This window comes from Antechinus flavipes, chromosome 3 (assembly GCF_016432865.1).
Source record: "Antechinus flavipes isolate AdamAnt ecotype Samford, QLD, Australia chromosome 3, AdamAnt_v2, whole genome shotgun sequence".
NCBI lineage: Eukaryota > Metazoa > Chordata > Mammalia > Dasyuromorphia > Dasyuridae > Antechinus > Antechinus flavipes.
In genome coordinates, this window is record NC_067400.1 from 577067236 (window position 1) to 577183462 (window position 116227).

Below are 116227 nucleotides of genomic sequence, written 5' to 3' on the forward strand. Positions count from 1 at the left end.
GCTACTAAAAAATCATTTTCTATATATGGGCACTGCCTTTGAATACCTCATGGGCTTTGTCTAGTATTAGTACCACTGGGTCTCAATAGCCTTCTTTTGACTTTATTTTTTTTATTTTAAAATGTTTATTTTCAGTCCAAATCTCTCCCTCCCTTTACCCAAAATGTGCATTTATATTATCAGAATTTTATTTTTAAGAGCTCTTCTAACTGTGGTTTAAAAAAAAAAAAGCTTGAAGTTATCTTGGATTCTCAGATAGGTTTAACGAATGAATGAACCAAAGGATCACAACTTTAGAGTTGCTTAGGAAATTAGCTGCTATCTAGTCCAACTCCTTAGTTTTCCTGGTGAGGAAATTAAGGCTCAGAGGAAAAAAGAAGTTATAAGGTCACACAAGGAGCAGAGTGTGAGTTTTCCTGTGGCACCATACTGGGACTCATGAGTTCACAGTTACCCCTTTTGTTTATTGTGTGAGAGTAAACACACACACACACACACACACACACACTCACACACACACATACATACACATACACACACATTCACACACACACAGTCATACACTCACACATACATACACACACATACACATACATACACTCACATACACACACACATACACATTCACACACACACACACACACACTCCCTAACTCCTCTCCCCTCACTTTATCACCCAAAGTCAGAGCCCTAGTGCCGGACTCCCCATTGCCATGGCTGCACTGCCACCCACTGGCCAAGAGCACAGCAGCAAGCCGTCAGAAGGGAACTGTCCCCCTGCCTGAGCCACAGAGTCCCCACCCAGCTTCTGTCTCCCCAGAAAATGACCCAGAAACAGTCCTAGAAACCATGTGAAGCATCCAGCCCCAGTTCCCTGAAGTGATGATCAGTCAAGGTTGAATCTCCATCAATTTCCTTCTTTGGACACTAGGTGCCGGTGAAACTTTCAAAGATTTCCTGTCAGGGAATATCAATGTGCTGAGCTCTGGGAGGGAGGAATGAAACGATTTCTAAATCTAAAAACTCAGAATATCAGAACTGATTCTTTTTCAAATGATAAACGTTTATTTTCTCCCCTTCCCACCTGTTACACACTGAAAAAAAAAGAAAAGAAAAACAAATATATACAGCCAAGCTAGACAAATTTCACATTAGCCATGTCCAAAAATGTATGCCTCATTTTGCTTCTTGACTTTCATCATCTGTTTCTCAGTCAGAAAGGAGATATACCTGGCTCAAGATGGGGTTTCTGTATTGCATTGGATAGAGTTCTTAAGTCTCTCAAAACTGTCTGGCTTTGCAATGTCATTGTACACATTTCCTTCCTTCCTTCCTTCCTTCTTTCCTCCCTCTCTCCCTCCCTTCCTCTCTCCCTTCCTTCTTTCCTTCCTTTCTAGGCAATTGGGGTTAAGTGACTTGCCCAGGGTCACATAGCTAGGAAGTTTTAAGTGTCTGAAGTCAGGTTTGAACTCAGATCCTCCTGACTTCAGGGCTGGTGCTCTATCCATTATGCCACTAGCTGCCCCCTTCTTTCTTTCTTTCTTTTTTTTGTAATTCTGTTGGGTCATTTTTTACCATACTTTTCTTTAACTTTATTACTATTGATCCTGTTTTACTGTGGGGTTTGAATAATGCTTGAAATGTTTGACTTCCCCATACCAACAGCCATCACAATATCTTTGTCATGCAAGTGTGCTTTTTAAGCCCTATAATTATCACATGTTTCCTTGGTGTAATATATTGTTCAGATTTTCTGATTGTGTCCAGTTTACTCCGATCTGTTCATTCTAGTCTTCCTAATTCTCTTGGAAACTATCCATTTTATTCTTTGTTATCACACAAATATATTCATTTGCCTTTATATACCACAATTTATTTAGCCATTCTCCAGTAAACTGACATCCCCTTAGCTTCCAACTCTTTGCCACCAAAAAAATAATGCCATAAATGGTATTTTTGTTCTGATGGTTCCTTTTCTTCTTTCTTGATTTTTTTGAGGACATAGATCCATAAGTAATATCACTGGGACATGAGCATTTTAATGACTTGGCTATAATTCCAAATTGCTTCCCAAATAATAATGGTGGTGGTTGTTGCTATTTGTCCTTCATAGACCAATGACATCACAATGTCAGGGTCAGGGTACAGTGTATTTGACTGCAGTTGACAAACTTACACGACCTCAGAAGGCTTTATCACAAATTGGGTGGAAATAGTTTGACTATTTGGAGTGGCGCTGTCTCTAGATTTTTGCAGCTCATGTTTCCTTTGGGTACCGTGATTCTGCTTTGCTCATCAAACACAGCACCTTTACTGGGAGCCCACCACATGTAGGACAGTCTTGTGCCAGAGTCTCCTGTGTCTCACAATCAATTCCAAAATTCTCAGAGAGATCCTGAGAGTGTCCTCGTATTGCTGCTCTTGAACTTGAATACCTGTCTCCTGTGAGTTCTCCATAACATTGTCTTTTAGGCAAACATACATTTGGTATTTGAACAACATGATCAATCCATGGGCGTTATGTTCCCTGCAGTAGAACATGAACTGAATTTCAGTTCAGTTCAGTTAGAGCGAGGAACTTAGCGTCCCTTACCTTATCCTACCAGGTGATCTTCAGAATTTTCCTATAACAATTCAAATGGAAGTAATTCAAAGTTCTCCCAAATCTCCCGAACATTGACCTAGCTCTGTCAGTAATAATCTCATCATCTGAGTGGACATCCCTGGGAAGCATACTGCCAAGAGAAGTGAATTCAAAACAGCTCTATTCTTTGTAATCAATGGTTTCCTGTACAGATGGTGCAGTGCTAGCTGGTGGAGAACCTCTGTTTCCTTAGTGTTAATTTTTAAGCTAAAAGAGCACAAGCAACACAAAATCGGCCTATATTCTGTTGCAGCTCAGTCACAAAGGCAGTTTGAGTACACAATCTTGAAATAAAAATCATACACTAACTCTCCCTCCACTTTAATCTTGGCTTGGAGTCTTTTCAAGTTAGTTTATCATCAGTGCAGTAGTTGATTGATGTTTTTTTCATCCTTGTTGAAGGCATTTGATAACATGGATCACTGAACCTCAGAAAAGAACCAAGTCTGCCATAGTTGATCACTGCTCAGTCTTGCTGTTGCTGTCTACAGTGTATTCCTGGTTCTGCTCGTTTCACTCAGCAGCATCGGGTACATCTTTTCAGATCTTTCTAAAATCGGCCCATCATCATTTTTTATAGAACAATACTCTTCCATTGTTTTTATAGTATGAACAGTTTTAATAACAGCACTTACACAGTGCTTTAGGGTTTGCAAATATCTCACTTTATCCTAACAGGAGAAGATTGTTATTCTTATCTCCATGTCATGGTTTAGGAAACAGAGGCTTAATGACTTGCCAGAGTCCCATAGCTAATAGTGTCTGAGGCTGAACTTGACTCTAAGATCAGGGCTTTGGCCACTGTATCACTTAGATGCCAAAGTAACTGGATCACTTTGCAGCCCCACCAACAGTGCTGGATGTACCTGTTTTCTGGGAGGGACCTGTTAAAATTCATCAAGCTCATCCCCTTTCCCTTTTTATACATATTTGAATGTACTCTTGAATCCCTCAGAAATGAGTTTAGGATCACCCACTCTTTTGGAGGGTTTGTTGTCACCCAGGTTGGGGTGGGGGTATTGATCAGTACACAATAGAGAAATGATCCTTGATGATTATGTTTTCTTTCAAAAGCTTGAGCAACCTTGAGTCAGAAGGCTGTTGGGTAGAGATGGGAAAGCACTGGTGGGGGCTCTGGTCTGAGAGAATCTGGCATATTCTCTGGAAGAGTTATGGTCTTTGGAGGGATGAAAGAGAAATCCTTGGAATGAGCCTCTCTCTTCCAAATCTTATATGAAAAAAGGTGCAATCCCTAAGCCCAAGTTCCTCCTCAAAATAGGTAGCTTACTCCAAACTTCCCGCTTCAGGTTTTCCAAGTTCCCCCTCTGAGAAACCTTCTCAAATTAGACAGACTCTAGTTTATCATCTATAGTTCTCCAATTCCCATGTTAATGCCTTTTTTCCAAATAGAAAGAAAAAAAGAATCTTTCTCCCTGCCCCAAGTAACCCAAACTAGAAAAGGATTCCGAGTGATGATCAGAGACATTCTTGTAGGTCAGCAAAACCAGGGACTTGAGTCTCTCTAGCAGTAGCAGAGTGAGTAGAGAAGAATTCAATCAATTATGGAACAAGTATTTATTAATACCTGCTATATGCTAGGCGCTAAGGATCCAAAGATAAAAACTAAAGGACAAGGCTCTGTTCTCAAAGTGTTTGTTTACATTCTATAAGGGGCAACGTGCATACAGAAAATATCTATAAAGAAACTGACTCCTGTTGGGAGGACATGCTTGTGACTGGGCCAGAAGATAAACTGTTATATTACAGTAATCTCTAGATTAGGGGCAATTAAAATACTGACTTTGAAGACAGGAAACTGAGATTCAAACTCCAGCACCAATATTTAGTGCTTGACTTTAGACAAATTAAGTAGGTCTCTGGACCTAGGTTCATCCTCTGTAAAATAAAAAAGTTACACTAGATAGCCTCTAAGGGCCCTCCCACCTTTGACAATCTGTGTTCTAAGTTCCCTCCTAATTCGGACATTTTTTGTTTTGAGATTTTTCTCAGCTCTGGCATTTTATGTTCCATGCTCCTCTTAACTTGGACATCCTGTTTTCTAAATTCTTTCTTAGCTTTGACATCTTGTGTTCTAAAGTCTGACATTCTTTATTCTATGCTTCCTTCCAGTTCTGACATCCCAGGTTCTAAGAGCCCTCCCAGCTCTGACATCCTGGATTCTAAAGGCCCTCCCAACTCTGATATCTTGGATTCTAACACTCCCTTCCAGCTCTGATATCTCATGTTTCTTTTTTTCCCTCAATAGTATTTTATTTTTCTAAATACATGTAAAGATAGTTTTCAACACTTATTTTATAAACTTTGTATTCCAAAATTTTCTTCCTTCTTCTCCTACCTCACCTCTCCCCAAGACATCAAGCAATCTAATATAGGTTAAACATGCTTAATTCTTTAAAACATATTTCCATTTATGTCATGTTATGCAAGAAAAATCAGACCAAAAGAAAAAACCATGAGAAAAAGCAAACAAACAAAAAGGTGAGAATGCTATGTTTTCATCCACATTCAGTCTCCATAGTTCTCTGTCTGGGTATAGATGACATTTTTCATCCCAAGTCTATCAGAACCATTTTGAATCATTGCTTTGCTGAAAAGAGCCAAATCCCGCACAGTTGATCATGACATAATCTTGTCGTACCTGTATTAGCTCATTTTATTCAGCATCAGTTCATTTAAGTCCTTCTAGGCTGTTCTGAAATTATCCTGCTCATCATTTCTTAGAGAAGAATAATATTCCATAACTTAGCCATTTCTCAACTGATGGGCACCCACTCAGTTTCTAATTCTTTGCCACTACAAAAAGGACTGCTACAAACATTTTGCATATGTGGGTCCTTTTAGCCTTTTTATGATCTCTTTGGGATATAGATCTAGTAGTGACACTGTTAAATCAAAGAGTATATAGTTTTATAGCCCTTTGGGTATAGTTCCAAATTGCTCTCCAATTTGGATTAGTTCACAACTCTACCAACAATGCATTAGTGACCCAGTTTTCCCACACCCCCTCCTATATTTATCATCTTTCCCTCTCATTTTAGCTAATCTGAGAGATACCTCAGAGTTGCTCTAATTTGCTTTTATTCAATAGTGATTCAGAGCATTTTTTCATATGAATATAAATGGCTTTAATGTATTTCATCTGAAAAATTTCTGTTCATATCCTTTAACCATTTATCAATTGTGGAATGACTTGTATTCTTATAAGCATGAGTCAGTTCTCTTACGTATTTTAGAAATGAGACCTTTATCAGAAACATTGTTTCCCAGCTTTCTGCTTCTCTTCTAATTTTGGCTGCATTGGTTTTGTTTGTGCAAAACTTTTTAAATTTAATGTAATCAAAATTATTCATTTTGTAATTCATAGTATTCTCTAGTTCTTCTTTGACTACAAATTCCTCCCTTCTCCACAGATCTGACAGGTAGACCACTCCTTGCTCTACTAATTTGCTTCTAGTATCACCGTTTTGATATTCCATTTTTTAATCTCTCTCCCAGTTCTGACATCCTGTGTTCTAAATTCTCTTATACCTCTGAATTTTATGTTATAAAGTCCTTCACCCAGCTAATGTTTGAAATGGGATTCGAATCCAGAATTTTCTAACTGTTCTTTAAAAAGATGTTCTATACACATGCTTTTTTTTTTTTTTAAGTTCATAGAAGTTACTTCCTTTCTATGTATTTTTCATCACTTCAATGGGGCAGCTTTCTAAAATACATTCTTCAGGTCCCAGTTGCCATGAATAGAAGATGTAATTTCACTGCATCATAACTGCAATTATTATTTTTCATTTGGGTTTTTCTTTCTTTTCCATTGTTGTCATTTCTACCTGGGGGTCAATGTACCTCTGAAGGACAGAGGGAATAAGGGTGGAGAATGCCATCTCCTTTTTGATTTTAGTCAAATGAAGGCTAAGAAACCAGATTAATAAGGGTTTCCCCCATAACTTCTGCCTATTTTCCTATTCCCCAGTTCATAAAATGGAGCAGAAACTAAGGGAAGGAATTCTTCTTAGGTCCTCACAGATCAAACTAGACTGAATTCTGGACGCAGTGCACCCTGGGCACAGGCCCCCTAGTCTCAGGGTCTCTAAGACCTGGCAGGACTCACTCCTAGTCCTAGGAAGGACCAGTCAGTCCTGGGCAAGGTCCAGGCTCTCTATTCCAGGAGGTCTGGTCTGGCATCTGAGTGGTCTTCCATAAACCATCAGAGGAGCTGCTCCCTTTCTGTTTATAGACAACATCCTTCAATTACTGGAGATCAGTCAGTGGACAAGCATTTATTAAGCACCTAGTGGGTATTAAGCATTAAAGATATGAAGAAAGGAAAACACACTGTTCCTGATCTCAAGGATTTTACAATTCTGCCAGCCAGGGCAGAGTGAGTCCTTGTATTGTTCTGGCTACTGTCTGGTACTTTTTAGGCAGGTGATACACAAGAATGGTCTCCCCTCTGATGTGCTTCCCAGAATCTTTCCCAGATACCAAATATAGGTTTCCTATGATGCTGTGGTCCTCAATCCAAATTTCCCCAAACTTCCCTTGATTTCCTACAATGATAAAGCAGATGCAATTGCAGCTGTGGGTCAGACCTAGGATATAGTGGTACTCTGCAGTAGCTGATGAGATGATGCTGATTAGCTTATCTTGTCCTTTAATTCCAAAAGTGGAACCAAGTGTCAGATTCCAGCTCTCCTGTGGAAGCTCTCCTCAAGAACATGAAGGCTGAGCTGGAGAATTTGAGGAAGATGGCTGACAGAGTCAGGTCTCCAAATCCTTCAGTCAAATTGGTAAACTAGGTTGCTAACTGTAGGGAATTTTAAAATGTATTCATTAGTTTTTAACCATCATTTTAATAATGTTTTGATTTTCATTTTCCCTCCCTACTTTCCTTCTTCTCTCCCCAAGATGACAATCAATCTGATATATATTATATGTGTACGATCATATTAAATATATTTCCACATTAGTCATGTTGTGAAGAAAGAATAGGAACCAAAGGGAAAACCCACAAGAAAGAAAAAACCAATAAAAAAGTGAAAATAGTATGCTTTGATCTGCATTCAAACACCATAGTTCTTTCTCTACATGTGGTCAATATTTTCCATCACAATTCCTTTGAACTGTCTTGGATCATTGCATTACTGAGAAGAACTAAGTCTGTCACAGTTGATCATTGCACAACGTTGCCGTACCATGACAGATATGGAAATATGTTTAGAATATGTCTAGAAAACTTGCACATGTTTAACCTACATTGGATTGCTTGTTGTCTAGGAGAGAGGGAAGAGAGAGGAGGAAAAGGAGGGAGAACATTTTGAAATACCAGGTTTTGCAAAGGTGAAAGTTAAAAACTACCTTTGCATGTATTTGGAAAAATTAAAAACTATTATTAAAAAAATAATGTTGCTGTTATGATGTATACTGTTCTCCTTTCACTGAGCATCGATTCATGTAAGTTTTTCCAGGTTTTTTCTGAAATCTCCTGCAGGTACTTTTGAGGCCAGTTTCAGGAGAATGTCCAAATGATCATGTTTCCTCTTGGAGGAGATGAAGTTTCCCATCCATATAGTATAGAAAGCCCAGTACCAGGGAGAGATAGAGTATGGATGATCAAGCCCATTCTCATCTGCCACATGCTTGGGGACCACGTTCGTGGGTAGTCGGGTAGGCACAGGGTCATTGGGCTAGTGTTTGCAGCTTCTGGTTCTACCATGGGGAAGAACAACTTCCTAAAGCTTATTTTTAGAATTGTGCTTCAAATAGGAATCAGTAGGTCCTGAACTCAGATGCCAAAGTTTTGCTTGAGTCCTGGGTTGTTCCAGGGAGACTGGCCTTGATACAAATAGGGCTTTACTGCACTTGACTGCTGCTGAAACTGAGAGCAACGGAGGCCATTTAACAGGGTTCCTGGAAGAGGCAGCCTTGAAAGCCAAAGAAGGCTTGGCAGCCAGGAGGAGAGACCAGAGCTGTCCATCTCCTGGGGCTGAATAGAGCCACTGGCTCAGGGGCCTTTGAGTAACTCCCATTTTCACAGAATTCGTTTCACAGAGTATTTTCCTCATAACAAAGTACTTGTGATGGATAGGATACCAGAACTGGAGTCAAGGAGACCTGGATTAAAAGCCCAGACATTTACGAGCCATGTCACCCAGACAGGAGTGTATCCCACTGTTATTTCTGTGTGTCTCTCCATCTCTCACTATTCTGTGTCTTTCTTTCTATCTCTATCTCTCTGTCTCAATCTGTGTCTCTAACTCTGTGTCTCTCTGTCTTTGTCCCTTTCTGTGCCTCTCTCCTCCCCCTCTGATTTCCCCACTTTCCCTGTTAAAATTCTACCTTTCTTGGTTCCCCTTCATTCTAGCGCCCTCCCTCAGTTGTCTATCGCCAATTTATCCTGTCTGTATCTTGTTTTGTTTTGTTTTTTTACAGTTACTTGAAGATTGTCTCCTCCTTTAGACTGTGACCTCTTGGAGTGCGGGGATCGTTATTTCTCTTTCTTTGAATCCCCAGAGCTCAGCACCGCGACCGCCGGTGCACATAGTAGGCGCTAAATAAATGCTCGTTGACATTGACTACTCCCCTCCGCCGCCTTTGAACTATTTTGCATGTATTTTTATTCATGCACCTTTTGTCTCTAACCGCTGACTGTAGGCTTCTTTGGGAGCTGGGACTGTTTTGTTGTTGTCTTCGTAGAAGAATAAATGAATAAATGCTTGTTGACTGAGTGACTGAGCTAGTCCTGACTCCGGAAAATACTTAAACCCAGTCCCCTCCTCCTCCTAAGATAAATAAACAAAAACTCGGGGAGTCCGGCTACCTGTAGGAATCTGGGAGTAGGTCCTTCCCCCAAGTGTCAGAGGTAAACCTCCCGAGGTGATTAAGGGTTGCAGATGGAGCTCGGCTCTAAGAGAAAAGTATCCCCTGCAGATGGGGGTGGGGCGGGGGCGGCTCAGCTCTCATTCGGGGTAAAAAAGGCAAAGCTTCGCGAAATTAGGAAGCGTGTCCCTAGCGGCAACCCTTACGCAGCGTCCCGCGAGACGTTTACCTGGGCCCCAGGTGAGCGCAGAAGGAGGAGCTGCGCTGAAGCTGCTCACCTGGCGGGACAGGTAAGCGGGGCGCTAGCGGGGGGGCGAAGGGGGTCCAGTGAGTGGCCCAGGCTGGGCTTACCTTACTTGGACCTTACCTGACCTGGACTCACCTGTCTCGCTTTCACCTGTAGCACTCTTGGCGGCTGGAACTGGGCCCGGGCCGCTCCCAGGGGCGCCGCTTCCGGGCCGACCGGGTCCTGGGGCTGCGGGGAGGAGCGGCCTGGGCACCCTAACTCGGCCGGGACCTCCTAGCCTAGCGCTGCCCAGGATCCCCAAGGCGAGGGTGGGGTAGGACTGGGACCCCGGGAAATTCCGTGCTCTCTCGTGCCCCACCCCGCAGCTCTAGTCCCTGAGACCCCCCCCCCCTTCCCCGGCAGCTCCAGCTCCTGCGATCCCCTTCTTTCCTCAGCTCCAGCCCTTGCGACCCCCTACCCCCGGCAGCTCCAGCCTCTGCGATCCCCCTCCCCCCGCAGCTCCAGCTCCTACGACCCCTTAGTGACCGCCTATTGCACCCCACTCGCCCTGCGGGTGCGTCCCCCACCCAGCGACAGCCGGTGTCACCCCAAACCCGTCCTGTGCGTTGCAGTGACAGTTTGTGCGACCCCCGCCCCCCCTCCCAATGCCAGTCTGTTCCTCCCCCAATTCGGCTGTGTAGCCGGTGCCAAACGCTTTTTAGCATCTGGTGTTTCGGAGGGTTCCCCCCTTGGCAGACTCAGGGCCAACAACTGTGTGTCTGGTGAAGGAAGTTCTGGAGAAACCCAGGATGCGGGCTGGGGGGTCTGGGGGCGCGATTGGGCACTAACGGAAGAGCCTAGACCTCTGACTGGAAGACTGAGCCTGGGGCCAGGGAGGTGTGAACCCAGCAGCTCATCTGGCCTGGCTTCCTGTCCCTTTCTCTCTAGTCATTATGTTTAACTGGTTCCTGTGCGGAGCCGGTTCTAGGGACACAGGAGAGGGCTCCCCTACCCATAGGCTCGGAGGTTAAAGGGCCGGCTAGGATTCCTCTGGCCAGGGATTCTTAGACTTTGCTCACTCACAACCCCTTTATGTGGTCACACATCCAGCATTTACTGATAATCATTTCTGGACCCTCACATTCAGTTAGGAGATCCCATATGGAATCAAGAAGCTGGGATCCAGCCCCGAATAGCCTCTTGATATGTATTGGCTAAGTGAGGGAGCTGGAAATCTATGAATCTGATGGATGGTGGGGATCTTGGATGAGGGTGGAAAGAAACACAGCTGATGGGTGGGAAGGGGCAAGGAACCCTCCTTACTCAGCCAAGGAGCTTGGAAATTTGAATAACTTGCCTAACATTTTAAGATCTGGAAAGCTTTTTTCCTCACAACATTCCTGTGAGGTAGGAAACTTCAAGTATTAATCCATTTTATAGACCAGCAAACTGAGGCTTTTTGAGGGGCAGAGTGATTTGCCCATAAAAGGATATTAGTCATGTGATCATAACTAATGTTAGAAGTAGGTAACTTTCCTGAAGCCAGGTTCAGCAGAAACAAATTACAGTAATCAGGGCATAGTTGCAATGGAAGAAACCATTCAGGAGACCTGAATTCTAGCCCTGGATGTACCAATGATCTGTTGGTTAAATCGGTTTCCATAGTACAATGGGAGAAATCATTTTAGTTCCTATGTATTTGTTTTGCATTAGTACACCTCAGGAGACGGGATCTTTTGCAGCATTTGGGATGTTCCAACCTGTTTGAAAAGAATCAGACCAGCTTAGAGAATGGAGTGCATGGGATGGCATTCAAGGGAGTTGGTGGCAGGGGGAGAGCCCTTCCTTAATCAATCAACAAGTTTTATTTGGTTTCTGGGAATACAAAAGCAAAAGTGAAATAGTCTTTTCCTCAAGGATTTTTTTTTTTTTTAAACGAGAGAAGATAGTGTATGGGTCTCTATTGGATGTTCCAAAAGTCTTAAGGAATTGGAAGCTTTAATAAATTTACTGATGATTATTGAAGGGACTAGGACTGTCACTACCCTGGGGGGAAGAGAAGAGGAAGGAGGGAGGACTAAGAGCAGTTGAAGCAGGGACTGGGGCTCAAGCACAATGGCAAACAAGGGTCCAGCCTTATTGCACTCGAGGGTTTGGGGCTAGCTGATGGGAAAAGGAGGGAGTTCTGCATCTGGCCATTAACTGACCATTATCTGTGAAAACTACTGGTTAGAGAGGGAAGAGGTGATGAGAGCTGAAGGGATTGCCCAGAGTAAGACAGACCCTGGGAGTCTGAATAGGAGAAGAGAGTTGAATAAATCTGTGTGTCCATAAAGTGACATCTTAACTGAGGGTTTATCACCGGAGTTGAGCAAGGGGCAGAGAGTTTGCCTTGAAGCAAAAGGCTTGGCAAGTCTGCCCAGTCTGAGTTCTAGATGGGGAGCCTAGATTTAGACTTAAGGCAGATGAGAAATAGAGCAAGGAATGAAGGAAGAATATCGATGTCCCCGTGAAGGCCCCAGGATGAGGGGCAGAGTTAGAGCCCTTGTCTTTGGCATCCTTCTCCCAGCCTAAGGAGCAGAAGGCAGGATGGCCCACAAACACTTCTATGTTTAGGGGCACAAATGGCCTCAGGTTGTGGTGAGATAATAATAATAATAATAGCATTTATATAGCACCTCAAGGTTTGCAAAGCCTTTTACCATGATCTCATTTGAACTTCACAACCCTAAAAGATAAGTGCTACTCTTATCCCCATTTTACAGATGAGGAAACTGAGGCAGGGTCACACAGCAAGGATTTGAACTTTGGTCTTCCAGACTCCAGATCTAACAGAAGACTCGGCTTCTACTGATGGAAGAAAAATGAGATTCAGCCCCCTTTGATCACCCCTTAGAAAGGCAGTATTGAGGAACTAGATCTAGAGTTAGAAAGGCCTGGATTCAAAAGCCACTTTAGACATTTATCAGATAACGAACAAGTCAGTGAACAGAGTAGTGGACATGGAAGAAAGAAGAGCTGAGTTTAAATTTTGCCTCATGTTTACTGGCTATGTAAATCTGGGCAAATCTGGACAAAAGCCCCCAGTAGTGAGTAGCCGGCACACAAAGTCCCCCGTTGTTTTGAGTCGATCAGAATGGCTGTTGCTTCTAGTTGCCAATATTGTTTAGTCCTGGGAGCTCAGAACCTAGCGGAGGAATCACAGACACAGGGATGTTTGATGATGGAGCTAGCTGCATGAACTGGTAACACAGGGGATCTGGGCTTGCAGTGGGTCTCTGTCCCCCAGAACCAAGCTCAGTCCTCTGAACCCAGCTTTAGACTTGTAAAGGACCCCAAATTACCATCTAGTCCAAGTCCTCAGCTTGAGAGAGGGGGAACCAAGGATGTGGGGTGCCTTGCCTAAACTGATGCATCCGGTAAATGGGCTGTTAAACTAAAGGTGGGAAGCAGGGTCAAGGAGAGATGAGGTAGGGCACAAGCCATCTTGGTTGGGGAGAATGCACACTAGGCTCGAAGTGGAAAAGGCCCGAGTTCAAATCCAGCCTCAGACACTTACTAGCTGTGTGCTCCTACACAAGTCACTTAATCCTGCCTCCATTTACTTGTGTCAAATGTGGATAAGAAGAGCGCTGTTCTCCCCGGGTTATTGTCAGGATCGGATGAGATAATTGCGAAGCTCTTTGCACAGGGCCTGGCCCATAGAGAGTAAATTATGATCATTATTGCCATTCTTGAGGCATTGCTACTCCCATCTTTGTTCCCCCATTATTGAAGGAAGATTAATGCGATCATCCAGATCCCTGAGCAGATATAACTAGCTCACATGCACTTAGCAAAATGCTTCCCCATCATTCTCTCATCCAGTGTTTCAGACACTTCTGTGAAGGTCGGGCAGGTATTGTCCACCCATTTAACAGATCAGGATACTGAGGCTGAGAGGTGAGGTGACTTACCCAATAAGTTTGTAACTGAGACCTCATGCTGAGCTATCTTGTCTTTTCCTACTACATTTGTGTGAGTAAATGCATTCCGCACCTCCTGCCCCCAAACCCCTTCCAACCATCTGCTTACCATCCTTTCCTGAAGGAGAAAAAAAAATCCCAAAGGAAATTGAAGACGGCCAGCAAACTCCAGATGGGGAAGTGGTGTTCAGAACCAGAATCAGAGATCATCTGGTGTAAATCTCAAGTACTTTTTTGTTGGCTGACATCTCATTAGAGCTGAAAACACTCTTAAAACTTCCATTAAGAGGAACTTCAAAAAGGCCTGGGAATAGTGATGGCCATTTTAGACAATACACAATACCAGCTCACCTTTCTTTTGCACTTTAAAGTTTCTCACAACAATACTCTGAGCCAGAATGTAAAGATTATTCTAATTTAAAATTAAGAAATGGGTTTGGAGTTGTCTCGGGCCATACAGCTTGTTTGTAGCATCACGGTGTCATCACTGAGTTAATGCCTTTCTACCATACTACACTGCCTGGTTGGTTACTGGTAGCGGGGTTTCCTGGCCCCCTCCTCAGTCACCCTTTTCGTACTGGCTGCCCTTCTGCTCACTCCCCCCACCAGGGTAGTTAGAATATTCCTTGCTCTCCATCGCTACATCCAGGTTCTTCCTCCTACCATCTCTCACTTACTTCTTCCCTATCTCCCACTCATTCAAAATTCTAGGAACTGTTCCCTCCTGCTCCATTCCTTAGGGTCTGACAGCTCCTTCCCGGCGTAGGTCCCATAGTTGGCTGTTGGTGTTGGGAGGCCCTGGGAGGCCTTGGATTCAATCATCACCTGCACGGTAATGATTCTCAAATCTGCTCATATAGTCTTGATCTTTCTCCTCCAATCGCAGATTCCAGTGTGTCCAAAAAAGGAATTCGGCTTTCCACCAAAGCTTCTCTTCTTTCTAATTTCCCTACTACTGTTGAAGGTACCAGCATCCTGCCAGTCACACAGGCTTACAACATGGGTATCATCTTCTATCATCTTCATCTTTCTCTCTCTCTCCACAGAACTTACAAAATCCTCTGTTTGGCTTTTAAAGCTCTTCATAACTCCCCCTGCTCTGCTGTTTCAATCTTTGCTGCCCCTTTCCCCTCTCTTAAATCCAGTAACATCAGCCTCTTTGCTGTTCCTCAAACAAGACTGCCCACCCCCCAATTCTGGCCATTTTCACTGGCTATTTCCTACATCTGTTCCTTGTAAGGCTCTTGCTCATCTCTAATTCCTGGTTTCCCTTCAAGCCCAGCAAAAATTCTACCTGCTCCAAAAAGGCCTTTCTCGATCCCTCCTAATCCCAAAACCTTTCCTCTCTTGATTATTTCTAGTTTTTCTTGTCCATAGTATATTTTATGTACATGTCTACGCAGCATCTCCCTTAGTAGATTGGGAACTCCCGTTTACCTTGTCCATAGTATATTTTATGTACGTGTCTACGCAGCATCTCCCTTAGTAGATTGGGAACTCCCGTTTACCTTGTCCATAGTATATTTTATGTACGTGTCTACGCAGCATCTCCCTTAGTAGATTGAGAACTCCCGTTTACTTTGTCCATAGTATATTTTATGTACGTGTCTACACTGCATCTCCCTTAGTAGATTGGGCACTCCTTGAAGGCAGGGGCTGTTTTGTTTGTTTTTTGCTGTTCTTTGTATCCCCAGTTTAGTGTGATATCTGGCATACAGTTGACAATGGTTGATAAACTATAAATTAGTTTTACAAGGGACATCTCCAGACAGAGATCTGGACAAAAATCTAATAAGACCTGTATTTGAATCCTGAGTCTGATTGGTTTATTAGAGGTTTTACTATGATTTTCTCTGCCTTAATCTGCTCATTGGTAAAATGGGAATAATGATACCTATAGTATCTAATTCAACAAGTATTTACTTAACACCTATTATGTGTCAGGGAATAAGGATATAAACTTAATACAGAGCCTGTGTGTAATGGGCCTTTAATAAATGCTTATCCATTAACCGACTGAAGTACATTTATAGATGTATGTACATACATATACATGCACAAACCCCATTTGGGGTAAAGGGGGTGGAAATTTCTCAACCCCCTCCTCCCCCAAACAGAGGTGTCAAAAAATACTAGCCAAGAAAGGTATATTATCTTGAGTACTTTTGGGGACCAGATTAAAATGTAATTAGGAAATATTTACCAAGATAAAAAATATAATAGAATCTAGATTATGTGAATATGTGGTTTTCTAAGTCAACATGCAGCCTTATTAATGGCAACAAATTCTGGTTTCATACTTGCCTCCACCCCCTCTCCCATACTAGGATGGAGGAAGGTCTTTTCTAGCCAAGGTGTCCTACCTGCAGCAGGGAGGATGAAAGATGGGATAAAGGCTCAAAGGCTAGTTGCCTCTCCAGGCAGGGCAATTTGCTGCATGTCTCAAGTGCCCAGAATGGATGGAAGGAGCTAGGGCTACTTTTCCTTCTTCAAATCAAAGGTTTAGCCATGAGCTGGGGAAGGGTAGCTTTGACCTTAAAATCAGAAAAAGAGTAGGATCAGTGAGACGGCCCTCCCCCTGACTGAGTGGGATGCTAATCCAAAAGATGGATCATGGCTTCATCACTAAGAAGAGCTTACTGCAGTATTGATAAGCACCTCAGAGAGCAAGCATTAGTTGCCTTTGAACAAGAAAGTGACACTGGGGTTAAGGGGAAATAGAGGCCAAAAAATCCCACTGCTTTTGGAAATGGGCAATAGTTGCAGCTCTGTGGCTCATTCTCCCTTTCTAGGCCTCAGTTTTCCTCCACAAAAGGAGGACTGGACTAAATAAACCCTGATCCGTCCAGGCTCTGACATCGAGTTTTGATATTCTGGATTCTGTTCCCAAACATCGTTATGTGAAGATCTTTCTGAGAGGCAGTAAGGGAAATGTAAATAAATGTGCCGGTCCCTGCCTTCGTGGCCCTTCCAGTCTACTAAAGGAATACGGCACGGATAACTCTAGGACATAATAATAGAGGTCCAAAGTGCCAGGTCCTCAGTGACCATCGTTATTGGCCAGGGAGAGCAGGGGAAATTTCCTGGCAGAAGCGGGTGCCCTTTTGAGTTGGCAAGACCTTGGCAGTTGGTTGGAGAAAGGAGGGACCATGTGGGCACTGAGGGCGGGCTGAGAAATGGCCAGAGTCAGATTAAGTGGCACCAGACTGAGGGCCTCGAGTACCAGGTAAAGGGCTTCTGTTTCTCAAGCAACGTCGAGCCAGAAAGACAGAAATTTCATGGCTGTAGCTCTGCAAAAAGAGGGGTTTGGGGGCATCACAAAGCATGGCGTGGGAGAACAATATGGAGGGGATCGCGGTGAGACGGGCCCTCCTTCAGCGGCCCAGGTCAGTCCTGGAGGCTGTGGTGAGGGCCGCTCGGCCCACAGGCCACTCTGCTTGGCTTTTTTGCTGTTGCCCAGATGACCAGCCCATCTGACCGTTTGACCTCCCCCCAGGTCAGGGTGCTGAGGGGGACGCACAGAAGTCAAGTCCTGGCCCCCTGCGGGATTGTGGGCGGAAAACCAGACCAGGAACCCGGAGGCAACGCCAAGAAGATGTAGGTCGCCCACCCGGGGGACCCTGAGGAACCAGGCTCCGAGGTCGGTCCGAAGGCTTTGGGGAGGGGGTTCTTGCACAAAATGGTGGCCACGGATTGGAGGAAAGGAAACCCTGGCTCAGGGGAGCAGCCCGCGGAGGCGCGATGGGGAAAGTAAGTGTTTGCCTTGTCACCTGTAGGCAGGAGGAAGCAGCGTGGAGAACTTAAAGCAAGCAGAGGGAATTAAGGCTGGAAAGGTAGGTTGGGGCCGGGTCGCCGGGGCCTTGGAGGGTGGGCGACGGGGGTCCCGTGCTAGTCTGAGAAGGCTCTGAGAGGGTCGTGAGCGACAAGGCCATGACCTCAGTGAGAGGTCAGACTTAGGAGCCAGGTGACATCGGGTGAGTCATTAACCCCCCATTGCCTCCAAAACAAGAACAAATCCCCGGATTTCTCCGGTTGGTCCTGGGTGGGTGGGGCTCAGGGAACCAGGCAGGAGGCTCTTGGAGATCATTCGGGACAGGCCTGACGCGGGTGGGGGGCCCAGGGAGCTGAAGGGGAGAGACCGTTACCATAGAAGCGGAAGGGCTCGCTGTAAACGGGCAGAGGAGGGCACCGAGGCTTCCAGCCCTGGAGCGAGGAGGGGCAGCGGCAGGGAAGTCGGGAAGAGCAGGTTTGGGGGGAAGTGGAGCTCAGGTTGGGCTTCCCAAGGGGAAGGGAAGAGGCATTTATGCAGCTCCTCCTGTGTGCCAGGCTCGGTGCCATCACCACCCAGTTTGAGACAGAATGGTCTAAAGCAGCTGGAGCTGCAGGTCAGGGCTGAAGGTCTCTGGGGAAGGCCCCTGGGAGGCGGAGGCAGGCCAGGGCAGCGGTGCCGGGGCTCCCCGGGACGGGCAGAGTGCCCGCGCCCCTCCCTGCTGCAGCCGGGCTGTGAGGTGGCAGGGGCCCGGTTCCCGACACCTCAGAAGGGAGTCAGAGAGGGCGGTGGGAGGGGCGGGCCTGGGCCGCAGTGACTAGTGGATGCATCATCCCCTTGGGCCTGGGTCGGGCCCTGGTGCCCTGATCCTGCTTGGGCTGGGAGCTCCCTGGGGGGGTGGGCACGGGGAGGAGGGGGGTTGAACACGAGGCGTTTGTTGTCAGCTCCTGGGCAGGGTGAGAGAGAGAGGCTGCCATGGGCAGGCCCCAAGCTGGGCAGACGCACCAGCCAGCCCTTGGGAGCTCCAGAGAGAGAGGCGCCGGGGCGGGGAGCGAGCGTGGAAGAAGCCCGGCCTCGCTGTCCAGGTGACCCCAGCAGGGTGGCGAGCGCCCTCCTGCCCAGCTCCTGCTGCTGCCCCAGAAGGAACCGGACAGAGGTAACGCCCCCGGGGCCGGCGCCCACGTTCCTCGGCCGGGTTTGGGGAGAGGGCCCAGATGACTTGGGAGTAAAGCTTCCCGGGACGGTTTCTGGGTCTCGGCGGAGCCCCAACTTGGCTGGCCTTGGGCAGGGAGCCGAGGGGTCTGGGAGGGGGCCGGGTCCTTCAGCATCCCCCCGCCCCCCCAGGCGCCTGTAATGTGGTGAGCCATGCCCGGCCGGCGTCCCGGACATCGCCCGCCGTCCTGCGCTCCCCGGGTGAGCCAGGCGTCCTCATGGGAGCGGCCCGCGGGCGTCTCCCCCCGAGAGGCCTGTCTGGAGGTGTACGGTGCAGCGACGCCCCAAGTCAAGCCGGGCCGCCGGCTGGCCCCCCCAGCCACCCCCCGCCGGGCCCGCCGGCCCGGCCCCAGGGACCCCGGCGGCCGGGAGTCCGAGAGCATCACCTTCATCTCGGGCTCGGCCGAGGCCCCCCTGGACAGCGGCAGCTGCTGCCTCCCGCGGCCCTGGGTGTGGAACTTGTGCAAGGCCGTCTTCTGCTTCCGCCGCTGCCGGGCCTGCTACCAGCGCTGCGGGGGCTGCGTGCGCAGCTGCGAGGCCTGCCTGCCCGCGCTGGGCCCTTCGGAGCCCTCGGCCGACGAGGGCTGGGGCAAGGAGCACAACGGCGGCCCGGCCCCCCGCAGCCCGGCCGTGAGCGCCCCCAGCCGGCACGACAGGGCGGGCTTCAAGTCCGCCATCGGCAGCAGCTTCAGCTACCCCGACGTCAAGCTGAAGGGCATCCCCGTGTACCCGTACCGGGGCGCGGACGCCGACTCGTGCCACAAGGAGCCGCTGGCCGAGCAGCCGGCCCGCCGCAGCCTGCCCGGGACCCTGGGCGGCAGCCCCCGCAGCTCCGAGGAGTACTACTCCTTCCACGAGTCCGACCTGGACCTGTCGGAGATGAACGGGGGCTCCATGAGCAGCCGGGAGATCGACGTGCTCATCTTCAAGAAGCTGACGGAGCTCTTCAGCATGCACCAGATCGACGAGCTGGCCAAGTGCACGTCGGACACGGTCTTCTTGGAGAAGACCAACAAGATCTCCGACCTCATCAGCAGCATCACGCAGGACTATCACCTGGACGAGCAGGACGCCGAGTGCCGCCTGGTCCGGGGCATCATCCGCATCAGCACCCGCAAGAGCCGCAACCGCCCGGCCACCGCCTGCGAGAGCCGCCTGAGCCGGGGGCCCGCCCCCGACAGCGGCACCGACACCATGGTGGCCTCGGTCCTCAGCCAGGACGGTACGTCCCCGCGGCTCCGGCGCCGGCGAAACTCGGGCTGGGGGGTTCGCCAGGCCCCCGAGGGCCTCCCCCGGTTCCCACCTGTGGCCCCTTTCCCCCCGAGCACTAAGTGTGACCCTGGCTCCGTAGGTTAGACATCAAGCATTTGCTGGCGAGGAGTCACTTCACAGCCCCCGCATTTAGCTATGGGACCCCCAGATTAGGAAGCCAGGCCCGGACCAAATGTCCCGTCCCATGGAGCGGTGCCGTGCTGGGGGACGGCCACCAAAGCCAGGCAGGGGGAGAGGCTTCTTGGGTGCGCGAGGCGTCTGTGCCGGGCAGACACACACGGGGGGAGGCACGGAACAGTGTGAGCAAAGGCGGGCATGGAGCCGAGAACGTGGACCGGCTACCCCGGCTCCTGGGAGGAGCAAACAGGGCGACAGGAATGGGGTGCCGGGGGCATAGAAGGCACGGAAAATCATCAAGCAGAGGAGTGGCTAGAGCTAGATTCAGGTACTGGTACACCTGAACAGCAGCCAGAAGGGGGTGTGCTTCTGCCCCCCTCCATCCCCTGCCAGAGGGGGTCTCTCCTGGGACTCCCCTTCTCCTCTCACAGTAATAACTCCTCAGGCAGGTTTTTTTAGAGCTTATTTGTAAAGTTGTAATATTTTAAGGCTCCTAACAGCCTCGGGAAGGGCAGCTATTAGCCCCTCCATAGAACAGGGCCCTAATGGATTATCTGACTCAGCCAAGCTAGCACATGGCTAAACCAAGGCTAGACTGAGGGCTCCTAACCCTCCCTCCCCCAACTCTTTTCCGCGGGCATTTTTCTGCAGCTCCTCCCATCCCGGGCCTCTCTGCCTCCAGCTTGGGCTAGCTCTGGTGGAAGTGGCCCTGGTCCCCGAGGGGCCTGCATGGGTGGGAAGCCAGGCCCGCACACTAGGAAGAGAGCTGCAATTGCTGCCGAATGTCATCCCTTTTAGTGATGGGGCAGCCCAGCCCCCACTGCCCACCGCACTTTGGGAGAACCTCCATAACCTCTACCCAGCTCCCACCCGTTGCGCCCGCGTCCCATTGCTCTAACGTGGGAGAGATCCCCCTCGGGGTTGTTATTCTCCGGGGTAAACAGGGCTGTGTTTCTTTCTCAGAGCTGACTGTGCAGATCTCCCAGGAAACCACATCGGATGCCATCGCCCGGAAACTGAGGCCCTATGGAGCTCCAGGTCTGGGCCCCCACCGTGGGATTGGGCGGGTGCAGCAGGAGGCTGGGAGGGCAGGGAAGAGATCAGACTTGGCCCCTTCAGGCTGAGGCTTGGCCCAGAACCACGGGGGCTTTGGAGTTAGGGTTAAAGGCACCGGAGACTTAATCTACCCCCAAGAAGCCACACGACTTTGCCCATTTCCTCATCTTGAAAATGAGGGGCTGAACGAGGTCCTATCCAGCTCTCAAGCCTAAGACGGAGAGAGGGGCATCAGCCTCTTCTCCACAGCAGAGGGTTTGGATAAAAAGAACCTCACCCACAGGTTGTTCAACATGTAGCACTTTGAGGTCAGCAGCCTCGGGAGGGAAGGGCCAAGAGGAGACGCGTTTGGAGAGACGGGGCTTCCAGGGTACAGAGGCCTTGTCCTGCTCCTGTTCCTTCCTCTTGACAAGAGAATTGTCTAGCTGGGACCCCATGAAGGAAGAAAAGCAGGTCCCAGGGCTTCGGCTTGCTTTGCCAGCTCTCCTTCTGTGGCTCTGTGGGAGCTGGGTCGGCTGCGGAGCCCAAACCTCACTTGCCCATCTCTCTCCTCAGGTTACCCACCAAGCCACGACTCCTCCTTCCAAGGAACTGAGACAGACTCTTCGGGGGCACCCTTGCTCCAAGTGTACTGCTAGCCCCGACCCCAACCCTTGGGGGCCTCCTGGGACTGCAGGCAGGACAGATGGGCCCCGCGAACAATTTTTCCCCCTGCGGTGGGTTACCACATAAATCGTTCTGGAGACGAATTCCAGTTCTTATACTGGCTGCAGACTCATGACTGGAAATGCCTTTGGGGGTGCAAGAGCCCTAGCCCCCTTCCATTAGTTCACTCTCTCTTTGCCCCTCCAGAACTAAGACTAATTTCCTAATGCCATGAAGCACTCAATTTCAGGGCCTTTCCCTGATCCCCAAGAGCTTCTCTTACTAGCTCTTTGTGGGAGGGGTCTCGGGTTCCTTTCAGCATCCGAGATTCTCGCCGCATGGTTGGTTCCATATCAGGATTCACTTGCCATTATTTACAGAAAGGGCTCGGTCTGTGTTTTCCCCACTTTTGACTTCCCGGCTCTCCTGAACTAAGGGGCCTCAGGTTTTTGGGGGTTACAAATTCATCTGGGGTCCCGTGACTGACCAACTTTGGAGAGCTGTACTGGAGATCCGGTGGTTCTTATTCCTAGCTCCATACACTTCAGTTGGTTCTGTTTAACACGTGTAACTCTGACCTAAGCTGGTTGAGAAGCTTGTTATGACATTAATAAAGTTGTTGGCCGATTGTTCACACCAAACTGGAGTTGCTAATCCAGGGTCCCTCTGGTTTCAGTGCTGGGTGAGATCCCGTTTGTACCAGGGCAGCCAAGGAGGGAGCCCAGCAGCTGATGGGCCTGGAGCAAGAGTGTCCACTACCCCATCCTACCCTAGAGTCCTGGGGACTGAGGGGACACACAGGGGAGGGCCTGTGCCCACTCCCACTGCTGACCAAAAAGCTCCTCTGGGTGCCAAATTTTAGTTTCTCCCTACCTGGACTGGACAAGGTCACCTGAAGCAAACACCTGTTCCGATGGCCTTAGGGAGATCTGGCCGGCACACCCCCAAGGCTGGGGAAGAGGGATCTGACCCACGGGCCCAAAATCTTTCCCTTCAAGGCAGAAAAAGGAAGGGACTCGGAGCAAGTTATTGTATGCAGTATCAGTTGGGAAGTAAACTCTTCCCCCAGCAGAGAAGTAATGGGCCCATACCCCAGAGACAGCTCTGAAAAATAATCCTGGCTCTTGAAAACTTGGGCAAGTCCAGAACTTAGGTCCCTGAGTGGACATTTCTGATCCCAACCAAATGCACTGTCGAAGCATCCCCAGGGCCCCACGGCTCTCCATCGAGGCAGGCGGCTGTGGCCTCCCCCCTCCAGTTGCCAGGGCATTGGCCCCAGATCCGTTGGGCACAGCCAGAGACCTTGGCTCCCCGTAGGGGAACAAACAAGGGGCCTCGGAGCTGGACTTTACCCAGGGCCTTGGGGGCAGGGGCCTAGCCCTGGCCAAAGGAGCCTGTGCCAGCCCTGTTCAGGGGCTGTTAGCCCGTTAGCCTTTCTGCACAGCGGGGGCCAAAGGGGGGGGGGGGCACCCTGGAAGACATTAAGGCAAAAACAAGAGGTCAGGGTCAAACGATCTTTTACTTCTGTAACAGGCAGAGTGGGGATTACAAGCTTTTCCTCCCACCTTGGAGGCTCCAGGAACAGTCCTGGGAGGTACCTTTGGGGCTGAAGGCCCACCCTGGGGTTAGGGGTCCTGTGCCTGTCCCTGCATTACAATCCCTTCTCCAGGGGGAAAAGGTGTCCCGAGAGGTCAGGCAAGGGGGAGGAGGGGCATAGGATCCCAAGGGAAAGAAAGTTGGGGGGTACCAAGGGGCTAGTTGAATTTGGCTTTGGAAAAGTCCATTTCTGGATGCTGCTCCATAAACCTGGGGGGGAGAGAGGGAGCGTGTAAGAGTCAGGCTCAGCCCGAAGAGCTTGGAAACCAGCCCCCTTCCCCAGGGTGCGGCAGTGACTCCGAGTTACCCCGGCGCTGGCCTTGCCCCGGAGATGCCCCCGTGGGTGTGGCAGCGCTGTAAAAGCATAAAGATGGCAGCCAACAGCTGCAGTGGCCCCAGCGCAGCCCAGCCCTCTCCGCAGGAGCTTCCCCACCGACACTTACTTTTTCAGAATCTCCTGCTTCTTCTGTTCTTCCGAGGTTGGCAGGCCCATGGATTTCTGCCGCTGATCATACATCATCTTCTCCACCATACTCCTGGTCTCACTGTCGAGGTCGGACAGCTGGCACGGGAGGCAGGCGAGGAGGATGAGTGCCCCCTAGTCTGAGCCCCCCGAACCCAATGCCAGCCCTGCCCAGACGCCCGGCTGCTTAGCTCACCTTAGAATTCTCTGGGTTGATCTTCTTTGTGTTGATCTCAGGGTCACTAGACACCAAGCGGCTCCACCACTCCATCTTGTTGATCTGGGGGGAGACGGGATGGGTTGTACACAGGAAGCAAATCTTGGGGTTCACACTCTGAAGCCTATCCCTGAAGGATTCCTCCCCAATTCTTCCCCTCCTCTCCCTGCTCCTTCAGCCCTACCCCGCCCCCCAGCCGGGCCCCCTCCGTGGGTGACAGTTGCTGGAGCCCCACCTTTTCCAGGTGCACAGTCACCACTTTGCCGTCTTCGATGAGCCAAGAGCTCTCCTCCACCTTGACCTCGTTGCAGAGCTCACCATCGATGAGTGGGGGCTGCCCTTTGAGCCCCACCTGCAGATGCCGCCGCTGAATGTCCACGACCACATCCTTGCCCTTTAGCCGGAAGCTCACAGGGAAGGGCACGGCCAGCTGGGGGGGAGAGGGGGAGATGTAGAGGGGAGACCCTTCTCTATAAGGGACCCTCCTCCACACGCCCTCCTCCCGGACCACTCACATCCAGCTCGGACAGAGTCTGTGTCCACCGATAGTGGGGGAGGTCGGCTCCGTTGCCTGCATTAGGCCTCAGTTTCCCTTTGTCCTTTTCGTCTTCCTCCTCCTCGTCATCATCCTCCTGCTCAGAACCAGAGGTCGGGTTCCGGACTCTGCCTGTCTCCCTCTCCCCTTCCTCCCTCCTCCCCCACCTTGGGAAGGTCTCAGGGAAAGAAGCAGCTGGTCCATAGTGTCTGGAGGCCGGGGAAACACCAGGATCTGGGCCTGGCCTCCAGGGTCAGCTGAGAAATCAGACCTGTGAGTCCGGAGTCGGCCATCTGTGGGAGGACGGGCCCACCTCCCGACAGTGACTGCAGCCGGGCCAGCCGCAGGTGTGGGAGGTCTGCCCGGGGTTCTGGAAGGTCCCACTGTTTGGTGCCCGGCCTGGCAGGGCCCACCAAGCTGATGAAGACCTGACGAGGGCCCTAGCCAACCCCACCTCTGCGGGCCAGGGTGGCCATCTCTGGTAGAGAGAGGCTGCATGGCCCCCGCACACAGAGAAGGCCCAATATGATAGGAGAGACCTCTGCAGGTTCATGGCACAGAAACTCTCTACCTCCACGGGCCCACTTGCCCCAAACCCTGAGAGGTGGACCCAGGAAGTAGGGCTCAAGCCCAACTCTCTATCTCCTCTACCAGCTGCCTCCCCCAGGATTCATCCACAGTTTTAAAAAGGTCTTTAAATCAACTACATTCATGTGATTACAATAGACCTAAGAAAAGATGGGGTAGAAATCTCTCCATTTGACAGAAGAGAAGATGGAGGCTGCGCCAGGTAAAGTTCCTGGCAGAAGAAACAGAAAGATCCTGGAGTGGCCAAGGATGGGTCTTTCCAGTGATTGAGGAAAGGGGACAGTGGAAGAGAAATCAACCAATAAGCGCGCCCCTGGGAGCCCCCCTGAGGCTTTACCTGTTTCCCAGAGGAGTTGGAAGAGCTGTTCAGGGGCTGAGCTGGTCCGTCCCCCTGATTGTTCTCCTTGCCCTTCCTCTATGGAAAAAAACAAGCAGAGTGTGCCCAAGTGCCCCAGCCCAGCTGCCCATGCCCGCTGCACTAGGCCTCAGACTCCAGCCTCACCCGGTCAATCTCCAGCTGGAGCCTCTCTGCCTCCTCATCTGTCAGCTCCTTGATTTGGGGCCCAGAGGCCTCCTGCTGGGTCTCCCGGGCCAGTCTTGCCGCCCGCTCGGCCTTCTCTCGGCGCTCAGCCTCCTGCCGCGCCTGCTTCTCTCGCCGCCCTTTCTGGGCCAACTGGTTGTGGTGGCGGAAGGTCTCTTTGATGAGCTGGAGGAGAAAGGCTAGACGTGATGCCTGAAAACAGCTGAGGCGGGGGAGACTGGAGCTTCCCCCTTCCCACATCAGCACCCCAGTACCCGCGGACTCTTCCTAAAGGCTCTAACTTCCTCTCCCATCCCAGCCTTGCCTTTCTCCCCAGACAACCCAAGCCCAACTCAAATCCCAAAAAGTCTCTGCTCATCTTCATCCTTAACCATCTCACACAGAATAGTCTAAATCTGAGAACACACAATATCAAAGGCCAGAGGGCTCCTAGGATGGGAATGTCAAAACTCGTCCCAAGTCTGATAAGCCTTTTGTTTTACAAAAGGATCCTTCCCAGAATGATGAAGCTGGGCTGGGACTGGAGAAGCTTGTGCAAGCTCTTCCTTTTCTTTCCACCTTCCCTCTTAATGTGGGAAAAGTTTCAACAATCTATTAGGCCACAGAAGAAACTCTGTCTGATATCTAACACACACACACAAGGTAAATGAATCCTTCTACAAAAAAAAGAAAGAGGCTGAAAGAACAGGTTGTCCCCAATTAGATACAAATGGCAGAGCATCCGGTTGGTATCCAGCCAGTTAGTACTTTGAGTCCCAGGACTTGGATCTCCCGTGGGGCTTGGGAGTTATCATTCATTTCTAATGGCTTCTGAAACTGCAGAAGGGCTTCTTGTGTGGGATTTTACAAAGATGTACTAGGTGATCCCAAGGAAGTCCTGTGTAAACACCCCAAGAGTTAGGAGGCCCAACTCTAGGGCACTGCCAGCTCATACCACATGGGTTTTCCTTAAAATCTCCCCTCTCCAGCTGAAAGGGAGCTACGACAACGCCTTCCCTGCTTCCAAAGCAGAGGACTACTGATTGGGTTGCCACTACTTGGACTGCAAAAAGGGATTGTCCTTTCTCCCACCATCCCGAAAATGATGAGGCTAAAAGACTCATCTTTCTTTAAATTATCACTCAATAGGATGAGATAGTCAAGAGAGGGAAAGCTGGGAAGGTAGAAGCACTGTGACAGCAGTGACAAGAGCCTGGATGTGGGTCAAGGCCGGGCTTGGCCACCAAGTGACGGTATAACCTTAGTTAAACAACTTCCCCCTTCCGGGCCTCACTTCTCTGGAAAATGAGGGCACTGAGACAGAGTTCTAAGTTTCCACAATCTAGCTCTGCCGACTCAAAGCTGAGTAAGGTTCTGTCCAGCTCTTCTTCAAAGTACCTTCCAATTAAATTAAACAAACAAGCAAGCATCAATTCTGCTGGACACCCCTGGGTTACCCCCCTTTGCACTAAGCCCTTTAAAGGCAAAGACTCCCCCAAAGCTAAGATAACTAAGGGATCATAAAACCCACCCCCTCATTTTACAGATGAGGAAATGAGTGTTCAAACTTGCCCACTCTTAGGGGGGTACTAATGGCAGAGCTGGGATCCAAAGCCAGGGCTTTGTCCCTCCTGTGTGGCCTGAATTTTAACTCCAGCTGTGACAGCAATGAATCCTGTAGCCCAGACAGGGGAGGATCATGTCCTCTCCCCCATCTGTGAGGGTGACCCACAGGTCAGACCCTATCTCCTTATCTACAACAATCCCCTGGGCTTGCCCCTAAAGAGTACCCAACATCCAGTGGCCTAGAGTTCCCAGGTTCTGCAGCAAGGGGTGGCAGCAATCTCTCAAGGAACAGAGCAGTGGGCCAGCCATGGCAAAACAAGCCAGGAGATATCGAGTGCCCGGGGAGGGATGCACCTGCCTGAGCCACCCTCCTGCCCCATCAGCTCAGCCCCAAGTCCCTACCTTAGACTAAACCTCTTCCCTAGAGCAACCCCCCAAAGTATGAGTTCTGTCCAGTCATGGCCAAGGCCAACAAATGGTGAGAATGATGGTGGTAACTCTGCTCCTGATACCGTGCTTAGGGCTTCACAGAGATCATCTCTGCTCCTTTCAGCCCTGGGAGGCAGATGCTGAGATTAAACTGCCACACAGCTAGTAAGCATCCAAGGGTGGATCTGAACTCGGTGCCTCCTGACTCCAGGCCTAGCATGCAGCCCAGTGCACCACCAGCTGTCTTGCACAAATCAGCTCTCAATGGCCTGGAGCCTGAGCTAAAGGTGGGACATGGCTGAGATCAAGAGCTCTGTTGGGAAAGATCAGGAGCTAAGCTATGAGGTTAGGGTCTGGAAGATCCTTGCCCAGAACTCTGGGCTCGGGCCAATCAACCCCCCTCTCAGCATTCCCCCTCTTCTACCCCTGAACAGGATACAGGACACCAGTACAAATGAAGAGGATCAGCCTGGGGTGGGAGTGGGAGCCACGACTGGCCCTATAGGAACCAAAAAGAACTCACCTCTGCATGGATACGAGGGCAGCACGCAGAGCGACTGCCTCAGGGGTGCCCTGGTCCTCAGACACACGTTACTGAGGCCTTGAACCCAAGCCAGTTGCCAATGCCAATGGCCAGAGGGAAGTAGGGATCATCACGGCCTCCTTTTGCTGGGTGCTCCATGTTGTCCCAGTGAGTCATGTCCCCATACTAAGGCCCCAAGGCTTATGGAAGGATAGGGGTGAAAGGACTAGGAAGGAATAGGGCCCCAAGCAAATGCCTCATCCTCCCTCCTCTCAACAGTTGGGCCAACAAGGACATCTGTTAGCAGCCATTAGGCTTCCGTTGTGACCAAAAAGAGAATCTTGACACAAAAATGCATGAAATAATCCCAAGAAAATTGTCTTGGAGTTACAGAACATGAGGGGAAAGTAGAAATAGAAAGACTCCACCAATGCTTCAAAGAGATCCTTTGTGGAAAACATATAGGAATATTATTGCCAAATTTTGAAACCCCCAGATCAAAGAGAGAATTTTGCAAGAAACAAGAAAAAAAAAAAAAAACAATTCACATATGCTAGAACTACAAGTAGAATTGTACAAGACTTATTAGCAGCGACAATAAGAGACCGCAGGTCTTGGGATCATTACCTATGACAATCAAAAGAACCACAGCCAAAAATGTAGCCAGCAAAATTATTTATAACCCTGCATGAGAAAAAATGGACATTCAATGAACTTGCAGATTTTCAGGCCTTTCTAGCAACCAAACTCGAACTTAACAGAAAATTTAACATATAAGAGCCAATATAAAAGATCAATTTTAAGAAACTTAAAAAAGACAAACTGTTTAAACAGGAGTTATTTGTATTTTGTATATGCGTATATATATATAAAAATACATGATTTACATCAACAATATGGTAGCTCAAAAGAAAAATTGGCAAAGTTAAGGTAAAAATAGCAATCATGTTATATAAATGAGGTGCAAAGGAAGACTAGACACAGGAATTAGAGAGGAGAGGGCTGGTAGTTCTGAAAACCTACTCACATTGGAAACGGATTCAATAGGTAACACTACATATCAAGAAGGGTAGCTCCTATGTATACATAAATATATGTTAAATGCAGCTTGCTTGGGAGTGGTGAGGAGGGATAAAAGGAGGAAAAAAAATAAAACAGTTAATAAGGTGAGCAGCAGAGAATGAAAGAACAAGTTATAAGGAAGTAAAGGAAAAAATGATCATTCATGAATATAATTTCTTCTAATATATACTTTCTTGATCTGGTAATTTTGTTATGTATTTTGATTCCTATTCTGCTGAGCACACAATACTCTCTTTTGTTTTGCTTTGTTTTGTATTTTGTTTCTGTTTTCCTTTTTTTCTTACTGTATCTTTTTCCAAATAAAAAAAAATAAAAAGGGAAAAAGAAAAAGAGAGCAGCTCCCATTATTAACATAGTCATCGCTGACCTAATCAAGAATCTGCATGGAGCCTGTCTGAGGACCTGTGGAGAAGGATAACTAACTTCCCCAAGGCAGCCCACTCCTCCTCTTCTGAACACTTCAGGAGTTTACTTTCACTCAGCTATGGGGCCTGCTCTTCTGTCTCTAGCCCAGCTCCATGTACCCTCTTCTGGATTCCTGGTGCCCAGCTCATCATCAGGCAGGCCTGGCCTCTCAATGGCTTCTAATATAGCCTGAGGCTGCTCTCTAACACCACCCACTCACTCTAACCTAGGAAGCCACTAAGTGCCCCCAGATCTTTTTTTTTTTTTTTTTTCAGATCAAATGGGATCCAGCATTGCCTCCACCCTAGACTTCTGAGCTCAGAACCCTGAGGCAATTCTCTCCCAACTGACATCATGCTCTCCCTTAATGCCTCCTGGTGGAAGGTAACTGTTCAAGGCCTTTTTGGAGAAGCACTCTGGGAAAAGTCAGGTCAGCTTGAAGCAGAAAAGAGGTCTTCTCTGACCTGGATGTTAAGCAGAGCTGCTATTTTCTAATCCTGGTATCTCCCCTACAAGTGTTCCCTACCCACACCCTCCTGGAGAACACGTAGAATTTTACAGCATTGACCATCACTCTCACCAGCTCAGATGACGCCCCACTCGCCTACATTCTGAAATCAGCACCCATTCCCTTTTGTCCCAGGCCCAGAATGGAAATTCTCTGCTCCCTCTGGCTCAGCAGATAGGCCTGGGGCTTTCTTCTCATCTTCCATTTGGATCACTAAGTACAAAGCACTGGCCCCATTTCTAATCCAATCCAATCCATGGCTCTTTAGAATCTCTCCAGCATTTCAGCCATAACTCTGATCAATTAGAAAAAGGAGCCAGACTTTCATGGGTACATCTCCTCTGACATCTGTGGCCTCCTCAAATGGCACAGACTCAGGGACCGTTAGCCCAGGGACCCAGGAAAGGACCATTCAAGAAGAGGATCATTAACGAGTCACCAGTCCTTCAATCCATCTGCTAATCTGGCCAACATCACTGGGCAAGAACAGGGCTGTTTCTCAAGCTCAGGAGGGACAAGCAAGGCTAAGCCAAATAACAAAAAAAAAAACCTTTGGTGGCAGGACGGAGTGGCTAGCTACCTCAGCCACCCTGCTGAGGATTTGTCCAGCCCCTCCTTAGAGGGCTCGGCAGGGGCCCTCCACAAGCAAGGCCTCCCGCAGAACTTCAGTCTGACAGATGCTTTTCCCAAGCCACCTATATCTGAATTTCACACAATCCTGCATGCTACTGCTATCATCTCAGAGATAAGGAAATGGGGGGGCTCGGAGAGGGAAGGCAATTTGGCCAATATCATTGGTTTGTGGAGGGCAGCAAATCCATTCCTCAAAACGACACAAAATGTGGGGAACAAAATGGAGTTAGACCCACATTGCAAAGTGACTCAATCTTTCCAATAAAACACAAATTCACATGTTTTTAAACTGCTTGAAAGAACAAGACAGAGATGGAGCTGTGCTCACCAGATTACTGAACAGAGGGGAAGACATGTTCACACACCACATTCTGATGAGGGAAGAAGTAATGTTGAACACACAGAATTCAGAAAGACTCAGAAGGACCTGATGCAGCCCAAAGTGAACAGAGCCAGGAGACGCCAGAACCAGAGTAACAGAAGCAAAGAGCGAGGGGTAGCTGGGCTCCCAAGAGTCTGGCGGGGGGGAGAACAGTCAAGGGAAAGATGAACAAGGAAATGATGGTGGGGCACAAAAACCTGAGATTTTGGTGCCAATGCAGCAAAACATAAGGACTCTGAATTGAACCAAAACTCTTCTGGACACTTTTCAGAACAAGTCCTCTACCTAAGTTTTGTATCTAAATTATATTTGAATTGAGGGAAAACAGATGATATTCATGATGCCAGTTAGAAAGCAAAGCAGGGACGCAGAGTTCCCCAAGTCCTCCCCCTCAATGCACATAGAAGACAGCCAGGCAAGATTTACCCAAAGTCATCCAGTGAAGAGAAACCCCGCCCGCGGCACAGTGATGGAGATGGCTGGGGTGACCTGGACACAGAGAATTTCCTGGGGAAAGTGGAGAATGCCTAATGTTCAATATGCTGGACAAAGGAGCCTCGGGAATGCGGGCCTGTCCTTGAGAGGGCAGTGCCAGAGGCCCAGCATGGCTGTGGGTGACTGGCCCCTGAAGTGGGAACCATTCCTCAGCCCTTGGGATGATGCCTTTGGTTTATTTTGGCAGGACCCCAGAACCCCAGACTTCATGCTGGAAGGAGCCATCAGCTCCTAGCTTCTCATTTCACACACTCAGGCCAAGGAAAAGGAAGGACTTGGGTGATTCTAAAGCCAAGACTCGGCTCTCTCACAGACTTTCCTAGACAGGTATGAGTGAGGAACCTGGCCTGGAGGGGGAGGGGAAGGGTCAAGCATAAAGGTCCAAAGCCAGGAGATTGGGCAGAACCCACAAAGCAAGCTGTAAAGTCAAAGTGATTTTGCAGCTTGTTTTGGAGATAAATACTAACACACTGCCTTCACATAAGATACGCAACCATTTGTTGAAAACTCCCTCTTCTCCCACCCCCCTCTCACACCAGTCAGTTCCTCACCCCTCACCCTTTCTGCTGGTCATCACCCTCTCCACAGTGGTGTCCCCAGGCTTTTGAACTCACTCGCTTTCTTCAGAAGCTCTCTTCTTTTTGACCCCTATTACTACCAAAGGCACTGCCATCTTCCAGGTCCCAGGCCTCCCACCTTCAAATCCTTCATCTCTCCCCAGTTCCTAGATCCAATCTGTTGCCAAGCCTACCTTCATAACACCTCTCAGATACTTCCCCTTCTCTGACGCTGTCACCACCTTGGGGGAAGGGGAGAGCACTCCTCACTATATACCTGCACTAAGGGGGTGATCTCTCTGCCTCTAGTCTCCCCCATTCCAGTTCATCCTCCACTCAGCCAGCAAAGTGATTTTTCTAAAGTCCAGGTCTGACTGACAATCTCCACTTCTCTCCCTCTCTTATATACATGTACACATACTCTTATCCCCTTTTCTAACCTCTACACACACACTTCAGTCAACTCCAGTGGCTCCCTATCAATGCCAAGAGCAAATATAAAATTCTCTTGCTTGGCAATGGAAGTCCTTCCTAACCTGCCCTCCCCCACCTTCCAACCTTCTTGTATCTGACAGCCACCCCCAAATCGCTGATCCTCTGACTCCAGGCTCTTCCCTAACACTCTGCCCTCAACTTGGGGCAATTTGCTTACTCTCTTTCCCTGCATTCATAAGATCCACTCAGCATTCTTTCTCACCAAAATCTCATAGTACTATGTAAGCTAGTTAATCCAGATGGGGTGAGCCCCCCTCCACAGGGATCTCTATGAAATGCACCACATTTTCTATAAAACTGTTCCTTCCCAAGTGCACAGAATGCCACAATAAATGCTCTTGGCTCCTTACTACTTGTTCATGATTCTTCCCTGGGCCTCATCTGTAAAGGGAAGAGGCTGGCCTGGAGGGGATTTCCGAGCCTTCCTGGATGGGGGGCTGGTGTGCTCTGCAATGAACCTGGAGCTTCTGTCCACACCTCAGTTTCCTCATCAGTAAAATAGAAGGGTTGCTGAAGAGAGAGAAAGATTCTGGGCAGAAACTGACATGTAGAGGAGCCCACAATTATCTGACTATGCAGTCACTTTCCACTATGAGTTACTAATGAGGAACCAAGAGTTACAAAGAGATCTCCAATATGAGAAAGCTCATTCTAAAGTTACAAAACCCAGAAGAGATGAAATGTAAAACTGCTGCCACTGGGAGTCAAAAGGCCCCTTGGGGTCTCTGCAGACTTCTCCTCTTACTGCTTTGCACCACTGAGGTCCTATATAAAATTCTTATGGTCAACCTATATACTCTGACCAGAACAGGGCTGGCCATGCCATCCTCAATAGCTCACTAAGCAGTAATGGCAATGGAGATAACATCTATCAAATGAAACTCCTTCCCAAACAGGAGGATGCTGCTCAGGGCCCCAGAAAGTCCCTGAGGCAAGTCCACAGAAGAATCCATTTCTGAGCCCTGGACCCCAAGAGGGGAGCCAAAGCCCGACACCTCACCTTTTCAGCCATCCCTTCCTCGCCACCAATGAAGAAGTCCGTTTTGCGTCGCAGGAAGCTGAAGAAGGTGTTGACAAGCTGGAAGACACAAAGAGAGATGAGGGCCCAGGCTAAACAGCCAAAACTATTCTAAATGCTTTCTAGTTATTTGTGGCCCATCAAGCAACCTTGCTAGAACACTGTCTTCCTTCCTTCCTTCCAATCCTTGCTCAAACCTCCTCTTGGAACCTTTTTTCTGGACCTGAATCAAGACACAATCCCTGCTTAGGCCCTTACAACCAGCCCTCTCCTCTGCAGAACCAGATAGCATGTTTTATAATACCGTTCATCTATTCTGTCCCCAATGGCAACGAAAGCAGGGTCCCCTTTAGGTGATTCCTTTTTATAGAGATGGAACTCTCTCTCCCACTCACCCAAAATAAGGAAAAAAACTTCCCAGCCATGTTAGTCTGGGGTATCTATGCAAGAGTGGGAGTGAAGGTCAAGGGAACAATGAAACCTGTGGGAGGACAAAGAGAACTAGGAATAGTGGCAGGGAAAGCAAGAGAGGAGTCCAGGCAAAGAGTGAGGGGGAAGGGGAGGCACGTAGGAGTAAAAGAAGGACGAAGTTTGGAGGAGAAATATGGGGAATCATGAACGGGCTGGAGGAACAGTGGAGGCAAATCCAGAGAGATTTACGGCAGTTGGGAGTATCAGCCTGGGGAAGAGACCCCGAGGAGAGCCCTGAGGATTAGAATGGGGAAGGGGAGAGACCTGGAAGGGATCAAGATGGGGAAGCAGAGAGATCAGGGAATCAGGGATGGGAATGAGAGAAGTGGGGGAGGGGGAAGGGGAAGGAAAGCCTTGGAAACCAGGATAAAAAACAAGCATGGGACACTGAAAAACACTGGGGGGAGAGGAGCTTGAAAGTGAAAATCGGGATGGTAAAGGAAGGGGGACAGGAAACGGGGGTGGGAGCGCTGGAGACCAGGATTAGGAGCAAAGGGAGGTGGAAAAGGGAAAAGGGAGATCTGGGGAGTAGTGCGGAACAAGAGCTGGAGCAGGCCACAGCGGGGGGCCCTGACCTCCGCGAGCAGCCCTGGCACGTGGGGGGAGGTCGGTCCCTCCCTCTCCCGCCGGGCCCCGTTACCTCCTGCACACCGCCCTCGTGCTGCTGGGCCATGGCCAGCAACATGCCGTCGAAGCGCTCCTCTTCCTGCTCCCCGCCCATCTTGCCGGCCCCTCGCCTCAGCCGCTCGCACTGACCCCGATTTCGGCCCCACTCCCACTCCCGGGGCCGCTCCAACGGTTCCCTGCGGCCACCTCCACCTCCGCCTTCCTTCCGCAGTCGAACCGGAAACAGAGCCGCCGCCGCGCAGCCTCAGACTCGCCGAACTCGGCGTTCCTCAACCCGCCTCGCCGCTCTCTACCAATGGCTGCGCGAGAAGCTAGCTTCTCCGCCCTAAGATTGGCTATCCCGGCGTCCAATAGACGATAACATCCGGACACGAGGGGAGGAGCTGAATCAGACCGGTTGTTTGGCTGTGTTGCTATGGTTACCAGGTGCCCTCGAGCTTTCCAGAAAACTCTAGACAGAAGATGAAAGGGTTAGCCTTTACTCTGCCCTTCTCTATCATCCTCGCTAGTGAACTCCCTAGTTCCTAAATTCAGAGCCCAGAAAAGGGCGTCTGTACCCCTTGCTTCCTTTTCATCAGAGTCCACTTCTTAACCCAATGCATTGAATCCTAATTAGGTTCTTTCCAGTTAGTTACTGGGGCTCTCTTTGTAACTCCTGGCTCCTCATTAGTGACCCATGAGCGGAGAGGGACGGCACAGTCAGTCAGCTTGACCAGAAGCTTCCTCTCTCTTCAGCGTGGAAGCCCGTGTCCTCTCTCCTGAAGGTGGAAGCAAAATCAGACTCTCTCTTCTTCAGACTCGCCCCCAATCCACTTCTTATGGCGCGAGGAGCCCAAGAACTCAGTCCCCGCACCATGGAAATCGTCTCATGTGAATAGCTCGCAACCAAGGGTTATAGGTCTTTTTTTTTTTTTTTTAATTTCCTCCAATTACATGTAAAACAACTTTAAAAAATTATACATGCACTTTCATTTTTTATATATTTCCTTATGAGTCGTGCTGGGAGAAAAAAATCAGAACCCAAGAGGAAAATCATGAGAAAAAAAAAAAAAGTGAACATAATATATGTTGATTTACATCCAGTCTCCATAAATTCTCTGGATTCAGAGAGCATTTTCCACCCAAAAGTTCATTGGGATTGCCTTGGATCGCTAAATCTTTGAGATTTCATAGCTGATGACCATACAATCTTGCTGATGCTGTGCAATGTTTTCCTGATTCTGCTTGTTTCACTCAGCATAAATTTATTTAAGTCTTTCCAGGACTTCCTTATCACTTCTTACAGCACAATCATATTCCATCACTTTCACATACCAGAACTTATTCAGCCATTTCCAGTGGATGGGCAGCTCCTCATTTTCCAATTCTTTGCCACTACAAAAAGAACTGCTACAAACATTTTTGCACATATGGGGTCTTTTCCCTTTTTTATGATTTCTTTGGTATACAGACCCAGTACTGGCCCTGCTGTAGTAAAGGATAGGCACAGTTTTATAGCCTTTTGGGCATAGTTCTGAACTGCTCTCCAGAATGGTTAGATCAGTTCACAATTGCACCAATAATGCATTAGTGTCCTAGTCTTTCCACATCCCCTTCAACATTTATCATTATCTTTTCCTGTCATTTTAGCCAATCTGCTAGGTTGAGGTGGTGTCTTAGAATTGTTTTAATTTGCATTTCTCTAATCAATATTGATTTAGAGCATTTTTTTCTCATGACTATAGATGGCTTTAATTTCTTCATCTGAAAATTGTTCATATTCTTTGACCATTTATCAATTGGAGAATGACTTGTATTCTTATAAATCTGACTCTGTTCTCTGTATATTTGAGAAATGAGGCCTTTATTAGAAACATTGATTTAAAAAAATTTTTTTTCCCTAGCTTTCTGCTTTCCTTCTAATCTTGGCTGCGTTGTTTTGTGCAAAAACTTTAAATTTAATGTGATCAAAGTTAGCCATTTTGCATTTCATAGTGTTCTTCAGTTCTTTGGCCTGAAGTTCCTCCAAGAGTGATATCTTAATTGCTGAATCCTATAGTCTCATCTCAGTCTCCATTCTTTTTTATCTTTCAGCAGCTTTTGATTCTATTTACCACCCTACTCTGAGTGCTCCTTCCTCCCTTGACTATGTGACTGCTATCTCCTGGTAATGAAACCTACCTTTAAGGAAGCATCAAGGAATAGGATCAAGAACATTTTGTATTAACATACTACATAGTTGGGACTTGACCTTGAAAGTGGGACCCAAGAAGCCCAAAGGGCTATAAAACTGTGACTATCCTTTACTACAGCAGGGCCAGTACTGGGTCTGTATACCAAAGAAATCATATTATACTAAGGTTCCTAAGAGGATGACATTTTGCCAGAACCATCCCTCTGTGCTATCCAATGAAAGAAAAGATAGTCAGCTTTCAGAATTTACCTTGGAGAACTGTTCGGTTCTGCAAACATATATTGTATCTAGGATATACTGCAACATATCCAACATATAAAGGACTGCTTGCCATCTAGGGGAGGGGGTGGAGGGAGGGAGGGGAAAAAAAATCGGAACAGAAACGAGTGCAAGGGATAATGTTGTAAAAAAAAAATTACCCTGGCATGGATTCTGTCAATATAAAGTAATTATTAAATAAAAATTTTAAAAAAAAAGAATTTACCTTGGGATAATCCCCAGTCACTGAGATCTAAACAGGAATTGTCCTTTGTCCTTTTCATATCCCCATGTTGTTGGAAAATGAGTAAATAGAGGCCCATTAATTGGGGAATGGCTGAACAAGTTGTGGTATATGAAGGTAATGAAATATTTTTGTTTTATAAAAAATGAAGAACAAGCTGGTTTTAGAAAAGCCTGAAAACATTTACATCAACTGAGCTGAGCAAAATTTTTTGTTATCTCTCCCATGGTTTTTCCCTTTTATTCTGATTTTTCTCTCCCCAAATGATTCATAAAGCAATGTGTGTTAATTTTTTTAAAAGGAACATATCCCCATGTTATTGTTTGAAGAGGACCAATGACATCACAGAGTGGTGTCTTGACTGACATGTGATTGGACATAAGCAAGACAAAGTTGTACAAAATCATCAGCCTCACTCTTCCTTACAGAGTCATCAAAGTCCAGTGACAAAGTCAATACAGCTGGCTCTGTCCCAGGATGCAGAAGGTGACCTTGACATCTTTGATGTCTGACCAAGCCCTAAATGCTTCACTGCACCTGTTTCTGCACCTTCATGATCACTGGAACAAATTGTTCTCATTTTTCCACTGGGGGGAAGTCTTCACATGCTTGAGGTAGACATCCCCAAATTCAACAATGGGTTTGAGGCCTCTGGGTTACCTATAACCTGATTTGGCCCATCTGCCACAGTTTATTGGGCTTGTCTGCTATTCATGAATCAGCTTCTTGGAGCCATTGGTGGGAGTTGAGTGAAAGCTAAACACCAAAGGTAGATGAACAACCCTGAAAAGGTTCAGCAAACCTTCCCACCAGAGATGCTAGTCCTCCCAAAACACCCCATATAGTCCATAGATATCTATCCTCTGTAGGAAAAGGTCAATGAGTGAATGAAGAAATGAATTACTAAAGCAGTACCAAGTGGTTATGGTATGCAAAGCACTGATGATACAAATGAAAAAAGTAAGATGGCCCTTGCTTTCAAAGGAGCTCCCATTCTAATGGACAAACAAAAGTTCTAAGCAAAGCCATATTGGTAAATTCACCACATCGAACAGAAACTAAGGGCCCTAAAAAGCTACGTGATTTCATAGCATAATAAATCTAGAGTTGGAAAGGACTTCGGGGTTCATCTAGTCAAACTCATTTATTTTTTTGAAGAGGAAACTGAGACTTAGAAAGAAGTGAAGTGATTTACTCAGATCAGCTTAGATGGAGTCACCCACTTGGAAGACTCTGAGAGACAGAAGAACTGGTACCTTTGTGGACATTTTGTATTAACGCACTACCTAGTTTGGATCCCCTTAATCTTCAGAGTGGGACCAGAACAGCAAACTCATATCACATTAAGGTTCCTAAGAGGATGACATTTTCCCAGAACCATCCTTTTGGGCTATCCTATGAGAGAAAAGATAGCTCTCAGGATTTTTGTTTTTAACTTTATCTCTTTCAACTTATTTCCTGAGTATAGAGAGAAGGGTAAAAGAGCACATGGGGAGTTGCACAGTCTTGTCCACAGTTTTATGAGTGGATTGTCTCAGCAGTTGAGGCATAAGTGGAGTGGCAAGAATTCCTGCTGAAGCAAATCGTGAAGGCAAACATTTATTTGTCTATGTCTAGAGGTCATGTAAAATGTTTCCAGATCTCCAATCTTCTGTACAGAGTAGAAGAGGAGGGAACTTGACAGCCCAGGCAGAAGATGGTCTTGTCCTTCCCCTGCCCCAAAATAAACTGCTTTCAGGATAAAGTCCATCCTAACAGAAGTGGATTCTCTCTTTTTTTTTTTTTTTTTTGCTTTCAAAAAGCATCAATTCTTTTATTTTTAAATTATAGCTTTTTATTGACAGAATATATGCACGGGTAATTTTTACATTGTCGCTTGCACTCACTTCTGTTCCAACTTTTCTCTTCCCTCCCTCCACACCCTCCTCTAGATGGCAGGCAGTCTCATACATGTTAAACATGTATCTTAGATACAATATATGTATGCAGAACCAAACAGTTCTCTTGTTGCACAGGAAGAATTGGATTCAGAAGGTAAAAATAACCAGGGAAGAAAAACAAAAATGCAAGCAGTTTACATTCATTTCCCAGTGTTCTTTCTTTGGGTGTAGCTGCTTCTGTCCATCCTTGATCAATTGGAACTGAGTTAGATCTTCTCTTAGTCGAAGACATCCACGTCCATCAGTACTCCAATACTGTATTCCAACAGTATTGTTGTTGAAGTGTAAAATGATCTCCTGGTTCTGCTCATTTCACTCAGCATCAGTTCATGTAAGTCTTGCCAGTCCTCTCTGTATTCATCCTGCTGGTCATTTCTTACAGAACAATAATATTCCATAACATTCATATACCATAACTTATTCAGCCATTCCCCAATTGATGGGCATCCATTCAATTTCCAGTTTCTGGCCACCACAAAAAGGCTGCCACAAACATTTTGGCACATGTGGGTCCCTTTCCCCAGAAGTGGAAGCTTAATGTGTTTTGAAGCATCAATAGGGTTCAGGTAGGCTGAGGAGAGGAGGAAGGCAGTTATTGGATGAGTGCTAATATTGTCATTCTGGTGTTTGGTAAGAAGAACCTACGTGTATAGAGATGGATAATTCTCAGAGATATGTAAAGAAAGCCTGACAGAACAGGTAACAGATTGGATGTGCTCAGTGAAGGAGAAGGAAGGGTCCCAGCCTTTCAACTTGAGTGGCTGGAAAGTACCATTAGCAGCAATGTGGAAATGGGCAACATGGTTTGGGAAGGTTCTCCATGATTGTAGGCCCTCAGAAAGGGTCCTCTTTCTCCAAGGGAATAGTAGAGTCACAGGATCATAGATTGGAAAGGACCCAAGACCAGGAAAGGACCCAGATCCAACCCTTTAATTTTATAGATGAAGAACTGAAGCATAGAGAGGCTAAGTGATTTCATAGAATCATAAATCTAGAGCTATAAGGAACTTCTGAGACCATATACTCAAGCCTACTTTTTTGTCAGATGAAAAAACTGAAGTTTAGAGAACTAGAGTAATTTGCCCAGTCCCAAAAGCAGAGCCAAGAATTTGAACCCAAGTTCTCTGTCTCCCCATATAGCACTTCTTAGGTAATGAGGTATAGTGGCATTAGGGGATCTGGGTTCTTGATTGTGTCTGAATACAGTTTAAAGAATACTTTTTTAAAAAACTTTATTTTTTTTGGAAGGTTTTTTTTTTTTTTGGTGTGAGGGGGAAATCTATCTTTTCTTTTGAAACGACTCTTATGGAAATGCTTTGCATAATTTTAGATGTGCCTTCTCATTGGGAGTGGAGTGGGGAGGAAAGGAGAGAATCTGGAACTCAAAGTTTCAAAAACAAATGTAAAAAAATGTTTTAAATGTAACTGGGGAAATAAAAATATTTTTAAAAAGAGATCTGGGTTTTAAAGCTATCTCAGAAACTTGTCAAGGGAAAAACCACTTGATCTTTTTGACCTCAACAAGCATTTATCCAGTGGTTACTATGTGTAAGGCAGTGTATGCTAAACCCCTGAGAACCTAAAGGAAGACAAAAACAAGCTCTTTGCTCTCAAGGATATATATTCTAATAGAAGAGAAAACATGCAAATAACCAGGTATAAACAAGATATACAATGTGTAAATAGAAGGTATAAAGAGGATTGTAAAAACAGAGATAGTCCAGGCTTCCTGTGGGTGCAGCTCTGGGCCATCTGCTTACTTGGGTGGCTTTCCCTGGCTGTCTATATTTGAATTCTCTGCTCTGTTTGCCTCTTGTTTTTTCCTTCCCAAATCCTCATCTCCACAATCACTTAGAGACAAATCTAACATCAGCATCAAAGCCTTTTGGCTTTGTTATCTACAGGTAACTTCAGAAGGAGGAGAGGGATCAGTTTCCTCTTTGGGGCTATGAACAAGAATTGCTGCCTTTCTGATCCTCCAGTTTAAATGCCCTACCTTGCTGATTGTGACAACAGGCTGAGATGAAAGATTCCAAGAGGTCATTTCCCTGAAAGCACTCATTCATTCACCATATGCTTTATTAAACACCTGTTGTGTTTTAGGCATCAGATCTGGTGGGGAGGGGAGGGTTAAAGAGGGTCAGGGGAAGTACAAAGAAGATTAAGAAGTGCCTCTGTCCCCAAGGAAATCAAACCTAGGAGGAAAGATTAGAAAAGTACACAGATAAAAATAATAAAAATTAAAATTTGATAAGTACAGAGCAGAAGTACAAAGTGCTAAGAGATTAGATGAGGAATCAGATGGGGATTCTTTTGATATGAAATCAGGGATCTTTTGATGTAAGAGCTGGCACACAGAACCATCTGGAGCATTTGGCCCATTAGAAAAGCAGAGTTTGGAAAAGAAATGGGAGAGGAAACCCTAACCCAGCCAGAGGAGAAGGAACCCCAGTCAGGCCGCAGGAGAATTAAACTATTTCCAGATATTCTCTGGATAACCTAATTTTTTTAATTAAAGCTTTTTATTTACAAAACATATGCATGGGTAATTTTTCATACTGACTCTTGCAAAACCTTCTGTTTCCACTTTTCCTCTCCTTCCCCCCCAAAGGGTAGGCAGTCTCATACATGTTAAATATGCTAAAATATGTATTAAGTATATATATGTATGTATGTATGTAAAGATATTTACACAGTTACACAGCTGTACAAGAAAAATTGAATCAAGAAGGAAAAAACCTAAGAAAGAAAACAAAATGCAAGCAAACAACAACAGAAAGAGTGAAAATGCTATGTTGTAGTCCACACTCAGTCCCATGGGCCTCTCTTTGGGTGTAGATGGCTCTCTTCATCACTGAACAATTGGAACTGAATAACCTAATTTTTAATGTGGTTTTACTATTTGGCTTTCCTACTGGGAATGGATATTTCCTCCCTCTAAATGATTAAATAGTCTTTCTGACTCTCTTTATGGGAGCTGGGGCAGTGTAAATCAAAGCCTGATTGATGCTCCCTTTCCCACTTCCCCCACTAAGATGAGCACCAACAATTGTGATCTTCCCCATTGAGGTACAGAGAAGGTAAATTACCTAAAAGTCATTCCAAATCAGGTCCAATGCTTAAATGTCATGGAATCAAAAAAAAAAAAATCCCAGCATTTCAGCATTGGCTTAACAAATATTTATTAACTATCTACTATGGGACCAGGCGCTGTTCTAGTAGCTGGGAATAAAAGAACAAAAAATGGAAAAAAATGAAATGCTTGCCTCAGAGACGAGTATACATCCAGGAGGAAAAGGTGATTAACAGTGTCAGACAGTGCAAGGAGGTCAAGAAGAAAAAGGATTGAAAGGATTGAATTTGGTCATTAGAAGAGCACTGCTAACCTTGGAGAGAGCAGATTCAACGGGATTATTAAACTAGAATCTAGAAGGCAAGGACTTGGAAAACAGTATTGGAGAGGAGAGAAAGTATCAGCATCAAGTGTAGCCCACTTTTTTTTCCTAGGAGTTTGGCCATGAAAGAAAGGACATAGAATAAGTAAAAGAAGGTATAGGATGATAGTTTGGGGTATTACTGGGTCAAGGGGAGGTTTTTTAAGGATACTGGAAGTGTTTAAGGAACTGGAAATGTTTGAAAGAAGTAGGGATGGAACTAATAGATAGTGGACATTGAAGATTAGGGAGAAGGGTGATGATCATGGAAATAACTTCATCCCATAGAAGAGTTAGTATCCAGGATACAAGTACAGGGGGTGGTCATGGAGAGGAGAAAGGTCAGTTCTAACTAGAGAATAGAGTAAAAACGAAGAGAGGAGGAAAGAAGAGAGACCTCCCAAAATAGGGAAGTTGATGAGTGGAGTTGGAGAGGGGAACAAATTCTGTTTTGGTCATGTGGAATCCAAGGTGCTTATGGGGCCTCCAATTATAAAATATCAATAGGCAGTTAGTGATTAATAACTAGATCAAGAGAAAGATCATGACTGGTTTATTAGACCTTTGTTGTTCACATATACAACCTGTATTGAATTGTTCGAACTCTTAGTGAGGAGGAGTGTAGAGGGAGAAAGGGAAAGAATCTGAAACTCAAAGTTTTAAAAATGGATGTTAAAAACTGATTTTACATATAACCAAGGAAAAATAAAATGTTAATCTTTTTAAAAGATCTTTGTTTTTCAGTCATGTTCAATTCTTTGTGACCCCTTTTGGGGTTTTCTTGACAAAGATCCCAGAGCGGCTTGCCAATTCCAGCTCTGGCTCAATTGACAGATGAGAAAACTGAGATAAACAGATTAAGTGACCTGCCCAAGATCACACAGCTAGTAAGTGTCTGAGGCCAGATTTGAACTTAGGAAGAAGAGACGTCTTCATCCCAAGTCTAGCATGCTGTGCATACACCAAGCAGCTGCAAAGCTGACCACACCTGGCTTTTTAAATCTAGCAGTCATAAATATAGTGGTCATAGTTGAATATAATATTTGATATAATATAATATTTGATGAGATGAAAAAAAGGATATGGAGAGAGAAGTCCCTAGTTAGACCCTTTGGGATAGATCTATATTTATGAAATGTCACGAGGAGGATTATCTCGCAAAGGAGACCAAATAGTACTTAGACAAAGGGGAAGAAAATAACGAGAGAACAGCAGCAGCAAAATGCATGGAGGACAATATCCAGGAGGTGGGGGGTTAAAGAGACCTCAAGGTATCTTCCCTCTAAGGTTACTTTTTCTACTAGTGTGTATCTTGTGTGTTTAGTTGTTTGCACATTGATTCTCCATTAAACTGTGGGCTCCTTGAAGGCAGGAACTGTTTTTGCCTTCCTTTTTGTCCCCAGCTTTTAGTACCGTGTCATATATATGAGGCACTTAATAAATGCTTGTATCAAATGAGATAATAATGTAAGGCACTAAGCCCAATGCCTGGTACACAGTAAGTGCCATATAAGTGTCAGCTGTTATTGTTGTTGTTGACTGGTTGACTAATGTCCCTCTCTGGACATGCTGCAATCACCAGAGGCAGTAGTGGTATCCAACAAAATAGGAGGCTGCGACCAGGACCTTGCCTGGTGACCTGAGAAAAAACATCACCAGGAGATCCAGCTGGGCCCTTCTGCTTGAATGGCGGACCTCCGTGGTCAAGAGGAGTAGGGAACTGTGGCTCAGGTTTTGTGCTGGCCCCTTATCAGGCCTGTTGCCTGGAATGTGCAGTACCCTTAAGGTCACTGACTGCTCAGGTGCACTGAGAAGCAATCACTCCCGCTCCCTGTGGGAGAAGCTACAGCTTCTGTCGGCCCTGCCGCCCACCCTGATTGCTGAGGGGCCTCTGATGGTCTCTCGGGATCTTCCAAACTCATTGCATGGCCGGACCCATTTATATTGGAGGACCTGGCTGTCTCATATCAGGCCTCCAGAGCCGACAGCTGGATAAGTGAAGGTGATGTCGAGCAGTCGCCCTTGCCTGGACGCGACTCTTGGACCAGCTCAAAGACGGCCTGATTTGATTGGAGGGGACATTAGCAGATGCCAGGTTTTGTACGTATGCACATATGTGTGTCTGTGTGTGTGTGTGTATTCTGGCTCAGCAGTTCCTGGAGCATCCGTAGGCCATGAGAACATTCACAGTCCGGCATCCTCACTAACTCACTTGCCTGGAGATACGAGATTGGGACTAACTAAACTCTCGGAGCTCCTTCTAGGCAGAAGATCTTAGGTGTCTGTGCTGTTTGCCTGGGGATGCTTCATATGATTTCAACTCTGTTCATCTTGTTCGGTTCGATGCCCTCAGCTTCCTCCTCATGGATTGTCGAAGACCATCCAGTGGGGATATCAGATGTTGAGAGAAAATATGGCGGATTGGGAAGATACCTACTTCCCACTTTGTGTGGTACGGCTCCTTCCTCTGGTGGACTCTGCTATAAAAGGTATCCAGACACAGAAACTACTCAGTCAAGACTGAAGCTAGGGGTCTGAGTTGGAGTCTCGGCTCTGTCCCTTATTTTCTTTAAGATTCTGAGAAAGACCCTTAACACTCCATGGGCCTCAGTTTCTCCAATGGTAAGTGAAGATACTAGACTAGATGAGGGTTACCTCTGACTGCACGGGACTGCCAAAGAAGTCCATGACATTATGAACTCCAAGGTCCTCTATGTCCTTCACCTCTGACGTGCTACATTAGACCGTCGATGATCTTTTGTGTTTTAATGTCTCTTCCAGCTTTCATAGGCCGTTTTAAAAATATCATGTCCTCTGGCCATGTTCTAAGATAGACTCCTTAACCAAGTCATATAAGAGTTAGTACTTGTTCAAGCTTACAAAGCACTCTAGAAATATTTATCCTTCACACCAACTCTGTAAGAACAAAGTTATTGTTATTGTCATTTCCCAGATGGGGAAATTGAGGGTGTGAAGTTAAGTTCCTTGCCCAGGGTCACATAGTTAGAAAGGCCTGAGCAGTAATTTGAACTGAGTCTAACCTGATTTCAAGGTTTAGAGTATTAAACACAGTGCTACCTAGATGCCCTATGGACAGAGCAAATAATCTCAGGACATTGAAAAAGGGAACTGGTTCCAAGACAGGCTGTGCTTGGGTGAATGACCAAAGACAGAAGATGGAACACTTACATTTTTTAATAAAAGGTCCTGCCTCTGGCTGTGAATGATCCAAGAGGCAGGTGACTGGGCTGGGCTGAAAGGGCACTCCTGTCTAGACAGAGCGCTGCCATTTTGAGAGAAAGTATGGCCAACGGATAGAGAGAGGCCTGGAATCACATGGTTAATAACAAGAACTCAAGGTCTGACCCTAACTTCAGGCAAGAGGAGAACCTTTTATCGGCTCAGCTGACTGGGAGTTTCCTCTAGAATTTCCTGGGGCCCCAGCTTCAGGCTACAGTAAGAGAAGAGATGATTCAGGGAACTATGCCAATACAGTTGGGAGGGCTCTTAGAACACAGAAATTAAAGTTGGGAGGGTCCTAGAACCTAGGAGATCAGAGCTGGGAGGGCCCTTAGAACCTAGGAGATCAGAGCTGGGAGGGCCCTTAGAACCTAGGAGATCAGAGCTGGGAGGACCCTTAGAACCCAGGAGGTCAGAGGTGGAGGGCCCTTAGAACCCAGGTGGTCAGAGCTGGGAGGGCCCTTAGAACCCAGGATGTCAGAGCTGGGAGGGCCCTTAGAACATGGGATATCAGAGCTGGGAGGGCCTTAGAACCCAAAAGGTCAGAACTGGGAGTGTCCTTAGAACCCAGAAGGTCAGAGCTGGGAGGCCCTTAGAACCCAGGAGGTCAGAGGTGGAGGGCCCTTAGAACCCAGGTGGTCAGAGCTGGGAGGGCCCTTAGAACCCAGGATGTCAGAGCTGGGAGGGCCCTTAGAACATGGGATATCAGAGCTGGGAGGGCCTTAGAACCCAAAAGGTCAGAACTGGGAGTGTCCTTAGAACCCAGAAGGTCAGAGCTGGGAGGGCCCTTAGAACATGGGATATCAGAGCTGGGAGGGCCTTAGAACCCAGGAGGTCAGAGCTGGGAGGGCCCTTAGAACCCAGGAGGTCAGAGCTGGGAGGGCCTTACAACCCAGGAGGTCAGAGCTGGGAGGGCCCTTAGAACACAGGATGTCAGAGCTGGGAGGGCCCTTAGAACCCAGGATGTCAGAGCTGGGAGAGCCCTTAGAACCTAGGAGGTCAGAGCTGGGAGGGCCCTTAGAACACAGGAGATCAGAGCTGGCGCACCTTTACTAAGTTGGCAAACCTGCAAAGACCTTAGAAATCTTTTGTCTAATCTCATTTTATAAAGTTTCTACCTATGTAACAGAGATCCCATGAGCCAGGTGGCCTATTATTATCCCCATTTGTTTGATAAGGAAACTGAGGTCCAGGGGCCTCTAGGTTTTCTGTGTCCCAGCAGTCAGGGCCTCAGAAGCCTCCGGTGCAGGGCCCCAAGGTTAAACAAACAGCTGCTGATAAGGTGACTTCCAGGTTGTGCCGTCCAAGGTTGGTCTGGCTTTCGGGCTGTTTTCCCTTTGGGCGGGCCCCGATGCCGACAAGGACTGTGTGTGTGTATCCTGACACCTGCCATGTCCCCGATGCTGACTCTACACCTGGGTCCTTGGCGACCTGGTACCGGGCTGGGTTAATGGCCCTGTTTATCATGCCTGAGTCATCCCGATAAAGCAGGCTGCCCGCTGACCCCAGCCGGCCCTTTCATTGACTAAAAGCCCTATCAGGGCCACGTGGAGCCCCGGCCCGCCCTCCCCCTCCCTGCCTGCCACTTCCCCAGCCAACCGTGCCAGGGTCATCTTGTTTTTCAATGAATAGGACTTCCCTGATGGAGTCAAGGTTGGGGGGGGGCTGGTTCCCCTCCCGCCCCAGCAATTATAAATAGAATCAGCAGCGCAGGCTGGGGATGGTGTGTGGAGAGGGCAGAGCAGCTGAGCAGGGCCTCGTAGGAGCAGGCCGCAGACACCTTCTCCTGCCCCGTCCGGCCCTCGCTGACCACCCAACCATGAGCTTGACCGGGCCGACCACGGGCTCTGGAGCTTGCGAGTGCCAAGGGGGAGACAGCCAGCATGCCATTCTGTATTCGTTGCTGAGCCGGTCCCGGGGCCCCTCGCCTCACACCCACTGTCTCTGTGCCCGGCACCGCACAGTCTGCCTCCGGGCCCCCCAACAAACCTGCGTGGCAGCAGCGGGGGTGCTGGCTAAGACAGTCGCCTTCCTGCAGTACCTGCCCTCGTTTGCCTTGCTGCCTCCAGGGGACCAGAGGCTGCTGCTGGTCAACTCCTGGGCCCCTCTCTTCCTCCTAGGGCTGGCCCAGGATGCAGTGACCATCGAGGTGACTGAGATGCCAGCCCCCAGTATGCTCAAGAAGATTCTGCTGGAGGAGAGGAGTCCAGAACCCCAGACTCCCCAGGCCACCCTTGCAGGGGTCTATCGGCTCCAGTGCTGCCTCCATACCTTTTGGAGTCTGGACCTGAGCCCCAAGGAATACGCCTACCTAAAGGGAGCCATCCTCTTTAACCCTGGTGAGTGCAAGCTCTCCCCTGTGTCACCCCCACCTCCCTTTCAGGTAATCACCTTGATACCTTACCCAGGGTCCAAATGTTCCCTGATCTTCACATAGGCAGTTTCTGTGGGGAATCTGGAGGCAGAAACCCTAAATATAAGAAGAATAAGGGCTCAAAACCACCAGGACACCCTCCACATACACACCTCCTTAGGAAAGGAAGAACCTTTGGGGAGAGGGAAGAAGTGTCACCGTGCATATGGTGATGGAGAGATCTGGAGCCACCGGGAAATGTCAGACAAGATGATCAGCTCCTCAGCCCCAGACCTCTTCTTAGCAAAGTCCTAGCCTGGCTGTGAGAGTGATGGAGACAATGTAGTGAGGAGAGGACTGGATCTGGAGTCAGAGGACCTGGGTTCAAATGCTACCTCTGTGATTAACTCACTGTATGGCAAACATTCTGGGCCACGATCTCATCTATGGAATGAAAAGCTCTGATTTGTTTAGCATTTTCAGTCGTACCAACTCTTGGGACCCCACTGGGAGTTCTCTTGGCAAAGATACTGGGGGGAATAGTTGGCCATTTCCTTCTCCAGCTCATTTTACAAAGGAAGAAACAGGTAAACAGAGTGGAGTGATTTGCCCAGGCTCATACCAGGCAACATCTGAACTCAGGCCTTCCTCACTCTAGGTCCAATGCTCCATCCCCTGCACCACCTAGCTGCCCTCAGGTTTGACTTGATATCCTCTAAGCACCCTTCCAGAACTAAATCCTATGTCCAATGAGAGACGATGCAAACATTTATGGAGCCTTGGTCTTAATAATAGAGAGAAAAGAGCTATGTGGAAAAAGTCATAAAACAACAGGCAAGTTCCAGTTACAATAAAAGAATTTTGTATATAAAGTGCTGGACAGAGCAGAGGATGTTAGGATGATCACAAGTCTTCCTGGAAGGGGATCTCTGGAACAATGTTAAGGCACTGAAGAGAGCCTTAGAACACAGGATGCTAGAACTGGGAGGGCCCTTAGAACATGGGATGTCAGAGTTGGGAAGGATTTTAGAACACAGGATGTTAGAGATGGGGGGGCATACGAGATCATCACTGAGCACAAGCCTCCTGCTTCCCGAGATGGAAGAGCAGAATCCCAGAGGCTGGGGAGAGCCGACTTTTCCGAGATTACCCAGAAAGCCTGTGGTGTAGGCAGGTTTGGGCAGCCAGACCTCCAGACTCCTGATCCAGTGATTCACCATCACTTGCTGCCTTTCAGAAAGATGCAATGGTCTATAAGTGGCTCTCCTTTCTCTTTCTTGCAGACACCCCCGGCCTCCAATCTGCATCTCACGTCGAGAGCTTGCATCGGGAGGCAAAGCAGGTCCTTCAGGAGGCTTTGGCGCTCCATCACCCAGTGGACCAGGGCTGCTTTGCCCGCATCCTCCTTGTGGCCTCCACCCTTAAGTCCATCCCTCCTGCCCTGCTCAGCTCCCTTTTTTTCCATCCAATGTTTGGGGATGCGGACATCACCAGACTCATTTTGGACATGCTACTCTTGACTTAGCCCGGGGATGGTGCTCCTTCCTGCTACTAAATGCATTCAAGACCCAAGCTCAAGACAATGCAGACTCCATTAGGCTTGTCAGAGAGCTTGATCTGAGACTGTTCCCCTCTGAATAGGCAGGGACTCACCATTGCCCGGTGAGCCCTTATTCACATCTGGGCTCTGTAGCCCTCCTTGATAGGTGCTGAAGCCAGCTGAGCAGGGCTGGGGGAAGAGATGCTTACCTGCTCATCTCTGACTCTGGGCTCTCATAGACTCCCAGCTGGAAGGGATCCCAGAGGACATCTAGTCTAGGTTAGGAATAGGAATTCCACTGCATCACATGACTCAAGATCTTCAAAACTTGTACAGATGGAGGGGTACATATCTGCCAATCTACTGGTTTTGAAGGAAAACAAGAGGGAGGGAGTGGTCTAGATTTTATCCAATTTATCAAAAAAATTTATTAAGTACCTACTATGTGCCAGACACTGCATTAGGTACTGAAAATATAAAAAGGAAACCTTTGTCCCCCACTGGGAACACCGATGTGTGGAGAGCATTTCACATCTTAGACATTCCTCTCTCCTTTCCTTTCTACATCATCTTCCCATGCTATAATTTACAGATTTTTAACCTTTTTGTGTGTCATGGACGATTTGACAATGAAGCATAGCCAATGGACCCTTTCTCAGAATAAAGACTTTTTAAAAAAATTTCACAATTGGAAGAAATACTAACTTTCAGTTAGAGGTTAGTGAATATAAAGATGTAATTTTTTTTCTCTTCTAAAATCATCAGCCTCCAAAAATCTATTCCCCAGCAAGGAATCTATGGAGTTCAAGTTAAAGATCTCTGCTCTAAATCTCTCCTAGGATTGACTGGGAGACATGGGCAAGTCGGTGTAATATTTTCCAAAAATGGACAAAATTAAGAGAAAAATGTCCAAAAAGGGACAGAAATTCAAAACAACTCACTTTTACGATGAGTCCTCCCATTCCCAATGATGACCCTGGCGTAGACTGTTGGGGGGGGTCTCTGGCTCCCCACTGAGGGGAGGATTTTTTACTTTCTTTGAACCATCCCCCAGCTTTCCCCTCCAGACACCAAAGACAAAGGAAGCATCTTTCCATTTTGAGCTTGGAAAGTGGTCAAAGTGTTCCTTCCCAACATGATGACTGTGAATCTGGGCTGTTCATAAGCCAAGGCATCCTGAACTTGTACAGAATTAATTTAAGTTATTGGTTTTTATAATAAAAGATTTCATATCCTTGAAACTCAAGCCTGATGTTTCTATAGGGAGGGGGGGAAGAGGGGAGATAGTATATTGTCTCTGCACCCTGCCCTGACACCATTAGAGCAAATTTATAAGTTCCCAAACATTGGCCCACAGAGAGTTTAGATTATTTTGGTTTAGGGATTTGGAATCATATTAAGACAGGCAAATGATATGGGGGTTATATGAAGAGTCTCAGAGTTAGGAAGCCCTGTTCAAATCTTGCCTCCAACAAAAAAACTGGCTGCAGAGATTTAAATCACTTAAGACTCTAAATTCCTGAGGACCTGCAGCCCTCATCAGTGGCATGAATTTAAGCCCAGGGAATTGCAATATTGATATTAACGAATTATGAAATAGTAATGAAAATTAATGAAATCAAATCAGTATCCCCAAAAAGTCATAGTCAGGACTTCTGTACAAAGGCTGTTCAGACATGTCTGCTTTAGAAGGGATCTTACCTAAAACACAGAATGTCAAAGCTGAGAAGGACCTTTGAACACAGATTCTGGGAGCTGGGAGGATCCTGAGAGATGATAGAATGTAGCGCTCTGATTTTCAGATGAGAAGGAGACTAACTTGCTTAAGGTCACCTAGCTCAATAGTGGTGGGGCCGGGACACAGTCCTCTGTCTCCTGACTTCCAATTTTTAAAAAATACTTTTCCACACTTAGCATGATTAATTCTGGCATTCTGGGGAATGGGGGGTGGGGGTGGGCAAGGGCAGTATTCTGACCAGAGCCAACAGTTCAGACTTGTGATTTAGGATGAGAAATGTGTCTGTGTCTCTTTCTCTGCAATTCGTTATATTTGTATTTTGTGTGCTTGTGCATCCGTGTCTGGCCATCAGCATGGCCATGAATGTGTGTTTCTATGTGTTGGTCTGTGCCCGGAGAACCAGAGATGGTTTGGGGAGTGGTCTCTGCCAAAGCAGCCCATAGGGCAGTTGGTGGCCCAGATCTGTACGTGGAGCCTATCGTGGCCCCTAGGGGTGGGGGAAGGACAGTTTCCCAAGGGAAACAGCCCAAGGACTATGTGAATGACCTCACAGTGAATAACCTTTCCCAAGAGAATGATTAACAAAGCCCTGATTGAGAGGACCCTAAATCTTCCGGGCAGTGTATGGATCAGAGCATTGCCCTGCCCTGGGTGTATGTATGAAGGGAGAAGAGAGATACTGAGATGGAAGAAGCAGGCTACCTGGGGAGGAGCATGTGGTGGGGTCATGTAGCAGGTAAGGGAGGAGGCGCTCACATGCAAAATCAGGAGATAGGATGTTCAGAGGTCTAGGACAGGATCCTCTGGCCCACCTCCTGCCCCTTCCTGGGAAAGGAATAACAGAGCAGGCTATTCTCTAGGTCATCCTCCTGGCTTTTGACGGGTATCCCCCATAAGCAGGATAAAGTCCATTCTTCATGACCAGTGATGGAGGAGGGGGAAAGCAGATAATTGAAGATAATTATCATGCATGAATAATTTTTAAAATGTAGATTTAAAACTACATTCCACATCTGTTTAGTTTATAAACCATTATGTATGTCTGTGTGTATATGGGGGGAGGGATGTGGCAAGGAAGCAGGGACAACTGATAATTTCCTGACTCTGCTAAAAACCATGAATATGAATATATTTCCTTTTTTTTTTTTCCTGAGATAATTGGGGTAAGTGACTTGTCCAGGGTCACACAGCCAGGAAGTGTTAAGTGTCTGAGACCAGATTTGAACTCAGGTCCTTCTGATTTCAGGGCTGGTGCTCTATCCACTGTGCCACTTAGCTGCCTTGAATATGAATATATTTCCAAAGCAACTGCTGGACAGAAAGACGGATGGAAAAGCCGAGAGAACTAGCTATATTGGTTATAGGTCATATTGGCCACCAGAAGAATGCCCTTCCTTTGCCCCCTCACTTTCCAAGGACAGCTTCTTGTGGAGTGAGAACAGTGTCAACCAGACCTCCTCTCTAGACCCAGGCCAAGGAGGGTTGTCTCATCTCCCTTGACTATCCTGGACTTCCCCTTCTATCCCTGGGTCCTTTGTCCGGGTCTCAGGCTTTTCATTCCCAATTTTGAAGTGGGTTAATAGAAGTGAATCATGAGACCTGGTGGAAAGCCTGGGGCTGTAGAAGATCTGGGTGTCTTTTACAAAAAATAGTAATACTAGTTAAATCCATGAAAGCTGATGAGTTTACCAATTTTAGGCTACATTGAGAGAGGCCGAGGGAAGGGGGAGGAAAAAGTGCTTTCTATGTGAAAGGCATTGGGCCAAGTATTTTGCAAATATCATTTCATCTGATCTTCACAATATCCCTCAGAGGAAGATCTTTATATTTTAGGAAATTGCATCAATTGCCCAGGGTCATATTAGTAAGTGTCCAAAGCTAAACCTGCACTCCCAGTCTTGCTGATTCCAGGCCTGATGCTGTATCCAATATGTCACCTACCTTCATGTATAGCATCCAAGATTAAGGACCCATTACATTCTGTTTGATCAGATGTCAGTCATTTAGACCATGGCTTCTTAAACTTTTTCAATTTGTGACCTCTTTTTGTCCAAGAAATTTTTTTTTCAAGAAATTATCTTTTTTTAATTGTTTTCTTTTTTTCTGGTTATACATGAATGTTAACTTTAAAAATACACATTTCTTTATGAATGATATTGGCAGAGAAAAACCAAAACAAAAAGGAAAAATCAAGAGAGAGGGAAAAAAAGAAAAACAGAAAAAAGAAGTGAACATAGCATGTGTCGATTTATATTTGGTCTCCATAGTTCTCTCTCTGGATGCATTTTCTATCCAAAGTTTATTGGGATTGCCTTAGATCACTGGACCACTGAGAAAAATCAAGTCTTTCATAGCTGATCATCACACAATCTTGCTGTTACCATGTGCAATGTATTCCTGGTTCTGCTTGTTTCATGTAAATCTTTCCAGGCCTTTCTAAAATCAGCTTGTTCATTATTTTTTAATAGAATAATAATATTCCATTACCTTCCTTACCACAACTTGTTCAGCCATTCCCTAATGGATGGGCACCTACTCATTTTCCAATTCTTTGCCACCACAAAAAAGAGCTTCTACAAATACTTTTGCACATGTTGTCCAAGAAATTTTTGGACTACAACAGGTATATAGGCATATAAAATGGTTATATAAATCAAACATTTACTGATAACAAATCATAAAGAAATTTGTTTAAAAACTGTTCTTTGGTATACATATAATTTTACCATTTGCTAAAAACAAAAGCAAATTTGCATACTAATGAGATGGATGTGCTTGTATATTTTTACATAAATAATTAAGTCTTGGCAGAAATATTTGATACTTTTGACTGTTGTCAAATTTTTTGACCCCCATGATCCCCTATGGGGAACCCACAATTTAAGAAGCTTTGAGTTAGACTACTGAGTTTGGCTCTAAGTGCAATCCGTGATATATTGTTCTCTGGGCTCACATGGACCACATCTGATCTTAAGAGGTCTAGTATGTGAAGGATCATATATTATCAAATGAGATAATATTTGGGGAAATGCTTAGCACAGAGCCTGGTACATAGTAAGGCTTAGTAAATGGTTGTTCCCTTCTCCTCTTGAGTTACTCCATTCAAATCTTGAAATGGATTGGTAATCATCAATTTGGCATTTTTTTTAACAATGCAGATTGTGGACTCATCCATGCTTGCTCATTTGGTGTACCTTTTGTTTATGTTTTCCCATGAGTTCACCACAGGGATCTTATATTGCTGGTTATGTCCTACATAGGCTTCATTGAGAATGCCCCAAATTTATGAGTTGATGATTCACATAAAAATGTCATGCAGATGGGAAAGTAGGCTATTAGACATTAGTGCCATTTTGGAGCATTAAGGTTCAAGATTTTTTCCACATCTTTGGTGTCTTTCCCTCCTCCAAAAGCCCTGCCAACTGATCCCTTGGTACCCTCACAATGGCATCTCCTCTAGCACAGATCTCTGTATAAACTTGGTCCAAAATCTGCTTTTCCCAACTGTTCGCTTTTGTTCCATTTTCACTTCCCCTATTAGAACATCTGGGGCTGTTTTCATCCTTAAATCCTCTAAGGATGACTAAAGGAAAATCTCCAAAATAAAGCTTCAGTATATTTCATGACTATATTTGTGGAAATGTGAGGAAGAAGATCACAGACATCCATGCATTTTGAGGGAAAGGAGAACAACTTCTGTTTTATCCTCATAGAAAAGGCAGAAGTTGCAAAAGTTGAAGAAACCAATAAAACAGATTAAAATATAAATAGATCCTTATCCCAAACAGATAAGGAAACATAAAAAGAACTCAAATGATCAGTAGATTACTCCAAGAAGGCAATCAAGACTTGCTACTGCTGAATAAGCAATACTTCTTCCCCTCTGACTCTAAGTAACACCACTGCAAGAGTTCATCTGAAGAGACCAATGTAGGTACACAGGAACTCATTAATCAACTTAGATTTTAATAAGAAATATACAGAAAATTGAAACAATGTCAGGTAACAGATGATGAATACACGAGAATAGCATAGTCTTGTCAAAATAACATGGGGAATGCTAAAGTTCAGAATAAGATTTCTTTGTGAGGAAAGCTAAGGACACCAACAGAATTTTGTCTTTCTCTAACTATATTGGGAGAGAAAAGATCAAACAAAAAATAGGACCTTTGGGATAGATGATAATTTTCAACAGATAAAAGACAGAAGGGATCAACTCGTTTCATTTTCTCTGCAAAGAAAAATGACCTTTATACTGAAAATGACTGAACAAAAATGATTAACAGGGAGTTGCTATTCAAGACCCAAGATAAGCAAGAAGACGACTAAATCTAGCTGTACTTCAATTACCAGTAGAATTCTAGAATGGATCATTACAGAGACTACAGCTAAATACTGAGAAAAGGAATACGGCTTCAAAGAACCAGCATTGCTTCACTGACAAGTCATACCAGACTAACACCATTTCCTTTTTGACAGGATTACTAATGAGCAGATGAGGCTATTGCTGTGGATATGGTTTATTTAGATTTGGGCAAAGCTTTTAATAAAGTGTCACATACTATTCCTGTGGAGGAGATAGAAAGTTATGGATTAAATTATTACACAGAGGGATTCATAATTGACTGCATGGACAGACTTAAAGAATAGTTATATTTTAATGGTTCAGTATCAACATGACAAGAATGAAATACCTAAGAAATATACTTAGCCTTCTGAGCTATGCATTTTTTTTTTATCAAGGACTTAAATAAAGGAATAGATGATATATTTGCAGATTTGTAGATAACACAAAATTAAGAGAGGTAACCAATACAGAAGATGGATCCTAACAGACTAGAAAATTGCATTGCATCTAATAAGATGAAATTCAATAGGAAAAAATTTGTATATATGACAGGACTTCGAACCAAACCTGAGGTATTTTGTGAATTGCTACATTTGTTGAAGGAGATGTGACTCCTAATTACTGGAGAGAGTACTGAGGCAAACACTACATACCATTTCTCTTACTCCTAAGACGGGCTAGAGATCAGAGCCCAAGGTGATAGAATAATAATATTAGTAACAAAAATAATTTTAAAATAACATGCTTATATTAACATATACAGAAGACATTTGGCAAAATACAGTACTCATTTATATAAAAATGTTTAAAAGCACAGAAATAAAAAAAATCTCTCCTTAGTGTGTTAAAGAAATCTTCATGAAACTGCAAGTTGGCATTATTTGTAATGGAGAAACATTATGAAGCTTTTTCAGTAAGATCAGAGATAAAGTTGCTAAATATGTTCTCTGTTATTTGACAGTGCTTGAAATTCTAGATATATTGATAAACAAAAAGGAAATTGAAGGAATAAGAAAAGGCCAAAAAAGGCAATACTTTCTATCTGATATGGTTTATTTACAGAATACCACATAATAAAGAAAAAAGTTAATTGAGAAAATATTTTCAATAAAAGAACAAGCAGCCTAAATTTGCCGCTTTGAACTTCCTACTTATGCCCTTTGAGCCTAATCAAATCACATCTAATCTCAGTTCAATGTGAGAATCCTTGATCTTTCTAATATCTAATACTTGAAAACAAGTAATGTATTCACACTAAGTCTTCTCTTATTCAGGCCAAAGTTATCCTGTTCTTCACCATCCTACTTGGGTCTTTTGGATACTCCAAAAGAGTGACACTGTTAATGTCTTTCTTAAATTATGTTTCTCCAAACTGAACATAGTGGTTCAGATAAGTTTTGAGAAGAATCAAGTACTACTATTCTAATTCCCTATTCTTGAAAGCTTTGTTTAATTTAGTTTACATTGTTTAGATTACATTGGCTTTTTCCCTACTATACCATACTGAATTTGATGTCCACTAATCCCTCCCAAGATTATTTTCAGATTAGTTTTGTCTTCCCATCATTGCATCCATCTTATACTTGAGAAGTTGTCATTCCATTTAGTGTCAGACTCCTGCATTTGAGGTAAGGAGAAAAAACACCATTCTCTTATTTGAGGATTTCTGCCCAGGGGGAAGAAGAGAAATGTCATTCCATCCCACACAAGTCTCTCACTCTTAAAGTAAGAGGAGAAATGCCATTCTATCACACCAAGTCTCCTCCTTGGTTACCTGTCTCCCAGGGGAAGAGGAGTAATGTCTTCTATTCCATCCAGTGCCAGATTCTACCCTTCCAGGGAAAAGAAAGACCATTCTTTCAAGTGCCTAACCTGGTGTCTTACCTTAGGAGAAGGGTAACAGCTTTCCTTCAGCCCCAATGCTCACTTCCTCTCCTGAACTGCTTTAGGCCCTGAGAGAACTTCATCCCAAGGCCAAACTCCTATGGATAATGAAAACCTACCTGGACTCATTCCTCAATGATTAACAAATTCTTCCCTATTCATACTCTACCCACAATCTCATAGGTGTCATCATTCAAACTCTGTTCTTGGTCCAATTCCTTATTCCCATTCCTTTTCTCCTGTGTCCCAATTTAAAATTATCCAGTCCTTCCCATTGTGCTTTCTGAAATGCTTGCACCATAGGCAACAAACATTTTCATCTTAAAATTTTCCTTAACTTTTTGCTTTTCATTCTTCTCATCTTTTAGCTCTGAGATGTGGCTCCCTCCTAATGATAGAGCCTTCCTGGTTTTTATTCCTAGTACTGTCTGCACTTTTATTCACTCCCCATCAACATACTGGTCAAGATGGGGGAGTTAAGAAATTCCTTGCTCCTCATTGCCACCCCCAGGTTTTCCTTTTACTTCCTCGTTACTCAGTAACCTTTCCTTTGAAGTTCCCTCAATCCATATCTTCCACCAAATCAAAATTCTAGCAATTGCCATCTACTGCCCTCCACCAGATCTTTTTTTTCCTTAATAAGTTTGGTCCCAAGCTCACAATCTCTCTCTCCTCAATTCCTGTCCTTCTAAGACAAGACATCAATATAGGGTACTCATCAAACCCCATAAGTTATAGATATAATCTTCTAGTACTCACAAAGTCAGTCAGACTCTTAAACGTGACATCAATCACAACTATATTACTTTCAAGTTCATAGACTCTGAAATTCTCTTATTACAGTCTATTTTCATCTCATTTTTCTTTTTAATTTGCAACCCCCAAATCCCATTCTTCTATTCTGTGCCCTTCAATCCCCAATCCTTTAGTTCTTTCAGGTCATTAGTCCTGCACTAGCTACATTCTCCTCTCCTTTCCTCATCTTAACTGACCCTTTGGTGAACCAGTTCAACTCTCCAATGTTCTCTTCTCAAGTCCTTTGACCTCTTACCATTTCATTAATTTTGTCCTGCCAAACCTTAGCCTTGGATCCTTCCCACCATCTGTTGCCTATGTTCCTACATTGATTGGTTGTTGTCCTTCATGCTTGAAGTGGACCAAAATGACATCAGTATGTGAGGGATGAGGTACAGGAGTCCAGCTGTGGCTGACCAGACCATTCCAAGCTGGAAAGACTCTCCACAGGTCAGGCACAAATGGTCCATGGGAGTAAGTACTTGGAGTGGAGCTGTCTCTGAATTTATGCATCTCAAGTTTATTTTGAACTACTGCAATTCAGCTTTGCTCAGAGAGTGTAGCACCTTCTTTGGTATGGGCACATCATGCTGGGAAGTCTTGCGCCAGTTTTTCTCATGTTTCACAATCAGTTCCAAAGTTCTTCAGGGAGACCTTGAGGGTGTCCTTGTATTGCTTCTTCTGAGTGCCTGACTCGTGAGTTCTCCATAAAAGTCTTTTAGACAAACACACATTTGGCATTTGAACAGCCCACTGAAGTTGTGCTCTCTGTTGGTGGAATTTGAATGCTTGGCAATTTGGCTCAAGAAAGGACCTCAGTGTCTGGTATCTTATGTTGGCAGGTGATCTTCAGACTCTTCCTAAGAGAGCTGAAATGGAAGTAATCCCATGGATGGCACTGATATACCCATGCAGGTTTCTTAGGCATACAGCAGTGAAGGGCACACAACTGCCCTGTAGGCCTTCAGTTTGGTAGGGAACTTTTTCCTACCCTTTCCTTTGGAGTCTCCCAAACACTGAGCTAGCTCTGGCAATGCATGTGTCAACCTCATTATCTATGTGTACCTCCCTGGAAAATATACTGGCAATGCAAGTGAACTTAATTACAGAATTCAATTTCCATTTTCAGGGACTGGTTGTGATATATGAATGTAATGAAATACTATTGGGCTATAAAAAATGAGGAGAAGAATTTCAGAAAAACTTGGATTTATATGAACTAATCCTCGGTGAATTGAGCAGAACCCGAAGAACATGATACACAGTAACAGCAACACAATCTAGTAATCAACTATGAGAGTCTTAGCTCTTCTCAGAACTACAATGATTGAAGACAATTAATTCCAAAGGACTCATGATAAAAAATGCTATCTTCATCCAGAGGAAGAAACATTGGACTCTAAATGCAGACTGAAACATACTAATTTCACTTTTTGGGGGGAAGGTTCTTCATGATTTTCCTTTTTGTTATGTTTCTTTTTTCACAGCATGACTAATGTGGAAATATATTTAACATGATTGCACATATATAACTTGTATCAGATTGCTTGCCATCTTGGAGAAGGGGAATGAGAAGGAGAGGGAGAGAGGAAAAAAATATGGAACTCAAAATCTTTTTTTATAATAGCCTTTTATTTTTCAAAAGACATGCAAAGGTAGTTTTCAACATTCACCCTTGCAAAACCTCGTGTTCCAAATTTTTCTCCTTTTATCTCTACTTCCCCTCTCCTCTAGACAGCAAGTAATCCAATATAGGTCACACATGTGCAATTCTTCTAAACATATTTCCACATTTATCATGCTGCAGAAGAAAAATAAGATCAAAAAGAAAAAAAATGAGAAAGAAAGAAACAAGCACAAACAGTAACAATAAAAAAGATGAAAATACTATGCTTTGATCCACATTCAGCTTCCATAGTTTTCCCTCTGGATGCAGATGGCTCTCTCCATTACAAGTCTATTGGAACTAGCCTGAATCAGCTCATTGTTGAAAAGAGCCAATCCATCACAGTTGTTCATCACATAATTTTCTTGTTGTTATGTACAATTTTGTTCTATTCACTTCACTTAGCATCAGATTATGTAAGTCTCTTCAGGCCTTTCTGAAATCATCTTACAATTGTTTGTTATAGAACAGTAATATTCCATAACATTCATATACCATAACTTATACAGACATTCCCAAACTTATAAACATCCACTCAGTTTCCAATTCTTTGCCACTACAAAAAGGGCTGCCACAAACATTTTTGCACATGTAGGTCCTTTTCCTTTTTTTTCAATGACCTCTTTGGGATATAGACACAGTGGTTCCATATGGATATAGTTCCAAATTGCTTCCTAGAATGGGTGGATCTGGAACTCAAAATAATGTAAAAAAGGGATGTTGAAACTATCTTTACATGTAATTGGAAAAAAATAAATTTTCTTAATTTTTTTTCTTCATTTTCTATAACCAATGATACCACATTGAATGGTATGGTCCTAGCTGGTAGAGAACCTCTGTGTTTTCAGTTTGATTGTCAGGCCAAAATTAACACAAGAGGCAGATGATTGAACCATGTTCTATTGCATCTCAACCTCAGAGGCTGCATTGAGTCCATAATGATCTACAAATAAAAAGTAGTACACTATCTTTTCCTTCACTTTAATCTTGGCTTATGACCTTTTCAAGTTCAATAACTTATCATCAGTGCAGTAGCTGATCTTCATGCCATTTTCATCTTCATTGAAGGCATCTGATATCACTGAAAACATCATGCTGAAAAGCATGGGAGCAAACACACAGCATTTATACATGCATACTGCTGAATGAAGCAGGAGAAAAACATAAAACTACTAATGGGGTTTGTTACAGATGTGTTACCTAACTTCAACTGGGCCCTCACTGCTGTAAAGAAATCATTTTTTTCCACCTGCTTAATTCACTATCCCACTCATGATAGTAGATCTTCCCAATTTTTACATACCTTTTCAAATTTCCTATGGTTCTCCTTGTTCCAAACCTCTCAGCTAAGAACCCTTCCTCATATTTTACAAAAACAATTAATGCCATTGACCAGGAATTCCTTCACTTCATGTCCTAATCTCACATCACCCAGATGCCTCTGCCATTATTTCTGCCTCTACTTCATGTCATACAAAGACAGCTTTTCTCCTTGTCAAGGCAAATTCCTTTACATGCACATTTGATCCCATGACATCTCATCTCATTTAGCAGATTGTCTTTTCTATCACTCAGTTCTCACTCATTTTCAAATTTTCCCTCTCTACTGGTTGCTTCTCTACTATCCTTAGAGGACTATTTATAATTGTTGACTCCACTTTCTTTTCTCTCCATTCTTAACTTTCTTGAAGTCTGGCTTCTGACTTCATCATTCAATTAAAACTGCCCTCTCCAAGTTAATTACCTCTTAATTTCCAAATCTAATGGCTTTTTCTCAGTCTTAATCCTTAATTCCTTTATAGTGATTGACAATTGTCAATCCTCATTTACTTGTTAGTCTCTTCTCTATAGGTCTCTATTCTGGTTTTCCTCCTACTTATCTGACAGCTTCTTTGTCTCCTTTCCTATATCTCCATCCAGGTCAAACCTGGTAATCTTGAGTGTCCTCCAAAACACTGACTCGAGGGCTCTCTTCTCTTCCCTCTCTTGGTGATTTCATCAAGTTCCATGGGTTCAATTATCCTTATAGGAAGGATTCTCAAATCTTCTTATCTAGCACCAACTTTTTTGTTTTCCAATGGTCTCTCATCTCCAACTACGTATTAGATAAAATTGAATATCAAAAAGACATCCCATATGCTGCAACATATTTAACATATATAGGACTGCTTGCCATTAGGGGAGGGGGTGGAGGGAGGGAGGGAAAAAAATCGGAACAGAAGTGAGTGCAAGGGATAATGTTGTAAAAAATTACCCTGGCATGGATTCTGTCAATAAAAAGGTATTATAAAAAAATAAATATAATAATAAAAAAAGACATCCTAAACTCAACATGTGTCCAAAACTCATTATCTTTCCCCCCAAATCATTTCATCCTAAATTCCCTAATAATTCTGATTGTTGACTCTTGCCCTAGTTACGCAGGTGCTTAACATAGCTATCATCCTTAACTCTTCACTATTTCTTCCCTTCTCCTCCTCCCCCATGTTCAATCTGTTGCCAAAGCTATTGCTTTTTACATTCATTACATCTCTCACATATCCCCTTCTGTCCTTCAATATTGCTACCACTAAGGATCTTATCACCTCCTGCCTGGAATTTTGCAATAGTCTGATAGTTGGTTTCCCTGCTAAAAGTCTCTCTTCACTCCAGGCTGTCCTTCAGTTGATTGTCAAAATGATATTTCTAAACCTCTGATCTATGTTATTCCCTACCTCAAATCAATAAACTTCAGTGCCTACTCATCAACTCCAACATCAATTATAAATCCTCTGGGTTTTTAAACCCTTTATGATCTGGCCTCACCTCTCCATTCTATGGGGTATGGTTTGTATTCTTACTCTGTTCTAGAGACACTGGTTTCCTTGTTGATCCTTGAACAAGACACTATCTCCTAATTCCACAAATTTTTGATGGCTATCTAGTTCTAGAGAATGCTTTCCTTTATATCCATCTTCTGGCTTCCCTAACTTCCTTGAAGTTCCAGCTAAAATCCCACCATCTATCAGAAACTTTTCCATTATCTCCCTCAAATGTAATGCCTTCCCTTTGTTGATTAATTCCAAAACTACTAATCAATTGTTTCTATACAATTATTTGCCTATTCAGCTATTAGCTCACTGAGAGCAGAGGCTGTCTTTTGTCTTTATTTGAATCCCTAGAACTTAGTACAATGCTCAGCATATTTGTTATTGTTCAGTTGTTCAGTAATGTCTGACTCTTCATGACCCTGTGAATCTATGTGGATGGCAGTATTTATTTATGAGGTCTTCTTAGTGAAGATACTAGAGTGGTTTGTCATTTGCCTCTCCAGTGAATTAAGGAAAGAAGTTAAATTACTTGCCCAGATTCACAGAGCTAGTGTCTGAGCCATATTTGAACTCATTTTCCTGACTCCAGACTCAGCAATCTTTTTATACCAAGCCACCTATCTACTTAGCATATAATTGGAGTTACTAAGTGTTTACTGACTAATCAACTATAATCTTGACATAAATCTAGCCTAGTAACAGTGAATAATTTTTTAAAATACATTACTTGAGTCAGCTAGGTAGCATAGTAAATAGAGCATGGTCCTGGAGTTAAAATCAGGCCTCAGAGATTTACTAGCTGTGTAATCCTGAGCAAGTCATTTAACCCTGATTAACTCCCAAAATGAAAAAAATATTGTAGTACCTTTGCTAATATTTTAATATCACTATTCATTAGAGATTTTTGTCCATCATTTTCATTCTCTGCTTTATCTCTTTCTGGTTTAGTATCAGGTAAGAAGTTTGGTAGAGTGCTTTATTATTTTATATTGCTAGGGGACTCGCTTTGTTTATTCTCTCCACTGTACTGCCATCTTTTGGTTTGAGCTGAGCTATTCTCTGTTGATTCTCCACTGAAATTCAGCTTCTCTGAAGAATTTTCCTCTTTTATATCATCTTCCTTAGCTCTTTTATGATTGAAACACATAATAATGGCTGTCCTGTCAACTAGAGAAATCTTCCGGCATCAATTCTGTCTTTCTGCATTTCTTCTCCTTGGCGCCCTTTGAATTCAGTCTACTCTTTGAATTAGTGAAAGAAAATTCCTTTCAATTCTTTCAGAACCTTAGTTAATCCAAGAAATCATCCTTGGGGAATTTACTTAGCAAGAATAGAAAAAGGCAGCTAGTAACTTCTTTTTTCCTGCCCACCTATGAGCCCAAACTTGTTGCTTATCCTAATACTGAAAAAGTCCCTCTCAATAACAGATCATTCCTCTCTATTGTCCCTAACATTCATGATCTTTAGGAGTCTTCCCTAACCCCACAATTTTCTTTACTTTATTCTTCCCCCCTCCCAAATCATACTCCATTACCCCAACACTGATGAGGTTAGCTCCATTCAGCATGAGTGTGTACATAATTGTGTCTACTTCCTGATTCTGTCTCCTTGTAAAATTGTTCTCCAACCCTTTCGTATTAGGATTGGGCTTTTTCCTTTTGCATAGAATCCCAGAGAGCCCTACGAAAAAAAAAGTGATATACTGTCAAGCACCCATTTAGCTATATGGCTTCTAAGAATAAGCCAGAGACGACATCATTTTACACACCAGTCTCTTCTAGGCTCATAGAAGGAAGCCAGGTTTGAGTCATAGTTGGGGTCAAGTGCTGTAGAGTTGGCTCATATAGTATTTACAGCCTGACTCTATTTCCTTAGTGACTTCATTGCTCTTAACTCCAAGCTAGGGAACTGACTCACCTGCAACGCCAGGCAGGGGAGGAGAAAGACAGGTTATTAAAATTGAGTCAGCTTTGTCTAGGAGTGCTTGGGAAACAAACATCCTCATCTTTCTATTCATCATCATCATCTTCATCATCACCAGCAAAAGCATTTTATAAAGCATAGAATATGACATCTAGAGTCTATGTGAGATCCTAGAATATAAACTGTCAGAAGTGGAAAATTATAATTTAGATTCAATGTGGTCCAACCTCCCAACTTGACAGATGATAACAATGAGGTCTAGTACTTACTCATGTTTTATACATTTCAGTTGTGTTTGGTTTGGGTTTGTTAGTAAGAACCCAGACTGTCTTTAGACTAAAAGTATCACTAATTTTCTCATTTAGTTCCTTAAAGTCCTATTAGATAAATAGACGAAGAAAAAATGGGGTTGAGAACTTCAGTTTTTGAGGTAAAGGAGGAGGCAAAAGAGAAGAAGTTCTGATTGCGGCAGAGAGAGTATGAATGCACTATAATGTAAGAAATAAAATATCTTTGGGAACTGAGTCCAGCTTTCCCAGCTGTACCTTTCTTCAGCTTTAATGTCTAGTTGATTTCCATGGCAATCACTGCCATTATGAGGTTTGAAAAGAATTTCAGCCTTGATATGCTCTGAAGACTCCTATGTGAAATTCCTAGAAAGTTCTGAAAGGCACCCAATCTAGTCATTCAAGGGTTTAAAAGAGTCTATGAGTCAAAAAAAATTGAGTCCATAACTGATCTGAGTTTGGATTGAGAGCCCCTAGAAAGAAAAAGGTTTTAAACTTTAGACTAAAATTTTAGACTTTAAAGTATCTGATGATTGTCCGAGCTCAAAATGTCATGATATAGCCTGGGATTGTAGAATGAAAAATGGGCAAATCATCTCTTCTTTTTAAGAGTTGGAATTCTTAAATTTTTCTGACATGAAACTTTTTGGCAACCTGGTAAAACCTATGTACTGAGAATACTTTAAAGCATAAAATAAAATACACATGATTATAAAAGAAACCAATTATATTTATATTCTTAACAAAGTTCCTGCATGGCCTTCAACTCCCCCATCCCCTCTATAAATCTGTCTATGGACTTGATGTGGGGGAGGGGGAAGGTCATATGAATACTTGTCCTAAGAAAAGAAAAAAATCATAATCTAGCGAAAAGACCAGCAGGTGGCAGCAGAAACAATTCAGTACTGATAACAAAGAACAGCACTCTAAAATATGGGATTATAGATCTAGAGCTGGAAGACCTAAAAAGAGGCCATTTAGTTCCACTCCTTCATTTTACAAATGTGAAAACTGAAGTTCATAGGGGATAAGTGACTTACCTAAGGTCACAGAAGTAGTGTCATTAATGGTTTGGGAACTTAGGACCTCCTTTCTGAGTTAGTGCATTTTTTCCTGCACTTCAATTATTCCAGGTTTTAAGCTGACCAGTTTCAGAGGTATTATTTGTCCTAGTTTTGTCTATGTACATACCCTCATTTACAGGATGAGAAAACTGAGGGCAAAATCAACTAAGGAAGGAGTAAGATCACAGAATCACAGAACTACTTTTGGGGACAGGATTTGAATTCGGGTCTTCCTGACTCCAAGTCCATCACTACCAATTCTTGTTTCTTTAGTAACTTCCTTCCTTGCTAATGGGCTTAAACACTAAGAAAGTATATTCCAACTCCGCACCTCGATCCCTATGTCTCTGGAGAACTTTCTAGTTACTTGTGGTCGATGAAATATCTTTTGCTTAATCCTCTCTGGATCCGCTACTCAAAAGAAACTCAGTGATGGGGGCTTAAGGAGTTGGTTAAAGGTATGTGTGACTGCTGACCGACAAAGTGCTTCAAACCTGTTCCCACTTCCGGGGAACCCTCGTGTCAGGCGTTCCCCAAGTGCTGGAGTAAAAATGACAGGAACAAAATCAAGGGTCCCCTGTCTCTGCCCCGAGACCCCACGTGACTAGTAGGTTACTGGTTCGGGTGAAAAAGGGGAAGAAAGTTTGCGTGAAATCGTGAGCCCATTTGACATACAAAGAAATGTTTCCAGGAGTCTGTGGAGCCGCTTCCTCCGACGATGTTTCCCGGCCTGCAGGAGGCGCTCCAGTCCAAACCTTGACCGCTTCCGAGACTGTTGGGCTGCTGATCTCGGATTCCTGGATCAAGGAAGTGACGTAAATCGCGGTCTGAATTATCATCCTCCTAGTTTCACCACTTCCTCTCGCGAGATCCCGAGGAAGCCTGTCATGTGACCATCCAAAATGGCGGCGCCCAGTGCTGCTGCGATGGCAGCTGAGAACTCAGCTCCCGTGTATTTGGTGGTGAGCGGGATCCCCGCGGGCCTGCGCTCGGCCCAACTGAGGAACTACTTCAGCCAATTCCGAGAGCAGCGCGGCGGCCGCGACGCCGGCTTCCTCTGCTTCCACTATCGGCACCGACCTGAGCGGGCTCTGGCCCCGGAACCGGCCCCTGTCTCAGCACCCGCAGCCCCAGCCTGCGATCCCGCTCATGTCCAAGCCCCGGCCTCCCCGACCCAGACTTCCCATCTGCCGGCGGCTCCTGCTCTGTCTTCAGCCGCAGTCCCTCCCTCCACCTGCTGCTGCGTGATCTCGGTGCGGGGGCCAGCCCAGGCCGAGCGGTTCCTCCGCATGTACTCGGGCCGCCCTTGGCTCGATTCTCAGGGCAACTGGCTGCCCGGACGCTGCCGCATCCGCAGGCTCCGGCTCCCCCTGCAGGAGGCAGGTAAGGACCTCCTCCTCAGACGCTACGACTTCGACGCCCCTATCTATCAATCAGTACACACTTATTAAGTGCCTGCTATGTGTCAAGCCCTGTGCTAAGCTCCGGCGATACAAAAAGGGACCACAGTTCCTGCCCTCCAGGAGCTTACACTCTAATGAGGGAGGCAACATGCAAACAAATACATCCAGGGCAAGCTATAGACAGCTATGCACAGGACAGGTAGATGGCCCATTGAATAGAGCTGGGCCCGGAAGTCTGGAAGATCTGAGTTCGATTCAGCCTCAGAATCTAGCAAGTCATTAACCTGTTTGCCTTCATCTTCTAGAGCTCGACAAATCGGCAAAGCACTCCGGTATTTTTGCCAAGAAAACCCCAAGGACAGTGTGGCTCACAGGTTTGAGAAGAGCTGGGCACGATTCAACTACAAAACAAAGCCATTGTATATAGGATGAATAGGAAATAATTACCGGAGGGAAGGCACTAGGGTTGAGCAATTGGAAAAGGTTTCCAGTGAATGATGGAATTTTAATTGGGACTTAAGGCCAGGGAGGATAAGAGTCTGAGAAGGAAAGAATGCCTTCTAATCATGAGGAACAGCCAGAAGCAGGGCTTTGGGGGGAAGGGGGAGAAAAATGAGGTTGTGGGATCACAGTAGTAAGAGCCTCCCTGGCTATCATATAACCTAATTACTCACATTTTACAAATGAGAAAACTGAGATGCAGAAAGGGGAAAGGATCTTGTACAAATGCACAATGACTCGAAAATAAGTGCTTAATATATACTTATTGGTCAAGTGATCAAAATGAGATTTTCACTTGATCTTGTACCTCCAAATCCAGTTTTCCCACTACCACATACTGCCTAGAAGGACTTTGTGGAAAAGCAGAACTGAGGTGCTCCATTTCCTTAAATCAATTCTATACTTCTGTCGACTTGGTGTCTTAGAATACAAGCAAATGGGAGTCCTGGCACATCAAGATAGTATTCTAGGTCTAGACAGAAGAATTACCAATAAGAAGACAAATAATACTAACCAAACCAGGATAGATTTCCACTTAAAATTTTAAGTTTTGGTTTGAGATGAGCCTCCATTTTTCTAGAGGTCTTCTCCTGGATTCTTTTCTCCTATTTTCTTCCACTAATGAACACTAATCCAGTTCACATCACTTCTCTAATAAATCCCCTTAACTAGGGTAAGTGGCAGAAAGAAATGGAAGCTTTATTTTCACCCCCTCTCTCCATGGAAAGACAGAATTCCAAAGACTCATTAAAAAATAGAACTGGAATTCTTGAAGTGACCTTTCACAAGCCACTCATTCTCTAGCCTGGTTTAATCTTCATCAGAGCCAGGGGTTTAGAGAAAAAAAAAAAAAAAAAAAAAACGTTTCTCATAAGGTCAAAGATCTTTTCCTAATTCTCCCTCCTATATACACACACAATCTACTATTGGGCTCAAGGGACTGTAGTAGGCACTGGAAAGAAAAATAGCAGTAGGACATAGACATTCTTGAAGAGATTACAATCTAATGCAAAAGACATATATTGTCATAACTATACGTGATAGAGCAGGTAAGTGTAAAGGACAGGTACAGGGAAAATGGAAAGAAATCTGCTGGGGATATCTTCATGGAAGAATTAGTATCTCATTTGGACTTCAAAAGAACATAATACCTTCCAGCTTTTTAAACATTGATTGTGACCCCACATGGGATCTCATAACTGATTATGGGGGTTACAAAATTATGATTTATTATCAGTAAATTTTGATTTATATACATGTTTTATATACTTATATACCCAGGGTCATGTATAAATTTCTCAGATGAAAAGGGGTCACAAGTAGAAAAAAGTTTAAGAAGCCTCAAATGGGCCATATAGAGCTAGCAGGGATCTTACAGCTTGTTTTAATCAACCTCTTCATGTTTCAGATGAAGAAACTGACACCTGTCAAGGATAAGTAGCTTGGCCAAAGTCACACACTTCATATGGGTGGTAGAGTCATGATGTAAATGGGTCCCAGACTAGGCACATCAACCATCCAACAACATGCCTAAGGTACAGAGGATCCAGCCAAGGGTTTTAAAAGCAATCTCTTAACTCAGAGCTGTGGAGATGGGAGTTCATTCTGTCCACAAGTCTATACACAATTATTTGTGCATTTGTTTCAAGATTTTTTCTTATCTTTATCTAAGGTGTTGATCCCTTTCCTTTCAAGACCCGGAAAGAGTTGCATAGGAGAAGGACCACAAGTGAAGCTTTCACACTGGCTGACCTCACACAGCTACCAGAACTGAACCCTCCAGCCTTGATGCCCAATGGGAACGTGGGTACCCCAATGCGTATCTTCTTAGAGCTGATCCGAGCCTGTCGTTTGCCCCCTCGCATCATTACACAGCTGCAGCTGCAGTTCCCCAAGACAGGCTCCTCCCGGCGATACGGCAATGTGCCCTTTGAGTATGAAGACTCAGAGACTGTCGAGCAGGAAGAGCTGGTGTACACAGCACAGGGGGAGGAGATCCCAGAAACCCCCCAACGAACTTTGCCCACACCCATCACAACTGGGACCCAAGAAGAGCCAAAAAAAGACGAAGAGGAATCTCATTCAGATGATGTGAGTTCAGTGACATTGTCCTGTCTTGGTTGACCACACTAAAGGCCCAGTCATTTATTATTAATTACTGCTATTAGTATGAGTTAATTCCATTTGCTTTCATATACGTTCTCTGATTTGATCCTCACAGTTGTCCTGGAGTTCAGCAGTCCAAGCATAAATATTCCTGTTTTATAGTGGTGGAGTCAGGCCTCTTAATTCTCAGACGCTATTTCCACTATAACAAGTTACCCAATTTGTCATAGTTACAGATTTCTATCATTAATAATAATGTTATATGCATAGAGCACTTTTAAGATTTGCGCTTTCCAACAATCCTCTGAAGTACATGCTACAATATTGTTGTTCAATCATTTCAGCTGTGTCTGACCCTTCATGACCCCATGTGGGGTTTTCTTAGCAGAATATTGGAGTGGTTTGCTATTTCCTCCTCCAACTTATTTTATGATATTTTAAAAAATTTTATAGTTAAGGAAATTGAGGCTAACAGGGTAAATTGACTGGCTCAAGGTCACACAGCTAGTAAGTGTCTGGCCAGATTTAAACTCAAGAAGATGGATCTTTCTGACTCCCAATCCAGCACTCTAAGCACTGAGCCACTTGGCCCCGAATTACTAATGAAGAAACTTAGACTTTAAGAAGTTGTGACTTCTTTTTCTTATCCAGCTTGTAAGGTTTAGGAGTGATTAGAGATTTGAAACCAGTTCTCTTGATTCCCAAGTCCAACTGTCTTTGTATATTATACTATCCGGATTTTTGTCTTTACCACCATACTTTACTTTTCTATAATGAGGGTAAAAGGAAACTGATTTTAAATGGGTAATAAACTTCTGGTCTGCCTGATGAAATAGAACCAGTACATATGAAGTGGAGACTAGTAATTGTATTTGTCTAAACCTGACTTCAGAAATGGCTTTAAGAAAAAAATAATATAAGCACACGCTAAAAAAAAAAATCAACCCATCCATTATAGGCTGCCAACCAGTGGTATGTGGATTAATCATATTCACATCATAGAGTTGGAAGGAAGGGAGCTCAGAAGTCACCAATGAAATGGGTACTGAAATCATTATTTACAATGGAACCATCCTCAATAAGGAGTCTTTATCTTCAGCTTGAAGGCTTTAATGATTGAAAACTTTCTACCTCCAGAGGCAGTTCATTCCCTTTAGAACAAGCTCTGATTGTTAGGAAGCTTTCCCTGATATCAAATCTAAATCTGCCTCTTATGGTCTCCATCTATTGCTCCAGACACAGGACAAATTAGAGTTCCTAAAAGTACTGATGGTTCAAAACCTTCCCCACATAATAGACTTTTTGAAAATTAGAATGAATCAAACAGAAGTTAATGACTCCCTGAGACAAGAAGAAATATTAAAGTCAAAAGACTAAAAAATTAGTCAAGCAGAATAAAACTGATCTTTCTTCTGTGTGATAACAACCCTCTAAATCCCTAAAGACAGTCACTTATCCCCAAGCCTGAATTGGGCAGTTAGTACAATATTGGTACCATAATGGAAGTGAGTTGGATACAAGGAATAAAAATAGGCTGAGGTGATAGGCGAAAGAAGACTTCAGGTGATATCTTTAAAAGGCTCTTAGGGGAAAAAATGTAGGAAGCACATTGCAAACTTAAGACACTATATAAATGTCAGTAGATTATGATTTGATTTGATTGATCATGATTATGATCAAAAAGGATAGGGAGAATTGGATGAGGGGAATGAAAAAGGCAATCAATAAATGGACTGAGCAATGTCACCTGGAGGTGACAATGAGACTGATAGTATGCATGAGAAACAGTATAGGGCCAGCCTGGCTGAAATGTTTTAGAGCATGGGAAGGTAAAGCTGAATCAGTAATAATAGTAATAATAATAGTTCATAGGTCTGTAGCACTATAAGATTTACAAAGTGTACTCTTCACAATCATCCTGTAAGGTCAGTAGTGTAAATGCTCTCATCCCCACTTGACAGAGAAAAAAACTAAGGCTGAATAAGGTACTTACATAAGGTAATGTGAAGACAGCTACATGGTAAAGTGGATAGAGTGCTGGGTCTGGAGTCAGGAAGACATGAGTTCAACTCTGGCTTCAAATACTTATTAGCTGTGTGATCCTGGGCAAGTCACTTCACCCTGTTTGCTCCAATTTCCTCACTGTAAAATGTGCTGTGGAAGGAAATGACAAACCAGTGTGGTATCTTTGCCAGGAAAACCCTAAAGAAAATCACAAAGAATTGGACACAAATGAACAATGACAAGATGATATAATTAATAATGTCAGGACGAGGATTTGAGCCCAGCTTTGAACCCTCAAGCGGCATGGTGTCACGAGGGATGTGGAGGCCAGACAGTCCCTCTGAGATAAGCCAGTCTTTTCGTGGCCTTGGCCCAATTTCCCTGCCCCCTTCACCTCCTGTTGGAGGGTGCCCTGTGGCAGCTCAATCCTCCCCCTGCTTCCTTTGCAGGACAATGACACGTGTGAGGAGTGGGAACGACATGAAGCCTTGCATGAGGATGTGACAGGCCAGGAACGCACCACAGAACGGCTTTTTGAGGAGGAGATTGAGCTCAAATGGGAGAAAGGCGGCTCTGGGCTCGTGTTTTATACAGATGCTCAGTACTGGCAGGAAGAGGAAGGAGGTAATAAGGCTCACAGTTCTTCAGTGCTTTATAGTATGCAGAGTGTTTGTATGTCATTATCTCATCTGACTCTCATGTTACTACCCCCATGGGAAAAACAGGGCAGTTATGGCATCCCAGTGCAGGACCTGGAGAGGAACAATCCCTCTGCCCAGGCCATAAAGTACAGAGTTGGATCTGAAACACAGGTTTTCTGGCCACGAGGCAGTATTCCTTCTCTGCTACTGGATGTAATTCCACCTGGGCCCTGGGCAGCAGAGGAATGGATCTGTCACTGGGATACCCATGAACTTCAGTTTGAACACCTAAGTGCTCCCAGGGGATTCTGTTTGACATGCTTCCTTTACACTTTACTTACAACTACCGTGTAAATTTTACTTTTTAAATACATTTTGTTTTGACATAATGGGCTAGCATTTAAAAAAAAAAGATACAAACATGCATGACTGTATAGTCTTGAAAACCACTAAGCAAGAATGTAAAATTCCTTTTTGGTCTAAACTGGTGATTTCATTTATGCAGGCAAACTCCCCCATCAGTGCAGATAGGCCTCTCTTTGATAGCATCCCTTTTTCCTCTCTTTCCTTTCTTCTTTGAAGAGCATCAAAATATAAAAGCCATTTCCAGGGCTTTTTTCTTATGTAATTCCTCTATGATCCTTGATAACATTAGAGTTCTGAGGAGGCACTTGTACCATTAGAATGCAAGTCCTTGATTTGTGTTGAAGTTTCTCGTGGCTCTCATGTTCTCTTTCAAGACTTTGAAAGCAGCTCTGATCTTTTCAGGAATTTTTTAGAAATCTTCTATTTCATTAAAAAGGCATACTTTCCCCCCCTCTAGGATTATACCCACTTTTGGTAACTAAGTTCTTCTTGGTTACCAGATATTATCTTTTTTGCCTTTTGGAATACTCTGTTCCAAGATCTCTACTCTCTTATAGAAGCTTATTTTTTCTTTGGTCTGGAAGCTCTAGATTTTATCTATTGTGTTTCCTGGGAGTTTTCCCATGGCAGGATGAATGAGCAAGATACAGGGATTCTTTCAGGAAATAATTCTCTTTTCATGTTATTCTTTGGTTCTAATAAATCTGAGCAGTTTTCTTTCATGGTTTCTTGAAATATTATGTCCAGGTGGAGGTGGAGGAGGTGGGAGAGGGGAAAGCAGAAGGTATATGTCACAGTTTTGTGGTAATATAATGATTCCTAAATTACCTGTCTGTCTGTCTGTCTGTCTGTCTCTCTCTCTCTCTCTCTTTTTTTGCTGAGGCACTTGGGATTAAGTGACTTGCCCAAGGTCATACAGCTAGGAAGTGTTAAATGTCTGAGGCCAGATTTGAACTCAGGTCCTCCCGACTTTAGAGCTGGTGCTCTATCCACTGCACCAATTAGCTGCCCCCTAAATTACCTCTCAATCTATTTTCCAAGTAAGTTGTTATTGCTTTGAATTGCCTTCCATTTTCTTCTATTTTTTTTAGTCTTTTGACTTTAGTATTTCTTGTTTCAGGAGTCATTAATTTGTTTGTTTCATTCTGATTTTCAGAGTCTTATGTGGGTAAGGTTTTGAATCTCTTGAACTGAGCAGTTAATTTTCCTTCCAAGTGTTTCCTCCAAAGTTCTCATTTCTTCTCTCATTTCTAGCACTATCTCATTTCATTTAAAAAATCATTTAATTATTAAAAAAAAAAAAAAAAAGCAAAACCTCTTCATTTCATTTAGGAACTCTGATTTATCCTGTGTCTGGGCATTTTTCTGTAGATGTTGTGGAGTCATTCTCTTCTTCTGGATTTGAGTTTTGGGCATGTCTGATTCCATTGTAGTTCTTTAGTATGGGAGTCTTTTTGTTTGTTTCATTTATTGTTCCAGAATTATTTATTGAATTAGGGTTTTGTGTCAGGGCCTAGTTCTGTGTACTTCTGGAAAGAATTTCTGAGCTAGATTTGCTTCTGCCTTGTTCTCCAATCCTGCATCTACTTTCTCTGAATATTGAGTGCTCAGGGATCTTAGAGGCAGCTCAATGTAAGGACTTCTGGGTCCACTATAAGACTCTGCAGTCTTTTAACTTTGTAACTTATTGTTTATGCTTTGGTAACAATTTAGTGTCAACATCATCCACTGTGTTTGACAGTTTTGTTGCCATTTAATGATGTTTTTTAATTTGCATTGTTGAAGAAAGTATCTTTTAGTAATGCTTTTGTCATTCTCTATCTCTTTATACATGTTTTCCCATTTTTTCTTTGAATTTATCTGTCATTCCTTACAATGCAGTAATATTTCATAACTGCAAATTATGCAGCTATTCCCAAAATGTAATTTTTCAAATTCCTGCAAAAAGAACACAACCTACAACAACTATGTGAGAAAATGGTTCAGATCAGTAGTAATATGAGAAATACACCTATCAGATTGGCAGCAATGACAGGAAACAAAACTGAAAGACCAAGGGCCTGTAGGAAGCCAGGTATATCTCTGGGAAATTGTGAATTGTTTCAGTGGTTTCAACCATTCTAGAAAACAATCGAGAGTTACCCCAAGAAAGGCAAAGACATGCTGAGTGAAATGAGCAGGACTAGAAGATGGTTATATACTTCAACAACAATACTATATGATGATCAATTCTGATGGACATGGCCATCTCCAGCAATGAGATGAACCAAATCAGTTCCAATAGAGCAGTAATGAACTGAACCAGCTACACCCAGCAAAAGAACTCTGGGAGATGACTATGAACCAGTACATAGAATTCCCTATCCCTCTATTTTTGTCCGCCTGCATTTTTGATTTCCTTCACAGTTCTGGCTAATAGTACAGTATTTCAAAGTCCTATTCTTTTTGTACAGCAAAATAACTGTTAGGATATATATGCATTAACATACTTAACATTGTATTGGTCAACCTGCCATCGGCGGGGAGGGGATGGAGGTAAGGAGGGGAAAAATTGGAACAAAAGGCAACTGTCAATGCTGTAAAATTACCTATGCATATATCTTGTAAATAAAAAGCTATAATAAAAAAATAATAATAATAATAATAAAAAAGAAAGGCAAAGACATAAAAAGGACCTATAGGTAATTTTATAGCAGCTCTTTTATAGTAGCAAAGAAGAAGGAATAAAGTGTGTGCCCTTTAGTTGGAAGATTTCTGAATAAATCATGGTGTATGGATCTATAAGACATTATTGATGCACTGAAACTAAAAATATCAGGAATTCAGAGTTGGGACACCGTGTATGAATGGATACAAAATGAAGCAAGCAGAACCAGGAAAACAATCTGCATGGTGACCCCGACAGAGTGTAGCTCACATCAGTGCATCTGCCAATCTTAACTGCAGAGGACCAATGGTGAGACATACCTTGCTTCTCTTGGTAGCAACATGATAGGCTATAGATGTGGAATGAGTATGTATTCCCAGACATGGTCAATGCTTCTATTTGTTTAGCTTAGCTTTATCCCAAGGGAGGCTTTTACTTGGGTCTGGAGGTGGTGATTGGGAAGCCACAGCAGTTTTTGTTTTAAAATATCAGTAAGCTTTTAAAAAAAAAAAAAAAAGCATAGAGATATACTCCCCTATCCTGCCCTCAAAAATGGCAGGCATTCTGAGAAGCAGAGGGCAATACATTCTAGGTAGAAGGAGTAGCATATGGAAAATCATGGAAATTGAAAATGTCTTCCTCTGTGTCTTGTCCCTGCAGATTTTGATGAGCAAACAGCTGATGACTGGGATGTGGATATGAGCATATACTATGATCGAGGTAATTGGCCTAGCATGGCTCTGGGGGGCAGATGTCCTGTTCTTGGGTGACTTTCAGGCCTCCTTGACCTCCTTTCCCCCAGCCCAAGAGAGGAAGTGAGGGAATGAGTGTGGAGTTGGAGGCTGTCCTTTTTCCCCATGATTTGGTGAATAAGTGAAAGAGTACCATCTAGGGTACTCTTTTTACAATTTTATTGGTCTTTAATCTTTAATTTCTAAAATAAATGCTTTTTGGGAACTGAGAAAGTAGAGGAAAATATTAGAAGAAAAGTTAGAAGGAGGAAAAAGAAACAGCCCCAAACTCAGATTTTTAGGGTGACAATGGTCCCATCCTTGAGAATTGTCCCCATTCTGACAGAATGAGGCTTGAACTTTGGTAGAACTTTTCCATTGCCCTCTGGGAGTTTCTGGTCTGGTTACAGGCACAGTTACTACCTTGAAAAAGCCCAAGTCTGATGGGAAAATACAACTTTGACTCTCAGGAAGCCCATATAGACTGAGGAAGATACACAGTCTTTGTTATTTAGTGTAGCCTAGTCTGAAAGTTAAAGAAGTGAGACACTACCTGCACTCAGGGACTTACTGGTCTGATCAGGAAGAGGTCACAGAAACATGCAATGGAAACCAAAATGAGAGGAATCTAGCCCTGACTGGGTGCCATGAAAGCTTTCTGCCTCAGTCCCATCTCTGTACTGAATGTACCTTTGGCTAGGACTTTAGCCTCCTCCTAAATTAGGCTCTGGTTTCTTAGATGGTGGAGACAAGGATGCTCGTGACTCCGTCCAGATGCGCTTGGAACAGAGACTTCGTGATGGCCTGGAGGATGGCACCTTTCAGCATCACACAAAGGTGAGCCTAATGTTTAATCCACATTTCAATTCCCTCTTCTCCACTTCCCATTTGTAGCTGGAAAGCTCTTGTCCTGTTCTTTCCTCTCCAGGGTATTGGAAGGAAGGTGATGGAGCGACAAGGCTGGGCTGAGGGACTTCGTAATGGCCTGGAGGATAGCTCTGTGGTCAGCCACCAAGTTGTTTCCTTTGAGCATCACACAAAGGTGAACCTAATGTTTAATCCACAGTTCAATTTCCTCCATTTGTGGATGGAAAGCCCTTGACTCCTGTTCTTTCTTCTCCAGGGTATTGGAAGGAAGGTGATGGAGCGACAAAGCTGGGCTGAGGGACTTCGTGATGGCCTGGAGGATAGCTCTGTGGTCAGCCACCAAGTTGGCTCCTTTGAGCGTCACACAAAGGTGAGTCTAATGTTTAATCCAGATTTCAATTCCCTCCTCCACTTTCCTTCATTTGTGGCTGGAAAGCCCTTGACTCTTGTTCTTTCCTCTCCAGGGTATTGGAAGGAAAGTGATGGAACGACAAGGCTGGGCTGAGGGCCAAGGCCTGGGCAGTAACTGCTCAGGAGTGGCTGAGGCCCTGGACAATGATGGGCAGAATCCCAGATGTAAGCGGGGATTAGGGTAAGTGTGCTTGAGATTGCAGCAAAGCCAGCTTGTCCAGCTCCCAGCCTTCCCAGGTCTTGAGAATTCCTTAGCTCCCTCCAACAGCTTGGGTTGGAGGATTTGGGCTTGCTGATTTGGGAGTAGGAAGCTAGAAAGCTGGTGCACTTTCTTGTCATGGAGTTTGTGGAAGATTTGAAAAGATAAGCAATGATAAAGTCAGAATGAATGGATGGATGCTGTGTCAGCCATAATTTTGACAGTCACCTTGTTGCTCCCATCGTGGCCCAATCAAATGCCCTGGAGTTAAGGGCTAAAGGCACACACACACCCCGCTTTAATTCCTCCCTAATGAGCTGGTCATGATGACCACAGGTACTTATTTAGTAGGAGGATGGGAAGCAATCATACGATCTAGATTTGAGTACTGACATAGTTACTGGTCTGTGTACCTCTCAGAAGTCACCTTCTTGAGATCTGTTTTCTCATCTGTAAAATAGCTGCTCTGTCTGCCTCACAGGACTTATTGTGGAGAAAATAGAAATGGGAACTGTTCTTATTGTCATTCATTCATCTCATTTTCAAGGTGGTCGAGATTGGAGGGAAACAGACCTGGGATAAGTTACATTGCTGCTTTTCTTTTATATTTCATGTTCTCTGGGCTATTGCACATATGGATAAAAGTGCTAGCACCTTTTATAATGAAATACAAGTGTTGCAATGTTAGCTTATCTTGTGTGGCCTTATTGACAGTACCTTGGGGACCGCTCAAGGAACACAGACGATTGGGATTTGTCCACACAATTTTGATTTATTTATACATTTGTCGAAACAAATGCTGGGAGTTTTCCCATGTCCCTCCTACTTAGGATGGGGAAGCTGGAGATTCCCTAGTTTCGTTATAATATAACCAAGGGTCTCTCTCTCTCTCTCTCAGATACCATGGAGAGAAATTGCAGTCTTTTGGACAGCCTAAGAAACCACGTGGGACAAGCCTGGGGCTCATCTCCACAATCTATGATGAACCCCTTGCTCAGGACCAGGGTGACGACCTGCTTCGACGCCAGCCACCTACCAGCCTGAAGTTCCGTGCAGATATGACCTTTGTGAGAGGCTCAGACCTGGACAGCTTTTCCCACAACTCATCAGAGCCTGAATGACTGGGACAGGAACTCCACATATGGTGGCGAGAATCACAGCATCTCTCTGACTTTTCTGTTCTTGAGGCCAAAGGGAATGACTGGCTGCAGGATCCAGATTTTCCCAGAGAAGAGAATGGCAAGAGAGAGCTGGGAACCAGTCAGCTTTCTCACTTTTCTTCCTTCCCATGTGCTACCTCAAGACTGCAATTTTATTTATTTTTTATAAAACACTGTTTCTGTTATGCTGTTCAGCTCTGGTGGTTTCTCCTTATGGATTTTAATTTCTTACTCAGTTTTGGCCTTGGTTCTTCCCCAGAACACTGGTGATAGTGTTGACTCTGTCCCCTTCTTAGTCCTCTGAAGCAGGGTATCATTTGTCAAGACCAGGCCAGATTTTTCCTGCACATAGTGCTGGCCAGATAGGAGTGGATGCGGCAGCCTGAGCCCATTCTACTTACTAACCCTTCTGTGAAGGGCAGACAGACATACAACAGAATAAAGTTTTTGTTTGTATAACCAATTTGTTTTCCATTTTCAAGGAGGGGGAACCTATTTGCCTCTCCCCGTGGTTTCTAATTAACAGCCCTCAACCCCATTTTACCTCTCATTGGATCTTAAAACAGCCACAAACAATGAGATTCCAGGATCCCAGAAAGAAAAATTCATTGAGGGTCTGGATATTACAGTAAAAAACAAATTAGTTTCTTGAAGATATTATCCAAAATAGTGTCAAATGTTTCTCACATTGTCACATGAAATTAAATTAATGTGCTTACATTCTGTTTCAATTATAATTACTAAGTGAACCATACTGGCACTGCAACTGGCTAATGGTTCATGTATGCCAGCTTGAATAACTGGGACAAATCTAAAGTGAAATTTAATAGGGATAGATAGAGTCCTCTGCTTAAGTTACACAAATACAAAATTATGGAAGTATAGGAAGAGAGCAGCTCATGTGAAAAAGATCTTGGAAGTTGAATAAATTCAGCATTACAAATAGGCTCCATTAGGAGAAGAATCTTGCTAAACAAGTGAGGTCAAAAGGACTCTTACATTTTTTCTGGGGAACTGTGTTCCATCCCGTGCAACAGACTTTAGAAAGGATCTTGACAAGATGGGGGCCTGGACACCACTCCATATGAGATCTGGCTGTAGGACCAGAGATAGTTTAATGTGGAAAAAAAAGAGTAGGTGGGACATAAGAACTGGTTTCATATAGGAAAAGCTTCCAGAACAATTAGCATTGTCCAGAAATAGCATGGACTACCTCTCTGCCCACTGGTCAAGGGTCTTTGGGAGGCAAATGGCACTTATGGTAGAGTTAGGAATCAACTGATAATGTAATCAGCAAAATGAATGCTTAGCATGTGTCCTCTTCCTTTTTATTTATAATTCATATTGATAATCATTTCCCAAGAAACAAACTTCTCCACAATAGCTCCTGACATTAAAAAATGTTTAAGGAAAACCACCTCCCATCTGTTAGGACTAATAATTCCTATTTGTTGCATTCCAAATGCCAATCCCTCTCCCCTTGGTTTCACAAGGAAAACATCCCCAATCTCCAAGTGAGTCCCCAACTGAGGCTCTGCCTTAATGAAGTATCCCAATCCTGTAACTCATAATTGCTTAAATGTTTTGCTAAAGCTTGGCAGAAATACACACCTGGCCAAACGAGAGGGCCAATTTTTCTACAAATAAAGGATGGAAGACCAAAGGCAGGAATAGGGACTGGTCCTTCCTCTACCAGATAGTCCTTTCTGCAAAACTGAGGTACCTGGAGCATTAAGTGCTAAAGTGCCAGGATCCCACGACCTCTAGGTCAGAAGCTGGACTTAAAGACCAGCTATCCCATACACTATACTGCCTCTACAGACCATCTACAACAGGTGACTCCAATTTTTTTCCTCTCAATCCCTTGACCCTCTGCGATCTGGCTTTTGACCTTATTTCAGCAAAACTGCTCTCTCCAACATTTCCCAGTGACATCTTATTTGCCAGATCCAACAGCCTTTTCTCAATCCTTATTTTCCTTTACTTTTCTGCATCCTTGATGCTGATCATTCTCTTCTCTCTAGGTTTTTGGGACATCCCTCCTAATTCTATCTTGATTAATCTTTCTCAGGGCCTTTTACTGGAATCTCACCCAGATCATATCCTCTAATAATAGGTATCCCATAGAATCCTAGGCCCTCTACTATTTCACTTCCAGCTGCCATGAGCTTAACCATCTCTATGCTGATGATTCTCAAATCTTTCCTGCCCCAGTCTCTTTGCTAACCTCCAATCTCCCATCCTCAACTGTTTCTCAGACACTTTAAACTGAGTCCAGTATACTTTTTAAACTGTGTATGCCCCAAATTAACTCATCTTTTATCCCTAAAGTCTTATTCCAATCCCCAAACTTTTCTATTACAGAGCCCAGATTCTTAAACTGTGGGTCACAATTCCATTGGGGGGAGGAGAGGTGTAAGAATATAGGGGTCAAGAAATTATGATTTATTAGTAAATATTTGATTTGCATACCTATTTTACATACTCATATATCTAAGATCACATAAAAATTTCTCAGTCCAAAAGGGATTGCAAGGAAAAAGTTTTAAGAAGCTCTGCTCTAGAAGGCAACACCATCTTCCCATGCTCGGGTTCACAACTTAGGGTCTATCCTGGATTCCTTACTGTCTCTCAATCCCCCCGCCCATATACAAGCTGTTGACAAAGCTTGTCAATTTCCCCTTTGCTGCAATTCTCAAATCTGCCCCCTCCTCGCTGACAACAGCAATCCTTCTGGCACAGATCACCTCATACCTGGACTATTGCAATAACCTATTGGTGAATCTGCCTGTCCCAATGGCGCCCCACCCATATCCATCCTTCATTCAACCACTAAAGTGATTTTTCTAAAGTGAAGGTCCAACCATATCATTCCTTCTCATACTCAATAAACTCCAGTAGTTTTCCATAATCTCCATCAAATGTAAAATCCACTTTTGTCGATCAAAGCTCTTTATAAGCTATGTCTTCCCCCTACCCCATATCTCTTGTCTTCTTAACATCCTCCCCAGTATGAACTCTTCAAACTAGTGACAAAGGCCTCCTGGCTGTTCCACAAACTAGACTTTCCATCTCTGGCCTCTCTACATTTTCTCCTCATTTCTACTTGCTGGCTTTCTTTAAAGCCAGCCATCTTCCTATGGAAATCGTTTCCAACCCTTCTGAATTCTAATGTCTTCCCTCTCAATTTTATTTCCTATTTAATCTGCATTGAATTTGTTTTCCCTACATATTTGTTCAATGTTTCTCCCAATTAGATTGTGAGCTTCTTGAGGGCAGAAACTAATTTTTTTTGCCTCTTTTATACTCCCAATGCATAGCACACCCCACTCCTGAAATATAGTAGCAGCTTAATATTTACTCTGTTATCAAGATTTATTATTTTTATAAAGAGGGCCCAAAATGCTGTCACTAAGACTCAAGATTTTAATGTAAAATTGAGAGTATGGACAGAGCTTAGTCTTATCTTTAGTGTTTAACATTCCACTTTTATGTGTAGCACACGTGAAACTGACCCAGATTTTTGAAGATGGAAAAGGGTATAGGGTCAACACTAGATTCCGCATTTTTCCCCAAGGCTGCCTAAGCCTTGCTAGCCACATGTAAGGAGAAGCTCCTCGGACAGTTTTTTGTGGAGCACAGCAACTCAAGAGAGCATCTATCAAGCGGATATGAAATAAAACTTACTAAAATAAATGTCCTCCATGTTAGTGGTAGGTAGTGAAGTGGATGGAGACACTGACAACCTGCAATCTGAAAGACTCATTATCTTCCAGATTTCAAATCTAACCCAGACATTTACTAGCTGTGTGACCTTGGGCAAGTCATTTAACCCTGCCTCAGTTTCTTCATCTGTAAAATGAGGCGAACCCCTCCAGTATCTCTGCCAAGAGATTCTCAAGGGACCTGCCCAACATCCAAACCCCCTCGCGCGGCTTAGCCTGAAGGAGCACTGGACCTGAATTCCCGCAGAAGCTACGAACTTCCTACACTACATCAAGGAGCTTTACAAAGTTCTATTTATCCCCGAAGGGCACATTCTCCCCCAAACCCAAAATGGGGGAATTCGAGATTCTCTCAAAGCCCCGGGGGCCTCTCTGTGGAGCCCCGAGGCGGAGAAGGCTTGTGGCTGGTCAGAAAGCACTCACTAAAATTCTAACACCCACTCTCCCATTTACAGGTAAAGCCCCAGAGCAACAGCAGCAAGCCGCCGGCCGCCCGCCTCCCCCGCCAGCTATTCCAACGTTCCCGCGCGCTTCCTTTAAAATGCGTCGTACGCAAACGCGCCGAAAAACAACTTCTACAGAGAAGGCGGGACTTCCGGGAGGCGCGTTCAGTTTCGAACCAACGTCGCTGACTTGGGGGGAGATCTCGAGTTGTCCAGCACGGGACGTGAGCCGTCATCGCGGCTATGGCCATGGCCACTACGGCCACGGCCGAACCCACGACTTTTGGACAAGCGGTGATCGGGCCTCCGGGCTCGGGGAAAACCACGTACTGCCTGGGCATGAGCACTTTTCTGGCGGGGTTGGGCCGGCGAGTAGCCGTGGTTAACCTAGACCCGGCCAACGAGGGCACGCCGTACGCATGCGCCGTGGACATCGGCGAACTAGTGACGCTCCCCGACGTGATGGAGGCGCTCAAGCTGGGGCCCAACGGCGGCCTCGTGTACTGCATGGAGTACCTGGAGGCCAACCTGGACTGGCTGCGCGATCGCCTGGCGCCGCTCCGCGGCCACTACCTGCTCTTCGACTGCCCGGGCCAGGTGGAACTGTGCACGCACCACGGCGCCTTGCGCAGCGTCTTCGCGCAGCTGGCCCGGTGGGGCTTCCGGGTGAGCCCCGCCCCGCCCCGGAAATGTGGCTCTGGCCCCGGCGGAGCACGTGCTCGAGGCTGCCGGGAGCTGCCTGCTGTGCCCTAGGGGGCGGTCTTCCCCTTCATGTGGGTCGATTATCCCTACGTGAACACTAACGTGCCTTTCTGGCGCGACTAGACCCAGCATTGCCCGATCTGAAACGAATTGATTGGATCAAATGATCCCTTAAGTTCCCCTTCAGCTGAGAATCCTGAGGGGCATTTCAGCCTTACTAACTTCATTTATTTTAGTCAAAGACCCTCCCGGCTCCCGAAGTTGAGCATTTTAAGGCATCTTAAGACCTAAGGTCCCTTTTGGCTGTACTGAGCAAGTTTATGAAGTCAAATTCAGGAGGCGGGGTGTTCTCTTGGTACCCATTGGAAACTGCAGCTTTGAGCCTAGAATGTCTGCCTTTTTTTTTCCCCCAAAGTTGGTTCACATTGCCACCTGGAACGCAAGAATTTTACCGGTCCCTGCCCCCGCTCCCAGCTGTCCCTCCTCCCCAAAACCTTGTATTTACTTTGTACGTTTAAAAATTTGTTTATTTGTTCCCCTAGATAGAATGTAAACTTGTAAGTACAGGAACCGTTTCGTGCTGTTTCTGCATCTCTGGCACCTAGTACAATGCAGGACACATTTAATAAGTCCTTGTTTTACTAACATAGTAACAAAGGCTAACAGGGAAAGTTGCTTCTCTTGGTTATATGGCTGGATTTGAAGTGGAAACTTGAATCTTCGTCCCCTTAAAGAAGCTAGGAGACAGAATACATAGAGTGCTGGATCAAGAGTCAACAAGACCTGAATTTAAATCTGCCCTCAGATACTTACTAGCTGTACTCTATGACAGGTCGTTTTGGCAGCTCATTAAATCTTTGCCAGTTTTCTTATCTGTTAAAATAAGGCTGATAATAGCACTTCCTAAGATTCTTGTCCACTGCGTTATTTGCAAAGTACTTTGTAAATGCTAGCTATTGTTTTTTATTAACCCAGAGTTCTTTTTAATATCCTCCACTCCAGGCAGCCTCAATGGGATGGATAAGACAAAATCCTAGCCCTTAAGAGTCCCCTGATTTAATGATTGAGACAATTCTCAGGGCTTTTCTGCTTATTCTGAGAATATTAAAATCACAAACTTTTTAAAAATCTTGGTAATCCTTATTTTTAGAAAGAAGAGATCCAAACCAATGTAAAAAAAATAGCCCTCTTGGCGTGAAGAGGCCCTGAATTGTGATCTTTCTGCCTTACTTTGTTCTCTCAGCTGACTGCTGCTCACCTAGTGGATTCTCACTACTGTACAGATCCGGCCAAATTCATCTCTGTGCTGTGTACTTCCCTGTCCACCATGCTGCATGTAGAACTGCCCCATGTCAACATCCTCTCCAAGATGGACCTCATTGAACAGTTTGGGAAGCTAGGTAAGGGTTTGTGGAAATTGAAGTTTGGGAAACACAAAAGTAAAGTTTACTTGTAGGAAAATGATGACAAGTTCCAGCTAGTTTGCAGGTATATCTTGGGAGTAGAGAGCTAAGTGCATATTGAATCAAAGGGGATGTGATGAGGAGGTGACTAGAGAGTTGAAGGAGCAATTAGATTAAGCTAGAAGAGATTTCAGAGAGAAGAGAACAGGCCCAGAGAGATTTAATTGTCCTGGCCAAAGTCTTGCCAGCAGAAAGTAGCAGAACCAGGATTTGCTCTGACTAGTGTTCTTTCTGTCCCATCCCTATAAACTTGTTAGACAGTATTTCTAGACATCTTAGCAAATTTCTGAACTGCCATGTCTCTAGATATAGCCCTAATTGTTTAAAGGAAGGATGGTGTATAGGGGTAAAGAGCACAGGCCCAGAAATAAGGAAATGTAGGTTCTACAATGAGTACACTGTAACCTTGGACAGGTCACTTCTTAAGAATACGTTTTCTTATTCTTAAATGAAGAAACTAGACTAGATTGTCTCTTAAGATCCCCGTCTCAAATCTATGGCTCCTTGAGCTTGGAAATAGTCATGGAGTGGTGCTACCCTGGCTACAGAGGCTACAGAATAAGGCTGGCTGCGCATGGCTTCATGTTTGACTCAGCTTAAGGGTCTGATGCAGATGTGGCTCGACCTTTAAGGCTGTACCAAACCTGGAGTTGTCAGGACTTTGAATCTGTGCCTTCAGACATAAACAAGATGGAGAAGGTCCAGAAGAGGACAATTAAGTGATCAAAAGGAAGGAAAGAATTCGTTATTGTGTGAAGACATGCTCACAGACTCAGGGAACTTGAGTTCAGAACACGTGAAGGCCAATATAAGATGTGATGGGAATGTCTGAAGGTGGTAGAGAGAGCGACACCCAGGCTCAGTGGGCAGATCCCCACTTATTTGACACAGAGAACTTTTGAAGCTTAAGGGCTGCCCTTAGAACAATGGAATAGAATTGGAGACTGTTACTTCCCACCCAGATTAGAGGAAAGTAATCAGAGAACAGGAGTGCGCCATGCGGAGAACATGGGGTGTCAGAGCTGGCAGTGACCTTTGAGGCTATTCAGTGCAATTGCTTATTCTGCAGAAGAGGCAACTGAGGCACAGTGGGAGAATTAATCAGAACTTTCTTACTTGTAAAATGATCATGGCTAATCACAAGAATGACCCCTGAATTCTGAAGGATCTTCTGCCAAGCCAAGAAAGAGTCTTAAAACTAGGTACAGTCATGGTGTACCTACCTCTTCCATTCAAATGTGAGCTCCTTGCAGGAAGAAATTGGTTTTGGTTTTTCATTGTCTCTCCAGTGCTTAGCCCAGTGCCTGGCACGTTGACCAAGCAATACTCGTTGGAGCCAAAGTCTCTTCCAGCTCTAAATCTCTGACCCCTGAATGTTTGTAAATGTGTCTGTTTTCTACAGTTGGGCTTCCGCTATTCCACATTAGCCTGTATGCACACGGGCCTCTGGTCCCCAGGATGAACTTTTCCCTAGGGTTCTCCATCATGCCGCCTCTAAGCCTTTTTCTTTCTGCACAGCTTTCAATCTCGACTACTACACTGAAGTCTTGGACCTCTCCTATCTGCTCGACCACCTGGCCTCAGACCCCTTCTTCCGTCATTACCGACAGCTCAATGAGAAGCTGGTGCAGCTGATTGAAGACTACAGCCTGGTCTCTTTCATCCCTCTCAATATCCAGGTGGGGGGACCCTTCCTGCCTTGGGCCGGGCCTTTTACTTGGAACCCAGAGAGATCCCTGTCACACTACAGAGCAGCGAGCTTCCTGTCCCGTGTCTGAGCTCTCTGTTGGTGTCAGAATCTGGCACAGGTTGGACGGAGCCTCAGACCAGAGCCAGCCCAGGATCTCCTGTTAGTGCTGGAAGAGACCTTCCAGAAATGACGGGGTGCAGCCCTCCCAGTTTGCAGAGGAGGCTGAGGAGTGGTGGGACTGGGGCTGAGGCCGAGGGAGAAAAGTTCTAGGCAGGGAGAAAACAAGTGTCAGACATAGGAAGAGGGACGGGAGGGACATGGTTCTGATGCTCTCCTGAGCTTTGTCTGGGCTGCCAAGCAGAGGGCACTGGGAGGGAAAATGAGGTACTGGGGAATGGGTGAGCTCACTGGGGTGGGAGAGGCCACTCCAGAAGGGGCGGGTCCAGTCTTTGCTCCATCTCTCCTCTCCTTTCCTCACTCCAGGATAAGGAAAGTGTCCAGCGGGTGCTGCAGGCAGTGGACAAAGCCAACGGCTACTGCTTTGGGGTGGCCGAGCAGCGCAGTCTGGAGGCCATGATGTCTGCGGCAGTGGGAGCTGACTTCCATTTTACCTCGTATCCTTCCTTATCCCTGCCAGGGCTCTGGGCTGAATGACTCCACCTGTGAGGGGCAGGTGGTTACCTTGACCTGTGCGCCCCAAAGGGAGAAGACTGCATGGGGGTGCAGGGCTGGGGGTTGTGCCGCAGAGGCCGGGCGGGCTTCCCCGGGGGTCGGAGAGACAGGGTCAGGAGCCCAGGAGCTGGGCACAGGGTCTGTCCTTTCAGGAGCACAATAATACACGTTTATTTCTTATACTGCACAGAACACTGGGCCAAGTCCTAGGGGAGGGCGAGTGCGGCCAGGATAACCCTGATTCTCATAGAACTGAGGAGGGGCCCAAGCACCCACCCGAGTTAGAGAGAGAAGCCGAGCCCATGACTTCATTGATCGTCCCAGCGGGTCAGAAACTGGGCTGGGGCCAGGCCTTGCTGGCATCAAGGCCCGCTCTATCTTGCCAACATATTGTTCATGAATGAGCGGGTATATTAGAAGGTGCCAGACAAAGGGCCATGTGCATTTAAAGGGGAGGTTGTTCCAGAGCCAGGTATGACCCAGGAACTGACCCAGGAAGATGTGAGGCGAGTGCCGACAAGGGTGAGCAGCGTGAAGCCCGAGAAGGGGAGGCAGCAGGACCAGGGGATTCCTGGGGCAGCCTCGGGAGGGTTTCCTAAACTGAGGAAATGGGGCAGGAGGGCCCCTCCTGGGGCAGGAGCCTGCGTAGGAGCGCCTGGCAGGGGGTACAGGAATCGGAGGGGCCAGAGGAGGAGGGAAACAGGGTCACATGAGACAGGAGGGGAAACAGGATGGCCCCAGGTTGTGGGGTAAGTGAAACATTCCCCAGTCCCGGATGTGTGGTACGGACAGTGATGATTATCAGTCTCGAGCCAGGCAGGAGCCATCCAGGACAGACTGATGCCCCCCTGCCTCTGAGTCTGTCACGTGCCATTACTGGAAAGCCTTATTACACTGAAGCAAAGTTCATTAGTACATCGCCTGTCCCTTGTGTCCTGCTGCCCCCCTTCTCCCCCAGCCAGGGTCGCCTCTAAGCAAGGACAGGTGGCCAGTGGGTAACGTTCTGTAGCTTATGTTCCCGAAGCATCCTTCTTGGAACGCAGGAGGCTTGTGGTTCCTAAGGTTGGTTGTGGGGAACCCTTCTGTGCTTCTTTGGGGTTCTGTGCGTAGGTGGGCGGGAGCCAGATCCTGTGGGCCCCTGCTGGTGGGCTTTGGAGAGAGGGGATCCTTTGTCTGGCTAGCTTCCCTTGACCCCAGTCCCTTAGCACGCTGGGAATCCAGGAGAAGTACCTTCAGTCACCAGAAGAGGAGGCAGAGGAACAAGAGGACATGCACTTGTAGGGGTGAGAGCAGAGGCACCCCTGGATCCAGAAGAGGAGGGCTCCTGGCAGGCCGGCTCTGAGCAGGGCCAGGATCGAGGTAGCCGAGATGTCGACCCCGGAGCTGCTGTGACCCGGTGGAGCACTCGGGAGCCTCAGAAGGATGCCCCGAGGTGGGCGTAGGTGGGCACGGACCTCGGCGGTGGGCTGGCCTCAGGTTGGCTCTCAGGATTTAAATCCTGTTGGGGGGAATGGAGAACCCTGACCCCACCAGTAAGGGAGGGTCCCTTGCCATGAAAGTTCCTTTAATTAACACATGATTTGGCAATCTTCTGTTTCCTCAGCTTCTTTTGTCGAATTCTAGATAGACTGCTTCCCATTTCTCTGGCGCTCTGGAGTCCCAAGGGATTCCTCCAAGTATTCCCAGGAAGAGAGAAAGGCTGATCTTTTTTTAACCAGACTTGTTTTCCTCCAGGTAGAGAGCTCTTTCCAGGGTAGAACTGTGCCCACTGTGCCCGGGTGGTTTGGGTGCCCGGAGCTCCTCTGCGCAGGGAGAGGCTGCAGTTGGGAGCTGACCGGCGGGGGGAAAGTGCCAGGGTGCTCAGGATCCCGGGTGCCTGACCTGGCGAGGCACTTCCTGCAGCCCTCACTGGGGCTCCTGAAGCCTTTCTGGCCTGGGCGGACTCCGTGCGAGTTTGGGATCTCCGCCGTGGGAGGGAGGCCACGGGCTCGGGGTCCCAGGGCCGGGAACAGAGCGCAGACTTTGCCAGCGACCCCGGTCCGCCTCCGTTTCGCCATCTGCAAAGTTAAGCAGTTGGACTGGATGACCTCCGAGGGCCTCTCTGGCTTGAAACCAGTTACCCCAAGTCAGCTCCAGGGTCCGAGTCAATCTGTCCTCCATCTGGGAACAAGAACTGGGAAAGAGACGCTGTTCGCGGTGGTGGCCAGTAGGGGGCAGCCCACAACCGCTTGATTGACAACCGTTGGTGAGGGGACAACGAGGAGAGTCCTTGAGTGCTGGGGAAGGGCTGGAGAAGGAGGTGAGCTGCAAAGCTGGATGCAAACCCCACCTCAGCCATTGCCTTGCCATGGGCAGGGACTGTTCTCAGAGCGCCTGGCACACAGTAGGTGCTGCTTAATACCCACTGACCAACAAGGCAGGCCTCTGAATCGGAGATTTCTGCCTTTATTTCGCGTGCTGGAGTCGGAACCCTCTCCTAGCTGATGAGAGAACAGAACTGGTTCTGGCCTGGAAGGAGCTCTGGGCCTCGGGGAGGCCATCCCAAGGAAACCGGGGAAGTACCTGGGGGGGCTGGGTCCTCCGGGCGTTCCCTTGGAAGGCACCTTGGGGAGGAATTGGCCCCCGGGGGGTGGGGGGATCCTTCACAGGGATTTAGGGTAGATGGAAGTGGAGATGAGGGGGTTTTGAAGGAGTCTGGGACGACCAGGGCAGAAGGTGCTTTGAGGGGCCGAGAGATGGCCAGCAGAGTTGGTTTCCCCAGAGCATCCCCACACCCCTACTCTGCGGGGGATAATAACCAGGTGCCTCTTTCCCCGGTTTCTTTCATCTGGGGAGTTCAAAGAATCTCACCTCTATTAACTGTTAGCACAGTAGGTGGCTAGTATCATCTCAGCAGCCCCAGAACCCAAGGCCTAGGGGCCATGGCCTCCAGCCTGTGAGTCAGCCTCGGGCCTGGATATCCAGGCTCTCTGACGCCTGGGCTGTTGGCCAGCTGTGGGAAAATAGGGGTGGAAGAAAGGGCGATGTTGCTTCAAGAGCTGGCCCCTGAGGCTGACGGGCAGCAGTTAGACCCTTCACTCTCCCCAGATAATCTCTTCTAACTGTGGGGGCCTGCACTGTTCCCTCTCCTCTACATTTCAGTGTCCATGAGGGGAATCAGTAATTCAAGACGTTTCAGGTCTTTGAAGCTCAGAGGTTGGTAGAGCTGGCAGGTATCTTGAAAGCCATCACATCCAAAATCCTTCATTTTACAGAAACTGAGGCTCAGATTCTATGACTTGCCCACAATCACTCAGCTAACGTCAGGTTCAGGATTTGAACTCGGCCCTGATTCAAATCCAGTGACTTATCTAGTACACAGCCAGCTCACATAATTATGGTGTACTAGGATTATAGAAGCAGTGCCTGATGGGAGAAGAAACCTTTGACAGGGAGATTTAAATACAAAGGACCTCTAACAGACCAGACAAGAGGTAATGAGGGCCGGAGCCAGGGTGGTAAAGACAGAAAAAGAGATTATAGCACAGATGTGGGGGACACAGAAATGACAAGATTTACTAGTTGATCAAAACCGTTTTAGGTGAGGGCGTCCAGGAGGGCAATGAGATGATGCACCTGGGAGGCTGGTGGCAGGGAGATTGTCACATATACAATCCATTTCCTGTTGCCTGCTCTCTCGAGGGATGAGGGAGGCAGAGAATTTGTACCTCAAAGTTTTAAAAAGTGAATGTTAAAACTTTGGATGTGTAATTGGGAGATATATTTAACAAAAGAAAAATTATTTAAAAAAACATTATAAATAAGGGAGGGGAAAGGAAATGAATTTTGTTTTTGACATGATGAATTTGTGAGGTCTGCCATATATCTAGTTCAAAATATCCATTAACCACTTGATGACAGAGGACCTCACCTAGGGCCTTGAAGAACATCCATCATTGGTGAGCCTGACGTGGCTAAAGGTCCAGTAAGGGACACGGAGGAGCACTCAGACAGCTAGGAGGAAGTGGGGGAGAGCAGTGTCTTGAAACAAAGAGGAGAAAGTAGGAGAGAGCATCCAAGGGCCCCATTTACTGGATCTGGCAGGTAACTGATCACTGATCTCTTGGTTTAAAGTGGTTTCAGATGAATTAAGGTTCATTGCAGAGATCTGAGAAGAGAAAGCAGGGGAACCAAATACAGGCTTTTCCAAAGACATTAGCAAAGAGGAAAAAAGAAATAGGGGGTAGCTAGTAAAGGTAACAGATTCTCAAGGAGCTTTTTTAAAAGTTGGGGGAAGATTTGCAGGTTAATAGGGAAGGAACCAGTAGAACAGAAGACAGAAGATTGGAGGTGAGAGGCTAAAAGTGGGGGAAATCCAGAGAAGGAAAGGAATCGGATCAAAGGTTGACCTTGGTAAGAAGGTGGGCCAACTCTTAATGTGAGACTGAGGAAAGGAGGTCACTGGAGAATGATGTCAGGGAGAGATGAGAAGGGAAGAAGAGAAAGCTCAGAAGAAATGGCCTCAATTTTGTGGTGAAGAATGAAGCAAAATCTTGAGCTGAGGGGATGGGGGATAGGAGAGACCAAGAGAAGGGAAAGTTTGGATCAGACACTATGGAGACTGGGAAAGTGACTCTTGGGAAGAAGGAGAAGGATGGTCTGGGGCAATGAAGGCCCAGTTGAAATTAGATGTTAATGTAAATTTGGCAGCAAAGTTGGATGATTTCCTCCAGCTCTACTTGACATTGCATGAGGAGCAAAGGAAGTGGATTGTGGGAATCATCCTGGGTTAGGGCTTGACGAAATGTTAAGTGGCAACAGGACAGGGGGATGAGGAATTTGAGATATTTAGAGGGTCAGGATTGGGAAAGGAGGTGAGCTGGGGTGGTAGTCTGAGGAAGGGCTGGGGGAGTAGGTTTAAGAGGAAGAAGGAAAGATGGAAAATAGAGTGTTTAGAGTTCTTGGATTGTGGGGTGTGTAACGGAAGCGCAATGTTTATGGTTGATGCAAGATCAAAGGAATGACCAATTGTGAATATAGCTGAGGCAGCATTAAGAAGAACAGTGGATCATGGGAGCTGAGTAGATGGAGAAATTCCATAAACCAGACTCTGAGCTCATTGACAAGGGAGGAAGAATGACCCAAGGGGTGGTAACTACCAGTCCCCAGGATGGGGGGGTGATTGGGGGAGAATGAATCCCAAAAGACATGAGGTGGTTGAGAGAGACAGCAACAGAGAGCAAGGAGAGGTGGAGGGGAGGGAGAGGGGTAGTCTGTGCAGGACAGGGGGCCATGGAGGCAGTGATGGCCCAAAGGGGGCCAGGGCTCAGCGGGGGCCAGAGAGCTCAGGATGTCTTAAGTGAGTTTGCTCATGACACTGACAGTTCCAGAGGGCATGTGGGAAGAGCGGGAAGGGGACAGAGGCAAGTTGAGGGAGTAGGCCGCCAGGTTTGGGAGGGTGAGGGGGTGGGCATTGTTCCTTGGAAGCGTCCCCTTCAGTATCCCTAGGGAGGGGAAAGAAAAAAAGGATGGATGGATGGATGGGGACGAATCCAAGCAGAGTCAGGGCATATGAGGAGCTGCCCTAGAGCCAGCCTTAGGCATGGAGTCAGGAAGTCCTGAGTTTGAATACTTCCTCCAAAACTGCCCAGCTGTGTGGCCTTGGTCAAGTCACTTACCTCTGTTTCCTCAACTGCGTGATGGGGATAATAATAGCACCTCCCTCCCAGGGTTGTGGTGAGGACCTAGGGAAATATCTATAAGTGTTTATCTTGCCTGGTACTTATGAAATACTTAAAAATGCTCCTTTACTTCATTCAGCCTCAGTTTCCTCATCCATAAAATGGGGATAATAGCATCTCTCTCTCCAGGGCTTTTGGGAGGATCAAATAAAAGAATATGTGTGAGTGGTTCCCATGGTTCCTGGCACACAGTAATAGATGCTTGTTTCCTTCCTTCAGCCTCAATTTCTTCATCTGTAAAATAGGAAGAATAGCAGCATCCACTCCCCTGGGTGGTTGTGAGGATCAAAGAAAAGAATATTTGTGAAGTTCTCTGAACTTCATATATATGTGTGAAATGTATGTGAAGTACATAATACACATGTAAATGCTGGCTAGAACATGTCCATGGAACTGGCATAAGTGTTGAGTCAGAGCTGCTGACTCGAAGCAATCAGCAAACATTTAGTAAGTACCTACCATGTGCTACCCGCTGGGGATGACAAATAGGGCAGGGAAGCAGTCCCCATCCTCAAGGGGCTTCCATTCTACTAGAGGGACAGAATGTATGAGAGATCCGCCCAGATAAGCACGCATGAGGCCGTATGGGATAAGGTGATGGGGGAAGATGTCCCTGAAGCTGAACCTTGAAGGAAGTGAGCTGGAGGGAAGAAAGGAGAGCATCCGGGGCAGGAGGGATGAAGAGATGGAATGTGCTGGGAGAAGTATTGGGTGGGCGAGCGGGCTGAAGCACAAATCCCATAGGGAGTTGTGTGTTACCAGCCTGGAAGGAAAGCTGGAACCAGATTGGAGGGGCTTAAATGCTGGAGAAAGTTGTACTTTATCTTCTGGGCAACGGGGAGCCACTACTGCTTCTTGAGCAGGGCTGTGACTTAGTCAGTCTCACTTCGAAAATGTCTGCTCAACAAAGAAATTGAAACTATTTCTAGCCATATGAAAAGATGCTCCAAGTCATTATTAATCAGAGAAATGCAAATTAAGACAACTCTGAGATACCACTACACACCTGTCAGATTGGCTAGAATGACAGGGAAAGATAATGCGGAATGTTGGAGGGAATGCGGGAAAACAGGGACACTGATACATTGTTGGTGGAATTGTGAACACATCCAGCCATTCTGGAGAGCAAAAAGTTATCAAACTGTGCATACTCTTTGATCCAGCAGTGTTTCTACTGGGCTTATACCCCAAAGAGATCTTAAAGGAGGAAAAGGGACCTGTATGTGCCAAAATGTTTTTGGCAACCCTGTTTGTAGTGGCCAAAAACTGGAAATTGAATGGATGCCCATCAATTGGAGAATGGTTGAGTAAATTGTGGTATATGAATAATATGGAATTTTATTGTTCAGTAGGTAAGAAACGACCAACAGGATGATTTCAGAAAGGCCTGGAAGGACTTATGAACTTATGCTGAGTGAAATGAGCAGAACCAGGAGATCATTATATACTTCAACAACAATACTATATGATGATCAGTTCTGATGGACGTGGCCATCTTCAGCAATGAGATGAACCAAATCAGTTCCAATGGAGCAGTAATGAATTGAACCAGCTACACCCAGCGAAAGAACTCTGGGAGATGACTAAGAACCATTATATTGAATTCCCAATCCCTCTATTTTTGTCTGCCTGCATTTCTGATTTCCTTCACAGGCTAATTATACAATATTTCAGAGTCCAATTCTTTTTGTACGACAAAATAACTGTTTGGTCATGTATACTTATTTTGTATTTAATTTATACTTTAATATATTTAACATGTATTGTTCATCCTGCCATCTAGGAGAGGGGTGGGGGGAAAGAGGGGAAAAAATTGGAACAAAAGGTTTGGCAATTGTCAGTGCTGTAAAATTACCCATGCATATAACTTGTAAATAAAAAAAAATAACTCCACAACTATAAAACCCAGCCCGACTTCCACTGCACTCTGTTCCTCTGACTATGCTCCCCGTCTTACTCCTTCTGCAGATAAACCCTTTGCCCATGTAGTGTGATTCCAACCCTGTCCCCAGCCATTTCTATCTGGTTCTACTTATGGCACCTTGAGTTTATGGCCCACCAACTGGTGGGTCGAGGAAGGGAGGGCCCAGCTGGGGAAGCAGGAGAAGAAGGGGATAGCGGGACCCAGAGGAAAAAGCACCGCTGGACTCACAGGAGCAGAGTCCAAATTCCATTCCTCTCAATTGCCCTTCATGACCTTAGATAAATTATTTTATTCCCCAAAGTGAATTCCCTAAAAGTACAGCTCGGAATGTGTCACCCCTTGCTCAGGACACTCCAGGGGTTCCCTGCTGCACTGAAGAGCAAATCTAAGCTCTGTTTGACATTTAAATCCTTGCACAACTTTGCCTCTTCCTCTTTTAATCTTATGTAATTTTGTTGTTATTCAGTCATATCCAACTCTTCACAATTTCATTTGGGCTTTTCTTGATAAAGACACTGGAGTATGTTGCCTTTTCCTTCTCCAGTTCATTTTACAGATGAGGAAACTGAGACAATTAAGTGACTTAACTCAAGGTCATGCAACTAGTAAGTGTCTGAGGTCAGATTAAATTTGCATCCTCCTGACTCCAGACTGGCATTTTATCTACCTAGTTTACCTTACATATTACTTCTCTCTAAAAAATCATGTCTGAAATTTAAATCTCTTCTAAACCTGTCCAGTCCTTCCCAGCCTTCTTACGTGTCCTCAACTGTTCAATCCAGTCATATTGTTCTGCATTCAAGGCCCTCCACCCACCATCTCTCACTGGCCATCCCCCATTCTGAAATCCCCAATCCCTCCTCCCCTCTCCAATCTGGGGCTTTCTTTAAAACTCAATTCTATATTATTGTTCTGTAAGAAATGACCAGCAGCATGAATACAGAGAGGCTTGGAGAGACTTACATGAACTGATGCTAAGTGAAATGAGCAGAACCAGGAAATCATTATACACTTCAACAATACTGTTTGAGGATGTATTTTGATGGAAGTGGATTTCTTCGATAAAGAGACCTAACTCCATTTCAATTGATCAAGGATGGACAGAAGCAGCTACACCTAAAGAAAGAACACTGGGAAACGAATGTGAACTATTTGCATTTTTGTTTTTCCTCCCAGGTTATTTTTACCTTTTGAATCCAATTCTCCCTGTGCAACAAGAGAACTGTTCGGTTCTGCAAACATATATTGTATCTAGGATATACTGCAACATATTTAACATATATAGGACTGCTTGCCATCTAGGGGAGGGGGTGGAGGGAGGGAGGGGAAAAATTGGAACAGAAGCGAGTGCAAGGGATAATGTAAAAAAAATTACCCTGGCATGGGTTCTGTCAATAAAAAGCTATTATAAAATTAAATAAATAAATAATTTAAAAAAAAAAAAGGAAAAAAACTCAATTCAAGTGCTATCTTCCATATGAGTGTTTTCCTTCTTCGCCTCAGCTGCCAGTTCACTTGGTATGCACTGTATACATCTATATAAAATTATATATAAAATATACATAATTATACACACATGTACATAAATATATATTTATATGTATGTATATGTGTATGTATGTATATATATATATATATATATATATATATATATATATATATATATATATATATATATATATATATATACATGTGTGTGTATCCTGGGGGTGGAGCTGGCCCCTTTTATGTACCCTATGTACCCCTTATCTCAACCTTTGGAATGTAAGTTTCCTGAGAGCCGGGATTGTTTTGTCTTTGTATCTGTGATATCTAGCACAGTGTTACCACATAGTAAGCATTTAATTGCCTGCTGATTGTTTGGTTGGTGGAGAAAATCATTCCTCCTCCATCAAATGGAGAGATGGCCTACCCTTACCCCACCCTCCTCCATCTATGAGCTATGATTCTCTAAGGGAGAGCTGACTGCACACATTGATTAAGAGGATGCTATTCATCTAGAATGGGGGCATGAGAGGAATTGGGGGCTCCTGGTCCTATCAGGAAATACAATTTAGTGTAATCAGAGCCAAATTGGAGGAGAAAAGACAGGACTAACCTGATCCCTCCCCCATGCTCCTCTGGATACCTTTAATGAATCCATAAAACAATTCTTGGAGCAGCAGAACCCACAAAAGAACAAAGGGAAATAATTTTCCAGGCCAAGATGATGGAGTAAAGGCAGGAACTTGCCCAACCTCTTCCCCAAATTGCTCCAAATTCCTATAACTAATGACTCCAAACACATTTTAGAGCATTAGAACACCAAAAAAGATAGAGTAGCCAAATGGTTGGCCATTTTCTAGCCAAAGACGACTTAGAAGGTCAGCAGTGGAACCCAGTCCAGTGCAGGTTGTGCCAGCCCAGGGTCATACAGAGAAAACCAGGAGCAGATCTTGAGAGCCATTGAGTCATCATCAGTTGCTGCTGCTATTTCTAGGACTTTCAACCCACAGACAGGGAGGTAAACAGCTGGTCAGAAGGAGATTATAGGGGTCCTTTGCTAACATTGAGGCAGGACAGAGTTGATTTGCCCATACTGGGATCCAGGTCACAGTGCCAGGTGGCAGTCTTAGGGCAAGGAGGAACACCAGCACAGCAGAGCTTGTGACTACAGTGGAGTAGAGCCCCTTGTCACAGTTCCAAAGTAGAAAAGCTTATGGTCACTCGGAAATCAGAGCAGAAGCTAGGAGAGTGGTAAATATACCTCTCCTAAGATCATACCACTTTGGAAAAACTGAAAACTTACAGTTCCCTAATAATATCTCTGAAAATAAATGCACAAAAACTCTGAAGCTTGGGGCAGTGCACCCTTCACCTTGGAAGTGAAGTCCTACTTTAACAAAGAGTTAAAAGTCAATAATCTGGGAAAATGAGCAAACAACAGAAAACTATTCTGACCATAGAAGATAACTATGGTGACAAGATTAAAAACACACTCAAAAGATAACAAAGTCAAAACTCCAATATCTAAAACTTTCAAGAAAGTTGAGACCATGGAAGGGCTCAGAAAGCATTTTGAAAATCAAGAGAGGTAGAGGAAAAATTGGGAAGAACATTGCAAGAAAATCATGCAAAAAAAGTCAACAGCTTAGTAAAGAAACCCAAAAAATACTAAAGAAAATAGCATCTTTAAAAAATTGACTAGGTCAAATGATAAAAGAGGAACAAAAAGCTAATTGAAAAAATGCCTTGAAAAACAGAATTGGCCAAAAGGAAAAAGAAACACAAAAATCCACTGAAGAAAAACATCTCCTTAAAAAAGTAGAATTGGCCAAATGGAAGAGAAGATACAAAAGCTTACTGAAGAAAAAAATTTCTTAAAAAATTAGAATTGAGCAAATGGAAGTTAATGATTTTATGAAATATAAGGAAACAATAAAACAAAACTAAAAGAATGGAAAAATAGAAGATAAAGTGACATATCTCATTGGAAAAAACAGCTGAGCTGGAAAATAGATCCAGGAGCCCCAGAACAAGAACTTAGACAGCTCCCTCAAGAAATTATTAAGGAAAACTTTCCTGCTATTCTAGAATCAAGAGGATAAAATAGAGATTGACAGAATCCACTGATCATCTCCTGAAAGAGAGTCCAAAAAGAAAACTCCCAGGAATATGATAGCCAAATTCTAGAGCCCCCAGAACAAGGAGAAAATATTGCCAGCCAGAAAGCAGCCAGAAAGAAACAATTCAAGTATTGTGAAGTCACAGGATAATACAAGATTTAGCAGCTTTTTCATTAAAGGATCAGAGGGCTTGGAATATGATGTTCCAGAGGGCAAAGGAGCTAGGATTACAGCAAGAATCAACTATTCTTTAGGGGGAAAATGATTTTTTTTAATTCAATGAAATGGAGGATTTTCAAGCATTATTGATGAAAGACCAGAACTGAAGAGAAAATTTGACTTTCAAATATAAGACTCTAGAGAAGCATAAAGAGGTAAACAGGAAAGGGAAACCAAAAGGAACTTAATAAGGTTAAAGTGCTTACATTTCTACATGGGAAGATGATACTTGCAACTCATAAGAACTTTCTCGTTATTAGGGCAGCTAAAAGAAATATATATATATAGACAGAGGGCATAGGTATTAGTTGAATATGAAGGGATATCTAAACAAATTGAGGAATATATTGGGAGAAAAGGGAGAGGTAGAATGGGATAAATCATCTCACATAAAAGAGTCAAGAAAAAGCTTTTATAGTGGAGGGGAAGAGGGAGAATGTGAAGAGTGAGTGAACCTTACTGTCATCAGAATGCCCAAAGGGTTATAAAACAATGCATACCTTTTGACCTAGCAATAACACTACTAGTTTTGTATCCCAAAAGAGATAAATAGCAAAAAAGAAAAAAACTTATCTGTAAAAAAAAAATATATATATATATATATATATTTATAGCATCTCTTTTCTGATGACAAAGAATTTTTTTTAGGATTTTTTTTTAAACTTTATTTTATTTAATAATAACTTAATATTGACAGAATCCATGCCAGGGTAATTTTTTTACAACATTATCCCTTGCACTCGCTTCTGTTTCGATTTTTCCCCTCCCTCCCTCCACCCCCTCCCCTAGATGGCAAGCAGTCCTATATATATGTTAGATATGTTGCAGTATATCTAAATACAATATATGTTTGCAGAACCGAACAGTTCTCTTGTTGCACAGGGAGAATTGGATTCAGAAGGTAAAAATAACCGGGGAAGAAAAACAAAGATGAAGATAGTTCACATTCGTTTCCCAGTGTTCTTTCTTTGGGTGTAGCTGTTTCTGTCCATCATTTATCCATTGAAACTCAGTTAGGTCTCTTTGGTGACAAAGAATTAAGAATGGAAGTGAACCCCTCAAATGAAGAATGATTGAACAAATTGTGGTTTATGATCATGATGGAATACTATTATGCCATGAGAAATGATGAGCAGAATGCTCTCCGAAAAATCTGGAAAGATTTACAAAAGCTGATATAAAATGAAAAGTATTGTGTACAAAGTGACAACAAAATTGTAAGTGGATCACCTGTGAATGACTTACCAATTCTCAACAGTGCAGTGATCCAAGATCCAAACTCTAAAGGACTTATGATGAAAAACACTATCCATCCCCAGGAAAGAACTGATAATATCTGAATGTAGATTGAAGCATAAATATATATCTATATATATTTTTTGCTGAGGCAATTGGGGGTTATGTGACTTGCCCAGGGTCACACAGCCAGGAAGTGTCAAGTGTCTGAGGTCCTCTGTGCCACCTACTACCCCGGAAACATATTTTTTAAACTTTATTTTTCTTGAATTCTTTTTTGGGGGAGGGGGTGGTCTATGTTTTTTTTTTTAACAATATGATTAATATAGAAATGTTTTGCATGACTACACATGTTTAACCTATATAGAATTGCTTGTCTTCTCAAGTGAAGGGAGGGGGGAATATAAGAGAGAATTTGGAATTCAAAAATTTTTAAATGTTAAAAATAGTTTTTACATGTACCTGGGGTGGGGAAATAAAATACTAAATGTATCCCACCCCACATACAATTTAGTTACTATGTGGAAAGAGTTGCTCCAAACCGTCTGGCTACACAGTTGCATGTGTAAAGTCACCTTGGAGTTAGGATACAGTTAAGATTTGAACTCAGATCCTTGGCTCCAGAACCAACATGCATCAAATAGTATCACACTTCCTTTGGGGAGAACCAGCCCAGAAAGGAAGTGGGCAGAGGGCAAGGGAGTGACTGTTAAGGCCCTGGAAAGCAGGGAAGGGAACAGGGAGGGCCTTGGGAGCACAACCTCAAAATTGTTTTGGGCCCACCCAGCTTGTGGAAATTCTGGGGAGGTCCAGTTTCCCCCCCAGGCCTGGGGGAAGAATCCTGGGAGCTGCACAATCTAGCTGGCTGACTTGCCTCTCCACCCCTCAACTCCCTTTCCCTTCCTGAAGCAGCTGCTATGTTGGCCCCTGGCGGCTGGGCCTTCAGCCAGGCTCTGTCCGGGCATGAGGAACCTCAGGCAGCACATTCCCAGGCCCTGCTGCCTAAGAAAGGGGCCCAGAGAGGGATGGCACCCAAGCTACAGTCTCTGTAGGTTCTGTTTCCAGGAGAGGGGAGCATCAGGCCCCCGTCTGTCCCAGAATCCAGCTGAGATTGAAGGTGCTGTTGTCCCCAACACCAGGGGACCTGTTGGGGAAAGGTGTTGAACATAGCTCTTGTTCACTTATGCCCTACTCTGGTCCAATTTGGGCTTTTCTTGGCAAAGATACTGATGCGGTTTGCCATTGCCTTCTCCAGCTCATTTTACAGACAAGGAAACCGAGGCAGACAGGATTAAGTAACTGGTCCAGGATCGTGCTGCTAATAAGTGTCAGGCTGGATTTGAATCTGTCCCAGCCCTTTATCTACTGTGCTACCCAAGGATCAGTCTGAGCCAAAAGCTTCCAAGGGGACATAAGGCAATTTCAGACTAGTTTTCTGCTAGAGGAAAAAAAAAATTAAATGCCTGTTAGTCTGATAAGTGTGGTAAATACTGGGCTGGCCTCTAGAAGGCAGACTGGCCTGGCCCTATTTCTGCCTGGCTTCCTCAGGCCCTGAGGCTTTGTCCTTTGATGTCCCACAAGAGGTAAATGGTTAAATTTCCCAGGGAGAAGAAGGGGGGGAGTGAAGGCAGAGGGGTGGGGAAGGAGATGAATCAGTCTCTGAAGTCCCGGTGACATACCTGTCTGCTGCCCCCACACACATTCCTGCCTCCTGACTCAGAGAATAGGTGGGGCTGGAGGGGGTAGGAGGCCAGAGGGGTCCAGGAACCTCAACCCAGTCCAGCCTCCCCTCCATGGGAGGCCGTGGGACAAGAGGCTATTTGGAGAGAGCATTTTGAAGGAGAAAGGCCAAAAAAATGATGGCAGGCAGTCTGAGTCAGGTGTGAGTGGGGAGATGGGCAGATTAGCAAGAGATCTGTCTGTCTGCCCCGTTCGGGGAATTCCTCCTCTCTCGGACCAAAGGGTGGGGTTTAAGACAGAGGCTTCTCACAAAGGAAACTGTCTTGGTTTCTGAGAGGTGGGAGGGACTTGGTGGCTGGGTGACTGAAGGGAAGGGACCTCCTAATCCCGCCTTCCCCCACCCTTACTTGTGAAAGGAGCCCGGAGGAGGTGAAGTCATTAACCCAACTTTAGGCCAGGAGTTTCAGGGGTGAGATTTGAGCGAGGGCCTCTGACTCCATTCAGTGCTCCATCTGTTCCTAAGGAGGAACCTTCCTGTTTTAAATCTCAACTCAGAAGCCACAATTCCATTCAGCATTGCCCCTGCCATGTGGTCACTGGGAATCTCTCTCTGACCTCAGCATTTCACAGCTTATTCACTTAACATGTATGATTTGTTGTAATAAAAACATCTGAAATGGACTTAACACTTCACATGTCATAGCCCGGCACCCCAAGCTCTGGGTTTACAGAGGCCCAGTTCAATGTTTGGGGGCTGCCCCTAAAACCAATCCATTTAAACTCATTTTGCCTGGAAATCTCACGTGTAGGTCATCCATTTCTTATGTAGGGAATCCAAGTAAGAAAACACACCAGATAAATACCAGAAAGCCCCTACCAAAGGGAAAGAATGAAAAGATCCAAAAGGCTCAGAGAGACCATTACAATTAAAGATACTCTCCTCCCTTTCCCGTTGCAGAGGGCTACAGAGGTGTGCAATTACAGGTCCCCTCAGACACATATAGTACCTGTAGTATCAACTACAACACCAGCACCACCATCAATAGCAGCAATACCAGCAGTAGCACCTCCTCATCATCCGAATAAGGGGTCTCCTACTCCATCAGCTCCAGGGATCATGTACCTCATCCTTGGTCCATGAACCCTTGAGGCTCCTCCGGGTGTTGGGATGGGAGAACTCCCAACACTCCATCATGGCTTCATGTCTCAGATCAGGAGGTTGGGCTACTCCATGACTCCCATCTCTGAAGCTGAGAATAAGGGAGACTGAAGGGGGGGGGAGGTATGGAAGGGCAGGTTTCACAACCACCACTCCCAGAGACCCTGATCTACTCCAAGGACTTGGGTGTGTGCTCAGGTCTCTTTAGATCTTGGCTATGTTTGTTTTTATAGGTCCCACAGGTCCCAGTTCAGAGGGTTCAGCTAAGTTCATAGAAGCATAGATCACAGATTTGGTGTTAGACCATCGAGTCCAACTCCTTCATTTTATGAAAACATTAGGTGATTCAATTGGAAATATGAAGGTAGTAAGTATTTGAGGAAAGATTTGAACCCAGATTTTCCTGACTCCAAAGTGATTATCTACTACACCATTGTGCCTCCTAATCAGGCCATCTCCAGTGCTAGGACATAACCACACTATGGTCCTGTCCTGATGTATCAAGGACACACAACCCGCACCAATTCTTCACCTTTAATCAGAATTCCATACAGTGACTTGGGATAAGGAGAATTAGGAAAAGCCAATTCTGAGACAGAAGTGACATAGCCACCCCAAATCTCCATACCTGAGCATCGACCCTGCTTGAATAAATAAGTTAACCATGGATGGGATGCAAGATGGAGGAGGCATGAACCACAGGGCACAAAGGTGGTCAAAAGTTGTTGGATTCATTAGATTCAGTTTCCTGAGGAGAGAGTTTGAGGTTTGAAGGAAGGAATGAACATGGTCAAGTAGAGCAGAATGGCATCTTTTCTCTGGGGGCAGAGAAGGCTGTGAGCATGCAGTTTCTCAGAGGTATGAGTATTGCTTGGCTCTTTTGCCCTCTGAGATTGGCATCCACTGAATGCCAATCCTATGCCAGAAGAAACAGGGTGATTGGGGAGCTGGGAAGCAACAGGAAAGCCCTGAATAAGATTTCTTCCAGCCCCAGATATCTTGAATCATACAAGGTTAGAGCCGAAAGGGACCATCGAACTTGCCCAGTCCAAACTCCTCATTCTCTAGGAGAAACAAATCAGAGAAGTGGTAACTTACCCAACATCTACATCTGCCCAGTATAAGAACCTTGTCCAACATCATACACCTGCCTACTACAAGAACCTTCATTTGGTTCTATTGCACCCCTTTCACCTAGTGTTTGAAAGGTAAACCTCTAAGAATTTTTTTTTTTTTTTTGCTGAGGCAATTGGGGTTAAGTGACTTGCCCAGGGTCACACAGCTAGGAAATGTTAAGTGTCTGAGGTCAGATTTGAATTCGGGTCCTCCTGACTTCAGGACTAGTGCTCTATCCACCATACCACCTAGCTGTCCTGAACTCTAACATTTAGAATGGAAAAAAATTTTAGTGATCCTCCAATCTAGCTTCTCTAAAAGGAGTCAGCTACATCCCAGCACCTGTCCCTGCATCTTCTCAAAGGAGATTTCCCCGAGGTAGTCTCCCATAGCCTTAGTTTCTCATTTCTGCACTTGTTCTCATTCTTCTCCAACTATGGAAAGAAGAATATATAATGGACTATAAGGATATAAGGTAATTTAAGGACTATTCATTATAGGTATCATGCTATTTACATAATATTTTAAAGCAAGATTAAATTTCATTTTAATATTAACCATTGCCATATCTGTGTGGCTGTCTTTTGCTTTGTTAAAAAAAAAAGGAAATAATTTAATTCTCTGATTGCAAACACAATAAAACAAAAGTAATGCTTTAGTAACAATAATTCAGCATTTACTTGTAGTAATGTGGCAAGGCAGGAAAAAACAAAAAACAAACATGAAATTAGGAGTCAGCAGAATCTTGAATTTATTGTGGAACTCTGGTCAAGTTAGTTACCTTCTCTGAGCCTCAGTTTCCACATCTGTGAAATGAAGAAGGTTGGATCAGGTGTTCTCTGAAGTCCCTTCTAGCTCAAAGTTACTATGATGGGAAGGGAGGAGGCAGCAGCTTTCTTGTTCCCAGGATCTGCCCCACTAACAAAAAGTTGCTGGACAGGTTGGGTGAGAGGAACCAGGTCACCCCCTAGAAAGGGGAGCTGAACCAGAATCATTTGCTCCAAGGCCAATCCAGAGGCTGTGCTTGGTTACAAGGGCTTCAAAATAGAAGACACTGTGTGATAGAGGAGAAAAGGCACTCAGGTTTGCAATCAGAAAAGCTGGTACTGAATCCTGGCTCTTATAGTTATCCAGGCAAATCAATCAGCCTCTTGTGGGACTCAGTTTCCTTTACATTCCTTTCTAGATCTAAATCTATAATTCTATGGTCCTATGACCTGAAAGTCACTTTTCCTCTTCAGGTCTCAGCTTCTCCTTCTGTAAAATGAAAGGGTTCTTAACTTGGGGTTCATGAATTTTAAAAATTTAGATAAAAACTAATTTGATTTTTTTTATAATCTAATATAAAAGTCTGTGTCTTTTCCTTAGTCACCAAACTTTTATTAAGTACTTTCTATGTGACAAGCGAAGAAGAAAGAGAGAAAGGAAGGAAGGAAGGAGGAAAAAAAAAGAAAAGAAGGGAGAGAGGGAGGAAGGAAAGAAGGGAAAGAGGGAGGGAGAGAAGAAGAGAGGAAGTAAGAAAGAAAGAAGGTTAGAAGAAATCAATAAAGAAGTGAGGGAGTGAGGGAGGAAGAAAGGAAGGAAGGAAGAAGAAAGATGGAAAGAAAGGAAGAAGAAAGGGAAAAGAAGGGAGGAAGCAAGAAAAGAAGGAAGGAAAGGGGGGGAAGAGCAATAGAGGATGAAAGAAAGAACAAAGAAAGAAATAATCCTGATCTCAAAAAGATTACAAATCTAATGGAAGAGACAAAAACAAAAACTGTATGCAAACAAGAAATAGATGGATACCGTGGAGATAATCACAGAAGGAAGGATTAATTAAGAATCATTAAGGGGGACAGGGAAAGGCTTCTTGTTTAAATGGGATTTTAGCTGAGATTTGAGGAAGCCTGGGAGACTAAGAAACAAAGAGAAGGAGAAAGAGTCTTCTAGACATGGGGGACAGATAGTGAAAACTCCTTGAGCGGGAGTATCTTGTACAAGGATCAGCAAGGAGGCCAGAGTCATTGGATGGAAGGGTAAGTTGAAGGAAGAGAGATGTAAGAAGTCTTCAAAGGTAGGAAAGGTTATGAAGTTTTAGAAGTCAAATGGAGGATTCTATATTTGATCTTGGAGGTGATAGAGAGCTACTGACATTTATGGATCAGGGTGAGTGACATGGTCAGACTTTTGGTTTAGAAAGACTAATTTGATAGCTTCCTGAAGGACAGAGTGGAGTAGGGAGACTTGAGGCGGGAAGGCTCCTGGAGTAGTCCAAGAATGAGGTGATGAGGGCCTGGACCAAGACATGACAATGTCAGACATATGCCAGCCAGTTTAAGACAGGAGAGTCTCCAGGATTTGACAGCAATTTGCATATGAGGAATGAGAAGGAGGAATTGAGGATGACACCATAGGTTGCCAGCCTTGAAGTCTGGGAGGATGGTGATGTTCTCTACAATAAAAGGGATGTTAACGCTGATTAATACAATGGGCCACCATGATTCTAAATAACTCAGGAAGGGAAATTCTATCTACCTCAAGAGCAAGAAACGGTAGACTTCCAGGGCAAACAGAAGCATATTTTTTCACTTTATTTTTCTTGATTTAATTTTTCAATATGGTGAATATGCAAATGCGTTTTGTATGATTTCACTTACATAAAAGGGTATCAGATTGCCTTCTCAATGGGTGTGAGGGAGGGAGAAAATTTAAAACTCAAAATTTTAAAAATAATTTAAAAATTGCCGTGTGTGTGCGCGCGCGCGCGTGTGTGTGTGTGTGTGTGTGTGTGTGTGTGTGTGTAAGAGATGGAAGGAAAAGAGGAGGGGCAACTAGGTGGTGCAATGGATAGAACATCAGCCCTGAAGTCAGGAGGACCTGACTTCAAATCTGATCTCAGACAGACACTTAACACTTCCTAGCTGTGTGATCCTGGGTAAGTCACTTAACTCCAAAAACCTCAGCAAAATAAATAAATGAAAAGGGGAGAGAGCATAGGGAAAAAGAATAAGTTCAGTTCAGTTTTGGACATGTTAACTTTAAAATGCCTTTGGGCTATCCAGTTGGAAATGTCCAATAGGCAAACTGGACTTTAGGGAATAGGGTACTGTTCATTCTGTATTTTCCCTCTAGTTACTCCGGGGGTCTCCTTCCTGCTAATCTTCCTGAGCCTGTGGGTGGGCGTTAACCCGACCCCCTACTGAGCAGGGAACTGACTTAGCAAACTCGGCCTGGGGCCTCCTTCCTTCCCCCCGCGGGGGGTGGGGGGAGCTGAGGAGACAAGCTGAGCTGAACTCCCCTGGTACAAGACGGGTGAAGACTTGTCTGAGTGAAACCGGAACAGCGCCTCCAGCACCTCACCTTCCCCCGCCCTCGGCTCCCCAGCCCTCCCCTCTCTCCCTCCCTCCCGGACCTCTCCCTCCTCCCGATCCTGGGACAGCAGAACCGTCCGCTCCGACGGCCGCTCTCCCCATTGGCTGGCCAAACGCTGGGAGGGATTTCCAGGGACGGCCCTGCATCCAGGGTTGGACTAGCTTTAACCTGGGCGGCGCCCCAAACTGCCCGCGACGGAAGGCAGGAAAAGGGAGGTGGAAATACTGGCTGTAGGGTCTCGTCTTCTCACAGGATTGAAAGAGGAGGGAAGAGGACCCCAGGTTTCAGGGTAGTTTATGAATGAAAGGAGAGCAAGAATTAGAAGGGGTGGAAAAGGAGAGGGTGACCAGATGTCCCGGGGTATCAGAGGATAAGGGACTCCAGGGATGGGGAGAGTGAAGGATACCTGGGAAGTTTTGGGGAGCAAAGGAGGAAAGATCAGGATTGAACTGGGATGGCATGAGAGGAGGGGTGTAGAGGAGCGAAAATGGGGAAGAGTGTATTTTAGATGGGGGGATGTGGAGTAAAGGAGGGGCTCCTAGGACTGTTGCAGGCTTTGGCCTGAGGCAGGAGATAGGACGGAGCCTAGGGATGGGTTTGGAGTCTGGATGGGAGCCACGTTTTCAGGAGGCATCTTTTGTGACCCACCCTGCAGAGGGAACCACCCTCCTCACGTCTGAGCTTTCTCACCTCTTGCTCCCAACCCCAGCCCCTCCCAGTTTCCCTTCTGCTTTATACTCAGGACATCTCATCATTCTTCCTTCAGACCTAATCTATCTAATACTATATATGGACTATCTCACCCCTCCCCCTCCCTTCATTCAAACTTGGGGTGTCCAATCTATCTCAGATCTGAGCTGTCTCAGTCCCCTCTCCCTCCCACAGCCTCTCTGGCGTTTATCCTCTTTTCTCCTTTCAGCCCTGGGGGTTCAGTCCCAAACCCAGATCTGGGTTGGCCCAGAATTAACTCTGCCCCAGCCTCCAATGGTGCCTGTCTCCCAACCATCCCTGGAGCACCTCATTGCCATCTTAGCTCTTGGGGGTCCACCTCAGGTTGGTGGGGTCTTACTCCCTAGCAAATCACACCTGGCTCTCAGAACTCCGCCCTCCCCTATGGACGACATCTTCAGACCTAGGGCATTTCTTCCCCATCTTCTCAGGATCCGACTCCTCCGTTATGGGGTGTCTCAATTCGCCCCCTCCCCTACCTGAGCTGTTCTCTCCTCCCTTCAGATCTGTGGCTTTTCACCCCTTCTCAGCTCTGGCTTGACTCCCTTTTTCTTCTGACCACTTCCCTAACCTCCCCTCTCCTCCAAACCCAGATCTGCCTTTCTCAGGTCCAACTTTCTCCTCAGTCCGGCACCGGGGCTGTTTCTTCTGGATCCTCACCGCAGGCCCCTGGACAGAGGACGGAATCCTTCAAAATCTTCAATTCCCATGTGAACTCTCCCGGAGACTCAGGGTTAGTCCCCGACCTTGAAGTCTGTCCCTAAACAAAGCCCTGCCCCGCCCCACCCCTCAACCTCACCTAATTCTAAGGTAATCTACCCCAAATAAATGCCTTCTGGCTGCTCTCGGAGATGGGCCAGCTCCAATTGGGGGCGAGGACCAGGGTATAGAACCCGAAGGAAGCCCCGTCTCAAAACCAACCCCTCCCTTCCCCTCCCCCCAACACAGAACCCTCCCAAGCCTCCCCACTTCCCGATCCACATAGATTGCAAAAAGACAACAGGAGTGTCAGGGAAGCTTTCTTTATTGAGAGGGAACTTTGTCGCACACTCAGACATGCTCTCTGACAGTCGCAGACACACTCACTCACCAGCGCGCCAGCACACGCTGTCTGTCACCCAGATCCACTCACACACTCCTGCTTCCTCCAACACTCACACAAGCCTCTGGGCTCCCCAGTCCAGTCCCTCTCAAGCTTCCCAATCCTAAGAACCACAGGAAGCAGGGACAGGAGAGGGAGAGGGAGAGCGCTGGGGGGGGAGGGGGGGAGGGGCGGTCCACCTGGGCCAGGGACGGGGTGCAGCTCAGAGAGTCAGGGATCACGGGGGCTCCCGCCACCGCCGGCCCTAACAGCCCGCGGCTGGAAGGAGAAGCTCCCAGAGCTCTCGGCCCAGCCGGCCTCGTTCTCGTGTCTGAGTCGCTCCGAGCTGGGGCGCACGGTGAGGGGGGGCGGGGATGGAGGGGCCGAGGAGGAGGGCAGAAGAAGGGAGGGTGCAGGGAGGGAGAGGGATCCGGGGGCCCGCCCCACACACAAGTCCTCTCCCCGAGGGGGGCCAGGCCGGGGCGGGGGACGGGGAACGGAAGGGGCCGTCGGGGCTCCGGGGAGCGGGGCTCAGCTCTGGGGCTGCTCCTCGGGGGGCGGCACGTCGCCGCCCTCCTCCCCGGCGCTGTCCGCCGTCCAGAGGGTCAGGTTGTCTCGCAGCAGCTGCATGATGAGGGTGCTGTCCTTGTAGGAGTCCTCGCTCAGCGTGTGCAGCTCGGCCATGGCCTCGTCGAAGGTGGTCTTGGCCAGGGAGATGGCCTCCTCGGGGCTGTTGGCGATCTCGTAGTGGAAGACGGAGAAGTTGAGCGCCAGGCCCAGGCGGATGGGGTTGGTGGGCAGCATGTCCTTCTTGCTGATGTCCATGGCCTCCTGGTAGGCGGCGCGGGCCGAGTCGATGGTGCGCTTCTTGTCGTCGCCCACGGCCACCTCGGCCAGGTAGCGGAAATAGTCGCCCTTCATCTTCAGGTAGAAGACCTGGCTCTCGACGTCGCCCGCGTTCTTGATGAGGTGCGAGTCGAGCAGGCCCAGCACGGTGCCGCAGACGCCGCGCAGCTCGCCCTCCACCTTCTCCCGGTACTCGCGCACCTCGGGGCCCCGCTCCTTCTCGTCGGCGCCCTCCTCCTCGGCCCCCTTCTGCTCGATGCTGGACAGCACCCTCCAGGCCGCCCGCTGGCCGCCCACCACGTTCTTGTAGGCCACGGAGAGCAGATTGCGCTCCTCGCACGACAGCTCGTCGCCCTTCTCCACGGCCCCCTTCATGAAGTCGGCCATGTCCTCGTAGCGCTCGGCCTGCTCCGCCAGCTTGGCCTTCTGGATCAGGCTGCCTCTCTCCATGGCTCGGGCTGGGGCTGGGCTCGGGGCTGCGCTGGATCCCGGGGCACCTGGGCTCGGCGTCTGCTCGGCCTCTCCCTCCCGGCCCGGCTTTTTGGCTGGGGTGGGGAGGGGCAGGGCTGGGCCGGAGGCGGGGCTGGGCCTCTGGCTCCTGCCTCCCCAATCCTGCTTTTTCTTTCTTTCTTTCTTTTTTTTTTTTTCCTGGCTGCTCCTTAAAGGTAAAAAGGGGGCAGGACGGAGGTGCATTAGTCATCGTGGGGATACTCAGCAAGGAGAAAGGCAGAGTGGGCCCCACCTAAGGCAACTGCCGCCCGGGGCTCCCCCTGCCTTCTCTCCCATCGGGTCGTCTCGCTCAGGGGCCCACTCCCAGTGCCCCCATTTATCTCCCCCTTAAAGTTGACAATAGTGGGCTTCTTCATGAGGTGGGGAGGCTCGGGAAGTAGCCTGAAGCTCAGCTATTACTCTAAACCTCTCTAGTTTTTAGGAAATAGTCGATTCCTCCGAGGCTTGTGAGAGACTGGACTGTCCAGTCCCTCTGTGTATGTTGGGGGAGGGGGGCTTGTGGATGTTTCAGTGAAAGGGTGTGTGACAAAAAACATGTCTCCGTGTGACCAGTCCCCCTCCCCACCTTTTTAAACCGTTGTGGAGGCAGTTTTTTTAGACAACTGATAACAATTAGATGTTTGGAAACAGTGTGCGATGAAACCAAATACTTTATCCTAATTAAAGTAAAAAGTCATTCTGCAAAGTCTCCTTTTAATAGAAGGTCTTCTGAGCGTATATCAGGATGCCTTCTAACAAATTCTGCCCTTACTCAGCCCCTGCCCAGGTCTAGAAGACACTGAAGAAAGACATGTGGAGAGAGCCTGGAAAAATCCTGCCTATTGCAATAGGCAGTGCTGGATCCCCCTACAGTGGGGGCCCCCCAGGAGGTCTCTCTGCCTTAAACATCCTATCACCTGAGAAGCCCCCTCCCTTCCCCCAATCTCCCCCCACATTGACTGCCCCCCTCCTCCCCAGATTACTGAGGCAGCATCTCCATGTGCCACTTAAAGGTGAGTTTAACAAGCGAGGACGCTCTAGGCCCATCCTTTGTAATTAGTCACCCCGGTTGGGCCCAATATCACTCCATTACGCTGCAATTTTCCCTTTCAACTCAGCAGCTAGTTCCCAGCGACAGGAGGACTTTCGCCAGGGATGCGGCTCTGGCCCGGCTCCCCGCTTGGGTGTCTGGCAGCACCCTCCCAAGCCACAGAGCATGAGGGAGGCTCATGTGGGCGCCCCAGGAGGGTGGGGTCACCGCCTTCGTCAGCTGCCCCACTTTCCTCTCTGACTCAACTTTGACCTAGTGCCAGGCTGCACTGATTTTTCTGAGGCTGGCAACCAGGGCACCTGGCCTCAGTTTGTTCCTGGGGGAAATGGGAGAAGAGAACAGGGGACAGTGACTCCCAAGGGAAGGACCTGAGCCTTAAGAGGCAGTGGTGACCCCATGAGTGGCCATGGTCTTGTTTTGAAGGGACTCATGGGATTTTATTCAGGCATTTCCAATTTATTTCCCAGACCTTTTTCTGCCCGTCCTCTGCTGCTGGCAGAGGGGGCAGAGGGGGCAAGCAGCAGCATCCCTTCCCTATGCCCTCAGGCTCCACTGGATCACACCTTCCTACCAACTGGGGCTCTGGCTCCATCTCAGTGGAGAGCCACACCCAAGGAGCTGGCCCAGTGCCTATGAGGTGAGGGTGGCCATCAAATAACGAGGGGCTCCTGATTCTAGCTCCACCCCACAGCTCTGCTAAGAGCAGGCCTAGTGTTCAGGGGGAGGCTTCTTGCGCTGGGAATCTGGGCTTCTCTCAAGGCCCCTGGGCAAGGGGCTCTCTTAGTATCCCCTCCCTGGGCCTGTTCTTGAGTCAGCTGCTGCCCAGGCCCATCTGTCCCACAGTGAGCCATCCTTCCAGGCTCAGGACAGCAGCCTCTTTGCTATTGAGGAAAGACAGTCATGCTTAGCCAGAGGGAGCAAGTCCTGGTGAATGAGGAGAGATTTTGGTGAGAAGTGAGAAAGACCTTACTCACAGGAGGATCCATGTGGGTGGAGGCGAAGTCCCTACAGTCCATGGGGCATCCTCCCTAACAGGCAATCCCCAGACTAGGTCCCTCTCCTTCACCTGTGGAGGAGATTTCAAGCCAGGCCCTCTCTATTGTGAGGGGAAGGGGGCCAAGATTTGTCCCCAGCTTTTTTTTCTGAGATTTTGGGCACCAGTGAGCTTGTAGTTGGTACTACTGCTGCCCTTGTTACACTGAGCAAGACATTCTCCTCTACAGATGTCAGTACCTATAAATATAAACTATAAATATATATATATATATAAAATGTAAGATAAAATAGTGAGATTAAATGATCTCTAAATTAATGCCCCCTCCCCACTCTGACATTGTGTCCTGAAGCTTCTCACAGCTCTGACATTCTGGGTTCTAAGGGCCCTCCCAGCTCTGACATCCCGGGTTCTAAGGGTCCTTCTAGCTCTGACATCCCATGTTCTAAGCCCTTCCTCCCCCCAGCTCTGACCTCTTGGGTTCTAAGGGCCCTCCCAGCTCTGACATTGTGCTCTTTTCCCAGTTCTAACATTCTTTATTCTAAGGGCCCCCTTGGTTCTGACATTCACAGCTCTCCCTAGGAGCTGATCCTAGGATCACTTTTCCCCTTTCCCATCCCATTCCCTTGCCTAGATTGAATCCAGAAGGTTCTGGGCACCTTCCCAGAGTGCTAGTCACTTCTTCTCAGCCTTTCCATCTCAGAACTCAGCAGTGCTTGAGGAGGGCAGGGTCAGCCCTAGAGCTTCAGGACTCTTCAGATCAGTCATCCTATTACAATCCAGCCCACGGAGGGAATGCAGCATGCCGGAAAGTGAAGCCCTCCCTGGGAGAGTCTCTCCAGCTTCCCCTGGACAAATGGCTCCTGGCTGTATGTGGCTCTTTGCACGTTGTCCCTTCAGCCTGTGAGCTCCTCCAGAGGAGAGACTGGTATGTTTGTGGTGATTTCTGGGTTTTGCCTTTCTTTGAATCCCTAGCACTTAGTATAAAACTCAGTGCACAGTAACACTTAATAAATGTTTGCTGTCAGTCATGGGATTTAGCTTCTCATCCTGGTTGTCACTGCTATCTGGCTGCCTGAGTCCCTTCTCTCCGGGTCATTTGCCTCCATTTCAAGATGAAAGAATTGAACTTGATGTCTCTAAGGTCCCTCTTATCAGTTATATTGTCTTCAGCCCTTCTCAAAAAATGCCCAGATTGAGCTGTTTGTCAACGGCACTCCACTTACCTTTTCTTCAAAGACCCAGCTCATGGGGCCATCTTCTCCATGAAGCTTTCCTTCACCTCTCCAAACCTCCCATCCCCAGTCAACATGACCTTCTCTCATTTGATGGGGACCAGTTAGAACAGTGGATAAAGCAGTCTGTGGAGTCAGGAAGACTTGATTCAAAGCCTGCACAGACGATTGGAGAAGTCTGAATCTCAGTTTCCTTATCTGTAAAATAAGGGTAGCGGTACTAGATGGCCTCTCTGCTCTAGCTCTAGGAAGCGATACCACTTCAACTCTGGGAGACTCAATTTCCCATCTGTAAAGAGCAGCAGTCAGACTAGGTTGTCTTTAGGAGAGCTTCCTGCTCTCATTCTTGAGGTACTACCCTCAGGGGCTGATCAGTGAGACCCGAAAGAGAAAGTTTGTGTGTAAAACACTTTGTATACATTAAAAGGCTCTATAAGTGGCAGGTATGAATGGAAACTCTGACCAAGGTAAGACATACGGCATTCCCAGCATCCAGGGGCCCGGGTAGCCCCTTAACTTTTTCTCTGGCTCCCCAGTTTGCCTGGAAGCCAGAATGCCTGGATTCGTACCTCCCTGACTTCTGACTCAGTTCCTGTCTTAGGCACCTCCCTGCGCCTCCGGGCCTCCATTTACCTGCGAGGAGGCAGCAGGTCCGGGCCTGGCTGTGTGGGGAGGTCTGGGAGGGCCTCTCCCAGCACAGCTCCATGAGAGCACCCTGCGCGGGGCCTTGCGTCAGCAGAAACAGCCGCTTTCCCCATGCTGGTTCTCCTCCCCTGCTCAGAGCATCCCTTTCAGGAGGGCAGAACCCAAGCCTTCTGCGCCAATAAACATTAACTGATAATGACAGGCTTGGCTTTGGCACTCGGGCTCTTGTGAGGAAGGCGGGTAGCCGCCGGAAGCCTCTCGAAAATCAGTCCTGAGAGGGGAAGACAGGATTTAGGTCAGAGCCGGAAAGGGGCTCGTGACTGGAAAGGCCGAACTGACATCTACGCTCCTATCTTCTCTGATGCCTGCTTATGTCATGGAGGTGACTCCGGGCCTGTGAAGGATCTGCTTGTGACAAGTCCAAACAGGCCCCACCAACCCAGAAAGACTCCCAGCAGGATCCTGGGGAAAGACAGGCCTTTCTGAGGAATATGGAGAGGCTCATCACCAATGAGACATGGCAGAGACTCCAGGGCTTTTTCTGGCCAGAGCCACTCCCGACAGTCAGTGCAGGCAGTCCAAAGTGTGGAGGAGCTTCGGGCCAGGGAAGCTGGGAAGAGCAGCTGTGGAACTTCATACACGCATGTGGAGTTCTGTCCAAGTCACCAAGGGCTTTCTTTGCTAAGTACACACACATATATGTACGCAGCCCTGTAAAGTTACATATACATATGTATGCAGTCCTGTTCAAAGTCACCAAGAGCTTTCTTTGCTAAGTACACACATATGTATGTACACAGCCCTGTAAAGTTACATATATGTGTACCTAGCTCTGTCCAAGTCACCAAGGGCTTTCTTTGCTAAG

General features: G+C 45.7%; 6 protein-coding genes and 1 long non-coding RNA gene across 16 annotated transcripts; 5 read left to right on the forward strand and 2 right to left on the reverse strand.

The window, feature by feature from the left end:
* Positions 1-9688: 9688 nt before the first annotated feature.
* On the forward strand, positions 9689-22384 carry KDF1 (keratinocyte differentiation factor 1). 2 transcript variants are annotated; one of them, XM_051988093.1, is made up of 7 exons: positions 9689-9771; positions 17169-17312; positions 17449-17505; positions 18386-18597; positions 18786-19875; positions 21006-21080; positions 21654-22384. In XM_051988093.1, exons 5-7 carry the CDS (start codon positions 18807-18809, stop codon positions 21734-21736), a joined length of 1227 nt encoding a protein of 408 aa, XP_051844053.1. In that variant the 5' UTR covers positions 9689-9771; positions 17169-17312; positions 17449-17505; positions 18386-18597; positions 18786-18806; the 3' UTR covers positions 21737-22384. The 2 variants fall into 2 exon arrangements, with proteins under 2 accessions (XP_051844053.1, XP_051844054.1); XM_051988094.1 differs by lacking the exons at positions 9689-9771; positions 17169-17312; positions 17449-17505; positions 18386-18597 and having other exon boundaries at positions 18632-19875.
* Positions 22385-23243: 859 nt separating this feature from the next.
* NUDC (nuclear distribution C, dynein complex regulator) lies at positions 23244-35065 on the reverse strand. Of its 3 annotated transcripts, none has more exons than XM_051988098.1 (9): positions 34868-35065; positions 33739-33816; positions 25645-25848; positions 25480-25557; positions 24535-24648; positions 24255-24449; positions 23999-24082; positions 23783-23901; positions 23244-23549 (listed from the first exon to the last, which is right to left on the reverse strand). In XM_051988098.1, the coding sequence occupies exons 1-9, from the start codon at positions 34946-34948 to the stop codon at positions 23498-23500; spliced, it is 1005 nt and encodes a 334-aa protein (XP_051844058.1). In that variant the 5' UTR covers positions 34949-35065; the 3' UTR covers positions 23244-23497. The 3 variants fall into 3 exon arrangements, with proteins under 3 accessions (XP_051844058.1, XP_051844056.1, XP_051844057.1); XM_051988096.1 differs by having other exon boundaries at positions 24535-24654; XM_051988097.1 differs by having other exon boundaries at positions 24535-24651; positions 34868-35064.
* A 12669-nt stretch (positions 35066-47734) lies between these two features.
* Positions 47735-51277, forward strand: NR0B2 (nuclear receptor subfamily 0 group B member 2). The gene is made up of 2 exons (XM_051991376.1): positions 47735-48482; positions 49780-51277. The coding sequence occupies exons 1-2, from the start codon at positions 47864-47866 to the stop codon at positions 50019-50021; spliced, it is 861 nt and encodes a 286-aa protein (XP_051847336.1). The 5' UTR covers positions 47735-47863; the 3' UTR covers positions 50022-51277.
* A 16134-nt stretch (positions 51278-67411) lies between these two features.
* Positions 67412-80050, forward strand: GPATCH3 (G-patch domain containing 3). 3 transcript variants are annotated; one of them, XM_051988109.1, is made up of 9 exons: positions 67413-67934; positions 70128-70546; positions 73015-73189; positions 76880-76939; positions 77690-77787; positions 77879-77992; positions 78074-78187; positions 78282-78409; positions 79326-80050. In XM_051988109.1, exons 1-9 carry the CDS (start codon positions 67454-67456, stop codon positions 79546-79548), a joined length of 1812 nt encoding a protein of 603 aa, XP_051844069.1. In that variant the 5' UTR covers positions 67413-67453; the 3' UTR covers positions 79549-80050. The 3 variants fall into 3 exon arrangements, with proteins under 3 accessions (XP_051844070.1, XP_051844071.1, XP_051844069.1); XM_051988110.1 differs by lacking the exon at positions 77879-77992 and having other exon boundaries at positions 67412-67934; XM_051988111.1 differs by lacking the exons at positions 77879-77992; positions 78074-78187 and having other exon boundaries at positions 67412-67934.
* Positions 80051-83885: 3835 nt separating this feature from the next.
* On the forward strand, positions 83886-95890 carry GPN2 (GPN-loop GTPase 2). 5 transcript variants are annotated; one of them, XM_051988125.1, is made up of 7 exons: positions 83886-84421; positions 85701-85857; positions 87439-87599; positions 88094-88224; positions 89488-92365; positions 94222-94449; positions 95355-95890. In XM_051988125.1, exons 1-5 carry the CDS (start codon positions 83999-84001, stop codon positions 89561-89563), a joined length of 948 nt encoding a protein of 315 aa, XP_051844085.1. In that variant the 5' UTR covers positions 83886-83998; the 3' UTR covers positions 89564-92365; positions 94222-94449; positions 95355-95890. The 5 variants fall into 5 exon arrangements, with proteins under 5 accessions (XP_051844085.1, XP_051844087.1, XP_051844088.1 ...); XM_051988127.1 differs by having other exon boundaries at positions 89488-91755; positions 92183-94449; XM_051988128.1 differs by having other exon boundaries at positions 89488-91755; positions 92197-94449.
* Positions 95891-108340: 12450 nt separating this feature from the next.
* LOC127555646 (uncharacterized) lies at positions 108341-109871 on the forward strand. The gene is made up of 2 exons (XR_007952250.1): positions 108341-108581; positions 109615-109871. It is a non-coding gene; the product is annotated as an uncharacterized LOC127555646 (long non-coding RNA).
* Positions 109872-110027: 156 nt separating this feature from the next.
* On the reverse strand, positions 110028-112071 carry SFN (stratifin). The gene has a single exon (XM_051988123.1). It carries the CDS (start codon positions 111639-111641, stop codon positions 110634-110636), a length of 1008 nt encoding a protein of 335 aa, XP_051844083.1. The 5' UTR covers positions 111642-112071; the 3' UTR covers positions 110028-110633.
* Between the last annotated feature and the right edge of the window lie 4156 nt (positions 112072-116227).

Bases quoted from the DNA above. Each gene is read 5' to 3' on its own strand.
- KDF1 (XM_051988093.1), top strand. From the start codon at position 18,807: ATGCCCGGCCGGCGTCCCGGACATCGCCCGCCGTCCTGCGCTCCCCGG. The intron at 19,876-21,005 runs GTACGTCCCCGC...TTTCTTTCTCAG, and splicing joins CTCGGTCCTCAGCCAGGACG to AGCTGACTGTGCAGATCTCC. The intron at 21,081-21,653 runs GTCTGGGCCCCC...CTCTCTCCTCAG, and splicing joins GAGGCCCTATGGAGCTCCAG to GTTACCCACCAAGCCACGAC.
- NUDC (XM_051988096.1), bottom strand. From the start codon at position 34,948: ATGGGCGGGGAGCAGGAAGAGGAGCGCTTCGACGGCATGTTGCTGGCC. The intron at 25,849-33,738 runs GTGAGGTGTCGG...TTTCTCCTCCAG, and splicing joins AGGAAGGGATGGCTGAAAAG to CTCATCAAAGAGACCTTCCG. The intron at 25,558-25,644 runs GTGAGGCTGGAG...TTTTTTCCATAG, and splicing joins TCCAGCTGGAGATTGACCGG to AGGAAGGGCAAGGAGAACAA.
- NR0B2 (XM_051991376.1), top strand. From the start codon at position 47,864: ATGGTGTGTGGAGAGGGCAGAGCAGCTGAGCAGGGCCTCGTAGGAGCA. The intron at 48,483-49,779 runs GTGAGTGCAAGC...TCTTTCTTGCAG, and splicing joins AGCCATCCTCTTTAACCCTG to ACACCCCCGGCCTCCAATCT.
- GPATCH3 (XM_051988109.1), top strand. From the start codon at position 67,454: ATGGCGGCGCCCAGTGCTGCTGCGATGGCAGCTGAGAACTCAGCTCCC. The intron at 73,190-76,879 runs GTAATAAGGCTC...TTGTCCCTGCAG, and splicing joins CTGGCAGGAAGAGGAAGGAG to ATTTTGATGAGCAAACAGCT. The intron at 78,410-79,325 runs GTAAGTGTGCTT...TCTCTCTCTCAG, and splicing joins AGATGTAAGCGGGGATTAGG to ATACCATGGAGAGAAATTGC.
- GPN2 (XM_051988126.1), top strand. From the start codon at position 83,999: ATGGCCATGGCCACTACGGCCACGGCCGAACCCACGACTTTTGGACAA. The intron at 84,422-85,700 runs GTGAGCCCCGCC...TTGTTCTCTCAG, and splicing joins TGGCCCGGTGGGGCTTCCGG to CTGACTGCTGCTCACCTAGT. The intron at 88,225-89,487 runs GTATCCTTCCTT...CCAGTCCCTTAG, and splicing joins GCTGACTTCCATTTTACCTC to CACGCTGGGAATCCAGGAGA.
- SFN (XM_051988123.1), bottom strand. From the start codon at position 111,641: ATGCACCTCCGTCCTGCCCCCTTTTTACCTTTAAGGAGCAGCCAGGAA.